Raw genomic sequence first — 105,340 nt, 5'->3', positions numbered from 1 at the left:
CAAAATTCATTCATTCATGCAACTGGAAAGCAAGAGGCAGTGTGGTCTCCAGGGTCAGCTTGATCCACGACTCTGAATGTCTTTCACTTCTACTGTATCCTGCGTGCCAGTGGAGGCTGTTTGTCCCTGAGGTTGTTGGAGTGAGTTGTTATGTTAAGGCCAACAGAGAGAACCCAAGTAGCCTCGTATTTTGGAGGAGACACCTAAAATCATATGACCTTTGACCTAGAGATTTGAGTGGACAATGGGCTTCTTTCTCAAATTTAGTTTTTAGGTCTTATGTCCCAGTATTTTAATTTTTCTCTGTTCTCAACCACATGGATGCTCAGTAGAAACATCCCCAGCTTTCAATATCATTTCTCTCAGGAAGCAGACAGGCTTTTTTTGAAAGGACGCCACTCATTCATTCTCTTGCTCAGCAAACACTGAGCTCCTACTCAGTACATCCTATGCTGTGCCAGGTGCTGGGCCCACGGAAACGAAGAAAACCCAGTCCCTGCTCTCAAGGAGCTCTGTAGGGAGACAGACACAGAAACCACTAACTTTGACCACAGTGTGGTAAGGACAATCACAGGAGGGGTGAGTGAAACCCTGTGTGAACCCAGCCTTGTGCTAGGCCACATAAAGACTAGTCTAGTATAGTTAGATTCTAGTGCTTCAGCCTTCATTTCTGTTACAGTTCCATTGACTAGAAATGCTGAGTGACACCTGTTGGTCCTATGGCTTTGGCCATTAGAACAATCTTGAAATGTTCAGCAATTTTCACTTTCACTGAGACTTGGAAGCAAAGCACCATGACAGGGCATTTTTTTGATTTGCTGAGTTGTTGCTAAACTGTGGCCCAACACAATTTAGGCAGCATTAACACCCCATGTCCTGTCCCGTTTCGGCTTGCATCCACTGATAAATGCTTCTGTTGTGTAACATGGGAGCTCTCATTTTGTAACTAAAGGAAGAGAGTCTCTGGTTGGAGTAGGACAGAGAGGAGGGTTCAGTCTTTGTTCCCTCACTGACCCATTGGATGGGTTTTGAACCCATGTGGTTAGACGACTGAAGTCCAGACATGGAAGGAACTATTCACGAGAGGAGTTATAAACACTGGGCACTGGCTGGGCATCGTGGCTCATGCCTGTAATCCCAATACTTTGGGAGGCTGGGGTAGGTGGATCACTTGAGGTCAGGAGTTCAAGACCAGCCTGGTCAACATGGTGAAACCCCATCTCTATTAAAAACACAAAAAATTAGCCGGGTGTGGTCGTGCGTGCCTGTAATCCCAGCACTTTGGGAGGCTGAGGTGGGTGGATCACCTAAGGTCAGGAGTTTAAGATCAGCCTGTTCAACATGGTGAAACCCCGTAAAAAAAAATTAGCCAGGCATGGTGGTGGGTACCTGTAATTCCAGCTATTTGGGAGGCTGAGGCAGGAGAATCTCTTGAAGCCAGGAAATGGAGGTTGCAGTGAGCCAAGATCTCACCGGGAGACTGCCTTGAGAAATATGAAACTCTCTTCCATCTGGGGGATTTTTGGCTTAGTCCTGCCAATGAAGATGCCAGCAGTAACCAGCTTGACCACCCAGTAGATAAGGCATGCAGACCCCTCCCCTGACAACTGCTTGCTTCCTTCACTTTAAAAGTGCCTGCTTTCTGCTCCACAATTGAAACAGTACCCTTAGGGAGGAAACCTGTACTTCTTCCCCTAAGCTAGCTTTGGAATACATCACTTTCTTTATACCAGACCTTGCTCTTGTTAATTGGAATCTGCAAGTGGTGAGCGACTAAACCTTCGTTTTGGTTATAAAACTCCAAAGGCCATCTGAAATACTGAAACCTAAAACTTACAATTGAGATGGATAGGGAATTACTTTTCCCTTTACTTCCTTTACTAAATCCCTTTGCCTCCAAATCTATCAAGCAATAGTTTCTTTATCTGCAAACTGTGGATTATGATACCTGTCTTGTCTGCTTTAGAAGGGAAACAAAAATTATGTTGAAATTAATAGGAATACTTATTGAAACAGGAAAGGGACAACTTGCAGGGTTTGAAGCAATCACATGTTGAGTACTCAGTCAGGGCTTTCTTTTTTTTTTTAATCAAAATGTTGATTGGGATATTTTATGGGTAGCAGGCTTGGATCCCAGCACTTTTCCAATAGGAGAACAGGAGCGCCTTGTACCGCCCCAGAGTTTCCCTTTCCCCCCAACAATAACCCTAAAGCAAAAGCTATTATTATTATCATCGCCATGTGACAGAGGAAAATTTGAGATTGGGGGCTTAACTGACATGACATCAAGTCTCAAAAAGAAACAGTGGCAGTTTGAGACTTTGATCTACGACTCTTTTAAGAGTTTAGATTGCGTCCACAGCGAAACCTGCACAAACAGTTGTCAACAGCGGCTGCAAATTACAGGCTTATGAGGAACGTTTGAAAAGTGCCAAGAGTTCTTTCCTCAGGCCAAATACTATGGTAGATAAAAGTATAGCCTTTGGAGCCAGAATCCCTGAGTTTGAATCTTGCCTGTGCCACTTGGTAGCTGTGTTACTCTGGCTACGTACTTAACGGCTCTGTCTCAGTTTTTCTGTTGGTAAAATGAGGATAATAAGACCTCCTTTGTAGGGTTGTTCTAAGGATTAAATGAGTTAATAGGAGTGAGCCACTTAGAATAGGGCCTGTTACATGGTAATCTCTCTTTAAAATCCTGTCAGATACACCAAAGCAAACACTTTAAAAATATCTGTTAAATAAATCAGTAAAACAGAATCGGGGCATTGGTTCTTTAAAAGTACTCCCCCACGGTATTCTAGTATGCAGCTTGGGTTTTAATATCTGAATGTGGCGCCTTTTGGGATCTCGCCTCGCGAGAAATTGACATTAACGAATGAGTGAAAGGAGCTTCCCCCCCCCCCCCCCCCGCCACCCCAGGAAGATGTAGACCCTGCAAACTTGTTACCAGAGCCTTGCGGACACCAAGGAGGCGGAGGCGTTGGCGTTCTCCCCATTCCCCTTTGGGAGTTGTAGTTTCCTGTAAGCGCTTGGTGGGTCTGTAAGCCAGCGGGGAACTACAACTCCCACAATCTCGCGCACCTCCCGCCCTGCCTCCCGCCCGCGATTCTCGCCCGACTCCCATTACCGCCCCTCGGGGGCGGCTGTGGCGGAGGAATGATGGCCGACGGCGGCGGTCCTAAAGCGGCGACCAGCCTGCGGGGCTCTCCCGGGCCGACGCCGCGGGTACCGCGCGCGGTCGGGCCGAGTGGCGGTGGCGGGGAGACCCCGCGGACCGCGGCGCTGGCGCTGCGCTTCGACAAGCCCATTAAGCAGGCCTTCTACAACACCGGGGCCGTGCTGTTCGTATGCTTGTGCTGCGGCGCCGCGGTGCTGGTGTACTTCATCCTGGAGGCCTTCCTGCGGCCGCTGCTCTGGGCCGTGCTGTGCGGCACTTTTCTGCACCCCTTCAAGAGCTCGCTGACGCGTCTGGGCCGCCACTGGCTGCAGCGCCTGCACCGCGCGCACACGCCTATCGTCCTGGCCGCGCTGCTCCTGCCGCTCTGCTTCGTCGACTACGGTGTCGAGGCCCTGGGCGAGCAGGCGCTGCGCCGCCGCCGCCTGCTCCTGCTGCTCGGCGCCGGCGGCCCGCTCCTGTACGGCCTCTACTGCCTCGGCAGCTACCTGGGCGTGCAGGTGCTGCTGGTGCACGCTGCCACGCTCATCTGCGGCGGGCTGGACTACTTCAGCAGCCTGTGGGTGAGTGAGCGGCAGTCCGCCTCCGTCCCCCGCCCGTGGTCCCGGCGCTCTGGGGTGCAATCCTGCAGCTGTTCCTCCCGGTGCAGGGGTGACGAGGGGCCACACCTGTGCTGCAGTGACCGTCCGTCTCCGCTTTCCTTCTCACACCTCAGGAATTTGGCGGACATTCTTCCAAAAAGGGGGCGAGCGTGATTTGAAACAGCCTCCCTGCTTTCTGCCTTGTTTCAATCCTAATAGACCCTCTTAGGGGGACAGTGCCCTGGATTGAGAATCGCTATTCCGCTTTGCAGAGAGAGGCCTCAGAGCATGGCAGTGGGGCTTGGTTTTACTCCTGGTTGGAGAGGGCGGGGGTGCTTCGGCCACCCTCAGTTCTGCGCATCTGAATATCAGAGCTGGAAGGGACCTTAGAGATTCTAGGCCAACTTGCCATCCTGCAGATAGGAAAGGTGACCTCTTACCAGGCTAGGGCTACTTAGGGACAAAGAGGGGTTTGGATGTCTTAGATTTCCTACAAGTCCTAAAACAAAGCTTGCTTCACTGGCTGGTGCTGCCTCTCAGTTCAGGTGATTTCTGTATAATTTATGCAAGGCACTGGGTGCTGAGCCGCCTGTGCCTCTTCCTCTCCACGCTTTACTTTTTGGTAACTACTTTTGTTATGCAGGGACTGGTGTACCACAGCACACCTCCTCCCGCCTGGAGTAAAGCAGCTGACCGCGTGAAGGAGAGAGACATAGATTTGTGATGCTTGGATTAACCTGAGCTTACTCTTAGAAAACCAGGGAGCTTTAGAATTGGAAAGATTTCAAAGGTAATCTAGTGACACAATTCCTAACTCAGACTGTATTGTGGACTAGTTAATTATCCACATATTTAACTGGGGACTGTTAAAAACAAGTGGAGATTTAGTGCGTAAGAATGCCAATTGATTCATAAACAGTACCATTTACAAATAAATTTGATTCACTTCTTTTGTCAGTGAAATAAAGTTCAGTGTACCTTGACATCATTAAGTTGCAAAATATTAATTCCCCTTATCTGTCCAGCAGTGTTTTGGCTTGCCTGAGGTTATTGGCAGAGTGATGAATGACCCAAAACACCCTTCTTCTCTTGTTCCCTCAATACCACCTCTTGGTTCATGTTTAAAGTTGATCGAGCATATGTGGGCTTTGTGAGAGATTTAAAAAAGGACTGAGATACAGGTCCCGTCTTCAAGGTACATATAATCCTATATGAACATATTCTAATGGAGATGACAGACGTACAGATAAATGTTCATGACTCATCAGTTATGGGCCACAGGCCCAGAGAATGTGATTGGTCCAAAGTCACACAGCTCATGAGCAAATCTGTGGTTCACTTTTATGGAGGCCCAGTTCAGCGCTCTTTATCCTTTATCTTGCAGTTTCACGATTCAGCTAAGTGGATCGAATGCTTCTTAGCTAGAAGGCAGAACACTATGTTCTAAGAAAAATACGCTTGGTTATTTTCCTGAAGAAATTCAGTTTTGTCAAAGACACATTTATAGATTCTGCTAACATTTTTGACTTGATACTGCTTAAGGAGCATATATCCATCAAACTATAGGAAATTAGAAAAGAAAGGCCTGCCATATGTAAATAGTATATTTTCATACTAGAGTAAGAAGTTGAATACCTAAGTAATTTGGCATGATTATGAGGCATTTGTACCAGTCTGTCTCAGAAACTCAGTGGAAAGAGTTGAGCACTTGTAAAGAAGAATCCACAGCTCGGCGTATACCTTTGAGTATTTTTTTGCTGAAGATAAACCCTCATCTTTGTATTTCATTTGTGTGGATTGTGGATGAGTGGAAGAGAAGTAGGGGCCAACACTGATTAGACCTGGGAGTGGGAAAAAGAAGGTCAAATTAATTAATGATTTTTTAAAAGCTTGAAATTGGCTGGGTGCGGTGGCTCATGCCTGTAATCTCAGCACTTTGGGAGGTCGAGGCGGGTGGATCACCTGAGGTTAGGAGTTCAAGACCAGCCTGGCCAACATGGTGAAACCCCGTCTCTACCAAAAATACAAAAAAAAAAAAAAAAAAAAAAAAAAATAGCTGGGTGTGGTGGTGGGCACCTGTAATCCCAACTATTTGGGAGGCTGAGGCAGAAGAATCGCTTGAACCCGGGAGGCAGAGGTTGGAGTTAGCCGAGATTGCACCACTGCAATCCGTTCTGGGTGACAAGAGCGAAACTCAGTCTCAAAAAAAAAAAACAAAAAAACCTTGAAATTCAGCTGTTTGGCTCAAGTGTTGGGAGCAAGGAAAAAGAGGGTTAAAAAAAAACAAACTCAACATAAAAGTGTGAGTTAAGTATTTGTGAGTAGGGAGTGGTAGAAGGGCTAAATTTGAAAGAGAATCTTCAGGTCAATCTGAGTTTAAGAGAAACAAGGCATGGAGTTGCATTCTGCTCAAGCAGCACTTAAGGGTAGATGGTTGGATGGGGGTGAGGTGTACCTGGGAAGACAAGGAGTCCTTGCTCTCATCCAAAAGTGCTGATTAAGGCCAGGTGGGGTTGCCCACTCCTGTAGTCCCAGCACTTTGGGAGGCCCACACAGGTGAATCACTTGAGGCCAGGAGTTCGAGATCAGCCCGGCCAACATGGTAAAACCGAGTCTCTACTAAAAATACAAAAAATTAGCCAGGCATGGTGGCCCACACCTGTGGTCCCAGCTACTCGGGAGGCTGAGGCAATCTCTTGAACCCAAGAGTTGGAGGTTGCAGTGAGATGAGATTGTGCCAGTACACTCCAGCCTGGGTGACAGAGCAATACCCTATCTCAAAAAAAAAAAAAAAAAAAAAAAAGTGCTGATTAAAGGCCAGGCCCAGTGGCTTAATGTAACCCCAGCACTTTGGGAGGCCGAGGGAGGAGGATTGTCTGAGCCCAGGAGTTTGAGACCAGCCTGGGCAACATAGTGAGACCTCCCCTGCCCCCAGTCTTTTAAAATAAGAAAGAAAGTGCAGATTAAGGCCTGACATTAAGTGAAAGTAGGTTATGTGACTGGGCAGGAGGCCCACTCTGGACCTTTTCCATCCCACAGTTCACAGCGGTTTGGCTTTATGAGCCCAAGCAGGGCTGTCTGGTATAGAACATGGTCTTTATGCTTTCTAGGCTACTTTAACTATGAGCCTGCTGCTGAAGAGCAGTATAGATGAGAGAGGCAGAGAGAAAAGTTACCTTTAAGCGAATCCCTGTTTTGATGACTTGACAGTTCATCCATTTAAGATCCAACTTTTGAGCATCTGCCATGTCCCAGGCACTAGATTAGGTTCTTTTACATGGGTGTTATTTCATTCTCTCAATGTCCTATGAGGTAGGAGGGAGGGATTTCATATGTGAGAAAACTAATTCAGAGATTGATCTGTTCATGCTGTCACTAAATGGCGTTCAATAGACCTAGCAGCAGTTGAAGTCCGGCTGTTATCAAAACTCTTTGTAGTAACCTTCAATAAGGATTTTTAAAAAGTTTTCCCTAATACATTGTGTTTAATTATTTTTAGTGGATTCTAGGCCAGGTGCGGTCGCTCACACCTGTAATCCCAGCACTTTGGGAAGCCGAGGCAGGCAGATCAGCTGAGGTCAGGAGTTCGAGACCAGCCTGGCCAACATGGTGAAACCCCCGTCTCTACAAAAAATGCAAAAATTAGCCGGGTGTGGCGGCTGACGCCATAATCCCAGTACTCTGGAGGCTGAGGCAGGAGAATTGCTTGAAACCGGGAGGCAGAGGTTGTAATGAGCCCAGGTCGCGCCATTGCACTCCAGCCTGGGCAACAGAGCGAGACTCTGTCTCAAAAAAAAAAAAAAAAAAAAAAGATTCCAGTTACTAGGAAAAAATCAGAAGAATATCAGCATTCTAGTCATCTAGAAACCTTATTCATCCCTCTTCTTTCTTCTCTTTTATTTTTATATCTATGCAGTTTTCCAGGTCCCATCAATTTTCCTTTTTAGTGTCTTCGGGACCTATGTTTTTCTTTTTTCTTCTTATATTTTGAGACAGAGTTTTGCTCTTCTTGCCCAGGCTGGAGTGCAATGGTGTGATCTCGGCTCACTGCAAGCTATACCTCCCCGGTTCAAGCAATTCTGCTTCAGCCTCTGGAGTAGTTGGGATTACAGGCACCCACCACTACGCCTGGCTAATTTTTGTGTTATTTTTTAATAGAGACGGGGTTTCACCATGTTGGCCAGGCTGGTCTCGAACTCCTGACCTCAGGTGATCCACCCTCCTTGGCCTCCCAAAGTGCTGGGATTACAGGCATGAGCCACTGCACCTGGCCTGGACCTATGTTTTTCTTCGTCACTAGTTTTTCTTTCCAGTTCAGTTCCTCTTCACGTCACTTGCAGATTTCTTCAGTCTCCTAAAACTCCATGCATCTTACAAGTGAAACACTAATCGTTTATGGGATGAGTAACTCTTTTTCAGCAGTTTCAAATATGTTAGGAGATTGCACTGACTTAGTAAGTGATTTCAGAACACTTAAAAAAAAAAAAATCAACTGTTGCACCAGGTTCACATGTTACTCAATTCTTGGCATCTTCCCATGGTGGTGTTGTGCAAGGTAAATTTGAAAAAGCTGATGGTGTGCCCTGCTCCACCATTTCTCTCTGTTGAGGGGCATTCTGATCTTTCTCATTCTGTTAATTTAGACTTGGTGGAGAGTTTGAAAACCATTTAGTTTTTGCAGTAGTAATAGATTTGTTTTTTCTGTGGTCTCTGATCCCATTGTTCCCATCTTTTTAAAGAAGCATGAGGTGGAGAGAGTAGTGGCTGAAAGATAAAAACACCTTAAGTTCTAAACTTGGCTCTGCCAGTAACTAACTTTGTGACTTTGGGCAGACCAGGGCCCACCTCTGGGACATTCAGTCCCAATTGTGTAAAGTGAGGGGTTGGCTTGAACAATTTCTAAGATTTCACGATGTTCTATTTTATAGATCACAAGAAGCTCTTCAGCAGTGGACGTTAGTCAGCCATTCACTGCTGACACCGTTCCACTTTTAAACACATTTCTAGGTTTGTTTCTGCTTGCCTGGCAGCAAGAAACAAGGAGAGGAAAGTTTCTAGTGCTTAGTTTTCTCAGTTAAAGACTTTGAATATAAAAATTGTTGACTCTAAGTTGCCATATGACAAAGATAACGGTTTTCACATTAGAATTAAGTGGATAATTTAAGGACCCGAAGCAGTTGCTGCTTGAGGCTGTGATTAGGGCTGTGGCTCCATAACTTGGGAGGAGGTTTGTAGTTGTGGTGTTTTTGTTTTGTTTTGTTTTTGGGATGGACTTATGCTCTTGTTGCCCAGGCTGGAGTGCAATGGCGTGTTCTCGGCTCACTGCAACCTCTGCCTCCCGGGTTCAAGTGATTCTCCTGTCTCAGCCTCCCGAGTAGCTGGGATTACAGGCGCCTGCCACCATGCCCGGCTAATTTTTTGTGTTTTTAGTAGAGACAGGGTTCCACCATGTTGGCCAGACTGGTCTCAGACTCCTAACCTCAGGTGATTCCCCTGCTTTGGCCTCCCAAAGTGCTGGGATTACAGGTGTGAGCCACTGCACCCTTCCTGTAGTTTTATTCTCTCTAAAAAAAAGCTTGGGAAACTGTTCTGCAAAAATGTGTAGCAGAAGCAACCAAGTTGTTTTTCCAGTTAATGCCCAGATGACAATAAATGAAACAAAGATGGTTGAACAGGCAGAGTCTCTACTTAATGTTTTCTACATTTAATATGTTTTTTAACCGGAAAAGTGTATGTGGATAATCGTGTGAAATGAAAGGAAAATGTGATTGCCTATTAGTTCCCTTTACTTGAAGTGCTAAGTAAATGTTGCCAAATTTTATGCAGTCTTATGTAGTGTCTAGCACATTGGTGCTATAAAAACGACTATGGAATGTATATTTTGAAAAGGACATGTTGTTTTGGAGAACATAAATTTGGAAAAATATGCCCTCTTATCTGTAACTGTGGCTCATTGATTTAATGCCTGGAATAAAATTCACACTTGAATAGGTTTGCTCAGAGGCTAAACATATATAAAGTTGACTTGTTAACCTCGTGTTTCTGTGTTAGTGAAGATTTAAGAATTAAAAAACTCTTAAGAGGTCCTAGACTAGAAATTGTGTGTGAAACATGAATGTACAAATCCTTATTTTTGTTATTTTAAAGGATATTTAGTGATTCAAAATGTTGACTCAAGTAAATTATGCTTGTTACATTTGAAAAAACATAAGCAGAACAGAAGTTTGTATGATAAAAGTGAATTATCCCTTTCCTTCCTCCGCCCTGCCCCCCGGCCCCGCTGAGATGGAGTCTTGCTCTGTCACTCAGGCTGGAGTGCAGTGGCTCGATCTTGGCTCACTGCAACCTCTGCCTCCCGGGTTCAAGCAATTCTCTGGCCTCAGCCTCCCGAGTGGTTGGGACTACAGGCACCCGCCACCATGCCTAGCTAATTTTTGTATTTTTAGTAGAGACGGGGTTTCATAATGTTGGCTAGGCTAGTCTTGAACTCCTGACCTCATGATCTGCCCATCTTGGTCTCCCAAAGTGCTGGGATTACAGGCATGAGCCACCGTGCCCGGCCGAATTATCCCTTTTCTCTACCACTATTCCCACTATTCAGATGTTACTATTGTTAACTGCTTGATGTAAAGGCTCCTAAATTCATTTCTATGTCCATGTGAACATATAAAGTAGAAGGTTTTTGTTTTTTGTTTTTTAAAACAAAGATGAGATAACATACATATGGTTCTGTACCTTGCTCTTTCATTTATCATTGTACTGTGGCCATCTTTCCTTATTAGCACTTAGAGATATACGTCTTTCTTTTTTTTTTTTTTTTTTTTTTTGAGTTGGAGTTTTGCTCTTGCTGCCCAGGCTGGAGTGCAATGGTGCAATCTCGGCTCACTGTAACCTCCACCTCCTGGGTTCAAGCGATTCTCCTGCCTCAGCCTCCCACGTAGCCGGGATTACAGGCACATGCTACGACATTTGGTTAATTTTTGTATTTTTAGCAGAGATGGGGTTTCACCACATTGGCCAGGCTGATCTCAAACTCCTGACTTCATGTGATCTGCGCGCCTCAGCCTCCCAAAGTGCAAGGATTACAGGCGTGAGCCACTGCACCTGGCCACTTCTTTCTTTTTAATACCGCTATAGTATAAATCTTTTTTCTCCCCCTTCCCAACCATGCCTTTTAGAAAATGTTTTTAACAGATTTTCTTAGCTCTGAATTTGTATTAGAATACTTTGATAACATTTTTAACCATTGGTAATTGTATAATCATAATGGGCTTAATATAAACTCTAAAGTGTTTTTATAAATGGCCATACCTCTTGAACTAATATTACTTCTGCGAATCTTTTCTGAGGAAACACTTCAAAATACTGGAAAAAAATCCAGAAGCCAAAAGAATTTCCTAAAGGTTAAAAATACTTCTTTTTCTGTTTATAAAGATACTACATAACCTTAGTAGAAAATTGAGTACCTGTAATAAAACATAAAGAAGCAGATTACTCCTTGAAATCCAACCATCTAGAGATAATATTTTAAAACATTTTTTGTTGAGTATATTTTCACCATTATAAATTTACACATGAATAAATTGACACTGTAGCACTGTATATTGATGTTCATCATACTGTTGAAAGTCTGACTAATTACTCAATTTTTGGAGATAGCATTATTTAAACAGTTCACTATAAAATGATATTTAAGTTGTTCTCAATTTTTTATATTGTAAATGGCAACAGTGAATATTTTTATATCTGCCCTGCACAGTGTGCTTCTGTAAAACACTCCTAAAAGTAGAATTGGGGAGTATATTTTAAAATGGTTATTTTAAACTGGAATGAGGTAATCTGTGAGTTTCAGGTTGATAGATGAAAATACATGCTTCTTGTTAGACAGTAAATTTCTCTTAAAAAATCTGAAGTATGCAGTCTTATTTTTTCTCTCCCTGCAAATGATACTAATTCCTTATGCATACAGATAAGAAACAAAAACTTCTTGGAGGTACTGTATAAATTGTGACCTCCAGTTCAGCTTCTTACTAAGGGTAGTACTTACTTTGTCATCTCTGGTCAACGTTTGCCCAAACACTTTTAGTAATGATTATTCCATTTGTAGATAGCTATAGTTTATTGGAAAAACCTATCCTTTTACTGAGCTGTGTTATTTCCTAATTCCCACCTATTTCTGCTCTCAGAACCACAGAAAATCAAGTCTTATGCCTGTCCCAGATGACATTTTAAAAATTATTTGAAGATAGCTACAAAATCTTGATGTTTCCTTCTCTTTTCTGAGCAAAACTTTTTTTTTCTTTTTCCCCTAGCTACATTTATATATCATGTTGTGATTTCTGTTTCCTTTCCCAGGCTGAATTTTGTTGTGTGGTTTGGTAGCGCAAAATTAATTGAAACAATCACTTTCCCTGATACAAGTATTGTACTTTTAGAAATAAGTGCTTCTACTAGTCATACGCTGACTCATACTGAACTGAAAAGTGGTTCAGATGTTCTCTTTCCATTCCATACTTGTACAGCTGAGTTTTGAATCTCAAAGCAGAACTTTGTGTTTCTTTTCATATAATTTAATCTTGTTTGGATTAGCCCACTGTTCTGGCTTCAGGATATCTTTTTGAATCGTGATAGATTATCTCAATATTTATTGACAACTCAATTTTGTATAACTGATTTGTGTAAAATCAGTTTTTTCGGTTATTGTGCCTCTAGTCTTTCATCTAAGTGACTGACGTAATGTTTAATAGGGTGGGGCTAACTGACCTACCTCTGAAGACTATCCATTTACTGTGGATTTTTTTTTTAATTTCAACAAGTTGTAGTTGTCAAAATTGACTATTTTTATTTTCCCTTGTGAAAATCTGAGCAGCTTTTGCTTATCTTTAGTATTCTAGCACCACGCTTCTTTCTCCTTAAGGTTAGAAAAGTGCACTCTGGAGCCAGATTCCCGGGTTCTAATCCTGCCTCTGTCATTTATTAGCTGTGTGGCCTTGGGCAAGTCACTTCTCTGAAATCTGAGTTTCTTTCATGTGTAAAATGAGGATCATAATAGTACTTATTTTGTGGGGTTATGAGGATCAAATGAGTTAGTATACATAAAGCATTAGAATAGGGCCTGGCACATAGGAGTGTTATATAAGTGTACTATTATTGTACTCAGATTTTTTTCTATGCTCTGCAATCAGATCTCAAATTCTTTGAATTCCCACGGTTAATTGGTCTGGTCCAGCAAGACTGGACTTTTTGAAGCAGCTGTAGTCTCACTTCCCATGTCCTCATATTTTTGAGCTTCAAAGCTCTTTAATATTTCATCTGATAGAGTTACTTGAAGAAAGATTTTAATGTCCTTTTTATTATAAAAGAATTAGTGCTTATTAAAGGCAGTTTGGAAAATACAGAAAAAAGTGAAAGGAAAAACAAAATTTTACCATCCAAATACAGCCACTAACTTCTTAGTACATTTTCTTTTCCTCCCACCATATAGTAGATGTAATCACATCACAAGTATTTTTTGTATTTTACTTCTAACTTAATATGATATTGTGAGTTTTTAAACTATATAGTCTTTGTTTTTAAGAAGTGATTTTAATGGTTGCATAACATTTTATTGAGTGAATCGTAATCATTTCCCAGTTGTTGACCTTTTAGGTAATCACTTTTTCCACTGTTCTGAATCATACTCTGATGAGCTTCTTTATATTTAAAGCTTTTTCAGAATTTATCATTATTTAGTAAGGATAAAGTCTGAAAGTTGAATTCTGAGGTTAGAAGCTATAAACATTTTTAAGATGCGAAGATTATTTTTATTGATAGATTTGACCAAAATAACGTAGGAGATAGTTTTTTTCTGTCTTTTTTAGTAATCCCATCAGTTCTTTTTTCTTCATGCTCTGAATTATATAGCTTGAAGTTTCTTTTTGTCTTAATTTGCTTTTTTTTTTTTTTTTTGGCAAGATTCATGTCATACTTGACTTTTAGCTTCTTGGTCTTACGTTAATTAAGGTCTTTGTGCTCAGATGTGTTCTGGATTATGTATTCCCTCAGTGTTTTATAAATGTTCTATTAAAATGAGTTTCTGTGTAGGCTATGCTGGTTTCTTTTGATGCGTCTTAAGCTCTAGGGTCATTTAACTTTAGTGTAGGAAGAACTGAGGAGGGTATCCTGGCTGATTCTTCTGTTCTGAAGTCCTGCTGTTTTTTCCTCTAATAATATTTTTTTCAGGCACACTTCTTCAGCTGGTGCATCATAACTCTGGATTAGGTTCTACTCATTTGTTGCCTAGATTATTTCAGCAGGGTCACACTTCAGCTGGCTGCTTTCTAACTTTTACAGAGTTATTTTCCCAGTAACAAGCATATTTTATAAGCTGAAATAGAATCTTTTAACCTGATTCTTTTTGGAAAGCTTTCCTTTTCTTGTTTTTTTTCTTTTCTTTCCGTTTCTTTTCTAAACATTGATCAACAGAGAAAACTAGGAATTCCATAGGATTAGACTCTTAATTTAAATCCATGGTTTATGCTTTGAATATTTTATCTCAAGCATTTTTGTGTATAAGATGGGTTTTGAACTATGTACCTTTTGTTAGACAACTATTTAATATCACTACGTGAGATTTCAAATGCCTAGTATTTCAAAACTTAGGTACTCCAAACGAGGAGAACCTAGGTACGTTTCTTTGGCACCATCAACCTGCATCTTTTCTGTGCTATGTCCAGAGCATTCCTGCTGTATAGACACTTACAGATTTTGTATAATTGTATGTTCATTTTCACGTGTATAGATTTTACAGCTGTGTCTTTCATTTATTTAAGATCTGGACGTTGGTGATTGGCTATGTGTTGACTGTTTCATTCAAGTGGAATGCAAGCACTGAACGCTACTTGAGAGCAGTTTCAATTCCTGTCTGGATTATATTGCTTTTTCATTTAGGTGGGTTCCTTCTTTTTTTTTTTTGAAGTCTAGCCTAAGGTCAGCAGAGGCTGACTGTGTGAATGAAAGTGAATTTTTTGTAGTGTTATATGTTGCATTTAACATTCTTTAATCTTTAGAAAATGTTATGCTTTAATCTTTCATTAAATTTTAATGAAAATGATGTGCTTTAAAAAGTCTTTAATTATGTTCATTTTCCAAAAGTTCCTTTTAAGAGTCAATACATCTTAAAAAGTAGAGCACCCTTGGATTCTCATATCATTTCTGAGTGTCATACTTAGGGGAAGATACAGATAAGCAGTCAATGATAAGAGGTGCTCAGAATCATGTGTGAGAACCAGTTAAAGGAACTAGAGATGTTTACTCTGGATAAGAGGAGGGAACTGGCGCTCTAGGGTGGAAAGGAGATATAGAGGTAAGGAGGATATAACACATGAAAGCCTGTTTCTAATATTTGAAGGACTGTCCTGTGAAAGAGTACTTTAAACAGATCTCTGTAACCATGAGGGAGAGATGTCAGAGTCGTGAGTAGCTTCAGAGAGACAAATCTCTTTTCCACATAAGGATGATTCATGTCAGAGCTGCTCAGAGTAATGGGTTCCCTGTTACGTTAGCTGGGTGGCTGCTCAGATGTTGATTTTTCAGTGTGGTACTTATGGTTGAGACTTTCATCTCCCAAGTTTGAGCCAATGGAAACACTAAGTTCTAATTTAACAACACAATTCAGTAACCCAGAGCAGCAGATAGCCTTAAAGTAGTTTCTAGAGCTACTACTTAATGTTAAAAATAAAATAAAAAACAGCTATATCTCTGTCTTTGTTTGATGTCAAACAAAGCATTATTCTCTAGCTTTGTTGAGTTGGAATGATAGAGGAATTTATCTGCAAGAACCCGTATGTCAGATATGACTCATTTTGAACTTGGGGAAGGCAGAGGAGGGAGGCAGGAAGGCAGGGATGTTTATAAGGTTCTAGGTGGACTCAAGGAAATGGTTATGGGTAGGGACCTGTTTCTTGGTGACTTGTAAACATTTTTTTTTTTTTTGAGACAGAGTCTCACTCCATCGCCCAGGCTGGAGTGCAGTGGTGTGATCTTGGCTCACTGCAGCCTCCACCTCCTGGGTTCAAGCAATTCTCCTGTCTCAGCCCCCCAAGTAGCTGGGATTACAGGCATGTACCACCATGCCCGGCTAATTTTTTTTTTTTTTTGTATTTTTAGTGGAGATGGGATTTCATCATGCTGGCCAGGCTGGTCTCGAACTCCTGACCTCAAATTAGCTACCTGCCTCAGCCTCCCAAAGTGCTGGGATTACAGGTGTGAGACACTGTGCCCAGTCAACTTGTAAACATTTTTGCATTATACACTGAGGAGGAGACATTGACGGTTTGGCTGTGCTCTTTTGGGCCATTCTCTTTCTTGAGAGAGACAGCCAGTGGTATTTTCAAGAAACCAAATCAGACTTTATGACTTTGAGATCTATGCCTAATTCTGGTCATTCTGGGGTGAAGTAGGTGGTTTGAGTTCGGGATGGTTTTAGACCTTTGATATGCGTTACAATAGACTCTCTTTAATAGAACCCCGTTAAAGGTAGGCAGGCATATACCCTATCCATTTGACCAGGGGCCTCTGAGAGCAGGGATGAACTTAATTTTGAGAAATCTTGAAGTTTATCTAATGGACTTAAATTTTTTTTTTTTGCCTGATAAGTAATTCTGTAACTAACATATATACCAGATTGTTCTGTCAAACTACAAAACTGAGTTTTGTAAAAACAAGTACTAGGTTTTTATTTCACTAAAAATGTTAATTCTTAATAATTTGCAGCATCCCTGGCTGGCTCATGGAGAATTCCAGTATTCCTGGTTATTGTTTTCCTGATGTCTGTGGGTACCCTCTATGAAAAACAGAATGGAAAAGAGTCTTCTGGTAAGAAATAGGGCATTCTATTAATACTACTTTTTGAAGTATTTTGGAGAGTAGCTTTTTAAAAAATGCTATGATGAAACAGCTTTGAATCTATTTAAAGACCTATGGTGGTTTCTGAGTGGAAAATAAATTGTTTAAAATATTTTAGGTTGTTAGACCATTATTTGTTTTGGTATTATTTTATTGAGGCATATATAACTTAAAGTTAACCATAAGCCATTGTATTTTAATTTTATTAAAATATTTTATTTTTATAAAATAAAATATTTTTATTTTATTTATTTAAAAAATTTTATTTTTATAAATAAAATAATTTTTATTTTATTTTTATAAAATAATATTTTTATTTGATCAAATAAAATATTTTTATTTTATTTTTGTAAATATTTTTATTTTATTTTTTAGTGACAAGGTCTTGCTCTGTTGCCCAGGCTGGAGTGCAGTGGCACAATCATAGCTCACTGTAACCTTGAACTCCTGGGCTCAGGGGTTTTCCAACCTTATCCTCCCGAGTAGCGAAGGTTACAGGCACAGTAATCACGTAAAAATGGCCTACAGGCCATGCACAGTGGCTCACGTCTGTAATCCCAGCACTTTGGGAGGCTGAGGCGAGTGGATCACGAGGTCCGGAGTTCGAGACCAGCCTGGCCAATATGGTGAAACCCCGTCTCTACTAAAAATACAAAAATTAGCTGGGCATGGTTGGCGTGTGCCTGTGGTTCCAGCTACTCGGGAGGCTGAGGCAGAAGAATTGCTTGAACCCAGGAGGTGGAGGTTGCAGTGAGCCGAGATCGCGCCATTGCACTACAGCCTGGCAACAGAGCGAGACTCCGTCTCAAAAAACAAAACAAAACAAAAAAAACAGGCATACAATATATCACAGTGTTGTGCAACCATGACCTCTATCTAGTTCCAAAACATTTTCATTACCTCAGAAAGAAACCCTGTACATATATCAGTACTTCATTCCTTTTTATGGCTGAATAATATTCCATGGTAAGAGCACACCACATTTTGTTTATCTGCTCATCAGTTGATGGATATTTGGGTTATTTCTACCATTTATCTCTTGTGAATAGTGCCGCTATGAACTTGTGTGCAAGTATTTATTTGAATTCACGTTTTCAGTTCTTTATTTACCCATGAGTAGAATTACTGGGTCATATGGTAATTCTGTGTTTAATTTTTTAAGGAACTGCCAAACTGTTTTCCACAGCAGATGTACCATTCAGATTTCTACGGGCAGTGTATGAGGATTCTAATTTCTTTGCATCCTTGCCAACACCTATTATTTTCCACTTTTTGATAATGACCAGTCTAGTGGGTGTGAAGTGGTATCTCATTATGGTTTTCATTTGCATTTCCCTAATGACTAATGATGTTGAGCATCTTTTCATTTGCTTTTTCGCTATTTGTTTCTCTTCTTTGGAGAAATGTCTATTCAAATTCTTTCCCCTTTAAAAAAAATTAAATTGTTTGCCTTTTTGTTGTTGCGTTTTAGGAATTCTTCACATATTCTGGATACTAGACCCTTATCACATATGTGATTTTTAAATATTCCGTTGGTGGGTTGTATTTTTACTCTCTTGATAGTCTCTTTTGATGCAAAGAAATTTTTTTGATGAAGTCCAGTTTATCTGCTTTTCCTTTTATTGCTTGTGTTTTTGATGTCATCTGACAAACAATTGCCAAATCCAAGGTCGTGAATACTTACCGTTAAGTTTTCTTTTAAGAATTTTATACTTTTATCTCTCATATTTAGGTCATTGATCCGTTTTGAAATAATTTTTGTACATGATGTGAGGTAAGGGTCCCACCTCATTCTTTTGCCTGTGTATATTCAGTTCTCCCAGCACTGCTGAAGATGGCTTTGGCACCCTTGTCAGAAATCAGTTGACCATATATATATGGGTTTATTTCTGCCCTTTCTGTTGTGTTTCACTGATCTATATGTCTCTCCTTATGTCAGTTAACACATTCTTTTGATTACTGTAGTTTTGAAATTGAGAAGTGTGAGTTCTCCAACTTTGTTCTTCCTTTTCAAAACTGTTTTGACTATTTTGGGGTCCCTTGCATTTCCATATTTATGATCAGCTTTTCTGTTTTTACAAAAAAGCCTATTGAGATTTTGATAGGGATTGCATTCAATCTAGAGATCACTTGGTTGGAGGGAGCATTGCCATCTTTACAATATAAAAAGACAAAACCACAAAAACCTTAGAATTTATGAGCGTGGGATGCATTTCCATTTATTTCGTTACTTTTTAATTTTTTAGTGTTTTTTTGATTTTAAATTTTAATTTTTGTGGCTACATAGCAGGTGTATATATTTATGGGGTACATGGAATGTTTTGACACAGGCATGTAATGTGTAATAATCAACATCAAGTAAAATGGGGTGTCCATCCCCTCAAGTATTTATCCTTTGTTAACAAACAATCCAATTATACTTTTAGTTATTTTAAAATATACAATTAAATTATTGACTATAGTCACCCTGTTATGCTGTCAAATACTAGGTCTTACTCTTTTTAATTTTTTTTTCTTTTTTTGAGATGGAGTCTCGTTCTGTTGGCCAGGCTGGAGTTCAATGGCACGATCTCAGCTCACTGCAGCCTCCACCTCCTGGGTTCAAGTGATTCTCCTGCCCCAACCTCCCGAGTAGCTGGGATTACAGGCACCCGCCATCATGCCTGGCTAATATTTGTATTGTTATAGAGATGGGGTTTCACCGTGTTGGCCAGGCTGGTCTCGAACTCCTGATCTCTGGTGGTCCGCCTGCCTTGGCCTCCCAAAGTGCTGGGATTACAGGCATGAGCCACTGTGCCCTGTCCATTCTTTTTAACTTTTTGGTACCTATTAATAACCACTTCCAGCTTCCCCCTCCCCTCCCACTATTCTTCCTAGCTTCTGGTAACCATCCTTCTGCTATCTCTGAGTTCAATTGTTTTGATTTTTAGATCCCACAAATAAGTGAGAACATGAGGTGTTTGTCTTTCTGTGCCTGGTTTATCTTACTTAGCTTATATGGCCTGCAGTTCCATCCATGTTGTTGCAAATAACAGGATCTCATTCTTTATTTTGGCTGAATAGTACTCCATTTTGTATAAGTACCACATGTTCTTTATCCATTTATCTGTTGTTGGACACTTAGATTTCTTCCAAATTTTGGCTATTGTGAACAGTGCTGCAACAAACATGGGAGTCAGCAGTGTTTTGTAGTTTTCTTTGTATATGTCTTAGATCTTTAATTTATTCTTTATTCTTTTTGATACTATCATGTGGAATTGTTTTCTTAATTTTCCTTTTGGATGGTTTATTGCTGCTGGGTAGAAATACAACAGATTTTTTGCTTGTTGGTCTTGTATCCTGCAGCTTTGCTGAGTTTATTAGCTTCAGTAGTTTCTTTGGTATATTCTTTAGGATTTTGCATATATAAGTTCAGTCATCTGCAATAGGGATAGTTTGACTTCTTCCTTTCTAATTTGCATGCCTGTAATTTATTTTTCTTGCCTGATCGCTCTGGTTGGAATTTCTAGTACAAAGTTGAATAAACCATGTGCTTTTAAAGATTATTTTGAGGTACCCTGGCTGTGAGTGACCTATATCTGCAAATAGTTTGTTAAAAGTAGAGGTCTCTAATGAGTTATAAGTGGGGAGGTTGTCAGGATACAGTAGTGGTCCTCAAATCATCAGACCAGACTTCTGGTTACCCAGCCATGTGGAAGCAGCTGTGACTGGAGAGGTAAATATGAACACAAAGCTTCTACAATTGACCAATACTTTTCTCCTTGCTTCTTTCTGATGGCGATAATAAACTCCAAGAGCAGATTACTAGCTGCAGTATGTTTTAAAAAGAATTAATTTCTCAGATAATATGTGTGTTGCAGTAAAGTTAGGAAATACAGAGAAACAAAAGGAAGAAACTAAAAATCACTCAAAATCTTACTGTCTATAGATTATACCAAAATGTTAACTAATAGTTGTTTTGCCTTTAGACTTTTAAAAACACAAAAAAAACTAGATCACAGTGAACATTCTCTTTTGTAACCCACATTTTAAATTTAATTATGTCATGAGTAACTTTCTTTGTCAATGAATACACTTATACAGCATTATTTTTAACATCTTCATTTTATTCTAATCATGAGGCTGTTTGTGGCACTCTGGTGTATTTGTACAGGTACCTTGTAAAAGTTTTTAAAAATTAATTTGCTTTTTATTATTTTATTTGATAAATGAGTAATATCTAACAATTGTAAGCCATATTTTTATTTGTAAATATATATTTAGAATTTTAAAATTCCTGAAACAGAGTAACCATAACTATGTGTCTCTCTGACAGTGGAAAATAGGGAAGATTTTATTTTATTTTATTTTATTTTATTTTATATTTTGATGTCTAAGTTTTCTTTGTTCAGCCTGTCTTCCTGGTTATAATCTGTTAGACTCTGTGGTTATATATCTGACTAGTGGAAGTAAATTTCCTATTCTGGTAAGTGCTGTAGAAAGCTTGGCAGTTTCGACTTGTTTCTCTGGTTAGTTTTATCTCCTTTGTTTTTGTTCACCTAATAGCAAGTGACTCAGACAGCTCTGCTTACCCTTTACCCCTTACGCCAGAGTGGTTTCCCCTTTTGACTGCTTTTGTCCGGGGCCAAGTAAGTAATTGTTACAAGAATATAAGTAATGCAAGTCTAAACCAAAGGTTGCAGTTGGGTTTTCTCTACGGTGTAAATTCTAGTCATCTCATGACAGCAGCCTAGAAAACTGTAAGGATAAGACTTCTAAGACCAATTTTTGATCAAGGGGAAAAAGAAGACCATGGTCGATTATGAATACCAGCCATAGACTTAGAATAGTGATGTGCTGATATACAAGCCAGATTGCTGTTATTTGTATTACAGGCTATGACAAGGAAGGAAATCACAGACACACAGAATAAATGTTGAGTACAGATTTGGAAATCTTGGTTTTATTTATTTTGTTTTACTCTCATTTCAACCTGTGTCAAGATAGGTGATTATTGATCTAGAATCCCTTTCTGGACTTCCAGTCTAAATAATCCTCATCATAAAATAAATCTTTTAAATGTTTCTTTTTCCTAAATTTCTGAGTTTTTTTTCTTCTTGCCCCTAAGAACATCGTTTCTTTTTAAGAATCAGAACTCAAACCATCTGGTGTGTAATGGGACAGCCCTTCTCTTGTACTTATAGTCAGTTTCCTGCTGTAGATGTCACTGTAATATAGGTAGGTACGGGAATGCTTTAGTATACTGCCACAACAGTGTGTGGATCAGCTCTTTCCTTGTCATTTCCAGTGTCCCGTTGTATCACTTGCTCTTGTTTTCCAGTCACTTGCGTGGGTATCTTTCTCTGTGTCTTCTGAGCTTTGAAGGTTTTGTGCTGTGGTTCACTAGACTCACAGAATTAGTCCTGGATTTCATCAGAATTCAAAGCCTGAGTTTGGTTCCTAGACCCAGAGTACTCTTCTATTTACTTATTATTCTTATTTTATTTTGTTTTTAGAGACTAAGACTTGCTCTGTTGCCCAGGCTGGAATGCAGTGGTGGTGTGACCATAGTTCACTGCAGCTTGAACTCCTGGGCTCAAGCAATGCTCCCATCTCCGCCTCAGAAAACTCTTCTTGTGGATCATTGCTGAGTTAGTTTCAGTGGTTTCTTCTGAACCCAAGGGTCTTACTCAGTGGTTTTTTCTTAGACCTGAGAAGTCCTAACATAGTATTTCCCAAAAGCTTAAGATAATAAGGGAAAAATATTTAAGTGCCTGTCATGAGCCAAGAACTTTCAAGTGCTTTTAAATGTGCTATCTTTTTAAATCCACAAGCAAACAAAACAGAACCCAAACAAATAAATCTTTGTAAGATACATGGTATTTTCATTTACAGATGAAGATACTTCTAGAGATTAACTGACTAGCCTGCAGTCACACAGCTGACTAGTGGAGCTAAGATTTAAACTTAGGTCCTTGGCCAGGCATAATGGCTCATGCTATAATTCCAGCATTTTATGAGGCCAAGGCGGGAGGATTGCTTGAGCCCAGGAGTTCAAGACTAGCCTGGCCTGGGCAAGATAATGAGACCCTGTCTCTGCAGAAAATAAATACATAAATAAAAATAAAATAAAATAAAATAAAAATTAGCTGGGTGTGGTAGTGTGCATCTATAGTCCCAGCTACTGGGAGGGCTGAAGCTGGAGGATTGTTTGAGCCCAGGAGGTCAAGGCTGCAGTGAGTAGTAATCATGCCACTGTACTCCAGCCTGGGCTACAGAGGTGAGACCCTGTCTTAAAAGTAATGATAATAAATAAATAAACATAGGTTCTTGACCCTAAGCCCAGTGTTCTTTCCCCTCCCCAGGCTCTTTGAGTAAGTGTCAGTCATCCTGAAAAAGTATTGACTACTCATCCTTCTTGCATCAGTTGTAGTTGTCAGCTCCTTCACTTTTCCATATTGGTCCTGTTGACTTAACACAACTACATGACCTAGCTTCCTTGCCTCCTAGATCCCAGAAACCTTGCTTAGTAGAAACCTTATGTCTTAGTCTGTTTTGTCCTTTTGTGACAGAGTAACACAGACTTGGTAACTTACAATGAACAGAAATTTATTGGCTCACAGTTCTGGAGGCTGAGAAGGCCAATGTCAAGGTGCTGGCATCTGGTGAGGATCTTCTTGCTGTATCATCACGTGGTACAAGGGCGAGCAACAGAGGGCTGGGGCTGAACTCACCCTTTTATAATGACATTAATCCTACCCATGAGGGCTGAGCCCTGATGGCCTAATCACCTCTTAAAGGTCTACCTGTTAATACTGTGATAATGGCAATTAAATTTAACGTAAGTTTTGGAGCACAAACACTCAAGCCATAGCACCTGGAATCCACATTCAGCATGTTCCCTTGGCGTCTGAGGAAAGAGGGACACTAGCATTGTTATCTCCTATAAGTAAGGCTGTGTTAGACTCTTTAAAAATGCTCTTAGTTTTTTTAAGCAGTCTAGTGAGATTGGTGTTATGCTTATTTTACAAATGAAGAAACTTAGTCTCAGAGAGCCATTTTCTCTGAGTATAAGAAATTTCTTCAAAAGTTAGGGAAACAATCATCGGATATATCTGTAATAGCCTGGATACCCAGCCTGAGAAGTACCAGCAAGTACAGCTGAGTGCTCTTCCTCCTGGCATTGGTAATTGTTTGTAAATGACTAGAAATGTCTTTGCAGAGACGAATCCTGATAATTGCCTTACTTGTTTTGGGATAGCATGAGATATGAATGAACAAGTTTGGTTCAGTCAAGCCCAAATTGGAAAAAGGGAGCAAACCAAATGTTTTACTGCTCCCCTCCCACTCCCCAGTTCTGATACTGCAAGTTAAACAGGCCTAGAGAAAAGTCTACTGGTCCATCTCCAGGCCCTTGTGATGTGATACGAGAAGCCATTGAGAGGGAGTTGTATTTTCCACATTAGTAATGGAAACAGAAGCCTTCTTCAAAGGGAACTTTGCAGGCTGGGGAGGTTTTATTTGATATGCAGTGCCTGCTTCCAATAAGCATATTTGGATGTATTTCTGGTAACTGCTGCTATCCCTGTGAAAAAGAATGGAGTGGATCAAGAAGTATCTCCTTATTTAGACTGGATTTAAAGTATATTTACCCACGCTTATTAAAAAAGTTAGTCTGCTCATCGTTGAGTTGTTGTATTAACAGACACTATCTGACCTGTGGTCTCTTTCTTGTGTGCCGGACTCTGAGTTTCTGCCCCCTGGTGCTAGGCCGCCAATGTCAGTAGCATGCTTGTTTGGATTTGTGTAGATCCCTGTTATTTGGCTTCTGCTTAATGCTGGCCTTGTCTCTGGGTAGATTGATACCTGAAACCTTGGATGTTCTTTCCTTTTTTTTCATTAGTCCTTGAGTCCCAAGATTATGTTCCCTTGTTTATGTGCCTATTTTTAGCTGTGGCTTTTAAATCTAATACCATTCTAATACCACAACTTGGCCAAGATTCTCAGTCCTTGCATTGTTCTGTTTAGTTTATCATCTCCCTGCCTGGACTGTTGTTTTCTGTTTTTTTTTTTTCGACTCTGATTCCAGGCCAATTCCTTGTGGTTTTTGAAGTGCTGAAGGGTATCACTAAGACAGAAGTCATTAAAATACAGATCTGTTGGATAAAAGCAGTTTGCCAAATTTTATATTCATAATTTTCAAATACTTTGTTTATTTTCTCTGTGTGCTACTCCTTTCATGCTTTTGTGAAGTTTGAGGTGCTCGAAAAATGTGCTGAGTCATTTGTGTATTAACTAGAAAAATACTGCAGTTTCCATTGATGTAGCTAAGCTTTACTGCATATTTACTGCATATTTTAGTGCCATTAGCAAGTTGGAGAGTTATTCCTTAAGCCACAGTTTTGAAGATTTAATTGATTGGGTTTAGCTTTTTCTCAAATCTTTCAGTGCCTACTCTACAGATACAAGATATTTTGCTTAGCTCTGTGGGGAGATCTAAAAATGTCTACTAAGGGAAGATAGATGAGATAGATGGCTATACTATAAAGTAGAAAGGGGAGGAGAGGTACAAAGAGATACTACAGAAGTGTTAGTGGCTTCTGCTTCTAGTTTATACTGTCAAAGCCAATAGATTGATATTGATGATGATGATAGCTAACATTTATTGAGTACTTCCTACATACCCAGCATTGTTCTAAACTTTATTTATTTATTTATTTATTTTTCGAGATGGAGTCTTGCTCTGTTGCCCAGGCTAGTGCAGCGGTGCCATCTTGGCTCAGTGCAGTCTCTGCCTCCAGAGTTCAAGTGATTCTTCTGCCTCAGCCTCCCAAGTAGCTGGGATTACAGGCATGCGCCACCATACCCGGCTAATTTTTTTGTATTTTTAATAGAGACGGGGTTTCACCATATTGGCCAGGCAGGTCTGGAACTCCTGGCCTCAGGTGGTCTACCTGCCTTAGCCTCCCAAAGTGCCGGGATTACAGGTGTGAGCCACTGCGCCCAGCCAGCATTTTATATGTATTATTTCACTTCATTCTCACATGAGATACGAATTTATGTAAGCCTCATTTCTACACATGAGGAGACTGGGACATCTTGACGTTAACTAACTTGCCTATAGCCATCTAAGTAGTAAGAATAGACCTGGGATTTGAACCTGGGGAGTCTTCTTTCCTCACCTGTGCTTCCAGCCACTGAATTGTGCTGCTTCCTCATAGCAAATGTGAGACCTTCTGTGCCCTGGTCCCAGCCTCCCTCTGCATTCTTATGCCACTCTGCTCTTCTCATTCACACTGTCTTCCGGCCTTATTGAACTTCCTAGAGTTCTTTGAAGAGGACACTTCTGCTTTTCCTTGCCTTTGTGTCTTCATATTTGCTGTTTTGTCTTCCTGAAACACTTTTCTACCCCTGCCCTCTAAGACACCAGTCTCTCGGGCTTCCTCTCCAAGATAGAACTGTTCTGTCTTCTTTATCTAGCTCACTTTTGTTAAAATGGATTTAAAGGATGGCATCTTTCAATATTCTTGTCAGACAGCTGCTTTGGAAACCCTTCCCAGACCTCCCCGCATGGATTTGATTTCCATGCTGCTCCCTAACAGTTTACACTTACTTTACATTAGCTCTTAAGTATCAGACTGAATTTGAGACCAGGGGCTTAGTCTTATATCAGCATATAGCCTAGTCACCTATTTGATGAATGAATGCTTAGTAGGCATTTAGAAATGTAAGATAAAATGCAGCTGAACTGAAAGTCCATTATTTGAAGAGCTATCCAACGATCTTGTTATTTTGCAAAAACCATCAAGGGACTTACTTTTCTTACAGTGTCTCAAGATGAGTAACTACTTAATTAAATTACTTTTGAAGAGGCCAGTTTAGTAATTCAAGACCCTTGACTAGTCTGTAATCTTATGTAAGAGAGAATTCTTAATTTTTAAAATTTTTGACCTGAAGGTCTTTGTTTTTGTTTTTCCTTTTTCTACTGTACTGTCCCAGGCCATTAGGTGTTCTCAAACTTTGCTCTTGAGTGGGGCCTAAGAGATCCCTCCTGGGTGTACTGCTGTAAAGCTAAGTCTTGCCCCATCTCTGGTATAGGTCAGTTTGTTTGTGGAACTTTCTTTTTTTTTTTGAGACAAAGTCTCACTCTGTCACCCAGGCAGAGTGCAGTGGTGTGATCTTGGCTCATTGGTGTGATCTCAGCTCAATGATGCGATCTCGGCTCACTGCAACCTCTGCCTCCTGAGTTCAAGCGATTCTCCTGCCTCACCCTCTTGAGTACCTGGGATTACAGGCGTGTGCCACCATGTCCAGCTAAATTTTGTATTTTTAGTAGAGACGGGGTTTCGGCATGTTGGCCATGCTGGTCTCGAACTCCTGACCTCAGGTAATCCGTCTGCCTTGGCATCCCAGAGTGCTGGGATTACAGGCATGAGCCACTGCACCCAGCCTGTTTGTGGAACTTCTATCTGAAAGTCTAAAAATAACTCTAATATGACAAGAATCTTCATCCAGCTCTGCTACATTTTCTCTACCTAACCATAGTCTGGAAACTGGGATGCCTTCGTCTCTTTGATTCCCTTCATTGCTTCCTCACCAAGTGTGATCCGCTTTGACTCTTCTACGTCTCTTTAACACAGCCGCTTTTCCCTGTTTCCCCTGTTGTGGCTGTAGACCACGCTGACATCAAGTCTTGCCTATAGTACTGCAACAACTTCTCTCCCTGTACCCATTATAGGTCCCCTCTAGTCTCTTTTTCTCCAGACAAGCAAGAATGGTCTTATATTTCAAATGGATTATTTATTTACAGGGTGGTGAGAGGGGTGAGAGGCAGTTGAGTGTGGTTATAAAAGGTCAACATGAGAGATCCTTATAGTGATGATACTGTTCGGTATCTTGTGTCAGGGGAAACTGGACAAATGGTGGTACACTGGGATTATTTCTTGCAGCTGCATATGAGTATACTTTTATCTCAATAACATTTCAGTGAGAAAAAGACTACTATCCTGTTTGAAACTCTTCAGTGCTTTCTTCTTCATCTTAGAATAAAGACTAAAGTCCTTCATATGGTGTTCTGTGATCTGCATCATCTAGCTTACCTCTCCAGCCTTGTTTATTTGATACCAGTTTCTTACTAGCTGTCTGTGTTCCAGACACACTGACCTTCTTTCACTGTCTTTAATATGCCGGGTTCTTCTCACAGCTTTCCTTCTGCCCAAGATGTTGCTAGGATGTCACGAGATACCCAGGATTTTTTTTAATTTTTTTTTTATTATACTTTAAGTTTTAGGGTACATGTGCACAATGTGCAGGTTAGTTACATACGTATACATGTGCCATGCTGGTGTGCTGCATCCATTAACTCGCCATTTAGCATTAGGTATATCTCCTAATGCTATCCCTCCCCCCTCCGCCCACCCCACAACAGTCCCCAGAGTGTGATGTTCCCCTTCCTGTGTCCATGTGTTCTCATTGTTCAATTCCCATCTATGAGTGAGAACATGTGGTGTTTGGTTTTTTGTCCTTGTGATAGTTTACTGAGAATGATGATTTCCAGTTTCATCCATGTCCCTACAAAGGACATGAACTCATCATTTTTTATGGCTGCATAGTATTCCATGGTGTATATGTGCCACATTTTCTTAATCCAGTCTATCATTGTTGGACATTTGGGTTGGTTCCAAGTCTTTGCTGTTGTGAATAGTGCCGCAGTAAACATACGTGTGCATGTATCTTTATAGCAGCATGATTTATAGTCCTTTGGGTATATACCCAGTAATGGGATGGCTGGGTCAAATGGTATTTCTAGTTCTAGATCCCTGAGGAATCGCCACACTGACTTCCACAACGGTTGAACTAGTTTACAGTCCCACCAACAGTGTAAAAGTGTTCCTGTTTCTCCACATCCTCTCCAGCACCTGTTGTTTCCTGACTTTTTAATGATCGCCATTCTAACTGGTGTGAGATGGTATCTCATTGTGGTTTTGATTTGCATTTCTCTGATGGCCAGTGATGATGAGCATTTTTTCATGTGTGTTTTGGCTGCATAAATGTCTTCTTTTGAGAAGTGTCTGTTCATATCCTTTGCCCAGTTTTTGGTGGGGTTGTGTGTTTTTTTCTTGTAAATTTGTTTGAGTTCATTGTAGATTCTGGATATTAGCCCTTTGTCAAATGAGTAGGTTGCGAAAATTTTCTCCCATTTTGTAGGTTGCCTGTTCGCTCTAATGGTAGTTTCTTTTGCTGTGCAGAAGCTGTTTAGTTTAATTAGATCCCATTTGTCGATTTTGGCTTTTGTTGCCATTGCTTTTGGTGTTTTAGACATGAAGTCCTTGCCCATGCCTATGTCCTGAATGGTAATGCCTAGGTTTTCTTCTAGGGTTTTTATGGTTTTAGGTCTAACGTTTAAGTCTTTAATCCATCTTGAATTAATTTTTGTATAAGGTGTAAGGAAGGGATCCAGTTTCAGCTTCCTACATATGGCTAGCCAGTTTTCCCAGCACCATTTATTAAATAGGGAATCCTTTCCCCATTGCTTGTTTTTCTCAGGTTTGTCAAAGATCAGATGGTTGTAGATATGCGGTGTTATTTCTGAGGGCTCTGTTCTGTTCCATTGATCTATGTCTCTGTTTTGGTACCAGTACCATGCTGTTTTGGTTACTGTAGCCTTGTAGTATAGTTTGAAGTCAGGTGGCATGATGCCTCCAGCTTTGTTCTTTTGGTTTAGGATTGACTTGGCGATGCGGGCTCTTTTTTGGTTCCATATGAACTTTAAAGTAGTTTTTTCCAATTCTGTGAAGAAAGTCATTGGTAGCTTGATGGGGATGGCATTGAATCTATAAATTACCTTGGGCAGTATGGCCATTTTCACGATATTGATTCTTCCTACCCATGAGCATGGAATGTTCTTCCATTTGTTTGTATCCTCTTTTATTTCATTGAGCAGTGGTTTGTAGTTCTCCTTGAAGAGGTCCTTCATGTCCCTTGTAAGTTGGATTCCTAAGTATTTTATTCTCTTTGAAGCGATTGTGAATGGGAGTTCACTCATGATTTGGCTCTCTGTCTGTAATTGGTATATAAGAATGCTTGTGATACCCAGGATTTTTTTATAGCAACCATAATTTGTATACACACATTTATTTGTGTGGTTATTTAATTCATACCTTTTACTGTATTCCCTGGGGGCAGGGTCTGTGTCTTTATCCCCAGCACACAGTACATGTAAGAAATGAAAGACACTGTTTTTCTCTGTCAGCCCTTGCTGTCTTATTGGCATTTCAGGAGGGCCTTGGATACACAGGCCAGGAGAGTAAGGTCCTAATCCAGAAATGTAACTTACGCTTTCCTCTCAGACCATGAGTTTGAATTTCTCTCATATTGAGAGATATGATACCATACCTAAAAATGAACTCTTTCAGGTCACAGGGGCATTTATTAGAGGAGGGACAGGATATGACTGAACAAGGTGAGTACTCTTATCCTGATGTCTGAATCTACCAAAGATCCACCTCAGGCTCTGGCTTGCTGCTTTCTGGGAGAGGGCTAGCCTTGGATATTTGGGTATGTGGAGTTAACTTGGAGCTGAAATTCATCGGCTTTCTGAAGGATCATGGCTCTTTTCATTGGGGTGGCAGAATCCTATGTTGCCATACCGAGTCTTGGCCTACCAAAAGTAATGTCTCAGTTGTATGAGTGTGGGTGTATGATTTGGTGACTAGGAATTGCTAGTGTTCTTAGTTGTGAACAATAGAATCTACCCCAGGTAGTTTAAATAAATAGTAGGAGGTATTGCTTAGCATTTACAATTTTTGCACATGGAATTTCTGGAAAGACCAGACAATTAATCTTGGAATCTGACACAGGTGGAAGCAGTGCAATCAGGAGAAATGCTCAGTGACACTGAAGGACTGTTTGGGCAGAGGGCCACGGCTGCTGCTGCTCGCCGTGAAGTTAGAGATCAGACATCAGAACTTCTGCTAAGTTGCTGCGGAAAAACCATATGCCTTCCTGACCGACTGTTTGATATGAGAGCTCTGGCTTCCAAATTACAGTGTGCCACTTCAGGCTCTCAAGTCCTGCACAGGTGTACCTGCTTGGTAGAAACTGTGTCACATGTGAGACCTCGGCTGCAGGGGAATCCAAGAAATATAATTTTTTAGCTCTCCAGTCTAGTGTGCAAGAAAGTGTGCCTAGAACCTGATGCTATGTGAGCTATTCTTCCTTGTCTGCTATAGAAAGTTAAAGGTTGACAGACCTCCTTTGCCAGTGAATGATTTACTTGAATTTAGTGCAAATGATTGAGCTTGGTACTACCTATTAGGAATTTAACATGGAAATATATAACATGAAACAACGTCATGATGTTCCCTTAGATTTTCAAGTGGTGGATTTTGCCTGTACTGAGTTATGTAATTTATAAATCCATATGGTTTTGTATAATACCCATATATTCGCATACTCATTTGTGGAATGTTGTTGTTATGACCACCAAATGTGGATTATCTCGTACTAAGGTGAGACCTAGTCATACAACATAGCCTAAGACAGTCAGATCAGGGAGCTCACAGACTTGATGTGGTAGTGTTTTTCAATAGAAGTATGCATTAAAATCAACTTGTTAACAAATGTAAGTGTGGGACTCCAAATTTACATGTGTAGTGTCTGCCACATCCACCAGCATGAAGTTCCCAGAGGAGGAAGGTATACAGAGAGTCAAGGGATTTGCTTTTTTAGCACACTTTCATGTCGATTCTTAATGGTTCTTCCTTAGTGAAGAACCACTTATTCAGTGGGTCAGTAGTAACTATTTTATTTTGTTGTTGTTGAAAATGTTGGACTGTGTTTAAATTTGCAGCCATTATTTCCTACTTTAAAGAGTTTTGAAAATGGATGCTTCTTTTACAGGGGCAGAGTTACCAGGGCAGGTTATCTCCATGGCAGCTTCTACTCTGGCAAACTTGGCCATCTCTATCACAGGGTATGAATCAAGCAGTGAAGACCAGCCCTCCACTCAGCCTGCAGGTGACTGGTGTTCTGGTGACATCAAGGTTATTCTGGGAAATGAAATGTACATAGAAAGTAAAATTCAGGACACTAGCATCACAAAATGCTACTTATTCCTGCTGATCCTTCATTTATTCTCTTTGGTTCCTGTTTTTATGCCCTTTTCCCTCTCATCTTTGTTCTCATATATCACTTTTTAAATACATTTAATTATTTACCTTCTTGAGTTTCTTACCTTGGTTCTTTGTTCTTTCCTTTTTAAAAAAGGCTTTTCTTATTTTTCTTCTGTTCTTCATTGCTTTTGTTTTTCTTATTTTCCTTTTCTCAGTCTCCATTTACCTTTCCCACATTTCCCTCCACTTTACACATATCTTATCTTGATTTCTTATTTTCCATTTCTTTCTTCTACAACTGTCAGTTTTCCTCCATGGTTTTATTTTGCCCTGTCTCTTCCTGTTGTTTTTTCTTCCTTTGTTCCCTTTTCCCAACTCTTTTTTTGGGGAAGACTTTTATTTTCATCTTGCAGTCATCCATTTCTCTGTCATTCTTTCTCTGAAAGTTTGCATGCTTCATGTGTTAATATATTGACCCCTCAAACAGACCCCTCTGGTTGTTTTGGACTCATTGTCCTGTGTGGCCTGGCTTTGGGAATTGCAGGCTCCTGAGGAATCCAGCTGGTAGATACACCAGCTGTAGAGTCATGCTGTACTCTTGCAGAGTTCCAGAATGTAAGAGGCCACCTTAGTCTGTGCTGAGAGGTCCATTAGTGCCAGAGGTATTTGGAGTTAGGGAATATTTAGAGTGAATTCTCCTTGAAGAACTGACTTTAGAAATGTCAGCTAAGATAAAGGAATTTGGTGTAGTAGGAACACTTATTTTTATTGCACATGGAATTATGTTTCTAAAGTGGAGAGGAAATGATGTTTTGGTTTTGGACTAATTCTTCCAAATATCTGTCACACCCACCAACATGAAGTTTCCAAATTAGAAAGATAACTCAGAGCAAAGTCAAACAAAAGCATCTGTTAACTAGCTTGGGCTTTAGCCCTGCACTTTTAAGGGTAGAATGTTGATCCTAGTGAGGTGAGCTGACTTACCAGGGTGCAAGTGATCTCAGTAGTAAAAATTTACTCATAGCTGAACATTTAACATTAAAAACACTAAGGAAATGATGATACAGCACTTAGTGGGCTACTGTGTGGTTGCTTATGAAAATTGTGGAACAACAGGGAAGTCATTCATTCATTTATTTAGTGAGCACCTCCTATATATGAGATACTATTGTATGTGCCAGGAATTCAGTGGAGGGAGAGCAAAACAGACAAGGTCTTAGCTCTGGTGGAGCTGACTTTCAGCTGAAGAGAAAGAATGAGAAAGGATAAGTAGAACATGCTACAACTATGTAAAAGACCGGGGGGAAAATGTGAAGTTGGGATTATGGGAGTTTTTATTTCTTTTCTCTTTTTTCTAGACTTTTTTTCTGACGTATGATACTTTTGTAATTAACAATCCACACATTCAACATGACATACTTTTGTAATTAACATTTTTTTCTAATGGAAGGCAAAATGCAAGTTTTAGGATCTTAATAATTTTCATTATTATAGTATATATAGAGTAATACTACTTTAAGAGTTATATAATTTCTGATGTGTATGGTATATCTTATTAAAACTGGGAAATAGAAATAATAGCACCCTATAGTAAAATGTAACATGGTGGTTGCATTGTTAGAAAACAGTGTCTTATGTAAAATAATCCAGTATGGTTTCCTTTATTTGAAAATCCTCACTCGAGAAATCTGTCATTGTTTTTCTATCTCATTCATGTTTTATATCTTCTGTTTGAAAGCCCTGGGTTCTTCTAAGATTGGTTGGTTCCATTTTAGGTGAAATAACACTGAAAAGTCTTCTTGTGTCAAAAATGTATATAAATACACCTAATCTAAAGTTCTATTAAAAGAAGAGGGATTTTTAAATATAGAAATTCTAGTATATTTTAGCATTTGTTTCTTTAAATAGTTTGAATAAGTTTTATGGGATAATTATAATTCTCAGCTACTTTGTCACGTATTTTGTTTTAACGACTCCCAATTCTATCACCAACTAACTTACTCTTCCTAGATTCAAGCTCTGTTGGCATTGTAATTCTCCACGTTTTTCAGTGCATATGCAAACATAGGTCCAAATATATTTGTCTTTTTTAACCTGATGTAATCATACCATATCAGCACATTTTGAAGGCCTGAAACAGTCTAGCCTAATGAGTGGCTCTGTATTCCCGTTTCCTCATGTGGACTAATACGGTGTGTGGTGTTTTTCTTTCCCTTTTCAGAAGCAGTGGACAGGGGAGAATCCACTCCAACGTTGTCCACCTCCCCTTCACCCTCCTCCCCTTCACCCACTTCCCCTTCACCTACTCTGGGCAGACGAAGGCCTGAAATAGGAACGTTTCTTAGAAAGAAGAAAACTAGTGACATCTACTTCGTGTCTCTGGTTTGGGCCATTGTCATCGTGCAGATCTGGTTGAACCTGTGGATTGTGCAGTTGCTGCCAGTGCCGATTGCAGGTCGTTATCTGGTTAAGTACGATCTCGTCTTGTCTTTGAAGATTTTTTTGTTCTTTTTTTACTTTTGGATTTTAATATTTGAGATACATTTACCATCTTGCAAAGTAAAACAATCTTATGTTTGCATTTAAATAGTAAACAAACACCATTTTGTTAATTTATTACTTTGATACTTCTTTAATATTTCACTTTTTTTTTTTTTTTTTTGAGACGGAGTCTTGCTCAGGCTGGAAGTGCAGTGGCACCATCTCGGCTCACTGCAAGCTCCGTCTCTCAGGTTCATGCCATTCTCCTGCCTCAGCCTCCCGAGTAGCTGGGACTATAGGTGCCCACCACCACACCTGGCTAATTTTTTTTTTTATTTTTAGTAGAGACAGGGTTTCACCATGTTAGCCAGGATAGTCTCGATCTCCTGACCTCGTGATCTGCCCATCTCGGCCTCCCAAAGTGCTGGGATTATAGGCGTGAGCCACCGCGCTTGGCCAATATTTCACTTTTAAGCTCAAAAAATGTGTTTAGCTTCTTACAATTTCATGTAGTATTTGAGATTAATAGCTCCATGTAGAGATTTGACTGTTTAGCCATCCATGATTCTGTGGAGGAGAATGTTAACAATCATCTGTGTTTTGGAATTTGAAGATCGAGTGATTTTTTTTTTTTTTTTTGAGATGGAGTCTTGCTCTGTCACCCAGGCTGGATTGCAGTGGCGCGATCTCGGCTCACTGCAGCCTTTGCCCCCTGGGTTCAAGCAATTCTCCCACCTCAGCCTCCTGAGTTGCTGGGACTACACGCATGCGCCACCACCCCTGGCTAATTTTTTGTATTTTTAGTAGAGATGGAGTTTCACCATGTTGGCCAGGCTGGCCTCGAATCCTTACCTTAAGTCATCCGCTCACCTCCGCCTCCCAAAGTGCTGGCATTACAGGAGTGAGCCACCACGCCTAGCAGAGATTGAATGATTTTTGAGAGCTACTCTTAGGGAAGCACATTTTACCTTGCCTTTTTAATTCAAAGGAAATGTAGGCTTTGAGAAATATATGTATGCAAAGTCTTGTGATTTGTTTGGCAGAAAAATTAAATTACATGTATATCTATATTATATGTATTACATCAAAATGGAATCATAGTTTTCCATAATCCATTAAATCAGGTCTTTGTATCTTAATGCTGTGGTAATTTAAGGCCCACCTCTATTGTTTTGATTCTCTCTAAAACTGTCTTTCTTCTAAGACTAGAAAGAGTAAGGAAGAGTTTTCTCTGACAGGTGCATTGTAGAAACATCTTTTACCTAATATTTTCCTGATTATTTGGGCTCTCTTCTTATGGCAGCCATATTTTGTGCCAAATTTATTAAGTGCTTAGTGGCTGCTTTGGATTTTGCCTTCTGAGTACCTCCTACATTTGATTACTCCTCATTTCCTGTGTCAAGGTTTTTCACTATTGATTAAAACGTAATCTGATTTTTGGAAGCTGCTCTCCACCGTAGTCTAAAAGTCTAAACTTATTAGCCCATTTACCTTCTAGATCATTAGTTTTCATCACTTATTTTTATTTTTCCTCACTAAATTGGATAGTTAATGAAATAGGCTTTTTTTTTTTTTTAACATTTATTATGACCAGAGCAAGGTATAGTAGTGCCTGTCCTCAGGGAGCATGCAATATAAATGGTTGAAGTTTGTATCTGTTTTTTTTTTTTTTTTTTTTTGAGACAGGGTCTCACTTTGTCACCCAGTCACCACAGCCTCGATCTCTCAGGCTCAAATGATCCTCCTGCCTCAGCCCCCCAGATAGGTGAGACTACAGGTGCGTCCACTGGCTGCTGTTTTGTATTTTTTGTAGTTTGCCATGTTGCCCGGGCTGGTCTCAAACTCCTGGACTCAAGCAATCCTCACACCTTGGCTTCCCAAAGTGCTGGGACTACAGGTGTGAGCCACCGTGCCTGGCCTATATGTGGTTCTTGTGTCCTCAAATAGAACTTTTGTTAGGCATTTGGAACAAGATACAGCTTTAATTAAGCAAGTCACAGAGCAGATACCATGGCCATGCTTCCTGTTAAACTGAGTGGAACAGTTTAAATTGCTCTTCTAGATTGTTCCGTACTTTTTTTTTTTTTGAGATGGAGTCTCGCTCTGTTGCCCAGGCTGGAATGCAGTGGCGGGATCTCGGCTCATTGCAAGCTCCACCTCCTGGGTTCACGCCTTCTCCTGCCTCAGCCTCCTGAGTAGCTGGGACTACAGGTGCCCGCCACAACGCCTGGCTAATTTTTTGTATTTTTAGTAGAGACTGGGTTTCACCGTGTTAGCCGGGATGGTCTCGATCTCTTGACCTCGTGATCTGCCTGCCTCGGCCTCCCAAAGTGCTGGGATTACAGGCGTGAGCCACTGCACCCAGCCCTGTTCCATACTTTTTTGTTTTTTTCCCGATGATTTTATTATGCTGGCAAACTGTGTGTCAAATGCTGTTGCAACTCTCTTTTCCTTAAAGTTTGTTAGCAGGAATTTCATTTCTCTTAGTCATAGCTTAACCTTCTAGTCATCATAGGAATTTGACATGATCTTGGGAGAGCAGGCTGTGAATAAGGTGGCCCCTAAAAGCTTTTCTACAGCTTGTAATTACCCTGGACTTACTGAAACTATAGGAGTTCTTCTAGGGCTTTTGTAGGGATTTAAAAATGGTAATAAAGGAATTGTTGAACTTGTGTGTAACACTGAGCTCATGGTTCAAAACAGCAAATTGTGAACCTTTAGGTTGTAAGGCCAGAGCTAAGAACACAAATCTCTAGAGTTAGGGAAATTATATACTGATTGAGATACAGGGTCCAAACTTGAAGGCAAGCCTCACAGTTGAGTAACACTTCTTTCTGGCCCTGCCACCTTCTTAATTGGCTTCGAACAGGAAGCTTAACCTCTGCTTAAAGAGCCACTTCTCTGCCCAACTCCAGGAGGAGACAGTGTGGTTTGAGAGTTGTCCCCACTGAAGTTGCAGTGCACAGCCTTGGGCCATTTGTAGCAGCCCTGCTAGTACTCAGCTTGCTTCTCTGCTGAACCCTGGCATCTGTTCAGATGTTGAGAGCAGCATCAAATGGGGAAATAGGAACAACATTACTCTGCAGTGGTACAAAATCATGATGCATATGGAATACCTTATACTTTTCTGGTCACTAAATAACGAGCAACTAAGGAAAACAAGAACATTTGACAAGAACAGCTATAAAAGCCAAGGAGATGAGGAAATGTCAGGGGTTTGTATTATTTACCCAGGAAGGGGGAATATGCAAGGGGCCAGAATTGTAGTCACTGAAATCTTCACGATGAGAGTATCTTTTGTTTATATGGGCTGTGAAATAATCCCTGACTCTACAAGGATTCAGACTTCACGAAGAAGATAATGTATAGGCAGGTGGGGATGGTTTGAAAAGTTACTTGGTCCAATTCCATCAGTGTGGAGTACTTTGAGTCCCACCCTGCTTTTTAACATTGATCTTTTTAATACTAGCTTTGCTGTTTTAGAAAGATCGTGTGAAATTAAGGTACCTTTTCATGTTACAACTTGTTAATCTATGTTTTGTTTATATGTGTATTTTTTGTCTTTTTTAGTCTGGATACTCAAAAAGCTTGTCATTCACTTTGGAGTTGTGGATTTCCTAGAGAAACGCTACCATGTGTGGTGGGGTGTTATAGAAAGCTTCCTAAAGGAGCGGCAGGGAGCTCTCGCGCCTTGGCCCATTGTCGGGCTTGGAAAATTCTTGTTAAAAGTTGATAGCAAGGTATTGTATTTTAAGGACTTGGGCTGTCTTAATGGAGTTAATATATTTTGTGGTTTGAACTTTTCCATTCTATGGTGTTTATATTGTAACTGTTGATAACACGTTTAATATCTAATTCTATGATGAAAGTTTAATGTTTAAAATTATGGTTTACACAAGGATAAGATGGGTTTACTTTAAATAAGGCTTGTGTAAGTATTTTTTCCTCATAAAAATGGGAGAAATGGATTTTCTGATTCAATTCCCTCATTATATTAGGACCAAATTGAAATCCAGAGAGGTTAAGCAACTTGCCTAAAATTATGTAGCTAGGTAGTGGCTCAGTTTAGTGAATATTTTTGGAGTAATTACCATATGTCAGATACTGTATTAAGTCCTATGGAAAATCAGATGAATCATGGAAAACCAGATACAGAAGCCTTGTTTATTGGGGAAAGACAGCAGTTGATAAAAATTCAGAGATGGTGGTTAGATTTAGAGCCTTAGTGGTTAAAGAGCATGGACTATTAATCCATAAAGTTTCCTAACCTTTCTGTGCCTTGGTTTCCATACCAGTAAAATAGGTACAATAGCACCTACCTTGTAGAATGGTGGTAAGGGTTAAATGAGGTAATATGTGTAAAATCCCTAGATCATTGCCTGGTACACAGTAAGCTCTATGTAAGTATTAGGAATTTGTGTAGGAAAAGAGTGTGTGGGATACAGTGGCAGCACTGAGCAAGAAATGACTCGCTGTTCATAGGGTCATGAGAAAGGGAAGGTTAGCAGAGGAGGTGATACTGGAGCAAGTGTTGAAGCACAGGCGGGAGTTTCTTAGGTAGACATGGCCAGAAGGGCAAGCAGACGGAGCAGTGCAAAGGCATGGAGACACTAAGCCTACGAACATGCAGGTTATTTTATGTATTTTTAATTGTTGGATTCCCAACAAAGATGTGGTTATCATCATTTCAATCATTATATATCTTAAAGGAATACTACATTCTCTTGATTTTAAAACTTTGATGTGTTACAGTTTTTCCGTCCCTAGTTTTTCCTTTGTCTGGGACGGTTTCCTTCTCATGCTTTCCTTTTCTTTTCATACTATGGTTGCATTCTCTAATGATACTCCACTGTTCTTATCTTCTCTTTCTCACCTTACCCCCTATCCTTAAGCTCTGGCACTGGCTAAATAAGAAGGTAAATGAACACCCAGATGTTGGTTTTTACTATTGAATTCCGTAATGCCCCCGTATCGCCTTTTTCACTCTATGTTTCTGTCCATGTGTCAAACTAAGTTTTTGTTTTGAAAGTTTTAATTATAAGCTATGGAAGGTCGTGAAGCATGAATGCTATCACAGTATAATTTGGTGAAAAACTCAGCAAAGGTTGTCTAGGATATGGATGGTATCTCCTTGCTCAAGTGTTTGTAAGAAATTCTGTCTCATAGTCCTTTTGTCCCCTGTAAATGATTTTTATTCCTTTTCAGTTCCGTAAATGTGGCTCAGCCTGATATTCTGGTCTCCTTTGATGTGTGAAAACACATTAGGCAATAGTTATTGTAAGGGCAAGAGAGAACACTCTGTTTGATACTTTTTCTATAAAAGACACAGGAATTTTTTAAAAAGACAAATCTGTGAAATATTTGTATGGTTTCCTTGGCAGATAATTTTATATATTGTCTTTTTTTAATTAACTAGTATTTCAAAATTTATTTTTAACTTAGATTGTAGTCATGACCTGTGACATCGAATTTTGTGTTTTCTCCAAGGTGTGAGGTTGTGTCTATGGTAAATGCTTCACATGATTGGCATGGCATTATAATAGGCACACTTTTAATAACTTCAATAAAGGCTAATCCAGATATATTAGGAATGTTGTACCTCAACATATAGTCCACATATTGTAATGTTTAAATTAATTTTAATGAATTAAATAACCAGGCCTTGTGGCACACACTTGTAGTCCTAACTACCCAGGAGGCTGGGGCAGAAGGATTGTTTGAGCCCAGGAATTCAAGGTTGTAGTGAGCAATAATTGCACCAGTGCACTCCAGCCTGGGTGACAGCAAGACCCTGTTTCTTAAAAAAATAATAATTTGAATGAATCTCTAGGATAGCAAGAGATGACATCATTTATATATGTTGTGTTAAAACACAATAAAACTATGTCTTTTGTGGAAATATTATATCAGGGCTTAAGAAAGATGTAGTACTTCTTGAAAATAGATCAAAATGAGACTTTTGGATGGGTTAGGATTTCATTTTTTTCTGTTGAAATAGAGGAGAGGGGAGACTTGACAATGCCTAAAGTTTTAAACTTGAGTTGAAAAGAAGCATTGTGTAAAATAAACACTCCCACACTCTCACATGGTTGTGTATATCTCCATTCCCTATAAAACTAGTATGGGTAAGTGAGTTCAATCCTTGGCGAATGATGTGCAAATATACGTCACGTTTTAAAATTTTGACCAAAGAAGGTGGTTTCTAAAAAATTTTTATTTGTTTTAATTGTTTTTTAGAGACAGGGTCTTGCTCTGTTGCTCAGGCTGGAGTGCAGTGGCACAATGAAAGCTCACTGCAACTGTGAACTTGGGCTCAAGTGATGAAAGTAGGTGGTTTTGTACTTTTCTTCAATTTGTGTTATATTGAAATGAAATTGCCCTCAAGAGATGGGGGAAAGGAGAACTAAATTCATTGGATTAAATTTGATTTAACCTTCAGTGGACTAAATGAGCTAGATTACCTAATTTATGAGCCTAATTCATAACTGAATCATTGAGTTAATTTTAAAAGATCTCTAAGATCAAGTACCTTTTTTCTTTCCTTTGATGATTCCATATAACATAGTAAAGCATTGGTGTAAAGATAGAGTAACTGCTTGAGCTTTTGAGCAGGTATGTTCCAAGAAAGGACATACATAAGTGGAGAACTATTTTATTACATTACATCTCAAAGTCAGAAAATTGCAGCACTGGGTAATGTTGGTATGTAGAAATTTCAAGTGGAGTGAATTAGGAAACCAATTCAAGAGAAGAGAGGGTGAGAAAGCACACATGGGTTATTTGAAATGTAACCCATTTCTCAAGAGTTATTTATTTCTTTTCCTTTTTTTTTTTTTTGTAAAATTTGAGACAGGATCTCTCTCTCTCACCCAGGCTGGAGTGCAGTGACTTGATCTTGACTCACTACACAACCTCCACCTCCCAGGCTCAAGCAATCCTCCCACCTCAGCCTCCTAAGTAGCTGGGACCACAGGTGTGCACCACCATGCCTGCTGTTTGTTTTTTTTTTTTTGTATTTTTAGTAGAGATGGGGTTTTGCTATGTTGCCCAGGCTGATCTTGAACTCCTTAGCTCAAATGATCAGCCTGCCTCAGCCTCCTAAAGTGTTAGGATTATAGGCGTGAGCCACTGTACCTGGCCTTGTTTTATTTCTTAGTATTGATTATTTGCACTAAAACTCAAGTGGAATTTTGTTTAAAAACAAAGCAAAATGAAAAATCTATAGGCCCAGAATAATGAAAGAGAAGAAAAACTCAGTGGTGGAATACTTTCTTAATAGCTTGATAAATAAGGCCAGTTAGTGTAGAAGTTTTAGAGTATCTTGGTGTAACTATAAATTTACTGACATCTCTAAATTTAAAAAATGGATGCCCTTCATTCACATTTGAAACATTCGGAATGTCATTTTAAAATTATTTCTCTTCTCTTTTTTTGAAAAATAAACTTTAAAAATTAACTTCTCAGTCTTTCAGCATGGAAAGATTGGGGACATTTAGAGACTTGGTAATTCCCATACGAGGGCAGGGGGATTGGTTTCCTTTGCCCAAAGCAGAGCATGGGACAGGATCAGCCTCGTGAGATAGCACCTCTGGCCTTTGGTCCCCTTCTCCATTGCTTCCTCTCTTTATGTTTCTCTTCCTTTCTCTCCGAGTTGCTGTTTCTTTGTGAGTCTTTTTCTGTTCAGTCTTTCAGGGAGTTGGTTCATCTTTTCCTGCATCTAAGTTTTTATCCTCTTTGCTTTTTTTCCTCTTTTGGTCCTTAGTTTTATGTATCAGCTCCCCCTGCCCCCATTTTTTTTCGCTTGACCTTCTCTGTTTCCTTTTATTCTTGAATAAGTCTTAGTCTCTGTTTCTCTTTCCCACTCTTTCCTCTCTCTCACTGTCTCCCTTCTTGTCCTGTTCTCAGCTAACTTAACTGGCCACATGTGACGAAAACAACAACTTCTTAGCTTGTTTTTTGAGCATCTTAAATAATTTTGTTTATTTTAAATTTCAACGAGACATCCAACCCTCACTGTCATCCCTTGGATATACGTTTTTATTTAGGTGACTCTGTGAATTTTTTTCAACCTTTATGGCTTGTGATAGAAAAATTTTACCCTAACTTAAAACTAAAAAATTGGATATTGTAATGTCAATGTACCTAATATGTTTTTGAATATTCTATGTTTTATATGTTAAAAATACTCAAACATGTTTCTAAGTAGAATATCATTTACATTTAAAAATACATTTCAGGATATGACTTTTCTGAAAAAAAATAGAGGCTCTACATTATTTTTAGAAATTGTAGTTTGTGGATACAAGTATAGTCTTAATTCTGAAATTATTTTATTTATGCTTGCTTATTCAAACACATAGTAATTGAATGCTTACCACATGCCAAGCACTTAGATTTTGGAGATACAAAGAGGAGTGATACAAACCTAGCTCTTTCCTCAGGAAGCTGCCTTGATAACTAGTTTTCAATTGGTTTCTGATTGTGAAAGTTTTCAGTTTCATTGATTTTAGAATTTAACTTCAGAATATGACATCTGACCTTCCATATCTTAGAAGCCTGTTACTCCTTTTTTTTAGTCTCTGCATTGTCTTTGATGCTTTGGTAGCATGCAGTGAAAATTAACTCTTCTGTTTGAAGCTGTAATTGTCAAGATTAAAGATTAACTTTTTATCTTTGAGTTCACTTTAGCATTGATCTCTTAGTGACAGTGTCCTTGATGAAAAACAGATAAGAGGGGCACAAGCTTATAAACGTCAAGTGAAAGTAAATGCTGCAGAAGTCATGTTGTTTTTTTAACCAACATTCTTTGCTTTTGGATGTTTAATTCACTGGAGAGCATAAATCAGATCTAAATTAAGAATAACTTATTTAGCAATGCTGTTGCTCACCTTGGGGTTGAGCAGTGCATTGTGGTGTTTCAGCAGTTGTTAATCTAGTTAAATGTAGTTTTGAAATGTTAGATGGTAGCTTTGCATGAAAGGAATTCTAGCAATCTATCAAGTATATATTCTGAAAACACAAGTTGTTTAAAATGTAGGATTATTTGTGGTTGTGAAAGATGAGGGAAGTTATAGCAAGACAATGTCAGATAGCATTTAGGGAAAGCACAGTTTTAATTATTGATAAACAGCTACTACATTGATTATATCAATTATAGTCATGTCATAAAGCTTATGTTTTCAGAAGAATAGAAACTTCAAGTAGAATATCAGATTTTAAAAAGCATTTTATTATGTATTATGAAATGTTTCAAACATAAAAAGATGTAAAGACTATCTACCAACGACTTCCCCCTTAAAAAAACAAATTAACCTGAAGCCTGTTTTGTGCCCCTCCTTGATTGTGCATTCACCTCCCAACCCCTCGCTGCTTGGGCAACTGTTACCTTTGTTATTTATCATTGCCTTAACATTAGATTTTTTTATTACTGCTTTTGTAATTCTAATGATATCAAATGGAAAAAATATTTTGAATGCAACTCCTCTTTTAATTTGCTCCAATTTTATCTGTATTTTTTAGTCCATGCCTGTATTATAAGTATTATAAATACTATCTGTATTATACTTTTGCTAAAGTCGTGTGTATTTGTTAAACTGATGATACAGCTTCATAAGATTTTAGGTCAGCTAATGGATTGTCAATATTTTGTTTAGAATACTTACCAGGTTATAAATTACAATTTGAAACATAGATATCCGACAGTATGAGAATTTGAACATAGATATAGGTTATGTTGAAATCGACTGCCTTTTTCTTAGCTATGACAGTAATAAACTATATAACAACAGCAATAATGAGTACTGTGAAGTTTTTAAACTTGCTTAAAGCTTTTATTGCTTTAATTATTATGCCAATAATTTGCTTTCCATGTTGAAGATCCTGTTTTGTCTTTATGACAATTGAGTATATGTATTTTTAAAGTTCTACTTTAAAGATAAGTAATTCTCTTTTTCATGTTTGTGCAGATGATCATCTGGTTGGAGAAGATGTTAGATAAAATAATTAGCATTTTCATCATATTTTTGTTAGTGATAGGAACTCTTCTTTTAGCCCTACTCCTGACTGCAAAGGTAGAGTACAGTGATTATTATTCTCATTAATAAACCCTTAATTGTTAGAATTGTAGTCTGGATAAAAAGCTAGCAGAAGCAGCATGGAAAATGTTAACTTGACTTAAAAGTATGTACAATAGCTAAAGGATTTATGATTTGTATATTACTAATTTTGCCATGAATTTGCCTAGTATATTTTCTTTTCAGACCTCTTTTACATGCATTTTTATTTTATCAAAACCCTTGGGAGTAAATACGAATGAAAAAAGTGAGATAATGAACAAGTGGCACTTTTTTTTTTTTTAATTTAATAGGAGAATTGGGATCTGGTCTCATGAATTCTAATCTAGTTAGTATTCTTCACTAGATCAGAATTTGCTGATTAGCACCTTCCATCCTTGTCTCATTGATCCTTCTGCTGATATATACCATAGCACCTTTATTTCTCGCTTGCCAGGTCCTTCCAGCTTACATTTCCTTTCCCCATTTTCATCTCATCAAAGAAAATTATTCTCTAAAGCACACCTAAAATGTTATCTTTATAGTGATATCGCTTACTATTTTTTTTAGGCTTATCAAGTCTGACAAGAGTTCACCCCCCACTTTTATAGTACATTTTAATCTTTATTTTATCTGAACCGTATTGAACTCCACAACCCAGATTTTGGTATGTTGTTTTCAAGGAGTTGGTGAAGCTTATGTGAAATCATGGATACAAAATTTTTTTTATTCCTTTCGTTCCCATAGAGACATGTTGGTAACTATAATTGATAATCTAATTAACCAATTTGCTAAAGAACTGCATTATTTCTTAAGTGGCATCTCTGCTTGGAAGTCCTATTCTTAGTCTCAGCTTCAGTACACCCTCAAGCTATCTTATTTGCTTCTAAAAACCTCCTCTTCTAGTATTTCTGTTTCAGTCTTTGTATAGTTCCTATCTGTTCTTTGGATATTAATTATGTATAGTCACGTATATATACTGTGCAGACTTATTTAGAGGCTTTGTTTTTGTCATATTTTGCTTAAACCTGCTACTGTGCAATCTTACATTCCAGTTCTTTCATTAGAGAAAGCTTTCATTAGTATGGTCTTTTTTTTTCCTTTCTCCTCTCTTCTACACTTCTATTCTACTTTTCCTTCTTTGTCCCTTTGCATAGCATCTTTTGCCTAGTCATCTCAGTTTTATCTTTTAAGTCCTTTTTGTTTGTTCATCCCCTGCTTCAGTGAGCTTTTGCTTCTCTGAACTTTGATAACAAGTATTACTGAACCATTTATTTCTGGGTGTAGAATTCATCCAAACTGAGCTTTTGAAGGAACCTTATTGGTTATCTAATTCATTCTCCCGGCCAGTACAGCTGTCATTCTCTGAAACATCCATGACAGTATCTACTTGAATGTTTAACGGACATCTCAAATATAACGTCAGAGACTGAATTCCAGACCTTCCTCCACTTGTCTGTTCTTCTCATGGTCTTCAGTGACAACTCCATTCTTCTGCTTGCTCAAATGGAAAGTCTCAGGATCATCTTTGACTATGTCTTTGTTTTGTATCCACATCCAGTTTGCCAGAAAATCCTTTTTGGCTCCACTTTACTAATATGTCCTGGGATAATAGCAGGGTGAGGAAGTCAGGTAATTCCTTTCCACAGAAATCAAGAATAAAACAGCATGAAATTATTAAAAACACCATTTAAAAGCATTAGAAAATGACCAGGTAGGCAACTAGGAGATCTTTCGTTGATGAAAAGCTGCTGCTGTAGCTGGTAAAAACAGGTACTTTTTCTTTACAGGTAAAAACAGGTGGCATTCTTGCATGGGCAGTAAAACCTGCAGCTTTTCTTGAAGGAAGTATTCTTCAGTGCACAGATGTGTTTAGGTTTAATGTAGCTTAATTTGTCTATTTTTGCCTTTGTTGCCTGTGCTTTTGGTGTCAAGTCCAATTGGAGATGAGCAGAGCCTCAGACACCTGTGGGACAATATCAAACATTCTAGCAGACATGTAATAGGCATCCCAGAAGATGAGAAGAGGAAGAGAAAAAGGTAGAAAAAATTATTTGAAGAAATACTGCTAAAAACTTTCCCATGTTTGGTGAAAAACATTAACAGATCCAAGAAGTTCAACAGACCTTCAGTAGAATAAGCATACACAAACACAAAACCATGCCTAGCTACATCATAGTCAAACTGCCGAAAGACAAAGATAAAAAGAAAATCTGGAAGGAAGCAAGAGAAAAATTACACATCACAAACAGGGGAACAATGCAGTTAGTGACTTAATTCTCTTAATAAACAGCAAAGACTAAAAGACATTGGAGTGACATATTTAAAGTCATAGGGAGAAATCTCTGTCAAACAATACTTTTATAGTCAGTGAAACTGTTCTTTCAAAGTAAAGGCAAAATGAAAACATTTCTAGATAAACAGATACTGAATTTGTTGATAGCAGACCTGCACTTATATGGAATGCTAACAGAATTCCTTCGGGGTGAAGATAAATGACTCCAGAAATAATCTGGATCCAAAGAAAGGAATGAAAGCACTTGGAAAATATGTGGGTTATATTTTCTCCTGTCTTCTTTTAATTTATTTAAACAAATATGACTATTTAAAGAAAAATAGAAACACTGTTGTGGCCTTTATAACATATATAGATGAGCTATGTATATATAAAACCATAGCACAAAGAAGAGGGCTGGCAAGTGGAACTGTACTGGTATGAAATTCTTAAAATATTTTCCTGGATATAAGTTAATATTAAGTTGAAGTAGATTATGATAAATTAAAAGATGAGATAAGATTTAGATAAGTTAAACAGCAGGCAATAAATAGCCTAAAGATTAGGGGAACTAAAATGGTATACTAAAATTTGCTGAACACAAAAGGCAGTGCAGGAAGAACAGAGGACCAATAGAGACGGGACAAATAGAAAGCAAGTAGCAAAATGGCAGACCTAACCCTGGTCATGACAATACTTAGGTTACATGAGAAGCAACTAAACAGTCAAAAAGCAGATATTGTCAGACTGAATATAAAAAGCAAGTTCCAACTTGCTTTTGGTATCTGTTAGAGACACACTTTAAATTCAAAGTCACAGGAAGGTTGATAGTAAAAATATTAAAAAACATACACTGTGCAAACTGTCCACAGAAAATATGTGCAGTTGATTATATATTATCAGACAAAATAGATTGTCAAAAAGAAATATTGCTAGAGGCAAATTAAGGACTTTTCATATGGATAAGAGTTAATATTGCCATAAGATAACAGTTATAAATGTATATGCTCCCAACAGCGGAGCTCTAAAGTACATGAAATCAAACATTCAGAATTAAAAGGAGAAATAAACAAATCTATGATTATAGTTCAGGATTCAATACTCCTTGCAATAATTGAGGGAATAAGTAGTTAGAAAATAATAAGGGTATTTAGAAGCCTTTTAAAACCCTGTCAGTCGGCTGGGTGTGGTGGCTTATGCCTGTAATCCCAGGACTTTGGGAAGATGAGGCAGGTGGATCCCTTGACTCCAGGAGTTTTAAGACCAACCTAGGCAACATGACAAAACCCCATCTCTACAAAGAATAGAAAAAACTAGTTGGGCATGGTGACTTAAGCCTGTAGTCCCAGCTACTTGAGAGGCTGAGGTGGGAGGATTGCTTGATCCCGGGAGGTTGAGGCTGCAGTGAGCTGTGATCGTGCCACTGCATGTCAGCCTGGGTGACAGAGCAAGACTTTGTCTCAAAAGAAAACAAAAACGAAACACACTAAAAAACGCGGTCAGTCAACTTGACCTAATTAACAATTAGAAATTATATTCTTTTCAAGAAAACATGGAATACTCACCAAAATAAACAATATGTTCAATAAATTTGGAAGTGTTAGGCAAGGCACAGTGGTGCACACCTGTAATCTCAGCTACCTGGCAGGCTGAGGCAGGAGGATTGCTTGAGCCCAGGAGTTTGAGACCAGCCTGGGCAACATAAGGAGACCCCGGCTCTACAAAAACAATTTAAAAAATTAGCTGGGCATCGTGGTGCATTCCTGTAGTCCCAGCTACTTAGGAGGCTGAGGTGGGAAGATTGCTTGAGCCTTGGAGGTAGAGGCTGTAGTGAGCCATGATTGCGCCACTGCACTCCAGGCTGGGTGACAGAGCGAGATCACTGTCTCAAACAAACAAAAAAAGCATTTCCTGACACAGAATTAAATTAAAAATCAGTAACAGAAATTTAGGAAATGTCCAAATATTTAGAAATTAAGCAACATACTTCTTTTTTTTGGGGGGGGTGGTGTATATAGCATTAGTTAAAGCCTTTAATAATTTTAAAATAAGAACTTTAACTTTTTTTTATTATACTTTAAGTTCCAGGGTACATGTGCACAACGTGCAGGTTTGTTACATACGTATACATGTGCCATGTTGGTGTGCTGCACCCATTAACTCGTCATTTACATTAGGTATAGCTCCTAATGCTATCCCTCCCCCCTCCCCCCACCCCACAACAGGTCCCGGTGTGTGATGTTCCCCTTCCTGTGTCCATGTGTTCTCATTGTTCAGTTCCCATCTATGAGTGAGAATATACGGTGTTTGGTTTTTTGTCCTTGTGATAGTTTGCTGAGAATGATGGTTTCCAGCTTCATCCATGTCCCTACAAAGGACATGAACGCACCCTTTTTTATGGCTGCATAGTATTCCATGGTGTATATGTGCCACATTTTCTTAATCCAGTCTATCATTGTTGGACATTTGGGTTGGTTTCAAGTCTTTTAAGCAACATACTTCTAAACCTGTGAATCGAATAAATTTCAAAGGAAATTAGAAGATTTTAAAATGGAAGAAAATGAAGCCACTGCGTATCAGAATTTGTGGGATGCAGCTGAAGCAGTGTCTTGTTGGAAGTTTATGTCGTTAAATGCTTATATTTGAAAAAGGAAAATCAGTGACCTAAGTTTACACCTTCAGAAGCTAGCAAATAATAGCAAATTAAATCCAAAGTAAATGAAAGGAAGGAAATAATAAGGATCAGGTGCAAATCAAGGAAATTTGAAAAGGAGAAACAATAGTAAAAATATTAATAAACTCAAAAGCTGGTTCTTTGAAAAACGTCAATAAAATTGACAAATTTTTAGCCAGACTGATGAAGAAAAAAGGAAAGAAGATACAAATTACCAATATCAAGTACAAAAGAGGAAACATCTCTGCATATCTCATGGATCTTAAAAGGATAAGGGAATATTGTGAACAACTTTATGCCATCAAGTTTGATAACATTAAATGGAGAAATTCCTTGTAGAGAAGAAATGGAACAGACTCAAGAAGAAATAGAAAAATTGTAGCCCACTATGAGGACAAGAAATTGAATTAGTGTTTGAAAATCTTCCTACCAAGAAGCGCTCAGGCCCAGATGATCTCACTGATGAGTTTTATCAAACATGTAGTGAAGAAATACTGCCTGTTCTACACAATGTTGTTCAGTTAGCAAAGAAGTAACACTTGTCAGCTCATTTTATGAGGCTAGTATTGCCCAGATACCAAAGTCAAAGGCATTCACAGAAGGCAAACTGCAGACCAGTATCCCTTATAAATAGACAAAAAAATTCTTAACAAAACATTAACAGATTAAATCCTGCAGTATGTAAAAAGGAAAATATATCTATGTGAGGTTTATTTCGGGAATGTAAAACCCGTTTAACATCCAACAGTTGGTTAATGTAAGATAGGTCTCAAATCCAGTCATTTCTTTTTCAGTACCGCTACTGCCCTGCTCAAAGTTATCCCCATTCTCTCTTGAATTGTTCCTTAGCCTCATTTAGTCTGTTTTCAACACAGCGTCCAAACTTACTTTAAACATCTAAGTAAGATTATGTCCCTTAGCTTACAGCCCTCTCTTTTTCCATATCCCACAAAATGCTAGCCTAAGTCTTCACAAGAACGTGTCAGGCCTTATTCATTCTGGCTGTTCTTTAGGCGTTGCACCTGAGTTGATTATCTCCTCATTGTGTCTGAAATCAGTTTGTTTTCCCCGTCTTGGTGCAGTTTGTATTTTGTGTTCTTCCTACTTTTCTGGGGCCTGATAGAATTGGAAGTGGTATCACTTGATGGCTTAGGTGGCTGTGTATCTTTGTTAGGATATCTAGACTCTGTTCTGTTCTGGGTTGGTATGTGACTTGCCCTAGTGATTTTGCTACTTGGTTAATCTCATTCCCATGCCCATGGAAAAATACCGTCAGTCTTTGTACCGTCTCACTCAATTCCTTGCATACTGTGGAACTTTCACTGCAGAAAGGGATAGAGATGAGGGGTGGGTGTGGGTGGGGGACTTTGATCTCTTTCCTCTGATTTATCCTTTTCTCCCTCATTACACTTTCTTTACCTCTGTCATCAGAAAAGGATAAGGATGTGGCTTCTTTTCTCCCTGTTACCGGTGAATCATAATATATTTGTCAGCTCACCTGTGTGGCTCCTGGGTGATGGGGTCAGTTTAGGAGTGAGCTGTTATGCCTCTCTGTTGTGCTCCAGAATGTTTTGTTTCTTTACCTGATGGCTGAGTTCCAAATTGTATCAGATTATGTTTCTTTCCTTGTTTGGATGTCCTGGGTGAAAAAAATTTTTTTCAACTGGTTAATTCCCATTTTATCCCCCTCATTTTGTTGGTTATTGAGCAAGGTAAATTCAGAGGTGCAGCTTCTGTTGGCTTTTTTTACTCAGAAACCTTACTTAGTTGCGGCTTACTTACAGTGGCTCACACCTGTAATCCTAGCACTTTGGGAGGCCAAGGTGGGTAGATCCCTTGAGGTCAGGAGTTCAAGACCAGCCTGGCCAACATGGCAAAACCTTTTTTCTACTAAAATTAGACAGGCGTGGTTGTGAGTGCCTGTAATCCCAGCTACTCAGGAGACTGAGGCACAAGAATCGCTTGAACCTGGGGGGTGGAGGTTATATCGAGCTGAGATTGCGCCACTGCACTCCAGCAAGCCTGGGTGACAGAGTGAGAACCTGGCTAAAAAAAAAAAAAAAAAAAAAAAACAAAAACCTTAGTTCCTTATTTGCCTGTTTGTCTCACACTGCATGATGAACCTGTTAGCTCACAAAGTGCTGGTATTGCTTACATAGATATACAAACACATTTATACGATATATTCATGCAAATGAAATGTATGTACATAATTGTGTCAAGTATTTGAACATATCTATTTATGTATTTTTTTCTTAAGTAATGTGTTGAACAGGGAGCTAGCATGTACTTTCTATTTCCCATAGTGCGTATGATTAGATATAATGTATAGTAGCTTTGCAGTGCATGTTTCTAAATTAATTAAAGCAAAGATGTATATTTATTTGGCTCTCAAAGCATTGTTCCAGTAATAGAGTAGAAAAATAAATGTTAAATTGGGTTTATTTTTTACTGAGATTCTTTTCTTTCTTTATCTGTAATACAGGTACATCAAGAGAGTGTACACATGATTGAAGTCACAAGTAATTTGATTAATGAAACTCTAGCAAATCACCCTGAGTGGGCAAAGTAAGAATATTGTTTTGAAAAAGAAGATAGATGAATGACCTAGTTTCACATCTGTTTGCACGAAGTGACCTTCATTGATGCAGCTGCATTGGAAGATAAAAGATAGGGTTTGCCAGAGCTTTGATAAATATTGTCATTTTTGAAGAAGAATGGCATGTAATACAGAGGGTGGGAGGAAAGTGCTTAGGATTTTAGGTAAAATTCATGGTAAATGATACTTTATGTTTTATAATTGAGGTTTACAGCATGTTTATAATTTACAAAGCACTTCATCTGTCTTATGTCATTTGTTCCTCACAGTGACTGTGTGAGATAGATTGAAGAAACTATCCCCATTTTACACATGAGGAAACAAGATCAAAGGTTAAGGAACTTGAGATAATAATCCCCCAGTGGCAGAGTCATTTATAACCACTGCTGCTGATCAACTGAAGGAAAGTTTCCACTATAACATGGAAACTGTAACTCCTCAACTTTCTATATAATTTTTAAATTTATGTTATTTATTTATTTATTTTTAAGAAATGAGGTCTCACCATGTTGTCCAGGCTGATCTTGAACTCCTGGGCTCAAGCAGTTCTCCTGCTTTAGCCTCTGGAGTAGCTGAGACTACAGGTGTACACCACCATGCCCAGTTTTATAATTATTGACATATTCCCATGTTGTATTATTTTTGAGGAAAGATAGGCGAACTATGGCCCAGGGCCAAATTCAGCCACCTCCTTTTGTGTTGGGGACCAGCCTCAACACCACCCGTAGGGTACCTGAAGTCCAGTGGCAACAAAGGAATGAGAAGAGACAGGTTAAGAGTTCATAAAGGTGGGAGTCGGGGCCAGTTGCATAATGGAGGCTGCGAAAGGCGCCGAGCTCTGGTCTCCACACTATTTATTGAGTATAATCACTTAGATCTAAAAAGCACACGTTCAGGGTGAAAACAGTGAAAGGAAGGCAGTACATCATAGGTGTAATCTATAGCAATAGCGGTTTAAATGAATCTCCTTTGTGCTCAAACAGCATATCTTTAACTTATTGGAGAGTAGCTAGTGGGAGCGGGCTTAACTAGGAGCCTGCACGTCTGTCCACATGCCAGTGTTTCAAAGGAGTGTCTTTCTCCTTGAACGCAGTGTTTACAGATAAGAGAGCAGGTCTCGCTCTGAGTATGGGAGCATGATGGCAATTTGGAGGCTTTCCTACTCAGAGGCCTCTTGTGGTTTTCCACAACTTACTGTCCCATATTTTTGTGGCCAGTTTATACAGGCACCCTACAAGCCGTTTTCCCAACACTTTGGTAAATGAAGTTTTAGTGGAACATACCTGTGTCTACTCATTTACATATTTTCTCTGGCTGTTTTGGAGTTTCAAGGACAAACAGAATTGAGTAGCTGTGGCAGAGATTATATGTTCTGCAGAGCCTAAAATACTTACTCTCTAGTCCTTTACAGAAAAATTTGCCAACTTCTGTTTTATAGGATCTCTGTGTACGTGTTTAAATTTGGCTTCTGGAAGAAGGGTTTTCAGTTTTTGTGGGGGATGTTCAGCAGAGTTGTGTTATCTACCTAACAACTTGATGACACATTGTATGACCTGACTTTTATTAACCTCAAGACAGTCATAAGTCAGGAAATATTCTGCCAGTTTTAGGCTTATAAGTTGAGATTTAACTTGATTTTTTTCCTTTGCCTCTACTTTATTCTTTTATATAAAACCTGCCTAGGACATTACTTGAACTTGATTTAGAATAATATTTGATTTGATTTTTTTTTTTTTTTTTGAGACAGGGTCTTGCTCTGTCACCCAGGCTGGATTAAAGTGGCACCATCATGTCTCACTGCAGGCTTGATCTCCTGGGCTCAATCATTCTTCCCACTTTAGTCACCTGAGTAGCTGGGACTATAGGCATGAGCCACTATACTCAGCTAATTTTTATATCTTTTGTAGGAGTTTCACCATGTTGCCTAGGCTGGTCTTGAACACCTGGGCTCAAGTGATCTTCCCTCCTCAGCCTCCCAAAGTGCTGGGATTACAGGCATGAGCCACTGTGCCTGGCCTATTTGAATCTTCGTAAAAGAAGTATATTTCTTTTGAAATATAAATTGTGGTATATTTATGCAGTGGAATATTATGCAGCATTAAAAAAAAATGGACTAATGATACATGTACCAACATGGATGACTCTCAAAATAAGTATGTTGGCCAGGTGCGGTGGGTGGCTCACGCCTGTAATCCCAGCACTTTGGGAGGCCGAGGCAGGCGGATTACCTGAGGTCAGGAGTTTGAGACCAGCCTGGCTAACATGGTGAAACTCCATCTCTACTAAAAATACAAAAACGAACTGGGTGTGTGGCACACACCTGTAATCCCAGCTACTTGGGAGGCTGAGGCACGTGAATTGCTTGAACTCGGGAGACAGAGGTTGCAGTGAGCCAAGATTGCACCACTGCACTCCGGCCTGGGTGATAGAGTAAGACTCTGTCTCAAAAAAACAACAACAAAAAAGTATGCTGAGTGAAAAAATTCAGACAAAAAGCCCAAATGGTACGATTTCATTTATTTAAAGTTCTAGGAAATACAGACTAATCTGTAGTGACAGTAAGATTAATGGTTGCCTGTGGATTGGGGTGGAGCTCTAGGGAAGACATACATATAGGTGCAAGGAAATTTTTAGGAGTGATAGATATGTTTATTATTTTGATTAAGGATATAAGTAGAGAAGTAGAATCATCAGATTTCATTCTAGAACAGGCTTTTCAGCTGCTTTGTAGAGAAAAGATTGAAGGTATACAAGATGTAAACCTTTGAGACAAAAGCTTCTAGAGTAAACCGGATGAGAAGTGACAAAGCCCTGAACAAGCCCTGAACTGTAGACAGTTTCACTGGAGGTGAACAGGAGGGACAGATTTATAAGGTCTTAAGGGGGTTAGTTGGTGATTAATTGGATATAGGAGAAAGAAATCTAGCATGACTCATGTTTCTAGCTTTGGAAATTAGTGAGTGATGGTGGATTCACCAAGACAGGAAATAGAAGAGCAGATTTGGTAGGGAAACTAATTCACCTGTTTACCTGTTGAGTTTGAGGTGACTATTGTAAGTAGAGGCATCCAGTAGGCTGTTGACTATGTAGGTATGCGGTTCAGGAGAGATGGGGTGAAGTTAAAAAATGGGCAGTTGCTGTGTAAGTCCAGGAATCAGATGAGAGGTCTGGGTTGGATCTTGAGTTTTGAGAAGGATCAGCATAAAGAATGTATTTAAGGTACAGAGAGGATGTCTGGAGGTGCGCCTTGTGGATATCTTAAGCCTTTAAGGGTGAGCAAAAAACAATAGGTTGACAAAGGAAAATGAGAATGGGCTATGAGAAAGGTAAGAAGAAAACCAAGGAAAGAGAACATTTTGAGAAAGTAGTAGTGGTCAGCAATGTCGAATTGCTGCAGAAATTTTCTAAGAGTGAAATTGGATTTAGCAACTGCAAGAACAGTTCATTTAATTGGTGTAGCAGAAGCCCATTAGATTGCAGTGTGTTGAGAAATTATTGGGAACGAGGAAGTAGAGAATGCAGGTATAGACTGCTCTTTCCCAAGTTTGCCTATGGAACGTAGCTGGGAAGGAGGTATAGAGCAGTTTTGTTTAATTTTTTAAGGTGGAGAAGCCTTGTTTGTATGCTCCAGGGAAAGAACTGGTAGAGTGGAAGGGGTTGTAAATATTAGGAGAGAGATAATTCTTAGTGCATTTCTCTGAGGATGAAGCATGAGATGAATCCATGGCACAAATGGAACAGCTGGGGAAAGCAGGTGAGAATGGGTATGGATATAAATACTGTGAGTTCAGTGGAGCGGGGAGGGTGGGAAATTAGGGGCCATATATCTTTGAAGTAAGAAGTGAGGTCTTCTGTCCTCTGGCTCTTTGGATATAATACATTTTAAAAGGGTGGGAAAAAGTAGGAACCAACATGTATCAGGTATGGGATTTTAGGAAGAAGCCATCTGGGATCTAGGCAAGTGGATAGAGCCTTTCATGGGATGATAGACCTACCAAATGTTGTCCTCTAGGGCTCAGCCTCAGCCTTCACATCCAGAGGGCTCCTTTTCTTTGGGTCATTCTTCTGTACTGGAAGTCAATGCAGAGCCCTTCTGTACTGGTTTTGAATAGTAGCAGCATTCTCTCTGCAACTGTGTCAAAGGCAGACAATCTGAGCAGCCCCAGATCAGGTAGTAGAAGAAAGGTTTTCTTGTCTTTTGTTTGAAATTTTGAAGTAATAATTATAGATTCACAGGGAGTTGCAAAAACATATACAGGGAAGACCCATATACTCTTCACCCCACCCCCTCCAGTATTGTCATCTTGCATAACTACAGTACAATAAAACCAGGAAATTGGCATCGCTATGATACACTGACCTTCAGATGTCATCCTCTATGTAGCTTCATGTCAGCTGTCAACACACTCAGTACATAACTGTTGCATTGCAGGCTTCCTCGTGCCACCCCTTAACAGCCACACCCACCCTCTACCCTCTCCTTCAAGATTTCCCTAACTCTTAGCAACCACTAATCAGTTCTCCATAGCTATAAAATCATTTTGAGAATAATACGTAAATCCAGTCATGGAGCATGCAGCCTTTTGAGATTCGCTTTTTGTTACTTAGCATAATTCTCTTGAAGCTCATCCAAGATGTTGTGTGTATCAGTTTGTTCTTTTTTATTGCTGAGTAATGTTCCATTTAGGAAGCTTTTTTGTTTTTGTTTTTGTTTTGACACAGAGTCTCACTCTTACCCAGGCTGGAGTGCAGTGGTGTGATCTCGGCTCACTGCAACCTTCACCTCCTGGGTTCAAGCGATTCCTGTGCCTCCCTAGTAGCCAGAATTACTGTCATGTACGCACTACCATGCCCGGCTAATTTTTGTGTTTTTAGTAAGAGACAAGGTTTTACCATGTTGGCCAGGCTGGTCTTGAACTCCTGACCTCAAGTGATCCACCCGCCTCGGCCTCCCAAAAGGAAGGCCTTTTTCTTTTTTTTGAGATGGAGTCTTGCTCTGTCACCCAGGCTGGAGTGCAGTGGCGCGATCTCGGCTCACTGCAAGCTTCGTCTCCCAGGTTCACGCCATTCTCTTGCCTCAGCCTCCCAAGTAGCTGGGACTACAGGCACCCACCACCACGCCCGGCTAATTTTTTTTTGTATTTTTAGTAGAGATGGGGTTTCACCATGTTAGCCAGGATGGTCTCGATCTCCTGACGTCGTGATCCACCTGCCTCGGCCTCCCAAAGTGCTGGGATTACAGGCTTGAGCCATGCGTCCGGCCAAGGAAGGCTTTTTGAAGCTGCTTAGACTTTGGTGATTCATGGAAGGTCTGATTCTTTTGCAGCAGATAGGTGGGGATGGGATTGGAAATAGTAGGTGTCGGCAGGAAATGATAATGGTTTCCTGCATCTCTCAGTACTCAGTGGATTCTGTCAGGAGGAGGGCAATTGACCTTGTGGAGGATTCATGTAGACACTCCTAGTGGAGAAGATACAGTTAAGAATAAGTCCAGATGTCCTTTCTTCCAACTTGGTGTGGTTTTATATGGCCCATATAGTCCCTTGACTTCTGCTGGATGTGCCTCGTAAGCTGGTGGGTAAATTAGACAGATTAGGATCATCTTAGTGGAGCTCTAAAGAAAATGAGGTTGTTGTACATCCTGATTCTTGTCTTCGGCAGTTGTTAGTCGGGAGCTCATTTTCTGCTTTCTCCTGACTTGTCTCAAGCCTGTTGATTCCTGTGCCTCAGGACCCTCATTAGGAGATGGCACTGAAATGGTTCTCAGTTGCACTTATCCCTTCGCTTACTTGGGAGAAACCCAGTAGGCTAAACTAAGTTGTTTTTAATCAGGGTTGTTCTCTTGGTAGGTAGTAGGTGATAGAGATTAACCTTTACCCAGGAAGGTGAAGGCAGACCAGTCTAAACTGTAGGGCATTGGTTTCTGCTGAGGGATCCCTCTTGAGTGAGTAGGGGAGTTAGTGATAGGCTGAGGCGGTGAATCTCCAAGGAAGGAGCTCAGTTCAGGGGCTGTAGGGGTGTAAGGCCGGAGTACAGCCCAGCTAAGGTGACTCCTGTGTTTCTGGCCCCATGTCTCCTGAGGGAGGCTGGGACTGAGCCAGTACCTCTACCTTGTCCCCAAAACAGCTCCTCTCATTTGTTGCTCTTAGGAAACCTGTGTGAGTACATTGGGAAAGTGTTTTCATAGTGGCCAGTAAGACATTTTCCCAGGCCCAATAGACATTTGTGAATCATTAAGGATCTGTCCAGATACCTCTATGAATCTTCACACTTTTTTTTTTTTTGAGTTGGAGTCTTGCCCTGCCGCCCAGGTTGGAATGCAATGGCATGAGCTCGGCTCACTGCAACCTCTGCCTCCTGGGTTCAAGCAATTGTCCTGCCTCAGCCTCCCAAGTAGCTTGGACTACAGGTGCGCACCAACACACCTGGCTAATTTTTTCATTTTTAGTAGAAACGGAGTTTCACCATGTTGGCCAGGCTGGTCACGAACTACTAACCTCAGGTGATCCACCCGCCTCGGCCTCTCAAAGTGCTGGGATTACAGGCGTGAGCCACCATGCCCTGCCCATCTTCACACTTTTGAATAACACTACAGGAGAGTGTTATCGTTATAATATATAATATCAATATAATACCAATATATCAATATAATATCAATTGTAAGTTAACCATATAATTGAAAATATTTAGCAATCCCTTCAAGCCACTGATGAATTTATAAAAGAGTAATTTGAAAGCTACTTAATTTCTCCCGAATCACATTTCAGTTTAGTGATCCAGATTTCCTGTTTATATCCTTATACTGTAAATTATTATATTTGTGTCTCTAAAAGTTTGAAATTTTGTCTTACTTGCTGAGAAATATATATATATATTGTTTTGAGACAGTCTTGCTCTTTTGCCCAGGCTGGAAGGTAGTGGCGTGATCTTGGCTCATTGCAACCTCTGCCTCCTGGGCTCAAGTGATTCCTGTGCCTCAGGCTCCTGAGTAGCTGGGACTACAGTTTTGTGCAACCATGCCCAGCTAATTTTTGTATTATTTAGTAGAGAGGGGATTTTGTCTTGTTGGCCAGGCTGGTCTTGAACTCCTGGCCTCAAGTGATCTGCCTGCCTTGGCCTCCCAAAGTGCTGGGATTACAGGCATGAGCCAGCGTGCTGGCCTTGCTGAGAAGTATTTGAGTGGACTGAGGAATTTGCCAAGAAGTTTCACAGATACTTTATTTGGAGTGTGGGACAAACTGGTTAATACTTAAGATTCAACCCACTACTGATTTAATAGTCTACTTTTTAATTTATTCAAAAGATCTCTTTATTTTTTCTGGTTAAAGACCACTTTCCTAGGCACCATGACTTTGTGGCTGTCAGTGGCAACTGACTTTCTCTTTATGACCATCTTTCTCATACACAGCACATAAAGTTGCTGTGAGTTGAGGATGTTGCACATTTGAGTTTACCTAATTGACCCTTTTGTGTTAGATTTGTAGGATGTGTCATTTTGGGGCCTCAGGAAAGTAAATGACTAGCTTCTGCTTGCCTTCACCTTTTGGCTTCACTCTGGAATAGTTGAAATGAGGACTGTTAAATTTGTGAATGTCAACATCTCCAGCGTGTATTATTAAACAGAACAATTTAGATAATATGTGAACATATTTTCTCTTGTGGAAAACATTAGAATTGTGTAAAGGATTCTTGATTAAGATATATGGTACAGCCTGCTTAGTCAACAGAAGAATGAGGAGGCCACCTCTCACTGCACAAGTAAAGCTTGTGGGCTATAGAGTTCCTTGCATAGTTGGAACTTTGCTCAGGAATTCTATCTTTAAAAGATCTTCAGTGGATAACCAAGTTGAGGATAATGATTCCCCTTCTTCATTTCCTGCATTCTTTCTGATTTCTTCACTTCCTTAGATCATTGATTCTCAAACTGTAGCATACATGAGCATCACCTGCAAGGCTTGTTAAGGTACAGATTGCTGGGCCCTAGTCATGTTCCTTTTTCAGTAGATCTAGGTTTGGGCCCCCAATTTTTCATTTCTAACAGGTTTCCAAAAAGTTCTGATGCTGCTGGTTTGTGGACCACACTTTGAGAACCCTGTTCCAGATGTTGAATATCCCAGTCTCCCAGAACCATTTTCTTTGGTGCTGAATAAGGCAGATGACTCAGGACATGTGAACAGAGAAACCAGGCAGAGTAGAATGAAAGGGAGGTTGTGGGGAAAGTGGGTCTAAAAGCTAAGGAAACATTGAGGCCTGGTGCCATGGCTCATGCCTGTAATCCCAGAACTTTGGGAGGCTGAGGCGGGTGGATCACTTGAGATCAGGAGTTTGAGACCAGCCTGCCTGACATGGTGAAACCCTGTCTTTACTAAAATACAAAATTAGCCAGGCGTGGTGACATGCCTGTAATCTCAGCTACTTGGGAGGCTGAGGCAGGAGAATCACTTGAACCCAGGAGGTGGAAGTTGCAGGGTTGCACCGAGCCGAGATCGTGCCGTTGCACTCCAGCCTGGGCAACAAGAGTGAAACTCCATCTCAAAAATAAAATAAAATAAGTAAAAGCTAAGGAAAGATTGAAAGGACATCCTGAATGTTAGAGACTTAGGACAGTTAAGCCTGGAAGTCCTGCTCATGATACTTTGGTATCTGTGTATTGATGAATGGTCAACAGTCTGTCTGTTATGGATTAAGCATATCAAGTTCAAAGCATTATTGGTACACTACACAGAAAGTGTACTTTTTTCATTTTTTTCTTTGTTTTACATTAGTTGGCTTCCTGAGGCTCAGGTAGTCCAAAGAGCCCTGAATTCTGCGGCTAACAACGTGTATCAGTATGGACGAGAATGGATAACTCACAAGGTAAGGGAAGAAACTTTCTTTGTGGCTTTCTCTTTTCAGGGTCTTTACTGGTGGTTGCTTGTTGCTTTGATAAAACATAAGTAGAAATGCTATTCACAGCAGTAAATAGGCTTAAATAAACAGGTAAGCAACATACAATGAAATCTTCTGAAAGATCACATTGAATGGGGTAGTAGCCTGAACAGTCTGAGAAGGTTGGTCATGGACTTTTTCAAGATAGATCTGATTCATTACTTGTGAGTTAGGACAGAATGATCACTTGGTTTGGGTAGTCAAATAAGGCTTTGTAGAGAAAAAGGTATTAATGCATATTAAATCTTATTATCTGCTGGTAACTATCTTTGGCAGTTTCCAGTTATTTTCATTTAATATTTGTTTTTTTTCTTTTACTGTTTCTAAGAAGCCTGCAGTATGAGTTATTTTGCCTGCTTTGCAGATGAGGAAACAAGACTCAGCAAGGCTGAGTCAATTCCCAGTGGTCATGTAGTAAATTGCAGAGCTTGGTTTGAAACTGAAGCTTAACTTCAAATCCTTTGTTTCTACTGTAGCATGCTTGCAGTGTGTGCCCAGAACTGGAATAAGTGCTTTTGATGTGGCACTTGAGATAAACGTTGAAGGAATGGCAGATCAAGGAAGAGTGGATTTTAAGAAGGGTATTTATGTGAGCCAAGATGCAGAGACAGGAGTGTGCTTGAAGAGATGATTGAGATGCTGAGACAGGAGTGTGCTTGAGGAAATGATCTTGACTGAAGTGGAGGGAGCTTTGTGAGGGGGAAATGAATGATAGAGGAAAAGACAGCACAGTTAAGGATTAGATTCCACAATATGGATTTGGGATATTCTTTCCCTCACTAGTTTTGCCTGTAGGAATAAAGGTAATTTGCACTTCTAGTATACTGAAATAATTAGGATTATGTAAGAATCGACAAGATTTGTTGCAGTAAGACTTGGGCCCAGAAAAATATATTAGTATGTGATTCCATATTGAAAATTCAAAAACAAAATCTAAAAAAAAAATATTATGGAAGATACTCTGTATACACATATATGGAATCAGGCCGGTCATGGTGGCTCACGCCTATAATCCGAGCACTTTGGGAGGCCAAGGCAGGTGGCGGATCATGGGGTCAAGAGTTCGAGACCAACCTGACCAACACGGTGAAACCTGGTGTCTACTAAAAATACAAAAGTTAGCCAGGCGTGGTTGCGCACGCCTGTAATCCCAGCTACTCAGGAGGCTGAGGCAAGAGAATCGCTTGAACTCGGGAGGCAGAGGTTGCAGTGAGCCGAGATCATGCCACTGCACTCTACTCTGAGTGACAGCGAAACTCCATCTCAAAAAAAAAAAAAAAGAAAAAAAAATTAGGTGAGCTTATTTACCTCAAATTAGATGGCTCTCAAATGATGTTCTGACTATGCTTCATGCTTGGTTGCCTCTCATATGCAGAGGCATATCAGGCACCACCAACAGTACTTGTGTTTCAGTGATGCGTTTTTTTTTCTCTCTTTTTGTGGAGAGGGAGTCTTGCTCCGTTGCCCAGGCTGGAGTGCAGTGGCGTGATCTCACCTCAGTGCAACTTCCACCTCCTAGGCTCAAGTGATCCTACCACTTCAGCCTCCTGAATAGCTGGAACTATAGGCATGCACCACATGCCTGGCCAATTTTTCTGTTTTTTATAGAGACGTAGTTTCACCATGTTGCCCAGGCTGGTCTCGAACTCCTGTGCTTACACAATCCTTCCACCATGGTCTCCCAAAGTGCTATGATTACAAGGCATGAGCCATGATGCCTGGCCAAATGGCTTTATTATATTGAGTATTTCGTTTTCAGTTTACGAATAAATCAAATATAAAGGAACAAATATGAACAGATATGTTTGCGTTGAATATGTCTAGTAACTGGTTCACATATCTGTAAGGCCAGCATCAAATAGACAAAGAGTAAGGAAATAGATGTTGTAAACTAACATGGGAAAATGGTCACTCCTTTCATTACTAAAGAAGAAAATAATAAATAATGGCTACATTTCACACCTCTTAAATTCCCTAAAAATTTTCCAGTTAGTTCATAAGGCTTTGAGGAAATTGGGTCATTTATGTAATTTTAGAAAGCATTAATTGGTATATTTCTTATTATAGAAGTCAGTTTACCAGTGCATAGCAAGAGCCATTAAAATGCTCATTTTTGACTGGGTGTGGTGGCTCATGCCTGTAATCCCAGCACTTTGGGAGGCCGAGGCAGGAGGATCACTTGAGCCCAGACCAGCTTGGGCAACATAGTGAAACCTTGTCTCTACAAAAAATAAGAAAATTAGCTGTGTGTGGTGTCAGTGCGCCTGTGATCCCAGCTACTCGGGTGTCTTAGGTGGCAGGATCGCTTGAGCCTGGGAGGTCCAGGCTTCAATGAGCCATGATCATGCCACTGCACTCCGGCCTGGGTGACAGAGTGAGACCCTGTCTCAAAAAAAACAAAACAACAACTCATTTTATTTGGTTCCAGTACATTTATTTATGTCACAAGTAACCCTGCAATGAACATCCATATATATCCTTAAAAACTGTGTAAAAGGATGTTCATTGCAGTGTTATGACATTAAAAATTAGGATTCATGGGTGGGCGCGGTGACTCACACCTGTAATCCCAGCACTTGTGAGGCTGAGGTAGGCAGATCAGTTGAGGTCAGGAGTTCAAGACCAGCCTGGCCAACATGGTGAAACCCCGTCTCTACTAAAAATACAAAAATTAACTGGATGTGGTGGCGCACGCCTGTAATCCCAGCTACTCAGGAGGCTGAGACAGGAGAATTGCTCGAACCTGGGAGGCAGAGGTTGCAATGAGAGTCGAGACTGCACCACTGCACTTCAGCCTGGGTGACAGAGCAAGACTCTATCTCAAAAAAAAAAAAAAAAAAAGGATTTATTGTATATCCTTAGAGTGGGTAATGATCAGCTAATACCAGAACGTAATGAATTAATATAAAAGTATTAAAGATGAAGGTTAGTGATGAAGGCTAAAGATTGAATGTTTATAATGCAGTAGAAAATATAGAATTCTACATTGTCTCTATGTAAATAGGCAGAAAGTTGCAGAGGAAATGGAAAAATGGAAACAGTTGTATTAAGGAAGTGGGCCTACAAATTTCTTTTAGGAATTCTTTGGGTTTTTTTTTTTTCTGAGACCAGGTCTTACTCTGTTACTCAGGCTGGAGCACGTTGGTGTGATCACAGCTCACTGCGGCCTCAATCTCCTGGACTCAGGTGATCCTCTCACCTCAGTCTCCCGAGTAGCTGGGACTGCAGGCATGCACCACCACACCTGGTAATTTTTTTGTATTTTTTGTGGAGGTGGGGTTTTGCCATGTTGCTCAGGCTGATCTCAGACTCCTGGGTTCAAGCGATCTGCCCACCTCAACCTCTGAAAGTGTGAAAATTGTTCTTTATATTATAATATGGTTTTAATAATAACTAAGTGGGACAACATCTTATAATGATAGCCTTCCTCTAAGTTACGTTGTCTCAGTGTACTTGATTTCCACAAACCTGAGGCCAGTCTGATCAATTGTAAATGAGACCGGACATCTCTCAGCATGCAAATGGAGGGAAGGATTTGTGTTTATAGCCAACATCCTAAAATTTTACTTAAAGTTCTGTGGTAATTCTTAATAATAGAGATAAATGTAACATGAGACATATGTATAATGGAAGGGCACTGGGATTACAGGGGAAAGATTTTTCTCTGGACAGGTAAGATCAGATAAGTCAGCAATCATGGCTTCATTTGCACCATTCTCTGATAGCGTGAGGTAGCTCTCTTAGAGACCTGAGAATAGAGCAAAGAAAATAGAAGCAAAAAGATGAGAAAGGAAATTTACTGGGAATATTCAGGAGTAGATTTAAGGAAAGAACGTAGTATGGCTAGAGATAAATAGTCTGGAACATTTTTGTTTGCTTTGGAACAAATGTAAATACCCAGCATATATTAATTTTACTCTGTTGTTGCCTGAAATATTGTACCAGGTCGTATCTGTGTTTTTTCTAGCTCCATAAAATTCTAGGAGATAAGGTGAACAATACTGCTGTAATTGAAAAGCAAGTACTAGAACTTTGGGACAGACTGTATCACTCTTGGTTTGTAAAGGTAAGTTATTTTAGCTAAGGTTTTCTGTTGTAAACTAATAAAGTCCTTTTATTGACTCATCAACTAGATAGGATTATATTCACAGTGGGATTTCATTCATGGAAATTTTAAAACAGCAAAACCTTAAGCCTCAGGTCTCTAAAAGTCAGTGTGAATTGATGGTTAGTCTCCATGGCAGAACCTGCCTATCTCTCTGGTGCGTCAGTATTCCATCCTCAGTCTGTTGTCATGGACATCTCATCCTCTAGACTAGCTCTGTGTAGGAGAAGTGTAATGCAAGCCACATAAGGTAATGTTAAATTTTCTAGTACTTATACTAAACGAATTTTACCTGTTTTAGTTTTTTAGTGATATTTTATTTAACCCAATATACCCCAAATACTATTATTTTAATATATAATCATTAGAAAAAATTTAATAAGATATTTTATATTCTTTTTTTTTCCATACTGTCTTTGAAATCTAGCATGCATTTTATACCAGCAGCACATCTCAGTTTTTGAGCTAGCCATATTTTAAGTGCTCAGTAGCCACATGTGGCTAGCTCCTACTGGCTACTGTTTTAGACAGTACAACTGTAGGCATTAATAACTTTTCTTTGAGGAAGTGAAACTGAATCTAAAAGCTTAGAGATCTTTTATTTTTTATTATTATTTATTTATTTATTTATTTTTTGAGACAAGGTCTCGCTCTGTCACCCAGACTGGAGTGCAGTGGTGTGATGTTGGCTTACTATAACATACTCCGTCTCTTGGGCTCGAGTGATCCTCCTGCCTCAGCCTCCTGAGTAGCTGGGATTACAGGTGCATGCCACCATGCCTGGTGAATTTTTTTGTATTTTTTGTAGAGACAGGGTTTTGCCATGTTGCCCAGACTATCCTATACACTGGATCTGGCAGGGCCTGTGGGCTAGCAGGAGCCGTGCTGTGTATAGAGTGGGCAGAGTTGGTGGTGATGATTCTCAGAGTTGATGTAAGGAGAGCAAGTATATATATAAGTCTCTTAATGTAGGGTGGAGGGGGAGGAGGGTTGATTTTAAATTTGAATTTGTTGCTTAGTGACTTGTTTGGGATTATGTACTCTTGCTTTGGGATGAGTTGAAGGAAGATTGTTAGGTTTTATAGATTTCAAAGACTTGGGAAAAAATATTCAGGGAATATCTAGGTGAGTATCATAGATTTGATCCCATCTGCTGAATAACCAGATAATTAGAAAGGTGTATCTATTTCTTTTGCTAACTCTGGGGCTTCTGCTTACAAATAGCTTTTATTACCCCTCACACCTCCTGAGTTTTATTTTATAGTAGAGGAAGGTCAGTGTTTCATAAGTATAGGTTTGTTAAATGGTTAAGTACAGTTGTCCCCCAGTATCATGGGCGATCGGTCCTAAGACACCCCACTGGTACCAAAATCCAGGGATGCTCCGGTTCTTTGTACAAAATTGGCATATTTGTTGGCTGGGCCTGGTGGCTCATGCCTCTAATCCTGGCTATTTGGGAGGCTGAAGTGGGAGGATCACATGAGGCGGGGAGCTTCAGACCAGTCTGGGCAACATAGTGAGACCCCATCTCTATAAAAAATTAGCTGGTTGTGGTGGTGTGCGCCTGTAGTCCTAGCTACTCGGGGAGACTGAGGCGGGAGGATCATTGAAGCTCAGGAGTTGGAGGCTGCAGTGAGCTATGACTGCACCATTGCACTCCAGTCCAGCCCGGTGACGGGGCAAGCAAGACGCTGTCTCTAAAAAAAGAAGACAACATTCCTACCATCATGCTTGTCTAATTTTTAAATTTTTATAAAGGTAGGATCTCACTATGTTACCTGGGTTGGTCTTGAACTCCTAGGCTCCAGTGATCCTCTTGCTTCAGCCTCCCAAAGTGGTAGGATTACAGATGAGAGCCATTTTACCTGGCCCTTATTTCTTTCAAATTTAGTTATTCTCGTATCTCTGCCAATGTCTTCCAGATAGATAAATTCTATTTACTGCCTTACATTTGCTTGTTATATTCTTCTGTCCTCATTTTCCTTATCTTGTATGGTAAATTAAAAAGAAAAATGAGGGCCGGGCGCGGTGGCTCATGCCTGTAATCCCAGCACTTTGGGAGGCTGAGGCGGGCGGATCACGGGATCAGGAGATCAAGACCATCCTGGCTAACACAGTGCAACCCCGTCTCTACTAAAAATACAAAAAAAAAATTAGCCAGGCGTTGTGGCAGGCGCCTGTGGTCACAGCTACTCGGGAGGCTGAGGCAGGAGAATGGCATGAACCCAGGAGGCAGAGTTTGCAGTGAGCCGAAATCGCGCCACTGCACTCTAGCCTGGGCGATAGAGCGAGACCCTGTCTCAAAAAAAAAAAAAAAAAAGAGGAAAGGAGGAAAAAGCAAAGATGGGAGATCAAGAGAAAGGTGGAGGGCCTAAAAACTAAAAAAAAAAAGGAAAGTAAATGCTGTTTAGTGTGTTGTAGATACTGAGAAATAAGATGTGTTTGCAAATGTATTTGGGAGGGAAGCACTGGAGCAAGACTTAGACAAGGTACCTAGAATATAAACAAAATAATTTTATATTTCAGGTCTTTAAATGGAGTTCGTAGCTGATTTCTTTTTTCTTTTTTAGACAGAGTCTCACTCTGTCGCCCAGGCTGGAGTGCCGTGGCGCATTCTTGGCTCACTGCAACCTCTGCCTCCTGGATTCAAGCAATTCTCCTGCCTCAGCCTCCTGAGTAGCTGGGATTACAGGCACGTGCCACCACGCCTGGCTAATTTTTGTATTTTTAGTAGAGATGGGGTTTCACCATGTTGGTCAGGGTGGTCGCAAACTCCTGACCTCGTGATACACCTGCCTCGGCCTCCCAAAGTGCCGGGATTACAGACGTGAGCCACCGCACCCGGCCTTAGCTGATTTCTAGATAATGCAAAGTTCTTTTCCTTGGAGTACTTACTGAAGTGATTAAGGGGACCTGAAGCAAAATGTGACATTTATACTTTTTGTTCTTCAGATTAAGATGGGAATTTCATGTCTGCACTGTTTTATTCCATAGAATGTAACACACTCTGGAAGGCACAAAGGACAGAAGTTGCATGTCAGTCGTCAGAATAGCTGGCTGGGAGACATTCTGGACTGGCAGGATATCGTTTCCTTTGTTCACGAGAACATCGAGACATTTCTTTCGGTAAGAAATAGCATTTATAGTTAAGCTGAAGTTCAAAATAAAAACAAACTGTAATTCCAACTTTTCTTCATACACTTTGAGGCCTCATCTATCCTGTTTTTAACATCATGACATTTACATGTTTGAGAACTCTAAATGCACTAGGATGATGTTCAAAAGCCATAGGCTTCAGGTGTCACTCCCTTGGTATTTCCCCTGTGGTGGTAGAGTAACTGAGAGATGACCAGGATGTCTCCAGCTGGACTTATGGAGAGGCACCTGCCTTTGTGTTGTGCGAAGACCCTTGACCAGATGGAAATACGGTTCCAGTTACATTGGAGGGATGGGATGTGTTGAATGCTTAGCTTGTTACCTTCCCACCTAACCTCCCACCATGCACCATCACCTCTGCAATCTTTGCAGCATTCCTAAGTGCTAACTACTGCTCCTCCTCATTCCATACCATATTTTGTATGCTGTCTTGGCATGTAGAATTTCACAGAGAGCAATTTTCTTGTGCATAAACTTGTGACTTTCATCAAGTGAACAAAAATTGAGGTTTGCCATGCTAAACTTTTTAAAATTAATTAATTAATTTTTTTTTGAGACGGAGTCTCATTCTGTTGCCTAGGCTGGAGTGCAGCAGTGTGATCTCAGCTTACTGCAATTTCCACCTCCCGGGTTTTCTCATACCTCAGCCTCCTGAGTAGCTGGGATTACAGGCGTGCCCCACCACACCCAGCTGATTTTTTTTTTTTTTTTTTTTTTGCATTTTTAGTAGATACGGGATTTCTCCATGTTGGCCCAAGCTGGTCTTGAACTCCTGACCTTAAGTGATCTGCCGGCCTTGGCCTCCCAAAGTGCTGGGATTATAGGCGTGAGCCATCACACCTGGCCTAAATTTAATTTTTATCAAAGTAATACATGACCATAACTGAAAAGGCAGCAACGCTGAAAGATTTTAATAAACAGCAGTGCCCTGCTGTATGCTTCCCAATTTCCCATCTTTTCTTTACAAACAACTGTCAATTCTTTTAGCTTTCCCTGGGTATTTACCTCTGAATTTCTAAAATAATGTTTATGCTACTCTTGCTTTGTTTTGCGGTTTTAGATGTTATCTTTTGGCTTCTTAATGTGGAAGATGAAGTGTTGTTAATCAGATGTTGGGATTTTAACATGGATTCCTTAATTTTGAAAGCCTCTTTTCTGTTTTCTGTCTCTTTGTTTTCTTTTCCCCCTGAGAAATAGCTTCAACTTGCCTTTGAAACAGTGATTGAGGCCGGGCGTGGTGGCTCATGTCTGTAATCCCAGCACTTTGGGAGGCTGAGGTGGGTGGATCACCTGAGGTTGGGAGTTTGAGATCAGCCTAACCAACATGGAGAAACCCCGTCTCTACTAAAAATACAAAATTAGCTGGGCATGGTGGCGCATGCCTGTAATCCCAGCTACTTGGGAGGCTGAGGCAGGAGAATCGCTTGAATCTGGGAGGCGGAGGGTGCGGTGAGCTGAGATTGCGCCATTGAGCTCCAGCCTGGGTAACAAGAACGAAACTCCATCTTAAAAAAAAAAAAGAAAGAAAAAAAAGAAACCATGATTGAAATTTTTGTTTCTGCTATCATACTTGTAATATCCAACAGCTCTTTCTTCTGAACCATCCTTTTTTACTTACTTGAGAATATTACTAATAAAATATTTAAAATGACTTCTGCTCTCTCTTTGCTTTGAGTTTCTTTAAAGTTTGTTTTGCTTTCTCTTTTGTTACCTGTCTGATGATCCTTGGCAGTGTGTTCCTTTTTAAGAGTGCAACACTAAAAGCAGCTGGAAGGTCCCTGCCAGGTCAGCCTGTAGAAAAGCCCATTAGTCAGCAGGTTCCACCCAGTATCCTGGACCTTCCAGTTGCCTCTTTAATGCCAATGCATACACAAAATAGTGTATCATCTAAGAATACCTTTGAATGTTTGCTTTCCCCCAAAATTCAGGTGTGTTAACTAAAAGTTATTGAATCCCTTTTTGTTTTGTTTTGTGACTGTAATCGTTGAACTTAAAAGCGTCTGTTATTGATGAATGAAGTGACAGTGTTGAATCATATTAAGATAGATGATAAAGAAACATGATTAAATTTTATAAATTCTTATGGAAAGAGAAGAGGCAGGTTTTGAAACTAAAATAACACTTTTGCCATGTAGTCCCTCAAAAAGAAAAGTACAATTTCTGTATCCCTAAACACATTTAAAGATTGAGTAATGAACAGTTCAGGGAACAGATGATTATGTAGTAGTTTTTGTATGAAATATTTTGTGTCAAATATTGTGCTAGGTGCTTACTAATTTCCAATTTAATTCTCCCAGTGATTCGCAAAAGTAGTATAGTTGCCTTCATTTTAATAACAAAAAAAACAGGCTCACAGGTGTTAAATAGTTAGCATGGTAAATAACAGTTGGTATTCAAATTCAGTTCATCTTTCCTTGGCTCCAGAGGCCAGACTTTTTATATAATGTTGTATTATTTTTCAAACTGTATTTCATCCTCTAGAGAACTCAACATTTCTTAGTCTCATACCTTTATATTTTTATTTGCTTTGTCAGTTTTTTTTTTTTTTTTTTTTTTGGATATTCTTGTAAATAGGTGGCTTAGGGCCAGTCTTGTTCATGAAATCTTCCCAGTGTATTTCAGAACACATTGAGGTTTCTCTACATTCAGACTCCTTTTGCATTTATTGTTTTCACCCTTTTGATACCTGAACATATTTTACCTTCTTTTTCAATTTTTGACACTTTAATGTTTATACCCAATCTTCTGGACTAGATTGTAAGTTTTTGGAGGTAGAAGGAATCTCATATATCACTACCTTAGAATTTAGTATGGTGTTAGGTCCTCAATTAAACTAATTAAGAGAAGCACATTAGGCTGTAGTGCAGTAGTTTGACTGTGGCTTACTGCATCCTCGACCTCCTGGGCTCAAGCCATCCTCCCGTTTCATCCTCCTCCTCCTTCCCCCCGAGTAGCTGGGACTACAGGCATACACCACCACACCCAGCTGATTTTTAAATTTTTTGCAGAGATGGGGTCTTGCTATGTTGCACGGGCTGGTCTTGAACTCCTGAGCCCAGGCTGTTCTTTTACCTTGGCCTCCCAAAGTGCTGGGATTACAGGCATGAGCCACCGTGCCCAGCCAATAATTATTGTTGTATTTAGAAATAACAGTGGCTGAGTTGAAATGGCATTTTGAGGTCACGTGACTCATGTCCCTTCCTTTATAGATAAGAAAGATTGGAAGTAGAGAAGATAGCAGAGCTCATGTGGTCCATTGTCTCCAGGCTCCCTCCCAAATCTCTGAGGCAGACAGAGGTGGCTCAGTTCTGCCAGGAGAGACATTTTCCCTTATTTAGACCTCTGCATTCCTGCAATGTCCTCTTCCTCCTTTGTTTTTCTAAACTGTTGCATTTGACTCTCCTTCACTGGCTCCATAGAAGGTGGGCTGATGGCTCTTAATAAGTACTGGGAAACGAAATTAATAATCAAAAGGTTGTTTGGTGAGTGGTGGACTCAGAGTAAAGGGCTGCAGAGCCACTGGAGATGGTGAGGCCTTGTTGGTCAGTTCTTATCCACAGTAGAGACCACCGTTCATGACCACATTGCTTAGTTGGTTCAGTAAGTCTCTTGGGCTTTTTGTATGTTTCATAATGAACTCTTTGTGATGTTCTTCCAGTACTTACATTGCTATTGTTGATTAAACTGATACCAAACCTGGCTCATGTTTTCTACTTCTGAGTTAGGATCCTTTTTTTTTCCCCCTCAGAGACAGAGTCTCGCTTTGTCACCCAGTCTGGAGTGCAGTGGCATGATCTCAGCTCACTGCAACCTCCACCTCCTGGGTTCAAGAAATTTTTGTGCCTCAGCCTCTTGAGTAGTTGGGATTACAGGCATGCGCCACCACATTCAGCTAATTTTTTTAGTATTGTTAGTAGACATGGGATTTCACCATGTTGGCCAGGCTGGTCTCAAACTCCTGGCTTCAACTGATCTGCTCACCTTGGCCTCCCAAAGTGCTGGGATTACAGGTGTGAGCCACCGCACCCAGCCTGAGTTGGGATACATTTTGTCTCCATAAATCTGTTTTGTTTTCAGAGTTTCATGGGCCTTGCTATCGTGCCTGCCTTTACCCATTTTCTCCTCTTTAAGCCTGGCATATAAATTAAAACCACTTGACTTTAAGGATTTAGTTAATATTCTAGAAATGTTTCTTCCTCTATTTTCTCCAGTTGATTCCTTTTCTTTTTTTCTTTCAAATAGGAAAGATTACTTTTTTGTTGTTGGAGACTACCAGTCTAAAATTAGTGTATTTAGTTAATTTCTTAAGAATTACCATAAGGTATTTTCTCTCAGTGCAACCCAGAAACTATTTAAAATTTTTTTTTTTAATAAAAATTCCAAAATGACTGAAGCTGCAAAGAGAATGCTTGTCAAATCACAAGTGAAGGCATTGTTGGCTTGTTTCTTGGTACTGATGGCATTGTTCATTTATTCTTTATCCCACGAGGTCAAATAGTCAATCTTGCATATTTTTGTAGGCATTGTGAAGCATTTTCAAGATTTTATGTAAGGAGTTTTTGTAAATGAAACCAGCCTGCCAGAGTTCTCTTATGAAACTGAGCTGAGGTTTGCAAGAAATGCCGAGGGCAACAAAATATGCCTTTATAAATGGCACATCTGAAGTAGGAAAGGAATGGAGAGGACTTTTCATAGAACAGATGGACATATGACAAAAACCAGAACTGCTGTTTTGGGAAGGGCACCAAAACAAAAATCAGATGTTGTGAGTTCTGCCCCACAACACTTAAGCTCTAAGCTCTAGTTCCACTTACTAGCTTTGTGCCTTTGGGCAAGTTGTCTAAAAATTTGTGAGCTACAAATTATGTATCTATAAAATAGAGATAATATCATCTGCATTTCTTCGTTCACAGCATTGTTGGGAGGTCTATGGAAGCATTTTAGAAATGGTAATGGGAGGTGTTTTTCTGGCCATTTTGCTTTTGTATTTTTCATTAAGAGGAAAGATAGTCCACTTGGAAAGAATAGAACAGATAATATAATAAGGGGATTTGAGATAGTAAATGAAATGTGCAGGTATGCTATAAATATTGTACCTCTCCTTTATTAATGTTTAACATCTATGAGAAACCTTCCTCATGATATCTGGTTCTAGTGAATATGTAGGTGACAAATCAGCTGAACTCAGTAGACCTCAATATACTGGTCATTGCCTGTCTCAGGAAAGATTTTTGGCCTCAGAGCACTGCTCTTGTCCCTGTCTGTTGATTGCTTTTCTTGTGATTTAATGAAGTCATTGAGATGATGCTTTTTATATTTGTAGATAGCTCTAAGTTGGAAATGGCAAGGGTGGGGGCTAGGCAGCCAGTAAAGCAAATACTGGAATGTCATGGCCTGCACTTAGGATCCTACAAGATAAATATAACCACAGGTTGTACTCTAGCATATTCCCCAGGAGGTAAAGTCATGGCGTGTGTCACATAATAATGTCTCTGTTAATGATGGGCCACATAATGCAATCATGGTCCCATAAGACTATAGTACTGTATTTTTACTGTACCTTTTAGATGTTTAGATATACAAATACCTGTATTGTGGTTGCCTGTGGTATTCAGTACAGTAACATGCTACAAAGGTTTATAGTTTAGGAGTAGTAGGTTGTATCTTATAGCCTATATGTGTGCTAGGCTTTACCATTTAGGTTTGTATCAGTACACTCTATGACATTTGCAGGACGAAATTGCCTAATGACACATTTCTCAGAATATATCTCCATAATTAAGTGATGCATGACTATATTTTTTCTCCGCTTGTGATTTTTACATAATCTACAATGATATATGTGTGTGTGTGTGTGTGTGTGTGTGTATATATATATATATATATATTTTTTTTTTTTTTTTTTGAGACAGAGTTTTGCTCTTGCTGCCCAGGCTAGAGTGCAATGGTGGGATCTTGGCTCACTGCAACCCCTGCCTCCTGGGTTCAAGCGATTCTCCTGCCTCAGCCTCCCAAGTAGCTGGGATTACAAGCATGCTTGGCTAATTTTGTATTTTTAGTAGAGACAGGGTTTTACTATGTTGGTCAGGCTGGTCTGGAACTCCTGACCTCAGGTGATCCACCCGCCTCAGCCTCCCAAAGTGCTGGGATTACAGGCATGAGCCACCATGCCCCACCAATTATATATAAAATTTTTTAATCCTGTTTTTTAAATTTAGCATTTCATTGTAAAATATTTTCCCATGTTATAACAGTGATGTTTTTAATTGCTGTCTATATTATTTGGTGTGGATTTACTATTTTCTTTACTATTGATTATACAACTGTTTTTGGTTGATTTTTTTTTTTTTAATTTTCATTTGAAATAATCCTCGGTTCTTAGCTTTTCAGTTCATGGTACTAAAACACTGTATTAAAAGCACATTAGATGGCTGTAGAAACTTTTTTCATGAGGATTGGTTCTGATATCCAGCTTTCCTTCCTTGTCAGATCTTGGAGTCTCTGTGGATCGTTATGAGCCGGAACGTGAGCCTGCTGTTCACCACTGTCACTACACTCTTGACCATCCTCTTCTACAGCGGGACAGCCCTTCTCAATTTTGTACTCTCTCTGGTATGTCCACATAGATAAGTACACATCACGTTTCCTTCCCTGTTAAAGCATATTTCTGGTTTCATTCGCAATTGCAGATGTCTGTCTTCCTGTAGTTTCCAAATATGATTTTTTTAGGAGATGTTGTCCTTTGTTTTGCAGATAATTTTCCTGACCACACTATTTTATCTATTAAGTTCCAGTGATGAGTACTACAAGCCAGTGAAGTGGGTGATAAGCCTGACTCCACTATCTCAGCCAGGTCCTTCTTCTAATATTATTGGCCAGTCTGTGGAAGAAGCTATCAGGTAGGGATAAGGTTTATGCTATTCTTATTTCTCCCAGAATTTTTTTTCCATGATAAGCCTGTTTTTTGTCATGAGTATCCTGATAACATTCAGTGCTGTACTCGTGAAGGACTCTGGTATTTTCAAGGTTTTCATCTCATTTTGAGAGGATAAATATGAACAGTGCAGTTGTGAATAAGAAAAAGATTCAGGCCAGGTACAGTGGCTCATGCCTTTAATTCCAGCAATTGAGATTGCTTGAGGCAGGAAGATTGCTTGAGGCCAGGAGTCTGAGATCAGCTTGGACAACATAGTGAGACCCTATCTCTATAAAAAAATTTTAAAAATTATCTGGGCTTGGTGGCATGCTCCTGTAACCCCAGCTACTTGGGAGGCTGAGGCCAGAGGCTTGCTTGAGGAACTTGAGGTTACAGTGAGCTGTGATCACGCCACTGCACTCCAGCCTTGGTGACAGAGCAAGATCCTGTTTCTTTGTTTTTTTGGAGATGGATTGCAGTGGTGTAATCTTGGCTCAGTGCAGTCTCCGCCTCCAGAGTTCAAGTGATTCTCCTGCTTCAGCCTCCCAAGTAGCTGGGATTACAGGCGTGCACCACCACACCCAGTTAATTTTTGTATTTTTGGTAGAGATGAGGTTTTACCATATTGGCCAGGCTGGTCTCAAACTCCTAACCTTAAGTGATCTGTCTGCCTCGGCCTCCCAAAATACTGGGATTACAGGCATGAGCCACCATGCCCGGCCAAGACCCTGTTTCTTAAAAAACAAAAAAACAGACTGGGCGCAGTGGCTCACACCTGTAATCCCAGCACTTTGGGAGGCTGAGGCAGGAGCATTGTTCAAGCTCAGGAATTTGACACAACCTGGGCAGCATAGCGAGACCTTGTCTCTACTAAAAATAAAAAAGATTAGCCAGGCATGATGGTGTGAAAGCTGTAGTCCCAGCTACTTAAGAAGCTGAGGTGGTAGGATTGCTTGAGCCTGGAAGATGGAGGCTGCAGTGAACTCGGTCACACCACTGCAGTGCAGCCTAGGCAACAGAGTAAGACCCTATCTCAAAAACAAAACAAAACTTAACAATTCAAAGCAGTTTTGATAACCTTCTCTCAAACCTGTGATTTACAAAGATGTAATGGTCTATCTCCATCAGCTTTCCATCAGCAGGATCTTAGACTAGCTGTTAGCATCAAGTCACTTGCTTAAGAGAACCCCCGCTTCCACCACCCCCATCTCCAACTTCTTTCAGAACCCTCTGCTGTCAGGAGTTCTAGCTTTGCTCCAGAAGGAGAGTAGGTGGACTTCCTGTTTCTCCTCTATCCTACAGCCAAGCTGTGCCCTCTGCAAGGAGTAGGTTGGATACTGGAAATGCAGAATCGTTGTTTATCTCTTAAGTTATAGGCTCTGTATGCACTGGAGGTTCTGGCCAGAAACTTTTTCATTATGAATTCTGGCATCCATGTATTTACAGGCTTTGTTTCTGAATGAATTTCTTCAACTTTTCCTCCCTATAAGCTCTTTCCAGGTCGTTGGCTCTTGACTTCCTTTATCTTTTCCTCTTCATCATTTCTGGTAGGGAGGGCCCTTTTGCAGAGCAGGCCTCTCTCAGCCCCTCCTGTAATCCCTGTCATCATTCCTCATTAACAAGACTCAACTACATTTTTACTTCTTATGAATACATCTCAAACCCTCCTATTGTCCATTAGAGCTCCTTTTTCTAATATGTTGTTAACCAGGTGGTCTTAAGCATCTCTTGAATAGCGAATCTTTGGCTGGCATTTCTGTCTCCACATACTTTTAATAAATATTGTCTGGAACTAGTCTTCCACAGAAATCTTGATTTTTTTTTTTTTCTCTGATAATTGTACCTGATTGATCTTGGTATATTTTTTCACTGTGTTCATGTAATAGCTAGGGAGAATCCCATTCGATTGTTAGAAAACCTTCAGTTACATTCAAACAGGATGCATGCTCCTAAAATACAATGTCTGTAGAACTTTTGCTAAGTTCTCTCCCCTTTTCCTACTAGCAAGGCCTGGGTAAGGTCTTCACCAATACCTTGTTTCCGTGATTAGCTGTCAAGTGGGATTAAAAAAAATGCTCTTAACTCCTGTATAGTGCCCTCAGGTATCCACGCAGGGGCCATCTATAAAGATTCCAGATTTGGGAGTATATTATCCAGTGTAACAGCATTTGGGGTGAAGCTGGTTCAAAGGAAGTACCAGCTATAGCTTCCCTCCTAAGTCCTATATGACCATTGACTATCATCTTTACTGAATAAATGAAATGATGAGAATTCTAGCAGTAGATTATCTTTTGTTTATCTAGGTGATATCTTTCTGACTCAGAAAAGCTTTTGCAAATGCTCTACCAAAAAGGAAAGCTAATCTTTTATCTTCCCAATAGGGTAGAGCTATTGGAGCAGCCATATCAAAGGCTGGTAGGAATTCTCCAGTCAGTGTGGCTTAAGCCAAGCTTTGCAGAAAAATATCTACCTTGTTCATAAAGAACTTCAAGAAAGATGATGCTTCCATTTTCCTCAAGTAACCTTCACTGTTACTGACTCTTATTCTTAGAAAAATGTTTCTATTTTCACATCACAGCTTTTGAATTTTCTCTTGTTCTTGTTCTGCTTTCTTACAGCAGACCATCCTCTAAATGTCTGTCACCTTTTTTCATACCAAATACGCCACCTTTTTTGTTTTAAGCTTAATTCCTAGATGTTGTGTTTGTCAGTCAGTGGTAAGTAAAGCTGTTAGTCACACCTAGGTTCAGCTGATTGAAAGCACATACTCTATTACACCATGATGCCTTCTTTCAAGAGGAGCTGGTTAGGGAAGATCATGACTTATATTTGTGGACATAAGAGGGTGGCATTTAGAAATTCAGGTCTTTGGCTCAGGAGAGAATTTGAGATTAGAAAGAATGCTGTCATCTACAGGGATATGAGGAAATCGGTCTTTTACAAATTAGATTCGACTTACCTTCTTGGGAGTGCACACACTAATTATGTATTATAACAGTAGCTCATGTCTTGGTTCCATAGTATGCTGGGATTTAAAAACCACTTGTTTTATTATCACCTTATTTTAAATACAGAAAAAATTTTAACAACCTTTGGTACCAGAACTATAATCTAATGGTCGTCAGAATTGATAGATTTTTATGAGTCTGATAAATATGGTACAGACTAGAGAACGGGTTATGGCCTGAGACATTTTTCTAACCAAAGCTATATCAAGTTATGTAATTTTAAGGCTGTAATTCAAGGTGATTTTTCTTGCAATTTAAGTTCCTAGGGCTGTTTCTTTACTGGCTCAAATTCAAAACTTAAAATGTACAGATTTTATAGAGATTCCTCTGAAGAGCTTTCTCCTGTGGAGAAGATGGTAGTGAGTTCTCTTTCTAAGAGCTCCTGTTGGATTTCTCATCCTGAAGGTTTGTGTTGAAGAGGCAATATGTTTCTTCATGGAAAAAGATTTTGAGGGAAAGATAAGTGGTTATGATTTATAATTTATAAATGACTATGAAAATATTGTAATGTCCTCAAAGTGCAGTTTAGCCTACAAATATCAGTGATACCAACTTTTATAAGCATCAGTCATTAATCATCGTCTATGTTGCAGCTAAGTGGAAATCATTACATTCATTTATATGATCTGTGAATAAGTCAAAAATGGAATTGAAATTGGGGGTTAATTGCATGACCAGACAGTGACAGTGTCTGTTCGTGAAGCTTTGCCTTCTTAAGTATGTGGCTTCTTTATGATCACTATCTCATTGAAGTTTTGAACCTTACTCATTATTTTGATTCTGAATAAGTATTCTTCTCAGTTGAATACATTTGCAATTGGGTTTTCATTTCATGAAGTTTTGAGTCAGTGGCATGCATCCTTTATCCCCAGACCATTTTCCTCTCTTTAGCAGCATGTTGTCTCCTGAATGTATACATCACACCCTTCTTCCCTGATGCTCCCATTCTGCTTGCTCTGGTGGAGATATTGCACATTACTAAGTTGCATGTTGTCACGGCCTCAATGCAATTTAGTGTGTGTGATATTTTCACATGAGTGCATGCACACGGGTATGGCTCTTGCTTGCTGGGATTACAGCTTTTCAGTGCCAGTGGGTGGGTGTCCTGACGAATTAGATAAGAGAGTGTGTATGCCATGCGATTCTCATTTGGAAAGTGAACATGCTTCTCACCGGTACCTCCCAATTTTGGAGAATTAAAAGTGTTTGAATTAAAAAAAGTCAGCAATGATCATTTAGTAAATCAGTGTTTCCATTTTTTACTTTGAGCAAATGAAATATTGATTACAAATTCTCATTGATTTAAGAGTATAAACAATATTTAAATGTATAAGGAAGAATGTAAAGCTGTAAGAAAATGTATTTTCATTTATTTGAAGAAATCTCTCCCAACACTGGAATAGAGAAGCAGAAATTTCTTATGCATATTTGGGGAAATTAAATTAACTGGAGTTCTTAAATAATAATCAAGACAGTAAAGGTATGCTTAACCTACCTGATGAAAGATTCATCTCATAAACTTAAGTTTCCAAGGTAAATTACCTTAAAAATGTTTCTTTTACTTTCTCATTGTGATGCTTCGAAAACTGCTAAATTCATTTTAATGGGCTAATAATGGAACTAATTTTGAGATACACATTTACTATTTGCCTATGTAATTGAAACAACCCCTTGTTATTTTTTTAGTTAGCATTAGAGTAAGCATCCACAATCACTAGGCATTGTCAAGGACACAAAACCATGTATTACTGTATGAAAATATTGAATTAATATTTACTACTACCATAGCCTCCAGATGATCTAATGTGATGCTGTCATTGTATGTTTCTGTGTTTCACCACTGTTTTGGAGGGTGAGAATGGAAGAATTCCACGTAAGCAGCTCATCCCCTGTGCCCCTCAGCAGCTCTCTAGGGCTGATTGCACAGTGTGGCCGTTCCCCTCATGCTGGAAATCTAATGTCAGCCAGGTTGCTATATGACACCCTGTGGAGCTGGGTTTCCAGGGCAGATTAATCAAGAAAGGGAAGATGTGACCTCTCAAGGGAGGTTGGGGCTGGGAAGGGGTGGGTAGAGAGAGATTTGTTAAAGGATACAAAAATTACTTAGAAGGTATAAGTTCTAATGTTCTACAGCACTGTAGAATGACTGTAGTTCAACAATAAATTATATCGTTTCAAGTAGCTAGAAGGAAGATACAGAATGCTCCCAACAGAAGAAATGAGGCCAGGTACGGTGGCTCACGCCTCAGATTCCAGCACTTTGGGAGGCCAAGGCGGTCAGATCACCTAAGGTCATGAGTTCAAGACCAGCCTGGCCAACATGGAGAAACCCCATCTCCACTAAAAATACAAAAATCAGCTGGGCTTGGTGGCATGTGCCTGTAGTCCCAGCTACTCGGGAGGCTCAGGCGGGAGAATCTGTTGAACCCAGGTGGTGGAGGTTGCAGTGAGCTGTGATCATGCCACTGCACTCCAGCCTGGGCGACAGTGAGACTCTATCTCAAAAAAAAAAAAAAAAAAAAAACCAAAATGATAAATGATCAAGATGATGGATATGCCAATTACCCCATCTGATTACTATACATTACATGTATTGAAACATTATTATGTACCCCATAAATATGTAGAGAGCAGTCAAGGGAGCTGGCGAGTACTTTTCCCACTGGTTATTGTATATACTGTGTCTCTAAAAGCTGACTGGTCTCTCCCACTAGCTCACTTTCTACTTGAGGCATGCCATATTGCAGTGAGGCTAGAATACTGGGAAGGGGAATGACAGTCCTTTAGAAAAGAGGGTGGAACCAGTGTAAGGAAATGTGGAGGAGGCAGAATTTCACTTTGGACTCTTCACTCCTCCTTTTCTTCATTATTTTTCTTCTTCCTTAGACAGGTAATTCCTACTCAGCTGTGGTCTAAGGCCCTGTGTACACTGAGTTTATAGAGCTTCTGGACTGGTTTGTTATTCTCCCCATCCCACTCCTTGCTTCAAATATCATTCCATTAAAAGCAGGTCATCTGATTAAATCCTGAATTGTCTTGTTATTTTTTTCTTACTCAGTTTAGAAAAGTAGCAAGCACAATCTGGTTTGTCAGAAAAGAGAGGGTTGAGAGCTAAAGTTAAGTATCAGGAAACGTGTGAAAAAGTAAGTTTCATCCTAGGATTTATGAAGGATGAAGATCAAGAGCTGGTTAGGAAGAGTTAACATTGTAAACAATCATTTGATGTCAATTCAAGCTCCTGGTGCAGAGGAGTTATTATTATATAGTTGTGTAAAGGAGGCATGGATATTCACACCTTTAGTGCCATACGGTATAAATATACAATAGGCTTTATTAGGGGAAAATCCTAGCTGAGAAAAAGCTGATCCTACCTAACTCTTGGAACTTTTATTCCATAGAGCGGTATGCTTAGGTGGGGCATAGTTGGATTGGATGCATGATGGCCTACCTTCCAATAGATAGGAATCCTGTTCAGTAATAGTCTATATATAGTATGGGACAAGAGAACATCTCTAAGACTGTGTAGTAATGGGAGGTCTATGAGTAGGGAATAGGCCTTGTTAGAAAGCGGTGCCTCCAGCTCAGTGGCTGGTGTGTCAGTCTCTTCTTCCATTGAGTTAAATCACGTCCATCTGAGCTACCAAAAGGAGGGAGGAAAAGGACCTCCAGAGTCTTTGAATTTGATTCTCATCAACTATTGAGTGCTAGGAGAGCTTGGAGTAAAATTAAAGAACAACTGTCAATAATCTTTGAAGAATCACTGAAGAAAAAGGTCCCAGAAAACCAAGAAAAGGCAGATATTTTTTGAGACATAAAGGTGGAGGAAGCCTATATAGTCCGTACATATGAGACTGGTAAACTTGATGTAAGTGTTCTGTCAATTTCTGCAGTAGGTGCTTGACCACATGGTTGTGAGCAGTTACAAAGGGAAGGGTAATGACCATTGGCACCATGGATTCACACAGCACAAGTCATACACGGTCACCTTTAGGGAATGCTAGAAGTCCACGTCTATCGTGATTTTTGCAGGAGATTTGATGAACTGTATCATAATGTCTTTCATAGATAGTAAGACAGGGAAGTGCTTACTGAAATTGAGTATCCAAAAAATGTCGACTAACTGGTTTTATTTGACTTTGGGAGTAAATTATTCCTAGCAATCTCTGAATTTTAGGTTCCAAAGAACCCTAGAGACGAGTGATAATTATATGCTCAGTATTATAGGTTATTTAAAGTAACCGAACCAAAACTTGCCTATGCATAGCATATAACAGTGGTTGGCAAGTAGTGGGTTGTGTGTGCGTCTGTAGTCCCAGCTACTTGGGAGGCTGAGGCAGGAGGATCACTTGAGCCTGGGAGGTGGAGGTTGCAATGAGCCAAGATTGCACCACTGCACTCCAGCCTGGGCGACAGATTGACACCCAGTCTCAAAAAAAAAAAAAAAAAAAAAAAAGTTGTCAACTATACCTTTATTTATTTTTAATGAAAGAAGAAAAACAAGTTAAAAACAAGTCCTTATAAGAGGGAGGAAGTTCTGGAATTAATGATGATAGTTGCACAAATTGTGCGCATACTAAAAACCACTGAATTGTATACATTAAAATGATGGAATTTATGTTATATGAGCTTCATCTCAATAAAAAAATTTTATTAGAAAACAAAGGCAGGAGAGTCAGAATGAAGGAGACATGTGGATAGAAGCAGAGCTCAGAGATGGAGAGAGATTGGAGGATGCCACACTACTAGTCTGAAAGATGGAAGATGGGGCCAGGAGCCAAGGAATGAAGGCAGCCTTTAAAAACTGGAAAAGGCTAGTCCACGTGTGGTCGTATTTACAACTAAATGATCACAACCAGTTACAGACTGCTCTGTTCCCTCTCTACTCTCACTGCTTTACTTGGCTAGCCTAAAAAAAAAAAAAACTACTAAAGAAGAAGAGAAAACAGATTCTCCTTTAAATCCTCCAAAAAGAATGTGGCATCTAGGTTTTAGGACTTCTGAATTATAAGATAAAAAGTATGTTTTAAGCCAGTTGAGTTTAGGGTAATTTATTATAGCTGCAACAGGAAACTAACACAACCCACTACATGCCAAGTACAGTTATGCGCTGTGCACATGCAGGTAGCATACCGGAAAGTTTTGGTTTGGTTATTTTAAATTGTAAGGTTAAATAACCAATAATACTGGGCATATAATTATCATTTATCTCCAGGGTTCTTTGGAACCTAAAATTCAGAGATTGCTAGGAATAATTTACTCCCAAAGTCAAATAAAACTTCATCTGGCATATAACTAATGGCACGCACTATGCCTGGCTAATTTTTTGTAGTTATAGTAGAGATGAGGTTTTACCTGTTGCCCAGGTTGGTCTTGAACTCCTAGGCTCAAGTGATCCACCTGCTTCGGCCTCTGACAGTGTTAGGATTACATGTGTGAACTACCGCAACCAGACAGGCAACAAATAAAAATGCTATATATTTATAGTTTGTAATAGAATGTTACATTGTGAAATGGTTAAATCAAGCTAATTTATATATTCATTACTTCACATACCGTTTTTGTTGTGAGAACATTTAAGAGGTACTCTTAGCAATTTTCAAGTATACAATGCATTATTATTAACTGTAGTCACCATGCTGTACAATAGATCTACTGAACTTATTCATCCTAACTGAAACTTTGTACCCTTTGACCATCTCTCAGCCCCTGGGAGGCTGAGGTGGGAGGATCACTTGAGCCCGGGAGGTGGAGGTTGCAATGAGCCAAGATTGCACCACTGCACTCCAGCCTGGGTGACAGATTGACACCCGGTCTCAAAAAAAAAAAAAAAAAAAAAATTTGTAGGATGGCAACCACATCCTACTCTCTACTTCTGAGTTCAACTCTTACATTCCACATGCAGTATTTGTCTATCTGTGCTGTGCCTGGCTTATTTAACTTACCATAATGTCCTCCAGGATCATCTACATTGTTGCAAATGACAGGATTTCCTTCTTTTGGGGGGGCTGAATAGTATTTCCTTGTGCACACACCACATTTTCTACTAATAGCTACTGCTTATTGAGCATCTACCGTGCACTAGGTCAGTTACTAGGAGCTTCAGATGCATTGTCATTTAGCTTTTCATGGATTGAATTGTTCTTCCTGCCAATATCCACTCACATAAAACTGTGAGGTTTAACCTCATACCTTGAGGAGATACGCAGTGAGGTAGGAGGCAGTGGCTTCTGGGTTGGTGTCTGTGGACTATCAATTTTTTCGGAATTGAGAGATTAAAGCTAGTATTAGTTATAAAGTTAAATAGATACCGTATGACCCAGTATCTCCACTCCTAGGTATTTACAGACGAGAAATGAAAGCATATGTCCACAAAAACTTGTACACAAATGTTCATAGCAGCATTATTCATAATACCCCCAAACTGGAAACATCTCAAATGCCCATCAGCTGGTGAATGGATAAGCAAGTTGTAGTAGATCTACATAATGGAATACTACTCAGTAATAAAAAAAGGAACAAACTACTGATATACTCAACAATGTTGGTGAAGCTCAAAAGCATTATGCTAGGTGAAACACCGAAAGCTACACGACAACGTGAATGTACTCAGCACTATTGAACGGCACATTCAAAATGATTCAGATGCTAAATATTGTGCCATGGATATTTTGCCACAATTTAATACAAAGCTATATAATGTATGGTTGTGTTTACATGAAATTCTAGAAAAGGCAGAATTATAGTGACAGCATATCTAGTGGCCATCAGAGGCCAGAGTTTAGGGAGGGTTTGACTATAGAAGGGCATGAGAGAACTTTTTGGGGTGATGGAAATATTCTACATCTTGATTGTAATGATGGTTATAGAATGTATATATTTGTGCAGATTACTGAATTGAATGCTTAAAATTGGTGAGTTTTATTATTTGTAAATATAGTTTAATAAAGCTGATATAAAAAAGAAGAAAAAGTTGCTAGGAATTTCAGGGAGTTAAATTCTGTTTTCTGGTAAATTGTAAGAGGATTTTTCTCTGCTGTTTTATTTATAAAACTTGTGTGCCAGATCACAAGTAATGAGGTAGAGGGGAATATATTGTCTTTTCATCCCTCACTGGGTTACATGAATATGTTTAGTGACTGCAAACAATATATAGTGTATTTAAAAGTTGCCTTGAGAACATTACCAGCAACCAATATTCTCAGCAGTGAGAGAAAGAAGACTGCTGTCTTCTCCACATGGTCTTTACTGGATCGAGCCTTGGTTACTTGCCACCCAGAGGGGTGATTGAGTTGCAATATTCTGTTGCACCTTTGATGTCAACTTATTTTTGGCTTAAAATTTTTTAAATAACATAAGGTTAAAGAAAGGATCACATCTCTATCTTTTCCTCATTGACCTCCCTAGTTCTAGACAAATTCTATACTTTTTTCCTTTCTTTTTCTCTGTGGTCGATTATGTCATTATTCCCTCCCCCTCAAAACCTACCTTCTCCCTTGGTCTCCGGGAATACTGCACTCTAGTGATTTTCCTCCTACTACGGAAATGATTTCATTACCTTTCTGGCTGGTATTTCTTTGTCTTTAGGTCCTGTATGAAAACACAACCTGTTGTCCTATTTTCTCTCCACTTGCCCTTTTAGGATGTCCTATACTCTTCTATAATTATTCTGGTGTGTCTCAGATGTCTTGTTCTGAATTTTCTATTAAGCCTTGTCTCTTACTTCAGCTACCTCTAGGGTATTTTCATCATCCTTTTTGAGTTCCTGTTGCCCATACTAAACAAACTCCCCTTTTCTTGCATGCCTCTTCCATTCTGGCCTTCTCCATGACTTTGAGACACTGCTATTCTTTCCCCTTCAGGTTTAAAACCTGAAGCTCTGTTGTTTTCTTTTTGCTCTGTCCTCTCTGTTTAGTTGTTGAGCAGATCCTTGGTATTTTCTTTGGGGTCTTTCACTTCCTTTTGGTATTTTGATACCACTTTATTCTGGGTTCTTGTTGCAGAGTCATATGGCTCCTTTAAGACGTTCTCTAGTGAAAGCCATTGGTCAGGATGACAAAGCAGGTTTTAAAATTGGGGAGCCACTCTGCCCCTGGATCCATGTCCCAGAACACTACTAAATGACTAAATCACTAGTTTATAGGGCTTCACTTTGCTCCTAACAGTATACCTCTTGGGATGCTTTAGAAAAGCTTGGTGTTTCCTTTTGCATGTACAAGGTCACCTTTGCCGCTAATGTCTTCTTTTTCAACTATAGCTTTTCTTCTGTAGTGAACATATGAGGGTGCTTTCCCTGCACCCCTCTGCACCGCCCCATAGAGTCCAGGTTTTTATGATTTTGTGCTGCCTTGAGATTACTTACGGGTTGCCGCCTTTGTGCTCTCTGAACAGTTCCTTATTTCCCCTCCTTACAGTGCTGCCTTACTAATCTTCCAACTGAAAAACAGAGAGCACCTGACACTGCAGATTTTCATGTATTGAATTCCTATATTAGTCACCAAATATATGTGTCTGTTTTTATCTCTCTTGTGTTTTCCTCTCTGATTTTACTTTGGAGTTAGGAATTTTTTTTTCCCACAAATTATCTCCCAATGACCTACATTCTTTGATAGCATTTGTAAGAGATGTTACTTTGTAGGCTTAGTTGCATAGTTTAAGAAACATAGGAAGATTTTGTTAAAGAAAAGAAAGATGGTGAAATATAAGTTACACTATCCCTCATTGGCTCTTTCCTGAAGGGGAGGACTGGCCACAGCCTGGGTTTCTTAGAGGTTAAACTGTATTCTTGGAAACATGTTATTCACACTTAATTTTCTTTTCATTTGTTTTGGTGGTGAAATATCTGCTTCAGAGTGAAAAGTTGATGAATTATTTCAGAGAATAGGGTATTTTAAGGTGTTTCAGTTATTTTTTTCATCAGAAATTTAAGGAATAGTTAGTAAACATATTTCCAAATAAAACATATTTCATATTACATAAAGAATAACTTAGTAAATGTACTTAAAGTAAGGTGTTTATGTTTCTTTGAAATAAAATGAAAACAGCATTCTCAGGCCAGCAGAAAAACTGAAGCTATTACTTGATTTGGAATCAAGTGGCCACATGATTTTTCTGAATCACAATATGACACTGTGTTTATTTACTCTTTCTTTTTATCTTTGGGCATTCCAGAGGGGTGTTTGATGCTTCCCTCAAAATGGCTGGCTTCTATGGATTGTACACCTGGCTGACTCATACTATATTTGGCATCAATATTGTCTTCATACCATCAGGTAACAACCATATTATACCTTCCACTGTTCTCTATTTAAGGAAAGTTAAGCCATTTTACATACATCTAGGAAATGTCTACTTCCTCAAGTTTAAAAAACTAAATTTTTTGGCTTGAGATCAAATCTAGTCCACATTAGGAACAGAAATATGATTTGTAATGTGTTTGTTTATTGCTGTATCCCCAGCAGCTGGAACCATACCCAGCACATAGGAAAAATTGCTGTATTAGTCTGTTCTCTCACTGCTATAAAGAAATACCTGAGATTAGGTAATTTATAAAGAAGAGGTTTAATTGGCTCACGGTTCTGCAGGCTGTACAGGAAGCATAGTGGCTCCTGCTTTGGGGGAGGCCTCAGGAACTTATAACAGTGGTGGAAAGTAAGGGGGAAGCAGGCGTGTCTCACATGGCTGGAGCAGGAGGAAGAGAGGGGAGAGGTGCTACCATAGTTTTAAACAACCACATCTCACGATAACTCACTCACTATCATGAGAACAGCACCTAGGGGTGAAATCCGCCCCCCATGATCCAATCACCTCCCACCAGGTTTTACCTCCAACATTGGGGATTACAATTTGACATGGGATTTTGGTGGGGACACAGATCCAAACCCATATCAGTTGCCCTACATGTTTATTAAATGAATGAATGTTCTAGCACTTAGCATAACACCTAGGACATAATTGGCTCTCAGTAATGTTTGAATTGAACTGATTGGCAGGGAGCAATGTGTTGTCAAAATAGCTTTGTCCATGAGGGATTACATCCCAGGGCAAGATGAATGCTTCTGAGGGCACATAAGCTGCCTCCATACCTCTTAAGATCTGTTGTGGTGCTTCTTCTACTTTTCCTTCCTTTATTTCTATGGCTGCTTGTTTTCCTAAATATCTCTGCCTTCCACATTTGCCTCTACCATATCCCCCCCTTTCCCTATTTGTCTGTGCTTCCTTCTACATTTTCAAGTTCATTCACGTTCTTCCCTCCGGTGATGTCCACAAACCTACCCTCTGACCTGCAAGCACCCTGTGAGGCGGGGTGGTAGACTTGTCATATAGATGAGAGATCAGTTTTCCAAGGTCACGTACCTGGCTTCTGGTAGGACTAGAACTAGAAGCTACATCTGCTTTACTCTTAACTTGGAGAGAAGCCAGATGGAGGAAGCGTGCTTGAACATACTGCTCTGGAAGGGAATGACCTTGAAGCAGGGTCCTTCAACTCAGGATTTTTTCTGTTTATTTTTATTATGCTGAGGTTTAGAAACTAATTTCTGATTGGGCTTTGGACTCAGTACAAGTTTTGACACATGTTCTGTAGGTGTATTTATAGGACCGTATATTAACTATTGATTGAGAGTAACAACTATAGAACCCTTGAATTTTGTTGCTTAAGAAGAGATCCATAAATAAGACACACACTTAGAAAGATTTTTAGTATCACATTTTAAGATATTGAGCCTTTACTTAGCTAGAAAATTCAGTTAGGTAGGGCATATCATTTCCCTAATATTTGAGTTTGTGAGTATTTAACTTGTTTTGTTGGAAATTGTTGAGGAGGAGGAGCTACTGCTTAGATTCTTTTGCTTTGTTAGTGTTTTGCTGATGATGTTCAGTTGTTTTTCTTTTACTCTTTTTTCAGCGTTAGCAGCAATCCTTGGAGCAGTGCCATTCCTGGGGACATACTGGGCAGCAGTACCTGCAGTTCTTGACCTGTGGCTGACACAAGGGTTAGGATGCAAGGCCATTTTACTGTTGATTTTTCATCTCTTGCCAACATACTTTGTAGATACTGCAATCTACTCTGACATATCAGGGTAAGGAAGCCACAGAATTTCTTAAGTTATTAGTGAATCATCCAGGCATTTCTGTTTTTTTTTTTAAAGGAGGATTTCTTTTCCCCTGGGGGTATACAAAGGAACTGGTAGTAGGAGTTTTCAGTGAAATAGCCTTTTGTGTTCCCACAAATGAAATTTTCATTTAAAATAATATTGTTTACAAGGCATATTTTGGGTTTTTTTTTTTTTTGGTTGTTGTTGCCCCAGAGTTCCAGAGCAACTTTTTTTTTGAGACAACATCTCTTTCACTCAGACTGCTAGAGTGCAGGGCACAGTCATGGCTCATTGCAGCCTTGAACCTTGAACTCCTAGGCTCAGGCAATCCTCCTGCCTTGAACTTCCCAAGGCACTAGGATTATGGGAATGAACCACCATGCCCAGCCAATATTTTCTTATTACGTATGTAATATTTATAATATTAATATATGATGTCCTGGGTTAAAACCAAATTGTGAATAATTTTCTCTTGATTTAGTGACATTTAACCTAGAAAAGAATTATGACCAGGTGTACATCAAATATTTTAAGTACAGTGAACAGTTAATGATTATTTTTATCTCTTCTTTGGTTTTGGAGAAAATGTTGTTAGATTGTATGTCTGAAGATATCCATGTGAAACCAAATCTCAGCAAGTTAATTTCTGGCAAGCAGAGCTCTCTAAAGATATAATTGGAATGGTTCTATGGTAAATACAGGTTAAATCTAAGTCAGAATCAACACTTTAGCCATATAATACAATAAATAAATGTCTGTTTTTATAGGTTTTGACATCTCTTTTAGAAATTGCATTAAGTATATCAAGCCAGTTCTCAGTCACATTAAAACTTGAGAGAGAAAATTAAAAAGCTGAACATCATAGTGTGGTTAACTAGTGTGTCACAGTTGACATTTGAGCAGAAATAAGTATGATTTATACTTAAGTGCTTTTATTTCTTTAAACTTTGCTGTAAATTTTATATTAAGGTTTACAGCTGGAATTAAAGAAATACTGTCTTTTTTTTTTTTTTTTTTTTTGAGACAGAGTCTCCCTCTATCACCCAGGCTGGAGTGCAGTGGTGCAATCTCGCCTCACTGCAACCTTCGCCTCCCAGGTTCAAGCCATTCTTCTGCCTCAGCCTCCTGAGTAGCTGGGATTACAGGCATGTACCACCACACCTGGCTAATTTTTGTATTTTTGCTAGAGATGGGTTTCACCATGTTGATCAGGCTGATCTTGAACTCCTGACCTCAAGTGATCCGCCTGCCTCGGCCTCCCAAACTGCTGGGATTACAGGCATGAGCCACGATGCCTGGCCTAAGATACTGTCTTTAAACGTTGTCATTGGGAAATAAAAGGTTTGGCTTAAATTGCCGTATTTTTTACTAGGTTAAGCTTTTATTCATAAACTCCCATACGTTTTAATTTTTTTTAAAAAAAGCTTTAAGGCTGAGCATAGTGGCTCAAGCCTGTAATCCTCCCACTTTGAGAGGCCGAGGTGGGTGGATCACTTCAGCCCAGGAGCTCAAGACCAGCCTGGGAAACATGGTGAAACCCGTTCTCCACAAAAATATAAAGATTAATTTGGTGTGGTGGCACATGCCTGTAGTCCCAGCTACTCAGGAGGCTGAGGTAGGAAGATCAGTTGAGTCTGGGAGGTCAAGACTGCAGTAAGCCGTGGTTGCGGCATTGCATTCCAGCCTGGGTGACGGAGCGGAAAAAAAAGCTTTAAGCATTTTTGATAGTTTTCCTTGAATGTGTTGTTTAGGGAAGAAGTTTACTTAGCAAACATGGAATACTGCCCTAAATCTTTTTTTTGGAATGAGAAAGACAAAGACATTATGAATATAATTTATTGGTTTCCTGAAGACTGGTTCTCCACAAGTCTTACTTTGATTTAACTGTAATATAGAACATCCTTCCAGGATATTTAGTTATTTGCCCCTCACTGAATTGTTCTTCTCATCTATGTTTAAAACTAGAAACAAACAGAATGTGACTTATTTCCCAGTCCTTCTGATGTCAGTGGTCCTTTCTTGTCATTATCAATGTGCTATGCTACTGTGTTCTGTTTTATTTCATTCCACTTACATAAGTGATACTGTAATAACTGGAGGGCATTTGTGATTCTCCTGTGAAATACAAATCTTGGGCTTGGTGACAGATATTTTCCTCAAGAGGCCTTTTATCATTACCTATGTTAAAAACTATATTTTAGGAGGTTGCCAAAAGTCTGACCTATGAGTAACAGGGATGCTATCGTTGTTGTCGTCGTCGTATAAAAGCATAATTAACTGAATTACATGCTAAATTGTGCTCACTTAATTATCCTTGATGGAGGTAAACTTAACAGGTGACTCCTAACCAGTCCTAAGCCAACATTAACCCATCATAGGCAGGCACCTGTAATGGGTATAAAATATCTGTTAACATTGCTGACTTTATTCTTTCATTCCTGGAGCTATAAAAAGAGGCAGATGTCATCCATAGGAAAAAAAATTGTTGCATCTCAGTATTATTGCAGTCAGTGTTCAGTTGTATGCATCGAGGTGATCTAAAGAAAGATCTAAAGAAAGCTGATAATATGCTAAAAAGCATAGTGTATTAAAGAATGCACATTGTATTAGAAATGTATTTCAGATTTACTCCAGTTTTTGTGTGTTAAAGGTCGTGCTCTTTATTCCAGAGGTGGCCATCCTTACCTGACAGGCTTGGCAGTGGCCGGTGGAGCATACTATCTAGGCCTGGAAGGAGCAATCATCGGTCCTATTCTTCTCTGCATACTTGTGGTTGCTTCCAATATCTATAGTGCCATGCTAGTGAGTCCCACGAATTCAGTTCCCACGCCAAACCAGACCCCATGGCCTGCTCAGCCTCAGCGGTGAGTTAAAGCAGAATAATCATAAGCTGTATTTATACATTGAACTGTCCTGTCTCTGTATTTGATAAGTAGCTTCATCCAGACTTGTCAGGATAAAGGTATTTGAGTACCAATGCTGTGATAAAGGTTGCAGAAGACACTAAGTAAATATAAATCGTTGGCAGAGTTTTGGGTTTCATATACCAAGAAAATTTAAAACCTATATTGGGGCCGGGAGCAGTGGCTCACGCCTGTAATCCCAGCACTTTGGGAGGCCAAGGCGGGTGGATCACCTGAGGTCAGGAGTTCGAGCCCAGCCTGGCCAACATGGCGAAACCCCATCTCTACTAAAAGTACAAAAATTAGCCAGGTGTGGTGGCACCCGCCTGTGATCCCAGCTGCTTGGGAGGCTGAGGCAGAAGAATTGCTTGAACCCAGGAGGCGGAGGCTGCAGTGAGCCCAGATTGTGCCACTGGACTCCAGCCTGGGCAACAGAATGAGACTCTGTCTCAAAAAAAAAAAAAAGACCTATATTGGGTGAGAATTGTTAATGTCATGAAAAGCCAAAAATAAATTTAAAAAATCTAATACCATGTGGGACATGGTATACCAGATTGAAAGAGACTCAAGAAATGGGACAACCAGGCCAGATGTGGTGGCTCATGCCTGTAATCCCAGCAGTTTGGGAGGCCGAGGTGGGCAAATCACCTGAGGTCAGGAGTTTGAGACCAGCCTGGCCAACATGGTAAAACCCCATCTCTACTAAAAATACTCCAAAAATTAGCCAGATGTGGTGGCAGGTGCCTGTAATCCCAGCTACTCAGGAGGCTGAGGCAGGAGAATTGCTTGAACCTGGAAGGTGGAGGTTGCAGTGAATCGAGATCATGCCATTGGATTCCAGCCTGGGTGACAGAGCGAGCTCTGTCTCAAAAAAAAAAAAAAAAAAGGAAAAGAAAAAAAAGGAAGAGAAATAGGACAACCAAATGCATTGCATGAGTCTGGGATAGATTTCTGGATTGGGGATGGGAGGAATCTATAAAGAATATTTCTGAAACAATTGGGGAAATTTGAACATGGACCATATGTTAAATATATATCAATGTTAAATTTGGTTTAACCAATTTAACAATGATACTTTGATAACCAATGATACAATCATAACCAATCATAACCAATGATACTTTGGTTCTGTAGAAGAATGTCCTTTAAAGATGGCATGTCATGATGTCTGCCACTTATTTGCTAGCAGTTCCGCCAAAGCTGGGAGAGGGAAAGAGGAAGTGACTGTAGCAAAATGTTAACAATTGGTGAATCTAGATGAAGGACATATGGTTGTTAATTGTACCAGCGTTTCAATTTTGTGTAGGTTTATACATTTTTAAAATACAAAGTTGGGAAAAAATTATTTGGGACACCAATATAGAGTTGCAACGTGTTATTTTGTAAGTACAGATGTTAAAATTACTGTTATCTGCTGTCACCAGCATTTCATAAAATAAATTATAATGTTTGAAAATTTTTCCCAATTGTCTTATAATTTTCTTAAATTTCTTTAGGTATAATTTATATATGGTGAAATGTACATCTAAATAGCCAAATGTAGCTCTAAATAGACAGGTTGATTTTTTCATATACTCACACCTATGTAACCACTACCCATACCAAGATACAGAATATTTTTGTTATTCTAGAAGGCTTTTCCCTGCCTCCTCTCAGTCAGACCCCACTGCCTGCTGATACTCTAACCATAGTCACTTTTCATTAGTTTTGCGTGTTTTTGAACTTCATATAAAAGAAATCATATAGTAGGTACATACTCTTGAGTCAGTCCTCATTGCTCAACAGTGTATCTGTGTGATTCATTCATGTTGTTGGATGTTTTTCTGTGTTCATGGTTCATTATTGCATTGTTGTCTAATCTTCCATTCCATGAATATATTACAATCTCATTTAATCATTGTAGGACTAATAGATATTTGGGTAGTTTGCAATTTATGTCTGTTATAATTCAAGATGCTATGAACTTTCTTTTTAAAAAAAATTTCTTATTTTGCCATGAACGTTTTTGTACATGTCTTTTGGTGGACATGCGCACAGTACTTACTGTAGTTGGACATATACCTGAAAGTGGAATGTCTGGTTATACATCTGGTTTTAAGTTTAGGTGGATACTTAAAAACAGTTTTCTATGTTGTGTGCCAGAAATTACATTTTAACAATAAAAAAGAAGGACAGTCTCAGAATAAAAAGTAAAAGATTTTTAACTTTCCAGAAACTATATGGCATTCTCTTTGTTATCTGCAATTGGAAAACACTAGTTTTCCTGCCATTGGATATTCTCGTGTAATCAAGAAGTCACTGACAAGTTGGTTCTGACAATGCATTTAATGAAAATATTTTATACTTTTATGTAAAATTCTTTAACAACATGATTCTGCTTAATTTTGTTTTTAGTGTTATATTTTGTGAAGAGAGACATGGTCTTTCAACTCCGAACAAATGTAGTAAAGTCTCTGAGTTAGAGCTGGTTAGGGGGCCATTTTAGCCAATGCGTGATCCTTAGTTGATGGCAGGGGAAAATCAGTTTTTCCAAAAGAATAAAAGGAGAGGTACTTCGGTGATTTTGACAAGGGTCTTCCCAATTTGGTGGTGGTGACACTATGATATCCTTTTCTGCCTTTGCCTCTTAAAGACAAGTGCTCAGATACCTGAGAAGCCAGCGGTGCTTGAAAGCAACAGAATGCACTTGCTAACTTGAGGCTCTGTTCCATGGGCTCACCAAACACAAAGAAAAAAGATAATTGATCAATATTTTGCTGTTATTTTGAGAAAAACTTAATGATTTCAAGTTACTAAAGCAAGAGTTAGTATTTAAGGTGAAATGAAAGCAACTTAAATGAATTCTTTTAGAGGTAATAAACCTTTTTAACTCTTTCTCCTTCTAAAAGTACAAAATGCTTATGTGGTATGGCAGAGTAGAAAAAGATAATGTGAGGACCCATGTAGCCTTTGTCTTTCAAAGTTACTCATGCATGTAGTTTAAAGAGTCAAATTTCTACAAAACTCAGTGAAAAATAAGGACTTTGCCTTCTCCCTCTTCTTCCTTTTTCTAAGAGGAACCACTTTTTGACCCTATATTATTTTGATATTTACCTCCATATCTTGAAGTGACATGTTTATTTCTGATTTGGTCATATATAGGCATCATCTAATAACTTCCCACTTGGAAGGTTAGAAGTTAGCTTTCACTACCCATTCCCCCAAAACAAACGGTGATACTGGTTAGATCAGTATTCAGGTTTTACATTATTATGACTTTAAATTATATTCATATTTGAGCCTTGTCATATATTCTAATATTTCTTTACCCATACGACTTTTGCTTTCTCTTGAGTTAATAAAGATATTGGTTTTTGTTTGCTTTGCTTTTCCATGTACTTATAACTAATCCCATCTCAAGCTCTGCACCAGGCACTCACCTCTCCACTTGGTATGTTCAGTTGCACCAGGCATAGTTGGTCTTCTGAAGAAGACTGTCCTAAGTGCCCTGGTCTGCCCCAGTGGAGTGCTGTCCTTTTGGTATTTGGTATTTGGTATCAGCTATCACCTTGGGTATTCCCTCAACTCTCCCTTGCATTGGAATCCTTATTTCTTATACCCTATATAATTTTCTTTCTTGATTTATTCCTTTTTGGTGGAGCATATCCTCTTACAGATTTTCGGGAAAACATGCATAGGAGGTAAATTTTGGGGGATGATGCATGTCTGAAAAAGCTTTTCCTAATGTCAAACTTAATCCGATAGCTTTCCTATGTAGAGAATTCTATGCTTGAAATTTTTTCTTTAACACTTCTTTATTTCTTCATTGCTTTCTAGCTTCTAGGATTGTTGTTAAAAGTCTGAAGCAATTTTTATTATTGATTCTTGTTAATTTAACTGTTTGAAGACATATAAGATCTTTTTGTTTATCTGTGTTTTTTGTCTTGATGGGCACTTGCTAAGACCTTTAAAAGTGAAAACTTGTGTTCTGGTGTTCTGACATTTTTCTTGAGTTGTTTCATGATTTCCTTTTCTTCTTTCAGAAATTTATTTTATTTTGACTTTGACCCTCATGGACTGGGCATTTCACATTTTAAATCCTTTCTCTCTTTTTTCACTTGTGTCTTTTTGGCTCCATTTTCTGGGTGATTTCTTCAACTTCATCTTGTAGCTTTACTATAGAGGTTTCCATTTCTACTTGCACATTTTTTTCGGTTTCCTTTATTGAGGTATTATTTCCTTAGAGTAAAATGTACCTTTTTAGCGTACAGGTTTATATTTTGTATGACATGTAACAAATTACACATGTTTAGCAGCTTAACATACATTTACGATACAGCTTCTGTGGGTCGGGAGTTCAGGGAAAACTTGGTTGGGTCCTCTGCTTAGGACCTGAAAATCTGCAGTCAGAGTTGGGGTTTCATCTGTGGATTGGGGTTCTCTTTCAAGCAGTCCTGTTGTTGGCATAATTCATTTCCTTGTAGTTGTATAACCGAGGCTCATGGCTCCTAGAGGCTGCCTCTCTTCATAGGCAGCTGATAATCTGGGTTTTTGCTTCTTTAAGGCCAGCAGGAGAGTATTTTTCTAACTTCGGTCTCTGACCCCTAGACTTTTTAAAAGAAGAGCTTACCTGATTAGACCCAGCCCACCCAGCATAATCTTTCTTTTTTTTTTAAGTCAGCTAATGAGGGACATTCATTACATCTGTAAAATCCATCCACCTTTGCCATACATGTTGAGCATCCCAAATCCCAAATTGGAAACTCTCCAGAATCAGAAATTTTTTGAATGTGAACATGATGCTCAAAGAAAGTGTTCGTTGGAGCATTTTGGATTTTTTTTTTTTTTTTTTTTTTTTTTGAGACGGAATCTCACTCTGTCACCCAGGCTGGAGTGCAGTGGCATGATCTCGGCTCACTGCAACTGCTGCCTCCTGGATTCAAATGATTCTCCCGCCTCAGGTTCCCGTGTAGCGGGGGCTACAGGTAGGTGCATGCCACTATGCCCGGCTAATTTTTGTATTTTTAGTAGAGACGGGATTTCACCATGTTGAGCAGGCTGGTCTCGAACTCCTGACCTCAGGTGATCTGCCCTCCTCAGCCTCCCAAAGTGCTGGGATTACAGGCATGAGCCACTGCGCCTGGCCAGCATTTTGGATTTTGGATTCTTGGATTTGGGGTTAGTATAATGTAAATATTCCAAAATGCAAAAAAGATGTGAGTCACTTCTGGTCCCAAGCATTTCAGATAAGGGACACTAACCTGTATTAACATAACCACAATATCAGGTATTGAAGGTGTTTGGCTGTTGGCTCATGTTAAGAATGAGACATGGCCGGGCGCGGTGGGTCACGCCTGTAATCCCAGCACTTTAGGAGGCCAAGGTGGGTGGATCACCTGAGGTCAGGAGTTCAAGACCAGCCTGGCCAACATGGTAAAACACCGTCTCTACTAAAAATACAAAAATTAGTCAGGCATGGTGGCATGAGCCTATAATCCCAGCTACTCGGGAGACTGAGGCAGGAGAATCACTTGAACCCGGGAGGTGGACGTTGCAGTGAGCAGAGATTGCACCACTGCACATTGCACCACTGCACTGCAGCCTGGGCAACAGAGCGAGACTCTGTCTCAAAAAAAAAAAAAAAAAAAAAGAGTGAGACACTCAGAAGCTGTGGTGGATTATGATATGTGTTACCATAATATGATGTGGCAGGGCCACTGCTTTGTCCAGCCCTTAATGTCAGTGATTTTGATCCCCTTTTTGGGCTTGTATATTCGTCAAAGAAAGAGCTTCTAATCTCCTGGCTAGAGACTAAAAGCCTGGCTGCCAGCCTCCTGGGAGCCAGGAGGAGGAAAGGGTCTGGACAGCCTTCAAGATGTAAACATTCACTTAATCTCCCAGTGTTGGGATGGATGCCCACCCTCATTTCTGCCTGTTGTGCACTAGTTCAGAGACTTTTTGTTTTACCTTCTCCAGAGGGGAAAAAACCTCTACTTTTCTGCCAAGGAGGGGAGAGGGTGGAGTCAGCTGCTTGGCTTGGGTGGGAGGTGGGGTGAGGATATCAGAGGGTGTTGTCTTACTGCTCGTTAAGGAAACTGTAAAGCAGTCCTGTGTTTACCCCCATCTCCGACCCTACTTCCAGAGTTACTTGATGTCACCAGTTTGTAAGCCTTATGGGGGATTTCGCTGAATAAATCAGAATGTTTCCGGGCCTTTCTCACTACTGGTTTAAGATTCAGCTTTTTAGGGTCTTGTGTTAGTCTGTTTTTCATTGCTATAAAGGAATTCCTGAGGCTAGTTAATTTATATAAAGAAAAGAGGTTTATTTGGCTCATGGCTCTTCAGACTCTACAAGAAGTATACTGCCAGCACCTGCTTCTGGTGAGGCCCCAGGAAACTTCCAATCATGGTGGAAGGCAAAGGGGGAGCAGGTGTGTCACATGGAGAGAGAGGAAGCGAGAGATGACAGGCTCTTCTAAACAAACTGCTCTCACCTGAAGGAATAGAGCAAAAACTCATTTATCATTGTTGGAGAGGGCACCAAACCATTCATGAGGGATCTGCTCCCGTGGCCCAAACACCTCCCACTAGGCCTCACCTTCAACATTAGGGATCACATTTTAACATGAGATTTGCAGGGGACAGACAGCCAAACTCTATCACATATGCCAGGTCATAGCAGTCCCACCCACTTTCCACCTTCTTAGAATTTGTTGCTTTTGCCTCTTAGTTCTTTTTTTTTTCTTTCATGGCCTTTGCTGTCCGAGGTGCAGCCACACTGGCTTTCCATCAGGCCTCAGATACACCAGGTGCCATTGAAACTCTGGGCCTTTGTGCACGCTGCTTTCTCTATCTGGATAATCCTCCAACTGGATAATCCCCCATCTGGATAATCCCCCATCTTTCCTTTTTAATGAACTCCTAACTATTCAGATCTCAGTTCAAATGTCAGTTCATCAGAGAAGCGTTTCCTACCCCCAAGATTAGGTTATGGCCTCCTTGCCAGTTTAATGTGTTTAAGTTTGCACCTTGTACTTTTTTTTTTTTGTAGTGCAGTTTTCATTTATACACTTGATTATTTTTCTCTCTCCCTCATCCCAACTTGACTATAGTTGCTGTTACTGCTAGGACCAAGTCTATTTTAATTACTGATGTCAACCTCTGTCAACAGTATTTTGTACTCAGAATGCTCAATTCCTAGTGGAAGGAATGAATGGGCTGTGAGGGAATAGTATCTACAGAAGCATGAGCTCTGAAAGGGCTTGGCTTTTTCTAGGAATTTGTATATTGTTACAGTGTGACAGTAGAGGATAGACGGTTGCATTTTATTAAGCAGACATACCTCTTAATTCACACTGCAAAAAAACTTGTTAGACTACTATGTTCACACAGATGAATGCCCATTCTCCTAAGGAAAGATTGTGGGAAGGAAGACCTTCTCTGCTGCTCACTGTTGATAGTGAGAATGTAGTGGATACTGCACAGCTTTGGGCTCCCAACTATTTTGGCCTCTACTGAATAATCAGAACCTTTCACTTCCTCTGTTCTCTATTAATAGTGGGCTTGTTTAGGGAGATGGGATGTGTAGGGAAAGGCAAAAACACCCCGTAATCATGCATACTTTCTTGATTTTTGGACAGGATAATCAGACTTGCTTTGATAGACTTCTTTCACTTCTACTAAAAATTGAGCAGCAGTCTCTGAATATTAAAGCCCAGAAAATCCTGTAAGGCGTATATCCCAGGAACTCTTCCAGGGATGCTATTCTCCATATTGTAGTTTTCCTTTGCCCTCTGTTACACCTTGAGAGGAAGGTGACAGCTGGAATGTGGTCCTTTAGGAACTCAGCTTTATCTTTCTCTAGGGAAGATTTAGTAACTTGTGGCTGTTTTTGTACACGCTTTCTTAACCTGAGGTTTATATCTTTCATAATTAAATACCCAAAGTACAATCAAAAATGAGTATCCGCTGGGCACAGTGGCTCATGCCTGTAATCCCAGCACTTTGGTAGGCCAAGGCAGGCGATCGTTTGAGTCCAGGAGTTCGAGGCCAGCCTGAGCAACATGGTGAAACCCCATCTCTGGGTCTCTGCAAAATGAGGTATAAAGATACTCCCCATAAACCATCCCCACTGCTGCAGATCTTTACGCTAACCCTAAGAATTTCAGTTGGGGTGCACTCGCTGTCATTCCACTTTAGAAGATGAGAAAAGAGAGTAAACTGGGGCTGGGAAGGGAGTACATTTGATTTACTTTCTGTTACTTGAAAATTTCCTGAATCTACTCATCCTCTTTACTCCCAGTGGTGTGACCCACTGCCAGGATTTCTTCAGCAGCCTCTTTACCGGTTCCTGCCTCCAGTCTGGCCTCCCTCTAGTCTGTTCTTCATAGTACAGCTTCTCTGATTTTTCTGAAACAAAATATTCTACTCTGCTGCTGCTTAAAATTCCCACAGTGGCTTCCCATGGCCTTCAAGATAAAGCTGACACATTAATTTGCCCTGTCAGACTTCTCATGCCTTTTTTCTCTCTATCTCAGTCCTGAGATAGACACTTCATGTATGCAGCAGCCAAGCACGGTGCTCAGCCACCTTCATCCAGCCCAGATATTACCCGCCAATAACATTGTTCGCTTAGCTTGTTTAATGTGGGTCAGAAACAGTTCAAGTACAAGGTCACTTGATGAAAAGACCTAACCCATTTCTCCTGCACTGAACCACATCCCTTACAGCTTGGACTCTCTGTTGGATTACATTTTCTATTTTGTAATAAAATGTATCCACTTGGCATTTAATCTTTGGTCTCTTAGTGGTTTTTCCTCTTTAACATCAATCATCATATCCACTTCCAGCCAGTAACAAGGTGGAAGAGCTGAAGAAGATTGCTCTTCTCTTTTAAGAAACTGCCCAGAAGTTGCACAACACTTCTACTTAAATCTCATTAACCAAAGCGTAGTCACGTGGTCATGTGTAGTTTCAAGGGAGTCTGGGGAAATAGTCCTTTGGACAATGGATCCAGCAAAAAAATGGAGTTCTTGTTAATGAGAATGAGCAACAACTAGCAGACTTTGAAACAATACTCAATGAAAATCTTAAGAAAAAATAGTGACTATATAATCTCATTAGGGCTCCAAAAGATTGTAAAAATAGAATACTGTTTTATGGTAATCAACTAATCATTCCATCTTTTTTTCTTTTAGGACTTTCCATGACATTTCTGAAGATCTGAAATCCTCAGTAGGTTGACATGGTTTCCTCTGCAGTGATTTTTCTAGGAAGTTCAAATTTGACAGTGAGTTCAGCTCAGCTGTGGCCTTCTGCCCTTTCAGCTGTGCCTAGCAAGCAGAACCCAGGAAAGAAGCAGAAACCTCCTGGCCTTACATACAGAATGCCTGGACAAGAGAGAATTTGCTGCGGGCTGCTTTGTATTTTAAAACACAGCTTGAGAGTTCAGAGTTGGTGGTTTGCTCACTTAACTGTTGTTAAGATGGCTTGAAAAGTTTCATTTTATACACTGGTACCCTGGCTTGAAATTTTTCCACTTTGGTTATCTATATTACTATATTATATATTTATAAAGTTATTTTAAGAACTCTAAACTACCTGCTATTAAAAGAATACATGGTGTAATTTTTTCCTGGTTTAAGAAATCTATTGTTAAACTTTTCTAAGACAGTCACTTTTCAAGGAAGAGGGCTTTCACTTTTGAGTGTGTAGTTGAGTGAGCAGGAAAAATGAATCTTCTACCCTTCTCCCACAATGTATTATTATACGCTCTTTAAGAAATAATAAATCATAAGTGTAAGGGTGGGGCGGCTTATTTGATGTTCAGTTTTATATTGTAACCCTGGGAGATACAAAGACTGAAGCTCTTCCTCCTCTTCCTTTTCTCTTCACGCTCGTTTACACTATTGCCAAATTATAAAACTTGGCTGACCACGTTGAAGTGAAATACTTATTAAGCTGCTATGAATGGTAACAGTATGATAAAATTCATGCTGTTAGTAGGTTTTCTCCTTCCAGGTGTTTGAAGTGAAAAATCTCAGGTGTAGCAGTACTCTGATTTGTTAAATGTATCTGTTTCATTATTTGGAACTCTGCCGATAAGTTTTCAGCAGAATTTTATATTTATGTAGTATTTTCCCATCTCTTAGCACAGTGCCTTGCACATGACTCTAATTGAATGCTTGTTGAATTGAATTGCAACTTTAAAAATATCTCAGATATCACAGTAACCAGCATAGTGCTTTACATTTTACACAGTCCTTTTGCACATTCTATTTCACAAGTACATCACATCAGCTTTCATATAGCTTTATATTATTTTACATCAGTTTTACACTGATGGAGAAGCTAAGGTTCAGAAAAGTGACCAACTCAAAGTCGTAAAGTTTAGTAGGATTTGCCCTCAGATCTTTGATTCCATTGTCTGCAGATTCTGCTGTATTAGTGTTCCTTCTGAATATTGTATGCAGTTTTCCCAGTGTTACGAGATTGGTGTTGCTATCCATTTGTTGTGAATGAAGACTTGTCCTATAGTACATGACAGGGCTGAGAGTGGACTGTAGTTCTTAGCTGAACCCTTTCTACTGTTTAAAACAATCATCAGGCCTATCCTCTGCTCCCAGGGGAATGTGGAAGAGAAAAGGGTTCTTGGCCAGGCTGTAGGTGGTGGCTCACATCTGTAATCCCAGCACTTCGGAAGGCCGAGGCGGGTGGATTGCTTGAGCCCAGGGATTTGAGATCAGCCTAGGCAACATGGCAAAACCCCATCTCTACAAAAAATAAAAAAAAAATTAGCTGGGCACGGTGGTGTGCCTATACTCCGAGCTACTCAGGAGGCTGATGTATGAGGATCACCTGAGTCCAGGAGGTTGAGGCTGTAGTGAGCCAAGATGGCGCCACTGCACTCCAGCCTGGGTGAGAGAGTGAGACACTGTCCCAAGGGAAAAAAAAAGTGTGGGGGGTAGTTCTTAAGTGTTGAAGATTTCCTTTTTGGAAAGTATTTAAAGGTAGAAATATTAATAATTTTTCCTAAAACATCTCCCTAAGAAGTCACTGATAATTATAATTAGTTTAAATTTATTCTTACACTGCTTAAGAAAAATTTCATTTAGAAAAGGCTACCATGAGATCTTCTGACTGTTTCTGTGGAGTAGACTGCATACAGATCTCTATTTCTATTACGAATCCTTTAGTGATTATAATCAGCTATTCCACTGAGTGTTAGATTTGGTCGCTAAGTAACTCATGTTTTTCTTTAGTCAATCATTCATTCATTCACTAAAACATTTATTGAGAGTTGGCTAAACTGTAGGTTCTGTTCCAGGCACTGTACAGGGTGATGGAGATCACTCATAAGAAGGCCTCTTGCTCTTAGCCAGATCATATGTAATACTAAATTTAAATTTTTTGCATTAAAAGGCTAAAAAATCATTTGTTTTTGTTAATTATATACTGGTTGATTTATAGATATAATAAGCACATATTCATAAGAGACAAATATATACAATGAGTTACTATACATATACAAAGTGATTTTAGCTGTATAAAGTGATATTGCAAAAAACTATAGCTAATGTTTCTTGCTGGGTAATTATTAGCATAAATATCAGGTTCCTAGAGGTCTTTGAGAGAATAGTTTAGAGCTACCAAAATTAGCAGCAGTGATGTAATATCACCCTGAAATACCAGGAGCAGAGGTGCCCCAGAGTGCTTCACAGCCATGATCAGGAAACTTGAACTGCCCCATTGCTACAGCAACAGCATAAGGACTAGGAAGGTCCACTAGCTGGGGAGGTCTTGGAACCCTCCGAGCCAGAAAGAAGCATTCAAGGCCCACTAGCTGGGGAGGTCTTGGAACCCTCCGAGCCAGAAAGAAGCATTCCAGCATGATTCCTCAGATGCAATGAGGAAGGTTTACAGAATTTTCACAGGGCAACAGAGATCAAGTGGTAGGAAAAGGTAGGCGTTTCAAGCTCAAGGCTCAAAGATAACCTACCTTTACATTCTCAGTCAGAATTTGACCCAGAAAGAGGAGGTTTCTTCAGGAACAGACCGTACGTTGATGAAGTAGAAGTCACTTCCGTAAAAAGCGAGTACAGAACTTGGTCATAATATCTTGCATTTTATAGATTTATTAAAGATTAGTTTCAAGTTCACATTCGCTATTCAGTTGTAAATCTAATGGATGGGAGGGGAGAAAATACAAGCTCTCCACACAGGTATGCTCCCCTCTTTTCTGAGAGAGAAGACATGGGATTTTCAGCGTAAATTCCATGTTATGTGAGTGCTGTTTGAGTTCTGAAGTTCCTATGAATATCTTCCTGCAAGTGATCTCTGTAAGACCACCTTACATGCTGGTCTTAGTTATTGTTAAAATTGCAAGGTTTCTTCACACCCTCTTTGATAAGAAATGGTTAGCTGGCAGAGCTTTCCCTTGACTTCTGAGACTAGTGTGGGTTGACCCATGACAGTGGGAAGAAATCCAGCATGTTACATAGAGACCTTGTATGTAAATAAACTCTGTAGCCTTAGAAAGTGGAGCTGCTTTTTACAGTTAAAGGGCTGCTAAATGGCTTGCAGGTGAGATCTTCTGGCTCACCTTGATCTTCACATGAACCCATTGTGACCTATCTGGATTTCCTAGGACCTGTAGTTTCCATTTGGGTTATATTAGTGCCTGAGGAATGTGTCACTACTGGTCAAGAAATACTCAGAAATTCAGGCTGTGAGGGGTTAGAGGAAAGTAATTTAGGTGAGCTATCCAGAGCTTTCAACCTCAGGGTTTATAGGAAAAAAAACAAAAAACAAAAACCCTTAGGACTTCTCATACTCTAGCCCTGACCTTGCAGTCTCCTCTGAGGGGCCTCCTAAGACCCTTAAAATAATATTACAGTAGGACTTTGAGTGTGCATTTCACAGTGGAAATAGCCTCTGGCTAGCATTACTTCCAAATGCTAGTTCCAGCTAAAAACAAGTACTTTTTATTAGTTTCTTGTCTTTCAACATTCTGCCATCAAAACATATTCATTTTATTAACTTACTGATTATTGGGAACCTGCAAAAAAAAACACACATGCTGTCTGCAGCCACCGATTGGTTATTTTTGATAGTTTAAGATAATTATAAATCAAGTTGTTCTGTCTACTAGAGTCAGAAATTCTGTGCTAGAATGGGACTTCTAAAATTAGGTGGTCCTGTCACTTTCTAGAGAAAGACCCAAATTCATAGGTTTAAGTGGCTTGTCTGACATACACATACAGCCAGTTAGTAACAGAATTCAGAGTAGAATAGAGTTCTTTTTTTTCTGTCAGTCCGTTCTACTTCTCTTTCCTTTTCTTCATGGTTGAGCAGCTTTTGGCAAAATGTGTTCCTTATAGCAGTAGTTCCAAGAGATGTTAATAGATGTAAGAAAAAAAGTGTGTGTGTGTTGGGGGTG

General features: G+C 39.6%; 1 protein-coding gene and 1 long non-coding RNA gene across 3 annotated transcripts; one reads left to right on the top strand and one right to left on the bottom strand.

Moving 5' to 3' along the window:
* The first annotated feature begins 2,917 nt into the window (after positions 1-2,917).
* TMEM245 (transmembrane protein 245) lies at positions 2,918-101,529 on the top strand. 2 transcript variants are annotated; one of them, XM_002820078.6, is made up of 17 exons: positions 2,918-3,738; positions 14,568-14,685; positions 16,510-16,611; positions 31,522-31,638; positions 33,955-34,188; positions 37,785-37,954; positions 44,180-44,284; positions 51,701-51,783; positions 60,580-60,670; positions 64,710-64,808; positions 67,842-67,973; positions 74,493-74,615; positions 74,757-74,902; positions 87,096-87,196; positions 88,831-89,005; positions 91,690-91,884; positions 101,100-101,529. In XM_002820078.6, exons 1-17 carry the CDS (start codon positions 3,157-3,159, stop codon positions 101,143-101,145), a joined length of 2,619 nt encoding a protein of 872 aa, XP_002820124.6. In that variant the 5' UTR covers positions 2,918-3,156; the 3' UTR covers positions 101,146-101,529. The 2 variants fall into 2 exon arrangements, with proteins under 2 accessions (XP_002820124.6, XP_024107859.3); XM_024252091.3 differs by lacking the exon at positions 44,180-44,284 and having other exon boundaries at positions 2,955-3,738.
* LOC129047985 (uncharacterized) lies at positions 44,284-55,966 on the bottom strand. Its single transcript, XR_008509937.2, has 3 exons — positions 55,810-55,966; positions 50,714-50,854; positions 44,284-46,232 (listed from the first exon to the last, which is right to left on the bottom strand). It is a non-coding gene; the product is annotated as an uncharacterized LOC129047985 (long non-coding RNA).
* Positions 101,530-105,340: the final 3,811 nt, after the last annotated feature.

The sequence above is a fragment of the Pongo abelii genome, chromosome 13 (genome assembly GCF_028885655.2).
Source record: "Pongo abelii isolate AG06213 chromosome 13, NHGRI_mPonAbe1-v2.0_pri, whole genome shotgun sequence".
Lineage (NCBI taxonomy): Eukaryota > Metazoa > Chordata > Mammalia > Primates > Hominidae > Pongo > Pongo abelii.
This window is presented reverse-complemented; position numbering and strand designations above follow the sequence as displayed.

Coding starts and splice junctions, on each gene's coding strand:
- TMEM245 (XM_002820078.6), top strand. CDS start 3,157: ATGATGGCCGACGGCGGCGGTCCTAAAGCGGCGACCAGCCTGCGGGGC. Junction 64,809..67,841: donor ATCACTCTTGGTTTGTAAAG/GTAAGTTATTTT, acceptor TTTATTCCATAG/AATGTAACACACTCTGGAAG. Junction 87,197..88,830: donor TATTGTCTTCATACCATCAG/GTAACAACCATA, acceptor CTCTTTTTTCAG/CGTTAGCAGCAATCCTTGGA.